Source organism: Meriones unguiculatus, chromosome 15, assembly GCF_030254825.1.
Source record: "Meriones unguiculatus strain TT.TT164.6M chromosome 15, Bangor_MerUng_6.1, whole genome shotgun sequence".
Lineage (NCBI taxonomy): Eukaryota > Metazoa > Chordata > Mammalia > Rodentia > Muridae > Meriones > Meriones unguiculatus.
The window spans coordinates 22750353-22894531 of record NC_083362.1 but is presented as its reverse complement, the minus strand read 5'-3'; the positions used below and the strand labels follow the sequence as shown (position 1 = coordinate 22894531).

At 39.4% G+C, this 144179-nt stretch overlaps 1 protein-coding gene across 1 annotated transcript; it reads right to left on the bottom strand.

Annotated features, from left to right (window-relative positions):
* Positions 1-22594: 22594 nt before the first annotated feature.
* LOC110565081 (uncharacterized) lies at positions 22595-143652 on the bottom strand. The gene is made up of 12 exons (XM_060368273.1): positions 143568-143652; positions 136195-138525; positions 131534-131725; positions 118556-118723; positions 114919-115020; positions 96703-96813; positions 84494-84672; positions 44530-44687; positions 39250-39292; positions 37388-37574; positions 27192-27327; positions 22595-23850 (listed from the first exon to the last, which is right to left on the bottom strand). The coding sequence occupies exons 1-12, from the start codon at positions 143623-143625 to the stop codon at positions 23751-23753; spliced, it is 3765 nt and encodes a 1254-aa protein (XP_060224256.1). The 5' UTR covers positions 143626-143652; the 3' UTR covers positions 22595-23750.
* Between the last annotated feature and the right edge of the window lie 527 nt (positions 143653-144179).

The window sequence follows — 144179 nt, the reverse complement described above, 5'->3', positions numbered from 1 at the left end:
ACTCCTACCCATTATTGTCTACCTGACCTTTTATTTCAGCAAGTAATCCATTTCTGTTGGTTACAGAACTGGGTGAGGTAGGGTAAGAAATGATAAACTCCAAAGAAAAGGAAAAGGCTAAAAACTCTAGTGAGACGTGTCCTCTTGGTGCTTTTTGCATCATTCAGAATCTACGTGGCTATTGCACTGGCACCCTCGAGTTTCTATGTCCTCTGTCCCATAGCTGAGAGCAGGAACAGAGCCCTTTGTGGGAAATAGTGAACAAGCCGAACAAGTCTTCAGCTTCAGATCTTGCCCTGGTTTTTGGTTTCAGCAGAATTTTGAGTTCTAACAGAAGGGTTTTGAAATACAAGTGTTTATATGATTTCTTGAAACCAATTAGAAGCTCTAAATATATGGACACATCTCATAATATGAATTTTCTGGCAAAACAAAATAAGGGGTTTTATCGATAAGCTGAGGGTCAGACAGGAACTCTGGGCCATTCTGGCTTTAATAAAACATTAAGTGGTTTAATTAAATCATTAATTCCACTCTCACTTCCATTTTTCAAAAGACAATATAAAAATAAAACAGGTTCTGTTTTTAGCTGGTTCTCTTTTCCTCTATAATTCATTAGGTTAAGTCTATAAATTGACTCGCTACTCTGCTGTAAGCACTTGCGGCCATTTCAGGAATACAGCACTTTAAGCAGGATGCAGGCAGGTATTGATCTGAAAGTGACCTCTTCCTTCATCTAGCATAAAAGAGGTAGGGTTTTCATTTTTGAAGAAATGTCTGTAAAAACGTATATGAACACAAAGTGTGTGTCTGACTTGTCACCATTAGCTTGACAGATCATTAAAATAATTTTAGCTTTTCATGTGGAAAATTTCTGAAATGCTTAGGCTATCTAGTATGCCTGTTTGGTAATTTTCATGTGTTAAATTTTAAGTTAATTTTTTATTTAATGAGACTTACCCATGGAAACTGGTTTAAAATTAGAAGACTTATGAAGAAAGTTAATGCATAGCTCTTCCTTCCTGGACCCTAGTCTCTCGGCTCCTTTGTGTTGAGTATAGATTTCTGTATAGAATGATCCTTCAAGATCACATTAATTGATGATTAATGTTTAGACCCTTCCTTAGTTCAGGAGAAGCCTATGGATGTGAGAATGAGGAATAACATGAGGCAACGAAATCAGTGAACCTCGGCATGTGATGGCCACTGTGCCGGTGTTTAGCAGCCCTGTCACCTTGATGGACATGGACGGTGAGTGCACCGGTCCTTAGCAGCTTGTGGGTAAAGGAATCTTTGTTTTTGTGTCCTGTTTTCTTGATGTTGCTATTCTCATAGGATTGATGCTTCTGTGCTTATAATCTTGTCGTCAAGGCCTCTGGTGGTCCCCTAGGAAGATTTATTCTATTCCATGTGGAAATGCATTTTCTTGAAGTCCGGGAGCAGAGGGGTAACCTGAATGAGCAAGTTGGATGTGTGGGCCATGTGGACTCTAGCTTTCTTCTTCATTTTAGCTATTTGGAGACCTTGACAGAAATGTGTGGGTTGGGGTGGTGATTCAGTCTGAGGTATAGATGGCACCACAAGGAAAGAAACAGTATGAGAAATGTGAGAAACTGTATGATACACAAGCTGTGTTTTTGTCTTCAAATTACCTGACACTGGCAAGTAAATACATCCATCTTTGACTATTTGTGGCAAACTGATTCATAGAGACTCTTTGCATACTAGAATCCACAGATGCTCAAGTTCCTTATATAAAATGGTGTAGTACTTGCATATAATCTACATTACCTTCTAGTAATCCATCTCTGTTACCTATAATATTTAATATAAAATAAATGTTATATAAATAATTATAATATTTTTATTATTTAAAAATGACAAAATGTCCATTCATGTTCAATGTATTTTTTTCTTAATGTTTTTAATCTGTACTTGGTTAAATTCTTGGGTGTGGGAAAAGAGAATGAAAAAGATTCTACCCAGCAGTGTATCAAAGGAGATGCTGAGGCTCATAAACAAACTATGGGCAGAGTGTAGGGAATCTTATGAAAGAAGGGGGAGATAGAAAGAACTGGATGTGACAGGAGCTCCAACCAAGGACCTTGCATGGATATAATCTAGAACTCCTGCACAGATGTAGCCCATGGCAGCTCAGTATCCAAGTAGGTTCCCTAGTAAGGAGAACAGGAACTGTCTCTGACATGAACTCAGTGGCTGGCTTTTTGAATGCTCCCCCCCTCCCCCAGAGGGAAGCATCCTTGCCAGGCCACAGAGGAAGACAAGCAGCCAGTCCTGATGAGACCTGATAGGCTAGGGTCAGATGGAAGGGGAGGAGGACCTCCCCTATCAGTGGACTTGGAAAGAGGCATGGGAGGAGATGAGGGAGAGAGGGTGGGATTGGGAGGGAATGAAGGAGGGGGATACAGCTGGGATACAAAGTGAATAAACTATAATTAATATAAAAAATAAAAATTTAAAAATAATTCTTAAAGCTTCCTCATTTTCATCTCTATGATATTATAGTTGTATATCAATTTTGGTTCCAAGTCAAGGTTTGCATTATTATGAATAGGAAAATTACATTTTGATGTGTTAAATGGCTCAGAAATAATACAAGATCTTCCTCATATAATTTTCATTTTTTTCTCAGTTACTACGTTTTCATTTATATAGCTTTCTAAGTACTTATTCTAATATTTTTCAATTGTAGCTTGCAACGGTCTTTTCCCTCCAAATTCCCACCTCATCAGAGGGTCTATCAATACAGTTATTTCCTCCTAGATAATTTTCCTAGAGCTCTGGGTGCACCTATATTAATCTGGACCACTAATTTTCCAACTCAGTGATGAAGAGTTCTTGTTTCCTAGATGTCATAATTTTGTTGCTCTTGATTAACACCATTGTTTTGCTTGATTAAGTCTTGAAAAGGAAAATGTGGTATGGATTTTTACTTCCTTTGTAGTTAGGGTTTCTTTTATTCCTGATAAATAGAAGATGGTATTTCATTGCCTTCTCACAGTTCTGCAGGTCACTGGTTAGTTTTAGCCAATAAACTGTGAGTAGGGGTCACATGTATGTACCACAGGTCAAAGCAATTTCTTTCTCCATGGAGAAAGCCATGTGTTGAGGAGATTTTTTTTTTTTTTAAATCTTGGATTGCCTTGTAGAGTATCCTGGGCTCTATGAAATAAGCTTTGCATTGTTAAACAACCTGCTTTCTCCCAACTCCTATACAGAGTATCTCTGGTTAGTAGTTTGATTGTATATTGAATAAATCTGATGTTATTCTGATATTTACTGGCTTGGATGTATCCTACACTTTTTGAGTGCTCATAATAAATATTCTATATCTGGTGTTTGGAAACTTTGCTACAATATGTCCTTGGATGGGTCGCTCATGTTTTGGTTATTTTTAGTCATTTCATTAGTCTGTTATTGTTCTAGCTTTCTGTCTGTCTGTCTGTCTGTCTGTCTGTCTATCTATCTATCTATCCTCTCTATATATACATATATGTGTGTGTGTGTGTGTGTGTGTGTGTGTGTGTGTGTGTGAAGAAGACCAGTTTAGAAAATTATGTCTTTAATTATCTTGGTAAAGTTTCTATTATGTTTTTGATAATGTTGCTCTTTCTGTTCCTATACTTTCTGTAATTCGGATGTCACATAACTTGGAATTTTGTTGTCTTTCCCTCATAGTTTTCACTTATTTTGTCTTTCTTTTATCTTTTATTCTACGTGTTGAGGAAATACTTAAATTTATCTTTCAAATCTTTTGCTGAATGAAGAGTCTATATATCCAGATATCTTGTCTTTTTAGGAAGCTAAGGTGAGTCTGGGAGACATTGCAATATCCGCAGCAATATCCCCCTAAAAGATCTATTTTGTCTCATAAAAGTACTTTTTCCTTCCCAGAGAACATTGTCTATAGATTTTTATTATTTTTAAAGATTATATATATATATATATATATATATATATATATATATATATATACTGCCTGCAGGCCGGAAGAGTGTACCAGATCTCAAAATATAGATGGTTGTGAGCCACCATGTGGGTGCTGGGAATTGAACTCAGAGTCTTTGGAAGAGCAGTCAGTGCTCTTAACCTCTGAACCATCTCTCCAGCCCCATCTATAGATTTTTAATTCATTGTACATTCTTGATTGTATCAAATTTTAGATTCTTTTGTTTTCCTACTTAAAAAAAAATCTTTCATTTGGAAATTTCTGTAAATAACTGAGTGATAACTTGCTGGATAATGATTCATTTTTCTGCACAGAGACCCTACTCAGAGTCTGTGGGTTTGGGGGTGTGCTTACCTTAGTCAGTGTGCTAAGGCCCTTTGAGTAAGATGCTGCTTCCAGTGTCCATAGATATCTGTCTTGAGACTTTTCCCATTCCTTAGAGGGTATTTCCTCATTTTCCCCTGTAGTTGAGAGCTTGCATAATTTGCCATCTTTTGGAGAAGAGCAGAAGGCATTGCCAACATAAGGCATGAGTGCGTTACCTCTGTCACCGCATATCCATTCCAGTCATTGGTCCAACATCTCAGATTTGTGGTAGGGAGAAAGAATAAAATTTCTTCATTGTAAACTTTGGAAAGATGTGCCTGTGGTAGAGCGGACTGGAGAAGAGGAGGAGATCCACACCAGGTGGGCATTCTGGTGCAAGGTGTGGGGAGTTGGAGCCTAGATGAGAGATCATCCATGTGGCGCATGGTAATCTATGAGGTCTCAGTGTAGCAGGCACAGGAGGTTCTATAGAAGTACTCTGTGGCACAAACCCACTGGATATTTGATCCCAGACATTGATGAGGGTATTCTCAGAGGGGCCAGCAAAGTAACTATTTCATGTGGAACATCAGATGCCAACTGGTTTAATGAAGTGATTGATACTGATTTAGACTGATAGAGCTTCTATAATAAATTACTACAAACTAGGAGGCTAAAGACAATAGAAATTAATTTTTCCACAGATATACAGCTCAGAAGTTCAAAATCAGTAAAAAAAAATTCCAGGTTCTGGCAGGGATAATTCCTTTGGGCAGCTCCTGGAAGAGTCTGTTCTCCCTAGTTTTCCATCTCCGAGAAGCTGCTGGCATGCTGTGCTCTAAGGCATTGCCTCACTCTGGCCCACAGTTTTCTTGAATATCCCTTCTTTGATTTTGTTGCCTCTCTTGTACCAGAACCCTTGTACCTGGGCGAACCTGGATGGTTCCTAGTAACCTTCCCAACACAAATTCCCTGGCTGCCTTCTCCTTTCTTTCTTTCTTTCTTTCTTTCTTTCTTTCTTTCTTTCTTTCTTTCTTTCTTTCTTTCTTTCTTTCTTTCTTTCTCTTTCTTTCTTTCTTCCTCCCTTCCTTCCTTCCTTCCTTCCTTTCTTTCTCTCTCTCTCTCTCTCTCTCTTTCTTTCTTTCCTTCTTTCTCTCTTTCTTTCTTAATTCTTCTTTCCTTAAGAAGTACCATTCACCTTTGCAGCCAGTACTGATGAGACCTGATAGGCTAGGGTCAGATGGAAGGGGAGGAGGACCTCCCCTATCAGTGGACTTAGAGAGGGGCAGGGAGGAGATGAGGGAGGGAGAATGGGATTGGGAGGGAATGAGGGAGGAGGCTACAGCTGGGATACAAAGTAAATAAACTATAATTAATATTAAAAAATAAAATTTAATAGAAAAGAAGTACCATACACAAGCTCATGAATTAAAAATTCAGATAACTTTTTTTTGGGGGGTGACATTACATAAATATGTAAATAAGAATACTTATAAGTATGCTTGTACACACATACTTTTTAAATAATTTTTTTATTTTTTTATATTAATTACAGTTTATTTACTTTGTGTCTGAGCTGTAGCCCCCTTCCTCATTCCCTCCCTATTCCACCCTCCCTCCCTCATCTCCTCCTTGCCCCTCTCTAAGTCCACTTATAGGAGAGGTCCTCCTCTTCCATCTGACCCTAGCTTATCAGGTCTCACCAAGGCTGGCTGCAATGTCCTCCTCTGTGGCCTAGCTAGGCTGCTCCTCCCACAGGGGGCTGGGAAGGTCAAAGAGCTAGCCATAGAGTTCGTGCCAGAGACAGTCCCTGTTCCCCTTACTAGGGTACCCACTTGGATACTGAGCTGCCATAGGTTATGTCTGAGCAGGGGTTCTAGTTTATATCCATGCATGGTCCCTGGTTGGAGAAATAGTCTCAGACAAGCCCCTGTGCCCAGATATATTTGGTCCTTGTGGAGCTCCTGTTCTCCTCGGGTCTTACTAACTCTTTCTTCTTTCATATGATTCCCTGCACTCTGCCTAAAGTTTAGTTATGAGTCTCAGCATCTGCTTTGATATGTGCCTATGTAGTCTTTCAGAGGCCCTCTATGGTAGGCTCTTATCCTTCTTCTCATTTTCTCCTGCTTTCAATGTCCATCCTATTTGTCTTTCTAAGTAAGGATTGATCTTCTTATCCTGGGTCCTTCTTCTTGTTTAGCATCTTTAGGTGTATAGATTTTAGTATGTTTATGCTATCTTATCTTATAGGTCTAGTATCCACTTATAAGTGAGTATATATCATGTTACACACATACTTGTTCGGTTGCTTTGTCTGTAGAGATTGTCTGAGACCAGAACTGCTTCAGTGCCAAAGAGGACCTGATTTCTAGATCTTGATTTCAATGTGTTTTTGTTCTTACAGTGTGTGTTCTTGAGATGGAATTATTTTGGCCTGATCAAGGAAGGTTTTGATTATGAGCAAGGTACCCAGCATGTAGCTGACAGAGCTCCTAGTTTCAACCAAAAGGAACAGGCTTCTTGAGAAGTTGGCTGATTCCAAGGCTGAGGAAGGGAAAGCACAAAGAATGTTATTTTGGCAAAAATAAAGGAGACTATCATAGTGCATAATATTCCACAAAATGAAATCAGAAACCATTAGTCCACACTTATACAAATAATAATAAAGGAATAAATTGAAATTTTGTTGAAAGAAGGAATGTAAGAATATGATGGTGTGAGAATGAGAATATGTTTTCTCTTATGTATAATCTAGATTTAAATGAGTGCAGTGTGTGTGTGAAAGAGAGAGAGCAAGAGAAAGAGAGAGATGGGGAAGAGACTAAAAAAGCATAGGGGTTGGCAAGGAAAATGAAGGAAGCATAGGGGAGAATGTTAATAGAGGGCAAATATGAGCAAAATCTAATGATATATATGTATATGTAAATGGTATAGTGAAGCCAACTATTTTGCATGTTAGCTTATAAACAGAGAAAGCACTTACATAAAAAGAGAAGGAAAAACTGTACAAAGAAGCCTGCAATTGAAACCAGTGATTGAAATTAAAGTTAGCTGTAATTGTACAAAGAGTTACGTTATCAGATGAGATGCAAAGAGGCTAATGCAGCTCCACTCTGTTGTGTTTCAATATATCATGAGTAAATTTTTACAATATTCAAAGTCTTCGTGATAACACAATGAGATAACTGACCACTACTTAACTTGTAAAAGGTCAAGGAAGTGTCCTAGAAGAGAGCGGGAAGAAGAACGATATCTAAAGACAAGGTGTGATTTTTGAAAGGATCCTACAAGTGACATTAGTGGGACAATTATGAAGAGGATCAGAAAACACGTTATTGGTGATCGATCGGCGTTAATGCCTTTGTTGGAAAGGTTACACTGTGCTGCACAAGAGAACACCCTTGTTCGTAAGAGATGCAGATTCAGTAATTTGAATGATAGGGCCTTACATAAATATTTAGTAAATATATATGGTGACGATTACAATCCTTCCATAAATTAGTGAAGATTCCCTAGAAAAACAGAACAATAAAACGAATATATATATATATATATATCCTTTCATAAATTAGTGAAGATTCTCTAGAAAAACAGAACAATAAAATGAATATATATTAAAAGTGTATTAGTTTGGCTTGCATTGTAGTTCTGGATAGTTCAACAATGACTGATTCACTGAGAGAGGCTAAGAATCCAGTAGTTGCTCAGTCTACAAGGCCGGTTAGCTCAGTAGTCATAATAGAAATTGTAGGTCTGGATGACTCTTGGAAAGCTCTTGGACTTCAATCTGTGTTGGAGGCTTGAAGAATCCAGTTCTAATACCAACACAGGAATGTACCAATGGCAGCCGTAAGACACATGAAATTGTCAGCAAAAGTGGAGGCAAGCAGGAACAAAGCAAAGTGCCTACTTCCAAGTCTTATCTGGAACCATCAGAAGTTTCCGGCACATTTATCTTATGGTGGATCTTCCCACTTCAAAAAGTCTGATTAAGAAAGCCCCTCACAGGACTGCCCATCCACTTTGTATTTTTGTTGATTTCAGATCCAGTCAGATCGTCAAGTAAGATAAGCTGTCGAAGTTTCCTAACATTTGCATGTCAGCTCATGATGCTGTTTTTGTGTTGCTTATTATACTGGCCTCTCTCAGTCAAAGGGTATGATGAGAGAAGGCTGATGTACAAAATGGAGCCAAATGATAAGGAGGACTGATATATAACACTGTCCTCTGGATACGTCATCACTAAGGCACTTACGTACTCACAGTAGCTATGTCTATCTGAATGAGAACAATTCAGTCCGATTTCTAGCATGGATAGGGAAGGGCTCCTGGGGCCTGACCACTAGTTGAGAATATATTTGTTGTTGATATCTGCTGGAAAAGAAAGAGTCATTTGTCTTCGGGGTATGGCTGCTGGTAGCTTGCCCGTGCTCCAGTGGATGGCTCCTCATAGCTATATACATACATATGGGTAGTGCCACACACACACACACACACACACACACAGGAGGGCATGAAGTTGAGCACAGGATATGTTAGTAGGGGTCCTGGTGGAACAGGTAGGTGGAATGGGGTGGATATTAAAATATCTGTGTACACATATAAAATTCCCAAACAATAAATAAATAAATATATCAAGAACAGAGGAGTAAAACATTATGGAAATAGTCCATTTACTCCTATTTACTCCAAGGCTGATTATTTTCTATTCAAAGTCCACTCTTCTCTCATCGTGACTCCTGTCAACCCTCACAGCTGAAACTTCAGGTCATGAAACATTTCGTTTTCAGTTCCTTGCCTAGAGTGTGGCATGTAGGAGGCTCAAAGGCCATTTAAAAATTTGACTAATGCTCTCTGTCCTCTAAGTTGAGAAAGAAAACTTTGAAAATGGCAGTTTAGCAGGATCTAGTCTGAGAACTAAGCAACAAAATGATTCTTTGCCACCAGATTGAAGGAGAGAAGGACCTCCCCTATCAGTGGACTCGGGGAGGGGCATGGGTAGAGAAGAGGGAGGGTGGGATTGGAAAGGGACAAGGGAGGGGGCTATAGTTGGGATAAAAAGTGAATAAACTGTAATTAATAAAAAATAAAATAAAAATGATTCTTTGCTTGTTTTACTTTCTGTGTTATTTTTAATGGGATGATTCTATTTATGGATTCTCCATCTGCACATATTTTCCTGAACAGTCCTAAGCAATTATCTTCCAGGGACATTAGTGTGCGACAAGTTTCTCTTTTCCGGATGTTCTTGCTCCCACCTACTTTAGTTACCATGTCTTAAGAATTTATCGAAGATGCCTTGCAGCTTCCCTTCAGTGTGAGTCTTGGTTAATGCAGTTTCCTTGGGTCTTCATGAGAAGGAAATTTATTCAATCTCACCTCTGACCAAATCTTTACTTACTATGCAAATTCTGTTTATTTTCCACTATGAATTAATATCATAGTAGCTTATGCTGAAATTCTAACATCTGTAAGTTGTTTCTCGTTATCAGTTATTGTTCTAACCTTTCACGCTTAATTTGCTTACAACAAATTCATAGGCTAAGTACTATTTCTACCCTGGGTTTGTGTGTTTGTGTGTGTGTTTATGTGTGTGAGGTGTATACATGTTCACTGTGTGTGTGTGTGTTTGTGAATATGGGTGCCTGAATTCAATGATACACATGAGGTCAGAGGACAACATGACCTCATATGTCTACCTTATATATCTGCCCTGACCTTCCACCTTGTTTGAGGGAGGCTTTCTTGTTTTGTTGTTGTTGCTTGCCATATACAGGAGTGTTCGGATTGTAATTCTCACTATTACGTCTGACTGTATGTGAGTTCTGGGGATATGAACTCAGGTTCTTATGCTAGCTCACATGATAAAGGCTTTACTCACTGAGACCTCTCTTCATCTCTAGATACAATTGAAGAGACAGATGTGAAACTGATTTCTGATGACTCCCAAATCTTTACAGCAAGCTGCCAGAGCTGCCATGCTGTTCCTCGGAGAGCTTCTGAGCCAAGAGCTCTTCTTGCAACCACAGAACTAATCTTGTAATAGGAATGCTGCTATCCTGTCTTTCTCTACTCCAGACTCAGTCTTGTACATGTGAATTTGGTCACATCTGGAACTAAGCTGTCACAGACTTTGGGAGGTGTCCACCACTGCTTCCCAGCTAAGTGATAGAGAGGAATAAAGGAGGGACACTAGAATACAAGTTACCCCTCAGCACATGACAGAGCTTCACTGATGGGGTTGTTCTAGGCTTGTTCTACCTAAGGATAATTTATCTGTAGCAATTTGCTGAGGTCGTCTGACTCAGTTTTGACATCTGAGTACTCACAATCTTTGCAATGCTTGTAAATACTACAGATGTCAGAAGAAGAACTATTTGCACAACTCTGTTGTCCTACTTTCTGTATGTATAGTTAAACTTATTGGGGTTGTGAAGAAGAAGGAGAGGAAAAGAGGAGAAAGAAGAAGGAGACAGTGATATGAAGTTAGGAGGAGGGAATACAGGAGGAAACAGGGAATGGGTATAACATGTATAACATTCTCAAATAGTTAATATTATAATTAAGCTTTTAGTAGATACAATAAAAAATCTAAAAATTTAGAAAAATTATTTCTAATGAACTCCACCTAACCTAAGGAATACAATATTTTAGCATTTTAAAATGTAGTTGACCTGAAAACTAACAAAATTCTTCATACTTTGTGAATCATATCTTCTAAACCCCACATATATTTTACAGTAGCAACGCCACTAACTGTGTCTTAAGATGGTAGACACAGGTAGATAACTGCTTACTTTGATTCAGAGCATGATACTCATGAGTGTTTAGGTCTTGGCTCTATTGTATCATGGCGATGCCTAGGTCCATGCAGAGAACTTCACCAGAACACTCAGAAGTCCCTGAATCATGGGGAAAGGTAACAGTAAGCTGATGGTTTTGGTATCGTTCTGCTTTTTGTTTCGAGGCTTTTGGATTATATATGGCTGATGTGTTTTAGCTATAGAGAACTTTATGACTGCTAGTGATTTGGTCTATAAATCGTGGTGGCAGCTGCCTGGGAAATGTATTTCCTTCACAGACACCCTTAGTTGGATTGGATGTCAAAACTGACATTACTGAAGGTAATTACTAAAAGTAATTCTTTTTATTTTTTGTGTTTTTTTTAATTTATTTTTCTTTTTTTTCTCCATAATTTTATTTTTCTCATTAGTTACATTTTGTTAATTCTGTATCCCAGCTGTATCCCTCATTCCCTCCCCAATCCCACCCTCCCTCCCTCATCTCCTCCCTGCCCCTTTCCAAGTCCACTAATAGGGGAGGACCTCCTCCCCTTTCATATGACTCGCTTTTGTCAGGTATTTTCCAGACTGGCTGCAAAGTCCTCCTCTGTGGCCTAACAGTACTGCTCCTCCCTTAGGAGGTGGGGAGGTCAAAGAGCCAGTCATTGAGTTCATGTTAGAAATAGTCCTTGTTCCCCTTACTATGGGAAACCAATTGATTACTGAGCTATCATGGGTCACATCCGAGCAGCGGTTCTAGGTTTTATCCTCTCATGGACTTTGGTTGAGTGTCCATCTCAGAAAAGACCCTGTTCCCAGACCCTGTTTGGTCCTTGTGGAGCTCCTATCCACATCAAACTCCCCTTCTTTCATATGATTCCCTGCACTCTGCCGAAGGTTTGGTTGTGAGTCTTAGTATCTATTTTGGAGCACTGCTAGGTAGAGTCTTTCAGATGCTTTCTGCAGTAGACTCCTGTCATACGTTCAATGCATATCCCATTTGTCTTTCTAAATGAGGATAGATCATCATACCCCATGTCTGCTTTCTTGATTATCTTCTTTACGTGTATAGATTTCATTATGCTTATCCTATCTTTTAGGTCTATATAAGCGAGTATATTCCATGTTTGTCTTTCTCCTCCTGGGATACTTCACTCAGAATGATCTTTTCTAGATCCCACCATTTGCCTGCAAATTTCATGATTTCCTCCTTTTTGATTGCTGAGTAGTATTCCATTGTGTAGAAATACCACAATTTCTGTATCCATTCCTCCGTTGATGGACATCTGGGTTGTTTCCAGGTTCTGGCTATTACCAATAAAGCTGCTACAAACATGGTTGAGCAAATGTCCTTATTGTGTACTTGAGCAAATTTTGGGTATATGCCTAGCAGTGGTATAGCTGGGTCTTGAGGAAGCGCTATTCCTAATTGTCTGAGAAAGCGCCAGACTGACTTCCAAAGTGGTTGTACCAGATTACATTCCCACCAGCAATGGAGGAGGGTTCCCCTTTCTCCACAACCTCTCCAACATGTGTTGTCATTTGTGTTTTTCATCTTGGCCATTCTGATGGGTGTAAGGTGAAATCTTAGGGTCGTTTTGATTTGCATTTCCCTAATGGCTAATGACGTTGAGCATTTCTTTAAGTGTTTCTCTACCATTCGGTATTCCTCTACAGAGAATTTTCTGTTTAGCTCTGTTCCCCATTTTTTAATTGGATTACTTGTTTTGCTGCTTTTCAGCTTCTTTAGTTCTTTATATATACTGGATATTAGCCCTCTGTCAGATAGAGGGTTGGTGAAGATTCTTTCCCAATCTGTAGGCAGTCGTTTTGTTTTGATGACGGTGTCCTTTGCTTTTCAGAAGCTTTTCAGTTTCATGAGGTCCCATTTATTGATTGTTGCTCTTAAAGCCTGTGCTGTTGGAGTTCTGTTCAGGAAGTTGTCTCCTGTGCCAATGAGTTCCCTACTTTTTCTTCTAACAGATTTAGCGTATCTGGTTTTATGTTGAGGTCTTTGATCCACTTGGACTTTAGTTTTGTGCAGGGTGATAAATGTGGATCTATTTTCATTTTTCTGCATGTAGACATCCAATTAGACCAGCACCATCTGTTGAAGATGCTATCTTTTTTCCATTGAATGGTTTTGGCTGCTTTGTCAAAAATTGAGTATTCATAGGTACGTGGGTTTATTTCTGGGTCTTCAATTCGGTTCCATTGATCCTCCTTTCTGTTTCGATGCCAATACCATGCAGTTTTTATTACTATTGCTCTGTAGTACAGCATGAGATCGGGAATGGAGATACCTCCAGATGATCTGTTGTTGTATAGGGTTGTTTTGGAGATTCTAGGTTTTTTGTTTCTCCATATGAAGCTGAGAATCTTTTTTTTCAAGGTCTGAAAAGAATTGAGTTGGTATTTTGATGGAGATTGCATTGAATCTGTAGATTGCTTTTGGCAGGATGGCCATTTTCACAATGTTAATCCTACCAATCCATGAGCACAGGAGATCTTTCCATCTTCTGAGATCTTCTTCAATTTCTTTCTTCAGAGACTTGAAGTCTGAAAGTAATTCTTAAGCATTATTTTTCTGGTTTTTAGAAAACTGGTTGATATTTAGAGAGGCAAGTTGAGGTCTTTTAAGAGGACAACGCTAATTCAACTATTAAGAGATTTGACCCTTTAAAGACCCATTGCTGTCAGCCAGTGGAGGCAAATAGGCATAAAGATAAAGTGATGAATCATAGAGGATTTTAGTAGCCTCAAACTGTTCAGTGACTACCTAACAGGAACGAAGTGAAAGGAGTCAGTTTCCATGTATGTCCATTAGTTCTGTTGGGCGAGGCCTCTGATTCATAATTTGATAACATAAAGAATTCTATATGTATTTGCTATATTTTATTTTTAACCTATCAAATTAGTTTTAAATTATGATTAGAAATGTATGTTAATTGCAGTTTTGAGCAGCAGTAGATGCTTTAATGACTAGTGATTTCATTTAGGAATCATTCCCTTAGCAAACTATTTAAGACCACAGCACTAAAGAAATGCTCAATGTGTGTGTGTGTGGGGGGGGTGCTGATACACATACATGTGTAGATGTGAGTGTATGTGATTTTGTGCATCACATGCCCATGACAGCCAGATGCCAACTTTGGATCTTGCTTCCCTTGTACAGATATCATCCAGTGATGTCCAGTACAGATAGCATCTCTCACTGGCCTGAGCTTCTGGGTCAGAGTTGGTTGGCTGGCCAGCAAGCCCTAGGAATCCACCTGCCCCTTACTCTCCAGTGCTTGGATCACAAGTACACAGCAGAGCCACCCCATTCTTTTAAAATCTGCATTAGTTACTTCTCTTGTAGCTGTAACAGAATCTCTGACAAAAGCTACTTCTGGGAGTTAGGTTTTATTTTGGTTTATAGTTCCTGAGGATGCAGTTCATTGTAACAGGGACTATTTGGCAGTAGGAGGCAGCTGCTAAAGTTACATCCACAGTCAGGAAGGAGAAAGCAATGATTGCTTGAGTTCAGCTCACTTCATTCTTCAATTGGTTCATATCTCAGCCCGTGGAGTGGTACCTCCCATATTTATGGTGGATCTTCCCATCACTCTTAGCTTAACCTAGATGATGGATCACAGACATACCCACACGCTTGTTTCCATGGTGATTCTAAATCCCATCAAGTTGATAGTCAAGGTCCTCCATCACACACAGGCTCTGGGGATCAGGCTCAGGTCCTCACGCTTATTTGGCAAGCATGGTAAGCTGTCTCCTAGCCTGACCACTTTTCCTGATAAGACTGTTATCAATACGACTTTGCCTGTGCCCCTCTTTCCAATTTGCATAAATGTTGGCATAAAGCCTCAGTCTCTGATGCCGTGTGGTTCCTGCCCTATTGTCAACAACCTCCTCTGTTTCTACAAACCCTGCTGTGATTGCTCACTCGAGATCCTCGCTCCAACAGAAATCTGGTTATCCCCAAATAGGCAACTGAATTAAGTATGATAGTGGGAATTTAAACCCATTTATTATTCTCTCCTATACTGAGTTGGTTATTTTCTTCTTTGCATTCATCACTTTTTGAGTTATTTATTTATTTATTTTTGTTTCATGTATGTTTGATTTGCTGTTAGTCTCACTTTTGTTTATATAAGGCTATTCTTCAACACCCAGTGTTTGCTCTTAGTGAACCATCACAAGCTGAAATGTTGAATGCATTTTAAGGTTAATTCTATACTTTGACTAAGTATGTTGATGCTATGATCCATTCTTTTTATTTATCTGTTAGAGTTTAGCTACAGGATTTTGGTTTGTTGCTGCTTTTGTACATCTTCCTGAAGGGAAAAATAATAAAGTACACATAGGTTTTCACGTGGCTGTACTTACCTGAATTGTAAGTTCTAAACTGGGGTTCTGAATTGCTGAGAATCTGGTACAGCACATGATGGTGCAACAACCTGATCCACTGTAACACATTTCTTGATTCTCCGTGAAACACTGAAATTTGACATTGGTGGTAATGCCATGATTAGCACCTGTGTTCTTTAGAAGAGCTAATATACACAGAAAAACCATGATGGCTATGGATGAAAAAAATGGATGCTGTAGGGAATCAGAGGACCCACAAGTCTTAGTGAATTGTCTATTCAGGACTATAGTTGAAGGGAAACTCCACATTGCTACTATGTTTCAAGGGACATTTTATTTAGTTAAAAATTTGAAAAATAAATTTCTGTCATACTTCAGGGCTTAGATATTCATGAATTAACTTTAGGAAAGAAAAAACCACACATATGCATCTATCAAAAGGTGGGAGATATTCTTTTGATAAAGAGAAAAATTGAAGATGAGCATAATGAACATATTTTAGATCAAAATTAATAAGAAACATAATTCTGAAAGAACTGGGGCTACTTATAAGTATATTTGTCTAATAAATATGAGGTTTCATGTGCAATTAGCAGTGAAGAAGAGGGTGAGAAGAACCAGGAGGAAATTCTTGTGAGAGTGGCACAAAACTGCTACAGTGAACTACTTACTATTGCTGCAATGAACAAATAAAAATTCCAAGAACCAAAGTTTAATTTACTTTATCGCATGGACTATTTAAAAATAGTCATAATCACAGTGACAGCGATTGAACAGATTCACTGGGCAAAATATCTTATTTATATCTACAGGTTGAGAATCCAATGAAGCGTGAAGGATGAGTGCATATAATCAATTGGGAAGGCTGAGGAGAGATGCTAGGAACAAAGAGGATTTGGTGCATCTCGAGAGCATTTACCTAAGCAAGCTCTTCTTTCAAACACACACAGTATAACTTTCCGTTGTTTTGCTGGCAAATGAACATGGTTTTATTGTTCTGCAAGAGGTCAAGTTTTCAACTCAGTCTTTTGTTTTTTTTAATAATATCCACCTTCTAATGTGTTATGTTGTGTGACACTGTTTCTGGGGAGATGTGGACACATGTCTGCTTTGCCCAGATAGACAGCCACTGAGAGACCAAAGGGCAACACCAAAGTCCAATTGATGAACTGTTGTTGATTATTAATATTAATCATTGATTTATCTTTTAGTTAAACAGTGGTTTTTCCTAAAGCAGCTGTAAACCCAAATCACCACACAGAGTCTAGGTTTTGTTTAATTAACCTAGAGCACAATGCTGGGCAATAGTTACTCCATCCTAAACCTCCAAGCCCACATAATTTTCTCCCATTCAGATTTCCCGCATTACACTTCCTTTTAGTCATATCTTAGGTCCAGTTCATCTCTCCTCATAGTTCCAAGTCCTCTCCACTCCTATCCTTCCCACCTGCTTCTTCTCCCCTCTGGACCAGGGTTTCCCACCCCGTTCTCTCCATTGCTCAGTGTTTGCTGGTTGTTTTAATGAAATTATAGAGAACAAATAGTGGCATATTTACACAAACCAGAGACAGGTGATGCTTAGAATAAGTATCACAATGCAATGTCTGGAATGAAACCAGATAGTGGGGTAGAGAAATCAGCATTTGAATGAACAAGGGTAAATTGTATACATTCCACAAGAACATTATACCAACAATGAACAAATGAATTTTATCAGGTTACTTAGAGGAGCAGAAATGACTCAAAAACAAACACATCACCAAATCCCACCCCAGCCTTGGAGAGCTCATGAAAGCTAGAAACATGGAGGTCACTGGACATCCTTCAGACAGCTCAGTGGGTTAGAGTGTCATCTCTAGGTAAAGCTCAGTTAGTCTGAGCTTCATCTAGGCAACTTGGCTTATCTGTCTCTTCCAGGAGGCTCAGTGAGTGAGAGTCTTCTAGGCAGCTTAGCTTGTTCAAGAGTGTCTTTATGAGCCATTACTGCTTAATTACATGCTTGGGGAGAGGGGCAAGTGTATCTTGTCATTTTCAGGGACATTCTGAAAATGTGAATTGTTAAAATCTTTCATTAGCTTACCTCCAAGATAGATGGTTTTATCTAGGAGAAAATTACTGTACAACATATATTTGTAATCTTATTTACATATAGTTGTCTCTTCCTAACACTTTAGGCTCCAGATTTTTGTAAAACATAATTAACCTCTAAAAAGTTCAGGGTAATTGATTTTATTATTTTCTTAAAAGCTCAGGACCAACAAGTTTCCTTAACCTCTTACTTAGAAACCTAGTTTTGAAATCTACTCTTGTCCATATTTCTTTGCTTGCAAATGTTCATTGCAATGAGTCATTGGTCTGGTTTGAGACCTCTGGTTTCTGCTACACTGTGAATACTAGATCCTCACTGGGACTCCTTGCAGATATCCCGTTGTTGTCCTGTGTCATGGAGATCCTTCAGCTTTGGATCTGTAGAACTGGCCATTTCACAAGCAGCACAGTTCATGGATGGGGTAGATGTTGGGATGGGCCAACTCAAAGCCCTGGATCTGGGCTTGGGTGGTAGCTGAGTTGGTCATCCTGCTAGCTCTCCCACACTCACATCACCAGAGTAAGCTCCTCACCACTGCCCCAGTTCGCTCATCCAATGCAGCAGTCAGGAAGGGGCAGAGCCATCTCTTCCACTCTCATGCCCTTAAGGCCAGCTCTCCTACTTACTGCAGGTGGCAAGGGATGAGGTGGAGGACAGAGGGCATATCTCCCTCTCCCATGCTACCTAATGGCAGATGAGTGGCAGGGCCAGCTCTCCCATGCTCACACTCTTGGGACCAGCTCATGTAACCCTAACCCTAACTCTCACAATCAGGCCCAGCTCCACTGTGCTTCCTGGGTGAGATGCACGGCTTGCTCTCCATAGTCCTGAAACTGGCAAGAGGTGGGACCACCTCTCTTGCTCTCATGGCTTATGGGCCATCTCTCTCAGGCTCAGGGTGGGACCATCTCTTTACAGTCCTCAGACATCAACATGGCCCCAGGTGGCACCCTGGACAAGAGATTTCTTCCTGGCTTTTGGTGGTAACAGACCCTTTGTTTCTATACAGGCATGGATCTAGACATGGCCTTTGGTGGCAGCATGGGCCAGGACTTCACCAAGGCTTTAGGTGGCATTGCTAGGTACTCACATCAGGCTGCTCCTCACTACCCTTGAGTCTCTAGTTTCACCTCTCTTCATTGTGCACACATCCTTCTGCTTCTCTTTCTCACTTAGTGTTACCTGGGGCCTCCGATTGTCTGGGGGCTCATCTCAGGAATAGTCTCAGCAGTGCTATGCCTGCCCATGCCAACTGTTATATTTATGGACTCGACTATTTGGAAAAGTGACTACTTTCTTTTCCTACTCCACTTCAAGCACAGAACCAGACTTATTTTTAAATACCCCCCCATTTGCCAAATGTGATTGGTTTCCTAATTTGTTGGAACTATGATTGAATGATGGAAATTATTTTCTCATAAGGAGTCAGACCTGAGAACAGACACTGCTTGATTATTTTTAATAAAAAACTATGTTCATACAAATATAAGGAAGAAGCTACAACATGTAGGTTATTCACAAGGCTACCTATGACTATCCTTTTCTGTGGAATGTCCCTTTGCTTTGGACATTTCCTATCTCAGTGTAAACACTAATAGTGTCTTTTCTCAAAGTGTCCGACTGAAGAAATAGTTTCTGTCATCACCTCACTTTGATGGCAAATAACAGTAGCTCAATTTGAACAGCAGCTGCCTCATTGTCATTATGGGTCATATCATGCAAGTCAAGAGGCTCAGAGTTCAAGCATCTGAAAGGGAATGGGAGACCTTTACAATATGAAGGAACAAGTACCTTAGAACTGTTAAAGCTCCTCTCTCTCAGCCTTGACAAGGAAAACCTGAGCCTCCCATATACGTTGCTGGATATGCATTTGCATTTTCTGATGATATAAAGAAGAGTTAACCCTGTCATACTCGTCATGATTGAGAATGGCCAAGATCAATAAAACAAATGGCAGCTCGTGCTGATGAGGTTGTGGATTAAGTGAAACACTTCATTGTTGGTGGGATCTTGTACAGCCACTATGAAGATGGAAACCCATCTACCTCATAATTCAGCTACCCTACTCTTGGGTATATACCCAAAAGACTACATTATCCCACAAAGACATTTGTTCAACCACATTCATTGCTGACCTGTCTGTAATATCAGAAATTGGAAACAGTCTAGATGTCCATCAACTGATTAATGGATAAGTAAAATGGAGAACATTTAATACAATGAACTGATTTTCACCTGTTAAAAATGAGATTATGGAATTCATAGGTAAGTGAATGAAGCTAGACGAAATTCACCCTCAGTTAGAACAACACCTCACACAGCCAAAAATTAATAAAAATAAGGTTTCTTCAATGGAGTCTCACTGAGTATTGACCATACATCAAGACAGGCCACATTCCCAGGAGTAGTTGGCTGACAGAAAAGGTTTTTCTTGGAGTAGGTGGGAACTAACACAGAGACACATGACAGGACAGTGTGCAGACAGTGAGAGACTTCAGAGAGCTTAATTCTAAGTGGGATGGCTTCGCTTCATCAACCCCCATCTCCAGAGAAGGTGGAAAGATTTTAAGAGCCAGAAGTGGTTGTGGACTCCATGCAAAGAGTGTCTTCCAGAAGCAACAGTAGCCATGTACATATGAAGTCTGAGACTGACAGAGCACACTGGGCCTGCCCAGGTTTTCAGAAACCAAAGGGGGAAAGAGAGGTCTCGTCCGCAGCCAAGAAGCTATCTAAAACTAATACTTGCTTACAAAGGAAAAATTGGGTTTCTCCAATGAGTCTCACTGCTTATTAACCATGAATCAAGGCAGGCCACATGTCACAAGGACATTTGCTCAATGATGTTCATAGTAGCTTTACTCGGAATAGCCAGAATCTGGAAACAACCCAGATGACACTGCATGTAATTCTAATGAGAACTCCAAGTATAGTGGTCTAGAGGTTTTCCTCAAGTGTATACATTGTCAACAGAAGGAGCGGAATGAAAATCGGAGCATCTTGCATGTGCCATAGGGAATTTGGTGAAACCATTATAGAGAGCAGTAGTTCTCAACCTGTGGGTTGTGACTCCTTGAGGGGATTGAATGACCCTTTCACAGAGGTTTCGCATTAGATATCCCGTGTATTAGATATTTACATTGCAATTCATAACAGGAACAAAATTATAGTTATGAAGTAGGAATGAAATTGTCATGTGGTTGGAGAGTCACCACAACAAGAGGAGCAGCATTAGGAAGGTTGAGAACTACTAGGATATAGATTGGAGCTTCCTTGAAATGCTAATGGAAAATTAAGTTTACCAAGGAGCTTTAGTAATTGTAAGCCAGTCATGGTGCTTCTACATGAGGCCATATTATGAGATAAGCATGTTTGCCCTTTTATTCTTTTATATACTGTCCAGATAGAATATTGATGGATCTCTTCTATATTCTTTCTACATTCAGACCCTCAGGAGACAACACAATTTTCTGTATTTTTCCTGAAGCCAATTTCAGAGATATAAGGAGCATGTCCTTCTTCACAATAGTATTGTGTTTGGGATGTTTATTTATTTGTGTTGCACTGCACGTAATTCTAATGGGAACTCCAAGTAGAGTGGTCTGGAGGCTTCTCTAAAGTATGCACACTGTAAGTAGAAGGAGTAGAATGAGAACTGGAGCATCTTGTTAATGACACTAAAAACCATTCTGGGAGACTGTAGGATTTCATACTTTTCCAGGACTTTTTATACGTGGTTGTGTTTATTGAATTTTCATAGACAGTTGAGACAGGAATTACTGGATGTAATGATGAGATAGCTAAAGCAAGGAAAGCTCAAGTGACTTCCCTGGGGTTGTAGCGAGGATAAAGGAGGGTTAGCAGTGAAACTCTGAATCGCTTTCTGTGCTGTGAATGATTTATGTGCCTTTTCTACCTTTTCTTCCTGGTGGTTGGCGGTGGCAGTCACGTGGTAGCTCACTATACATCTACTAACTGACTGAGCTCGTGGGATGTGCTCTCTGGTTTGATAAAAGGCAAAGCCCAAGGATGTACAGCCAGAGCCTGCTCATGTAGAAGGCTAGTCCAGCTCTTTCCCCTTCTATTGGTGATGCAAACCCGCTGGGTCTTGGAAAATAGTCCAGTCTTAGAACTGAAAGGTATATTTTGTTTTCCTTTCTGGGTCATGTTTCCTCCTTTAGAATCACATAAAAACTGCCAGCCTTCTCTGCACAAAAATGCTCACTCAGAATTTCTTTAACTTAATGTCTATAATTGCTAAGGTCAGCTGAACCTTCCACAGATAACAACAGTAAGTTCAGAGCTGTGTCTCTGGACTTTAGAGGTTGGTATCATTCACTTTCAAAGAATTTATGTGAATGCTTGAGTCACAGAAAACTATGTTCACATTTGGCTGAGGTATTTGCTTGTGTTTTTCCCTTGCAGGGCAGAGCTCCATGCCAGTGTTACAGTTGGCTGTGGTCACTAGCTGGCTGCCTGGTAACGGCACAGTTTGTGCATTCCATGGCCAGGCTCCAGAAAGGCAGAAACACCACAGGGAAGCGGAAGTGCAAGCCCCAGGTTCCTGACATGAACATTCCTGACAATTCTGCTGAAAGACCTCATTATTGTGCTGGCAGATACTGTGAGAACAAAGGCACCATTTTCAGGAGAAAGAGCTGTGTATCATTGTTAATTAAATATTTTTTTGATTATAGCATTAAGTTGGTCAGAGCACTGTAGCATGCTGTGTTTGGGCATGAGCTCATCCAGGCAGTTTCTCCTAGTCCACAGAGCAAGTAGCACATGCTCGCTTGCTCACAAGACTCCTTTATTTGAATTATGACAAATAACAGGCACAGGCAGTATTTGGGGGGATTCCATGTTCATTTTCACCAAGTAGTGTTAAAGGATATAGGACAACATGATTTTATTATCTTTTTCACACTTAAGGTTGTCTGGCAAATAATAATGTAATTTAAATCAACATGAGATACTTCCATTAGATGTAACAAATGATAGAGGACATTAATTTGGAAGTGAGCAAGGGGACATATATGGAAGGGCTTAGAGGGAGGAAAGGAACAGGGGAGGGGGAGAGGAGATAGGGAATAATGTAATTATATTACAATCTCAAAATGTAAAAGAAGTAATAAAATGATGTTAAGTAATATTTAAAAAATAGAGAATTGCTTCAAGTTTTTCCTACAGACTGGAAGTGTTTTAGAGGAAGCTTCAATGTCTTTTTGTGACCATACCACATTTTCCTGGGCATGGTAGGGCAGTGGGTGGGAAGACACTGGGTCAAGAGATGAAGCTGGACTCAGTTGCAGTTGTACCAGGATCCACTTGTCTAGTCATCAGCAGGAAATCACCTCCCCTTCCCTCATCTCTAAAGAAGAGTCAAGCTGCAAAGCTCTCGTGGCTCTGCAATGGCATTCTTAATGAAAGGACAGGCTTGCTTTTACCTTGTGAGTTGGTTTCAGGGTATTCGAATCTTATAGCTGAACATGAAATCTGTGGTCCATGCCCAGTCCGTGGGACTTCCAAAATGCATTACAACTTCTTCAGTTGAACATAGAGATCATTACACTGAGAAAAAGAGCCAAGGCCTCTTTTTTTTTACTTTTTTCAAATTTTGCTTTCTAGGTAGAAATTCATATGATGAATCAGATCCATGTCTTTGAGATGTCTCCCTTAGAGTCAGTTTATTTCCTTATTTTATTGTTTTTTTTTTTTTAACAATAACATCCAGAAATTATTGAGAAGAACTCCACCTAAGAAGTCCTGGGGCAGTGTTCCTCATAAGAGAGCCTAACAAGATGACCTCTGGCTGAAATACCTTTTTATCTGGTCAGAAATATCATTTCCATGATTTTAGTTTGTTCTGCATCACGGCCCCAAGATGTCCTCTGAAGCTTATGGCCAAAGTTTTGGATGAAGCTTTTAGCAAAAAATATAAAGGATGAAAATGAGACAAATACATGTTCGTTTATGGTTTTAAGAGTCAGAGGTAGAGACCCAGGGCACGCTGCTGCAAATGAAAGCAGCCTAGGCTGTGACATAAGTGCAGTATTTGAACACTGATACCAGAGGGTTGCTACAAGTTTTAATACATAAGGAGTAGATCCACTTGAAAAACTGTGCTTCAGAATATTGGGAAATGTTTCATTTCTTTCATCAAGCTGGAAACAACCTTGTGGAATCTATCTTTTTTTTTTTTTTTTTTTTGAATCTATCTTTTTAATTAGACTTTCTTTCACATTCTGGTCTCCTCTAGAGGTCGATTCATGAACTCTTGAATAGCTTGGTCCAAAGGAAGCCATTTTTTGATAGATGTTTTCAAAGCTGTAATCCAGCTGCAAGAAAAAGAAATCACGGAACAGATCATTAAGCCTGTCAGGCTCTAGGGAGGTAAAATGTGACAACATTCTTTAATTTATTTTCTAATTGTTTCTCTCAGTTATTTAGTTTGGAATTAATGGGAAAAACATGCTCTATGGATTTCAGGTTGAACGAGAAGGTGAAATGTAGAGATGGCTCAGCAATGAAAGTGAGGGGCATAGAAAGTGAGGGAGATGGTAATAAATAGTGATCAATGGAATATAAAGCTTTAAAATTGTGAATAGTGTTTTCGTTGATTTAATTTAACTTTAAGCTCTGGAGATGACAAATGTAATAAATATTGCCATATTGACAAAAAAATTTCTTTGTTAAAGAAATATTTCTTTGTTAAAGAAACCACAGACCCATGTTAATTCTCTTTTCTCTTGCTTTCGTTTTTTTGAGCAATGTTTTATGAAACATTGTTTCTAAGCGCAGATGCTGTATACTACACTACCAGAAATAATAACCAGAAATGGTTACCCAAGAATATTTCCAACAGGCTTTCTCAGAGACCCCAAAATGAATTTGTGGGTCTCTGGGTGTAGACTATAGTTATATCAGTTTCTAAACTTTAGGGGTTAGCGGAATAACCTGTAGCTCTAAGTTCTATCCAGTTTTTTTAACTTTCCACAGTTATGTTTTGAAATATTTCTCTGGTGGCTCAATATCGTTTTGTACAGTTCTATGAGTCTGACAGTCAGCCCCAACTGGTTAGCCTGCTGTAACAGAGAAAGCAGTAGGTTTTATCAGATGGGACTTAGATCAGTGTCAGTGACCCTTGCTCCAGTGTGCTAACTGGAGGCTTACTGTCATTATCTGTTTGCCAGATGTCCAGGAAGAGAGTCATGGCAACACACCCAGCAGTAGCACACCTGCCTTCTATTTTAGTACTTCCTTCAAAGGAGAGACAGGAGTAATGTTTACACAAGGCAGATGAGGATCCCTAACCTTTTGCCCAAGTGAGGGAGATCCCTAAAATTCCACTTTTTGAGATGTCTCCCTTAGAGTCGGTTTATTTCCTTATTTTATTGTTTTTTAACAATAACTTCCAGAAATTATTGAGAAGAACTCCACCTAAGAAGTCTTGGGGCAGTGTATTTGTGTTTAACACACAATTTCTTATAAATGCCCCTTCAACCTACAGATTGGGAAAGAATCTTCACCAACCCTTTGTCTGACAGAGGACTCATATCCAATATATATAAAGAACTAAAGAAGCTGAAAAGCAGCAAACCAAGTAATCCAATTAAAAAATGGGGAACAGAGCTAAACAGAGAACTCTCTGTAGAGGAATATCAAATGGCAGAGAAGCATTTAAAGAAATGCTCAACCTCATTAGCTATTAGGAAAATGCAAATCAAAACAACCCTGAGATTTTACCTTACACCCATCAGAATGGCCAAGATGAAAAACTCAAGTGACAACACATGCTGGAGAGGTTGTGGAGAAAGGGGAACCCTCCTCCACTGCTGGTGGGAATGTAAACTTGTACAACCACTCTGGAAATCAATCTGGTGCTTTCTCAGACAACTAGGAATAGCGCTTCCTCAAGATCCAGCCATAACACTCCTAGGCATATATCCAAAAGAGGCTCAAGTACACAAAAAGGACATTTGCTCAACCATGTTTGTAGCAGCTTTATTTGTAATAGCCAGAAGCTGGAAACAGCCCAGATGCCCCTCAACTGAAGAATGGATGCAGAAATTGTGGTAGATCTATACAATGGAGTATTACTCAGCAATGAAAAATAAGGAAATCATGAAATTTGCAGGTAAGTGGTGGGACCTGGAAAGGATCATCCTGAGTGAGTTGTCCCAGAAGCAAAAAGACACACATGGTATATACTCACTCATATAAACATACAACATAGGATAAACCCACTAAAATCGGTACATCTAAACAAACTAAGCAAAAGAGAGGACCCTAACTAAAATGCTCAATCCCCATCCTGAAAGGCAAAGAGGATGGACATCAGAAGAAAAAGAAAAGAGGAAACAACCTAGGAACCTGCCACAGAGGGCCTCTGAAAGCCTCTGCCCTGCAGACTATTAAAGCAGATGCTGAGCCTGATGGCCAACTGGCGGGCAGAATGAATGGAATTTTATGTAAGAAGTAGGAAATAGCAAGAGCTGGAGAGGACAGGAACTCCACAAGGCGAGCAACAGAACAAGAAAATTTGAACACAGGGAACTTCCCAGAGACTCATACTTCAACCAAGGACTATTCATGGAGATAACCTAGATCCCCTGCACAGATGTAGCCCATGGCAGTTTAGTGTCCAAGTGGCTTACATAGTGATGGGAAGAGGGACTGCTTCTGACATAAACTGATTGGCCTGCTCTTTGATCACCTCCCCCTGAGGGGGGAGCAGCCTTACCAGGCCACAGAAGAAGACAATGCAGCCATTTCTGATGTGATCTGATAAACTAAGATCAGAAGGAAGGAGAGGAGAACCTCCCCTATCAGTGGACGTGGGGAGGAGCATGCATGCAGAAAGGGAGGAAGGGTGGGACCGGGACGGGAGGAGGGAGAGGCTTATGGGGGGATACAAAATGAATAAAGTGTAATTAATAATAATAATAAAAAAATAAAAAAATGCCCCTTCAAAGTTCTACCAGGTCCATCAGTGGCTTAACTAAGAAATTTTCTTATGGGATCCTGTAGTTGTAATAAAAAGCCTGGGGCATTATTGTGATGCAGGTAAGAGTCAGGTGGGGTAGAAAGGACATTGGCATCTTGGGAACACTGATTGATACTGAGTCCCTCCTTCCTCACTGTACTGTGGCTAGAAATGTCACCACTCTTGTGTTTCAGAACCATTTGAATGAAATGGTTGTTTGTGAATGTCAGCCCATGATTGACTACACCACAGATTAAGTCAGTTTTATGTTCTTCAGTGGCTTATAATGAAGCAATCAACCAAATATAAATGGATAAATCAATGCAAGCTATGTGAAAACAGATCAAATGACAAATCTGTTTTACACAACTAAGATATGATAAAAAAAATTTAAAAATCTATGGATTGTTTACAAATTGTAAATGTGTGTGTGTGTGTGTGTGTGTTTTAATATTAAAGCCAGAATTACCCACTGTCTTGGCAGGAATTTAGCTTACTATGTCTTCATTTGAGGGGGAAAAGTATCTCTAGAGAAGCCACTGAAGAAGGGATAAAAGAAAAAAAATAACCCTGGAGAATAATAAGTATGAAGCTTACAAAGAAAGGATGAATTTCCCTTAAGGAGTGGAGTTGGAAGGAGATGGGTTTGTTTATCAAAGCTGACAGATGGAGGAAGGGGAGGTCTTGGCTTACCGCTGATTTTCCGTTTTATTTTCCGCACAGAAATAGAAGGTCTTGAACTCTTCTGATGAAGGTTTGAGTTCAATTACTGATTGCTCAAAGCCGTGGGTCTGTTCAGTCACCCTGTATCCCTGAAGATACAGGCCACCTGCACAGGGTGAAAGCAAAGAAGCGGGACAGGTGAGAGGAGGGAAAGGACGGAGGAAAAGGTGTCAGAAAAGGTGTTAAAATTCTATGTGGGAAAGTACTGCTTTTCCAGATGTATAGTCGCAGGTGGAGAAACGAACTTCAAAAGAGCACACACTGATTATGTCCAGCAGCAAGACTGGTAGCAGATTTCGAACTTCTTTGTTCCATTTGTAAATGATCAGTATTTCTTTTCAAGCTCTGCGCCTGGAGAAGCTTCTTTACCAGAAGCACATAGGTTTGAAATAAAATTTTCATTATCAAAGAGGAACAGCTGTAATACTATATAAGAAAGAAATTAAATAGTGTTTCTTGGGGCAGAGTCCCAGTTAAAATATGAACCCACAGGGTGATGCAAAAATGCCAATTCTACTTAACAATGAGAACAGATGACTAATTATAAAAAGTAATTCTCCTTTCATGGTCCTTTAAATCCAAGGACCTGGTTGGTCTGAATTTAGTTCCTCTTTTGAGGTTACTGAGGATCTTGGTCTTGGAGATCAAAACTCTTGTCTGTTTCTTCTGCTCCAATGTAGCCCAGTTGAATGCAGAGACATACCAGTAATACCAGTAATAGTACTGACGGGATGCTTAGGGATTCCCGTCTCTGTAGCCTTGTTCTCACCCCATAGCAGCTCTAGCAGTGAGCACAGTACACTTCACTCAAAGAGCAAACAAGGAAACACACTGCTCTTGAGGGCCTCTGCAATGACATGGAAATACGGAAGGGAGGATCTGGCAGGGTTGACTCACTTCCGGTAAGTCAGACTTAGTATAGGCCCTGTAAGGAAGATGGGTATTTTTATTTTAATCAGAGTGAAGGGTTTTAAAATTTAGAAATTAGGGAGGGGCTGCTTTTTCATTTTTTATTTTTATGGAGGATGTAAAAGGTGATATTAAATTTCCATTCTTACCTGATAAAACAGGGTCAGATGGAAGGGGAGGAGGACCTCCCCTAACAGAGGACTTAGAGAGGGGCAGGGAGGAGATGAGGGAGGGTGCTACAGCTGGGATACAAAGTAATTAATATAAAAAAATAAAAGTTTAATAAAAAAATTTCCATTCTTATTTTCATTTGAAAAGAGTCCATTTTGGAACTCATAAGAAAACATTCAGAAACGAACAGATTTGTTTTTCTACCTTATTGGCCTCAGTGATGTGGTGTTTACCAACAGAATGATACTATTCTTTTAGACAAGCTGATAGATGAGGGCTGGATGGGATAGAAAAAAGCTTAGTTCAGTATCACTGACTCATCATAAGCTTCCCACGTGGAGGGGGAAGACCAATGGTCTTATTTTACTTGTGAAAGCCTTACTTTCCTTGTGTCAGAAAGAAACACCGCCCTTCAACTGTCACTCCTTATCTGAGGTGCCAGCCCAGTTGTTGGTAATCCCTGCCTGCTCTCCGTCTATGTATTTGCTCTTTTTCGTACAGCACCTAATAGAAAAGCAAGTACACAGCACACACTCTTTCTTCTATGTTTACTCTCTTTCACTTAGCATAATGTTTTCAGGGCTCGTCTATATTACGTATCATATTACACACTACTGCTTTATTCCTTTTCATGGAAGCATGATGTTTCACTGTGTGGACCTAGCACATTTTATCTCCGTGTCCACCAACTGATGGCCGATAAGACTTGCTCTTCGAGGGGAAGCCCTTGCCTTCCATTACACATCCCAGTTGATGGCTCCACACCCCTGCCCTGGGGACACAGCTGGGTAACATCAGCAGGTCACCAAAGCAAAAACCACTTTTGTGTGACGGGGACTTGGAGGAAAGGCACGTGGGTTGGTGTGGAGGGGGGAAGAGAAGAAAGATCGAACTTTGTTTTACTTGTTTTTCTATTGCTATGATAAAATACCGTGACCATGTCTGTTGTGTAAACATGTTTTTGTTCTAATCCCAGGTGTGGGATGTGGGACTGATTCAGACGGTCCATAACATCAGATTATTTGTCTCTCGTGGGCTCTGAGAGGGGCTCTTTGCCAGCTGCAGATAGTTTAAATCTCAGGACTCTGGAGAAAGAATAAATGCCAAAGTCCAGTGAGTGTGGAGGAGCTCCGAGAAAGAATAAGGCTGCTGCTGCTTCCCCGCTTTGGCTCCTGTTGCTGTTGATGCAGTGAGCCAAGAATCTGGAGATCTCCTGAAACAAGGATTGGACTGGCTCTAAGGAACCTGATGACCCTAACCAGCAGGAAGTAGCTAAGAGAACTGCACCCCCTTCCCACTAACCCTTTCTCTCTCTCCTACCTGGAATTAGGGCATTGGAAGGGATTGAGATAGAGTAGGGAGAAAGAGATATAAAAAATGTAAATAAAAGTTTTTTAAAAAGTATGTCAGCACATGTCAACTCATAGGATAAAGAATTTATTTATTTATTTATTTGTTTGTTTATTTATTTATTTTTTGGTTCCAGAAGGTCCTGCTCCATAGCAGTGGGGAGAGCAGACTGATCCATGTGGCTGGAGCAGAAAGCTAAGAGCTTATACCTTGAACCACAAATAGGAAACAGAGAGATAATTGGGAATAGTAATAGTCTCTGAATCCCAAAGCCTCCCTCTAGTGATATATTTCCTCAGGCAAGGCCACACCTCCTAACCATGCCTAACACAGAAGCAACACAGACCAAGTATTCAAAGGCCTGAGACTTAGGGGACACATTTCATTCAGACCGCCACAAAATGTGTATGCAGAATGGATAATATACATGTATAGATAGAAAAACAAATAGATAAACACAAATAAAATAATGCAAAAAAAAAAAAAAAACCCAACATTTTGGTAGGTGCAAACAACCAAGCCTTGTAGCCATTTTCCTAGGCACTTGCAGGGCATGAGTGGCAGTGAACCCCCAGAACCTTATTTAAGGAGATTTCACTGGGTCCGTGCCCCTTTGTTATGTTAGTAACAGTAATTATCAGCCCAGCCCAACCTTAGCTGAGAAAACTGTGCAACCATTGTGTGCCCTATTTACTGTAATGCTGTAAAGTAATCTTTCTGAGAAATGCTCACAAACCTTGGAGTGATTTAGTAACAAACAACATTCGACAGTCATAATTTGTTATTTCTAGCTTTTGCTGGGGAGAAATAAAAGGGAATGTGGAAAGACAAGAGCTTTCAGCCTTATGTAAAGGCCTTTGACCAAGGGGCTTCTGAAATATTCTTAATATTAGCAGGCACCTGAGAGCCAGTAGTACATTTTGCTAAAGGACAAATACTTCTCTTGACACTTAGGCAAAGACAGCCTTCTGGGAACTGAGCGGCCATCTCTCCAATTACCCCATTGCACACTAAAGGCATATGTACCCAGCTGAACTGGACATGAGGTGTTAGGGCCTAATATGGTTCTTACTGGAAACCAGGGCTACGCTGTTCTCTACAGCTCGCTTTCCCTGCTCACTGTACTCTTTTCTCTGCTCTGACTTCTTGTTGTCTTCAGTGTTTTCAGTGCTGTGGCTAATGCCATGCCAATAAAAATACAGCTACATTCAGGAACAGGTAATATTATATCAGGGCTCTAAAAGGAAAACTAGTTAGACTATGTAAGACAGTACAGAAACTCAGATGCTAAGTCAGAGGACAGCATGTGATCACAGCAGCTTGGTGTCAAGCATGGAACAAGTGTTACCATGGTAATCCAAAAGTAGTGACTAGCTTTCTATGCCTTATTCTAAGACTATGACATAGAAATCACCACTGGAGCAGGCATGTGTGCAGAGATTAAAGGATTTGGCATGTCGGTATTGTTCCAATTATTTTGGTTGCGATCAAGAGGTCTAATAAAGGAATATATTGCATGTTTTCGTATAATTGAGTGAAAGTTTTGTGAAACATTGTGATATACCATGTTTTGAAATTTAAAAAATAAATTTATTTATTAATTAGTATGTGTTTTTGTGAGTGATATATATATTCTCATATATGTATAAGCATCAGTACCAGCAGCAACTCACCATCAAGTACTGATGCTTTTGCTGTCATTTTCATGGACATCAGAAACTAGCTTCTTCAGCCTTCCAGTATGGACTGAAGACCAGTGGCACTCAGGAGTCTTCCAGGCCTCCAGCAGCGGACTGGGACCGAGGAAGGGTCCAGTCTCACTGGCTGAGCAGCTGCTGGGCTCTCAGCCTCCCTAGGGTGAAGGAAACACAGCTGGACTCTCCAGACTGTTCTATGTAAGCCAGTCCAATAAAACCCTTTTGATTTATATTCATTATATTGGTATGGACCACTTTTCCAGGAAGAGAACCAAGGCCTGCTGAAGTGCTTGCTGACAGTGGAGGAAATGCAGAATGGGTAGTAGAGGAAGGTTGTTATAAATATCAGCTAAGGCCAGGGGATCAACTGCACAGACAAAGATACAATTAACACGAGTGTTTCTGTCCTACTTTGTTAAGAATGTGTCTGTGCAGACATTTGTGTCTTCTTTCCTATTTATCATGTATTGTAACATCAACTAAGAGAATATTAGTGATTATCATATTTAGGTTTTGGGATATTAATACAATGTCCCTCAAGGGACATTTCAACCTATTCTGAAAATTATAGTTCATTTGCAGTTGTACATGAGATAGTTATATCATGTTAGGCGTAATTATGACCTAGTTAAATATATATAATTCATTTGTATTTGGAGATATATGTGTGTGTGTGTGTGTGTGTTGTGTTTCTTTTGTAATATGGGGTAATTATATAATGTATGATATAATTATGACCTGGTTACTGTTTTCATTTGGAAATTAGGCATAACATAAAGAAATATGATTGTGTGTCAAATTGACAAATGTGATTAGAAATGTGATTCCTATTCTTGCTACATCTGAAATTAAATAAAACCCAAGAAGCTAGGTAGCCCTATGAGGGATGTTTTTTCTTAGTTAAATTCATTGAAGTGGGAGAACCCACCTTTAATCCTGATCTTTTTTACTGGGAAGATTCTTTTTAATGTGGACCACACCATTTGCTCGTAGCCTATATAAGGGGCATAGAAGAAGAAAGCTTTTGATTTTTGCCTGCTTGCCCCTAATCTCAGTGGCAAGTTTATGCCTTCTTAGCACCTACTTCTTCCGGTTTCTGGCATATACTGAAGGCCAGCTGAGACATCCAGCCTTGTGGGCTAAACAGCTACTGGATTCTTATACTTTCTATTGGTAGACATCCATTTCCGTACCACAGTCTGGGAGCTACTCTAATAAATGCCATATATAATTATGGAATTATATAAATGTAATTATATACATACATAATTATGAAAATTCTGTTCCTCTAGAGAATCCTGACTAACACAAAGGACAAATGTCTGTAGATTGCTGTTAGGGATTATGCTGGTTTAGTAAATTAGAGTTTGTAGAGGCTCCTCCTATAACCATGATTTCACTAGCACTGAGTAGTTACCTAGTTTTCCTGTACCAGAGATGGTATCTCTCTTGTTGAGCAGAGCTTAATTTGAATCAGAGAGTTCTTGGTTACTGCCTAGGCAAGTGTGCCACTACTGTATCTTTGGAATTTGAAATAAGCCAGAAGCCCCCAAGGGGTAAGGAAATATTTTCTTTCTTTCTTTCTTTTTTTATTAGTTACATTTTATTAACTCTGTATCCTAGCTGTATCCCGGTCCCTGATTCCCTCCCAAACCTTCCCTTCCTCCCTCATCTCCTCCCTGCCCCTTTCCACACTGAATGGGGAGGACCTCCTCCCCTTTCATCTGACCCTGTTTTATCAGGTATATTCAGGACTGGCTGCAAAGTCCTCCTCTGTGGCCTAGCAGGACTCCTCCTCCCTTGGGGGGTGGGGAGGTCAAGGAGCCTGCCATTGAGTTCCTGTCAGAAATAGTCCCTGTTCCCCTTACTATGGGAAACCAATAGGTCACTGAGCTACCACGGGCTTGGCTTCATCTGAGCACAGGTTCTAGGTTATATCCATAGATGGTGCTTGGTGGAGTGTCAGTCTCAGAAAAGACCCTGTGCCCAGATATATTTGATCCTTGTGGGGCTCCTATCCTTTCCACGTCATACAAACTCCCCCTTCTTTCATATGGTTCCCTGCACTCTGCCAAAGGTTTGGTTATGAGTCTTAGTATGGAAATATTTATTATATTTTTTTTCTGAGTTTGGAGAAACCTGTGAATTTAGACTTAAGCTCTCCCTTTATTTATATCTATAGAAGTAATCTCTTGAAAATTACTTTGAATGACTTGGTAAAAATATTAATATTTTAAAACAATATCCTATGTCTAGAGGTTCTAATGGTGAATCTATAGTTTGGATTGTTTTGTTTCCCTTGCTTCTTAATCTGTTATCAGCTGTTAATGTTGGAAGGTGCAGGCTGCACAGGAACAGCCTTCTCTATCAGTTCTGAAAGAGGCCGTTCATCTCTTCATAGCTCTATGTGCATGGAGTAAGGTGAGCTGCCTTTCTGCCTATTAAACATCCAAGACAGTTGGAGCTGTCACTAAATTCTTCCTTCCCCTTTGGCGTGTCTGCTGGTATTAGCTAAGCATGAGCATTAACGCTAAAAATAGAAACCAAATGACTCAGGTTCCACATTCACACTACGACTAATTGTTGAATGGTCATTCACATGACAGGCATTTTCAAGCAGAAATATGATAATACTAATTGGTTTTATTTAAAAAATTGTAAGAGAATGGGAAAATGGGGCAGATTTAACTGGTGGGTAGGAGGGAATAAATACAGAAAGATGGAAAGGAAGGATAAATACTACTGAAGATGTTTGAAAAGGCCTTAAGGAATCATATTACTGGATATTTATCTAAAATTACATCCAATACGTGTAAGTGTATGTGTATATGTATACATGCATTTGCTTAGTGAATATGATGGATACTTTTATGTCAACTTGACAGAAGCTAAAGTCATCTGAAAGGAGGGAACCTCAATTTAGAAAATGCCTCCAAAAATTGGGCTGTAGGTAAGTCTGAAGGGCATCCTCTTAATTAATGATTGCTACAGGAGGGCCCAGCCCATTGCGGTGGTGCCATTCCTGGGCTTGTATAAGAAAGTAGGCTGAACAAGCCTGTAAGCAGCATGCCTCCACAGCCTCTGCATTAGCTTCTGCCTCCAGGTTCCTGCTCTGTTTGAGTTCCTCTCCTGACTTCCTTCAATGATGAACAGTTATATGAAAGTAATACAAATGAAGCTTTTTCTCTTCAACTTGCTTTTCATCCTGGTGTTTCATCATAGCAATAAAAAACTCTAACTAAGGCAATGAAGTTATAACACTTTAGATGGTAATGCTCCTTCTGAGAACCATAGAGTGTCTAAAAAAAAGACCTCAGCACCAGGCATGATAAACCTCTTTCTTGAGTAGTTGGTTAGGGGCTTTCAAGAGACTCCCCAAACAATATAAGCTATTGCTCTTGCCCTTGGTTTCCTTTCAGAAATTGAAGGTAAGTTTTTATTGTTGAAAATACCATGTGATTTGGAGAAAGTATTTGAGCTCAATCTGACCTGAAAGCTCCCTCTCCAAAGACTAGCTTTTATGGAACCAAAAGATGCTTTGCAAGTTGCCAATGGAGGGAGTCGATCAACAGTCCTACCCAGTTGTGACACCTAAGAAACAAAACAATGACAAGTATGTCAAAAGATCCCTAAAGCTACAATAGAGTGGCTCATGCCACAGCACTCTAATTGGAGTTAAAGCCTGCACAACAGGAGGGAAATCCTGTCTCATACTGGAAACCTGGCCAACTCCTTAGGGTACTGTTATCATGGGTCTTAGAAGTGATCCTCTTACTGCCAGTTTATAAACAAGTATAATTACCAATTGCACTCTAAAACTTATACCCACAGATAAGTGAGGCTCTTGTCCTTCACAAAACAAAACAAAACAAAACAAAAAACAAGAAGAGTGTCTTGGCAGCAGAGTGAAAACCACAACTTGTCAAAATTCAGAGAATAATTGATCATGGGGTGCCCGGTTCCAATAGATACCTCTACAACATAACTCCTACACCTGAGGCTTAGGGAACATCATGGAGGAGAGAGCAGAAAGATTTGTTTAAATTAAATTTTTATTTTTTACATTAATTACATTTTCTTCGCTTTGCATTCCAGCTGTAACCTTCTCCCTTTTTTCCGTCCCAATCCCACCCACCCTCCCTCATATTCTCCCATGCCCCTCTCCAAGTCCACCAAGACCTCCCTTTCCATCCAACCTTAGCTTATCAGGTCTCATCAGGACTGGCTGTATTGTCCTCCTCTGTGTCCTGGCAAGGCTGCTCCTCCCTCGGGCAGGCAGGAGGGGGGGTGTTGGTCAAAGAGCCAGCCACTGAGCTCATGTCAGAGACAGGCCCTCTTCCCCTTACTAGGGAACCCACTTGGATATTGAGCTGACATGGGCTACATCTGAGAAAGATTTTAATAGCTAGAGGACCTGGGCTTCTTCTGTGAGACCGTGTCTTCTGTGAGACCCTGAAATGACAGGGAACTCTCATCTGTGATACCTCAACTACATGGCTGCCTAAATAGGATCTGGTGATAGTACTGAAAGACATACTATTGTGAAATGGGGAATCCTACAGCTAGACGAGGAACTAGAGATGTTGGCAAACTGAACTGAACTAAAGCAACTAAAGACTGATGAGAGAAAAGAATTAGTCTTCACCTCAAATGAAAGCATAATTGGTCATTCAATACTAAGTGGTCAGTCCTGAAATCTCTCTTTCTCTGTCTCTCTCTCTTTGTCTCTTTCTCTCTCTCTCTCTTGCTTGCACACTTACATACCCACATATATACACAAGAAACACTAAATAGGCTTAGCATACATATATAATTAAAGAAGAAAAAGCCATGAATTTGAGAGGGAGTGAGAGGGTCATGGAGGGGTTGGAAGGAGAAGAAGAAAGGGGGAAGTTATATAATTACATTTCAATTAAAATTTGAAATAAATAATTAAATAATATTTTTTAAAATGTAAGAAAGCTCTTCTGTAGATTTCAGATATAATTATTTTATTATTATATGATCTTATATATCTATCTTTTAAATAGTATATATATATAAAACATCATATGAATGCAAAATAAATTTATGATAAACAAATATAATGTATATGAGAGTAGCTTTTTATACTCAGACCACTAAACAAACATAGAACTTTTCTCAAAACATAGAGATTTTCTCAATTAAGGTTCCTTTCTAGAAGACTTGAGCTTGTATAAAGTTGACCAAAAAACTAACCAGCACAGACACCTTGGGGAGTGGGAGCCCAAGAAGCCCTGTTTCATGGGGTTAAGATAAAGCTGTTTCACCCATCACAAACCTTCCTGCAGAGGCCTGCAGGGCCCCCGGAACATCCAGGTTAGACAGCTCTACCCCAGCCTTCTGGCCTCCTGCCTGCTGGGTCCACCTGAGGCACAGACAGCAGAGGTGACTATGTTCTGTCCCATGAGCTCCATTGTTAGGCACAGAGCTCTGCCTCCCTTCCCAAGGAGGTGTGCAGGACCCCAGGATAACAATGTCTTAATAACAATGTCTCAGTCTTCCCAGCATTCTTGTATAACAGTCAGCTGCTCTTTCCATTTTTATGAGGAAGGAAAGAAAATTGTGGGAAGTTGAGTAAACTGACCATGAAAATCAGACTGTCAACATCCAAATTAGGCATACTCTGAGGAAAAGAGGACGTTTCAACCTAAGAAAATAATTGGCGTTCCTTTTGAAAGCCATTAGTGACCAAAGGAATGAGGTTGTTTCTGTTTTAACTTCTAGACAGCAAGTGTGAGACATTAAGGCTTCAGGCTTCAGGGCTAGCCTGGCCCTTCAGATCTCAGTAGACTGTTTATTTCTCCACTCACTAGCCATTGTTCTGAGTGGACTGTGCAACTGCATTTGTAATCGACAAGTAGAACAGTGGTGGAGCAACAGCACCTCTCCTGTGGAGTATCCGTGGGCTGACTCAGGTGAAACAATCACACAGGAGTTTGCAAAGGTTCAGTGGGGCTAGTGGTGTACTTCTTACTATTGTAATTACAATAATTCCAAGTGACATTGGTTCCTTACCTGATGCCTGAGTGGAGCGAATGCTAGCATAGAAATACAAGCAGCCATCCTTCAGGATGCAGTAGTGTTGGATCCACGAATCTGTGCTTGTCTGCAGCTGATGCAGGAGGCCCAGGCATTCGGGCTGTTTGATTGCAAGGGGTGGGAGGCTACTGTTGTGCAGTGTGACATCTTCCCAGACGTGGTTCTGCAGGCGTAGTACAAGGATACGTAAGTGGCCACCCTGCACCAAGACACCTGTGACCCACACAGCAATGGCATGCGAGGAAGTTGTGTGACTTTAGCAGCCACTAAATTTTTCTGTTGCTAATATAACCTCACTGCTTGAGTAATAGCCAAATTTAGCCTTTGCATGTAGAGAACTCCCTCTTCTCTTATATTCTGAAGAAATCAAAAGAGTATCAGCCAAAAACCAGGAGATTGGGCATAGAGAGCCAATGGGAATAGGTACCTCAGCAAAGAGTTATTAATGTCCTGATGTGCCGTTTCTCACATCGCAGGGATTGTGTTCCAAGGCCCAGTCTCTGGTATGCCACTATGAATAATAGCAGCCTCTGGCTCATGCCTTTCTTTATGTGAACCCCTACTTGTGCAAAGGAACGAGTTAAATGCTCCAGGCCAGCTCCAGCCTTGGGCTCTCGCGGTCACTGAAGTGGAAGGCTGATGATAAATGGAGGTCCTCTAACCTGGAGGGCAGCCCTCAGTCCGCAGGCCTGGGAAACAGGCTCTTTCTGAGAACTCTGACCCGCGGCCAGGAGCACTGCGCTTTATCTCTTCATCAGAACTAGCCTGCGCCTGCCAGGTTCTCTTTGTTCGGTTTTGGTTTTGCCCTTTCGTTTTAACAAGGCAGTGAAAAGATAGCAGAGCGCAGAGCTTGCTGTATTCAGTGCTGTGAAGTGGGAGCCTGCTGGGAGTTTGGCTGTTCACTTTTTTATTTTTTTCACTTGCTGCAGACACTCTGAGTGCATTAGCAGAATAGACACCTCCTAAAAGTACCCAGGCTCATTAGGGTGGTGCATTGGTGAGTGTGTGGACTGTTGTATTCCAGGTAAAATGAAACACAAGTCCTGCTGTGCATTATGTGACAGTGCTCATGATTGCTCTGAAAGGCCAGTTACAAGGCAAGGACATGCCAACTCCACCCTGAAGTTTTGCTAACGTATGAACTTGAATGTGCAAAGACGGTAATAAGTGTGTGCCATCTTATGAAGGGATGATCACAACAAATACAATCTATAACTTCGTGACAAATCACACCCACTCTGTAAAAACGAGACAGTTGTGAATTAAGATAGTGTTCCCCAAATGTTATGGCACAAACTCAGAAAGAGGGCTGCCTCATGCCTTAGGGTCTGAAGTGATTAATGGTTTGCCTGATGATATAATGAAGGCACCTGACATTTTATATGTAAAAATCTAATAAAATGATGTTGCTCCAAAGTTGTAGACCATGGATGTGGAAGAATAGTGTCAAGTGGTAACGTATCTATGGAACAGACATGAACGGATTACTATACACCCCGAGACAGAGGGGGCATCCTAACAGCAACATTAGTTTATCACCTTGGTGGACAATGCAGTGAGCATGGCTCTGTGTGAATCAGAAATTACACCTCACTTTGTGACTCCGTCTAGAGTCCTGTTGGAAGGAATCTCATACAAACTCATGAAAATAAAAAGAACAGCGGGATTGAAAGCTCCCCTCTCAGATTTGAGCAAAACCACAATTGATGCAATTCCTTTCCCAGCACTTAGAATAGATCTAAGATGTCCCAGACCGGGTGGCATGACATCTATCTTGTTCCTTCCTCTTCTGTAAGAAAACACAAACTGAAAGCAGACCAGGACAGAGAAAACCTTACCTGGCGGATAGGATGGGCTGCTTTGTGCATTGCCTCAAGCCACCTGAAAGACAGTAAAAGGAAAGGGCAATTCACTGGGAGCTGTGGAGTGTCACACAGAGAAGCTTGCTCTTGCTTAACATGCCCTTCAGACAGAGCAGTCCTGAGCCTCAGGTATATTTCACCACTCCTGAGTGAAGGTAACACGTTTGCAAATGTAAAGTGTGGCAAAATCTTATCCATAATGTATATCTAAAGTGAAATTTGTGTTATCTCTCACTACATCAATTGATCAGTGCCCAAGAGAAAGCTAATTCATTATTTGTAAGGTTTGGAAGTTGTTAACAATGGCATGCTTATATTAACTATAAAGCACTGACTTCTAAAATATGGAATTACTAGCAAGTGGTCATTGTCTTAAGTCCTTTCTGTGTATTCTTTGGACACTGACTTCATTGGTATGCCTTGTTGTTAGAATTATTTTTATAAAACTGTGTTTGTTTCTCAGTTTCTCTCTTAACCCAGCTATCACACAAATAATTAAAACTCTTTTATATTTGTTTAATAATAAAGTCCACAACACAATCATTGAGCAGTTATTACTCTACTCTTTTTTATTTTATTTTATTTTATTAATTACACTTTATTCACTTTGTATGCCCTCATAAGTCCCTCCCTCCTCCCCTCCCGGTCCCACCCTCCCTCTCCCTTCTTCATGCATGCCCCTCCCCAAGTCCACTGATAGGGGAGGTCCTCCTCTCCTTCCTTCTGATCTTAGTCTATCAGATCTCATCAGGAGTGGCTGCATTGTCATCTTCTGTGGCCTGGTAAGGCTGCTCCCCCCTCAGGGGGAGGTGATCAAAGAGCAGGCCAATCAGATTATGTCAGAGGCAGTCCCTTTTCCCATTACTATGTAACCCACTTGGACACTAAACTGCCATGGGCTACATCTGTGCAGGGGTTCTAGGTTATCTCCATGCCTGGTACTTGGTTGGAGTATGAGTCTCTGGGAAGTTCCCTGTGTTCAAATTTTCTTGTTCTGTTGCTCTCCTTGTGGAGTTCCTGTCCTCTCCAGCTCTTGCTATTTCCCACTTCTTACATAAGATTCCATGCACTCTGCCCAACAATTGGCCATAAGTCTCAGCGTCTGCTTTGATAGCCTGAAGCCAGAAGCAGAAAGACACACACAATATATACTCACTCATATAGACATATAACATAGAATAAACCTACTAAAATCTGTACATCTAAAGAAAGGAATCAAAACTAAAGAAACTGCACAAAACTAAAGTCCAAGTGGATCAAAGACCTCAACATAAAACCAGATGCTCTAAATTGGTTAGAAGAAAAAGTGGGGAACAGCCTGGAACTCATTGGCACAACTTTCTGAACAGAACACCAACAGCACAGGCTCTAAGAGCAACAATCAATAAATGGGACCTCATGAAACTGAAAAGCTTCTGTAGAGCAAAGGACACTGTCATCAAAACAAAACGACTGCCTACAGATTGGGAAAGAATCTTTACCAACCCTTTATCTGACAGAGGGCTAATATCCAGTATATATAAAGAACTAAAAAAGCTGAAAAGCAACAAACTCAGTAATCCAATTAAAAAATGGAACAGAGTTAAACATAGAATTGTTGATAGAGGAATATCGAATGGCAGAGAAACACCTAAAGAAATGCTCAACCTCATTAGCCATTAGGGAAATGCAAATCAAAACAACCCTGAGATTTCACCTTACACCCATCAGAATGGCCAAGATCAAAAACTCAAGTGACAACACATGCTGGAGAGGTTGTGGAGAAAGGGGAACCCTCCTCCACTGCTGGTGGGAATGTAAACTGGTACAACCACTTTGGAAGTCAATCTGACGCTTTCTCATACAATTAGGAATAGTGCTTCCTCAAGACTCAGCTGTACCACTGCTAGGCATATATCCAAAATTTGCTCAAGTACACAACAAGGACATTTGCTAAACCATGTTTGTAGCAGCTTTATTTGTAATAGCCAGAACCTGGAAACAACCCAGATGTCCATCAAGGGAGGAACGGATACAGAAATTGTGGTATTTTTACACAATGGAATACTACTCAGCAATCAAAAAAGAAGAACTCATGAAATTTGCAGGCAAATGGTGGGATCTAGAAAAGATCATTCTGAGTGAAGTATCCCAGGAGGAGAAAGACAAACATGGAATATACTCGCTTATATAGACCTACAAGATATGATATACATAATGAAATCTATACACCTAAAGAAGATAAACAAGAAAGTGGACACAGGGTAAGATGATCAATCCTCACTTAGAAAGACAAATGGGATGTGCATTGAACATATGACAGGAGTCTACTGCAGGAGGCATCTGAAAGACTCTACCTAGCAGTGTTTCAAAGCAGATACTAAGACTCATAACCAAACCTTCGGCAGAGTACAGGAAATCATATGAAGGAAGGTAGTTAGTATGACGTGGAAAGGATAGGAGCTCCACAAGGACCAAATATATCTGGACACAGAGGTCTTTTCTGAGATTGTTTCTCTAACCAAGGACCATGTATGGATATAACCTAGAACCTCTGCTCGGAAGAAGCTCGTGTAACCAATTGTTTTCCTAGAGTAGGGGGAACAAGGACTATTTCTGACAGGAACTCAATGGTAGGCTCTTTGACCTCCCCACCCCCCCAAGGGAGGAGCAGTCCTGCTAGGCCACAGAGGAGGGCTTTGCAGCCAGTCCTGAATATACCTGATAAAACAGGGTCAGATGAAAGGGGAGGAGGTCCTCCCTTATCAGTGGACTTCAAAAGGGGCAGGGTGGAGATGAGGGAGAGAGGGTGGGATTGGGAGGGAATGAGGGAGCAGGATACAGCTGGGATACAGAGTTAATAAGTTAATAAAATGTAACTAATAATAAAAATGAAAAAAAAGGATTCTTTCCTGAGGAATGGATTTATTATTTCAAAAAACTAACAAATAAAATTCTGTAAAACATAAAGAGAGAGAGAGAGAGAGAGAGAGAGAGAGAGAGAGAGAGAGGACCCTGACCAAAACACTCAATCCCCATCCTGAAAGGCAAAGAGGATAGACATCAGAAGAAGAAGAAAACAGGAAACAACCTAAGAACCTGCCACAGAGGGCCTCTGAAAGGCTCTGCCCTACAGACTATCAAAGCAGATTACTCTACTCTTAACTCTCTATGCTAATCTGGTTTCCTCCCAGTATATATTCTAGAGATACTTGCACTTTGTAGCTTTTTTGATCCAGCTCCTCTCCTGATGTCTCTCAGACCTTTGCCCATTGCTCAATCCCCTACTTTATTCTCTAGCTCCTCTTCCTCTGGCTGGCAGGAAGTCCAGCCCTATTCTCTTCCTTACTCAGCAATTGACTATAAGCTGCTTTATCACGGACAACTGGGGAGCAGTGTTTATACATTTAGACACAAAATTCTCAGACCAAGGATTGCAACCAGATAGGGGGGTACAGAAATCAGTATTTGAATCACACAATAACCTTATGCCTACACATTACGGTGTCCTACCTGAAGGACTGAGATCTTGTCTTGTGCCTTAGCCTGGCAGCAGCAGATTGACCCCATCCTCGCCTGCCAACCTTTTCCAGTTTTATTTCAAACTCCCCAACTTCCAATGAAACCACACTGTTCGTTGTTCTCCCCAGTGTCCAGTGTACTTTCCTCTGCTCTTTTCTTCTTCTGTACATATACTTCTTCCATAACTAACCCCTTCACTCCCACATTTCCAAGCCCTTGCTACCTGCTTTCAACTGATTTCTCATATGTCTTCTCCTATGATACCTTTCAACTTTTATTTTGTACTCAAAAGAACAAGTGCCCTACCATTTTAGTTGGTATCTTGTCTTATTTACATTTTTATTTTTGAGATTATCATTTAATAACATTTCTCCCTTCCCTTTTCTTCCTCCAAACTCTCCTTATATCATTCCCTGCTCTCTTTTAAATTCATAGCCTCTTTTTTTCAACACACACACACACACACACACACACTCCAAAATCTAACCTGTTCAGTAGTCTACATAATGTTACATGTATGTTTTCAGTGCTTACAGTTTGGCACTGGACAACCAATTCCTCCCCGAGGAAGACTAACTCTCCTACTTTCAGCATTCTTTAGCTGCCTATAGTTTTTGTGTAGGTTTGAGGACTTTCAGTCCTTCCCACATCCACATTGGCATGTCTATTGGTGTCATCCTTGTTCAGCTCACATTTGGACAGTCATGTTGGTGAGACTTTGTTGGTGCTGCTTCTGATGTCGCTAGGAAACACAGTCACACAGCGAACTTCCAGACTTCTGGCTCTTACAGTCTTTCCACCCCCTCTTCCATGACATTCCCCATTTATTTTGTTTTGGAGCCAAAGATGGGCTTTTCATTATACAAATAATCCACAGAAACTTTAAAATGGTGTCTAGGCATGTAAGATATAAATAAATACTCTGCATATCATAGTATCCTGGTAGTCCTTTACCCTACCTTTACTTAAATATCCAATATCCAACAAAAAGGGACAGAATACTTTTTCCCCTGAGATGTTTCTGAACTAGTACTCTCTTTAACATTGGAGCAAGGTGAAGGAGGTATTCTTTAAGCCTACATAGATTGATGTGCTACCTTTCCCATCAAATTTCTGTCCTGTGCTCTGTCTTACCCCTCACTTCAGCTTGTCAGCTCCTTCATTACAATTTTCACTTGGCTCACTGAAAATGGTCAGTGAGCTCTGTTCCCTCAGGGAGACATACACAGTGTGTTCCAATGGTCAGAACCTTTTGCTACCTTCTCAGAATGCCAAAGCACTCATCTTTGTAGATTATGTGCTTATCTAACATCATCAGAGTCTCCCTCACTCATCGCCCCATTACTTTACCCTCTTCATACAGTCAGCTCATCTCACTGTAGCATACTGTTCTATATCATGAGTTGTTATTTTTGTACCAATAACTATCCATCTTACAAGATATACACCTGGCTATTTGTTAGCAATGACAGCTATAAATGACTAAGGAGCTATGGTATTATTGAGCCTTTGTCTTTTAAAGAAAATAAGGAGAGTTAAGTAGTAGTATTAACAGAGTATGTGTGTGTTCTTTGGAAATTCTGATTGAAATAAAAAGAAATAATGACACCCTAAACTTCTTGTACTTAATCAAACAGGTCCTACCATAATTTTGGTTCTCTATCTCATTTCTGCTTCCAAAAATATGAAAGACTACTCCTTCTGAAACATTCCCCCTCTGAAAGTAAAAACAGAGGCAGGAGATTAATGAATTACCTTTTCATCTCTTGGTTTGATGTTGCACAGAGGCAATATAATCTACTTCCGGACTGAGGCATGCAGTTAAACACAAATGGTTTTCCCAAGCTGTTGTCAATGTCGATTTCTGCTCCTTCTAATTTTATTACATCTAGAGGTGGCCACTTCCCTTCATCCTATAATTGATAAAAAAAGATGCTCAGTTAGTGAAAAAGAAAGGAATACCATGGTGATTATTTTAAATTGGTTAGTTTTTCCTTTAAAATTAAAAATAAAGTAAAACACGCTTTGCAGATTGTTATCCCCTTAATATATAATGCAATTTTCAAAATTATTTGCTTCTAATTTTTAACAACCTTTTAAGTAGCTGTTCTTAATATGAGTTTATTTTTGCCTATTTGGGAAAGTATTATTAATGCCAACTTTCCCATCACAAAAACAGGACATCAAAACAAAATCTGTATCACACAATTTACATTGTAATGATGTGACATCTCTAGACCTTCACTATGAGTTCACGCTTACTGTTAAGCTGACTGACTTAACAAATGTTCACGAGAGAGGCATCTTTATCATCTCCACATAATACATCATAAGCACCCCAGAAAGACTAAAGAATTTTTTATAAGGGATAGCATTTTTAACATACTATAATATTAATGTAAAACTAAAATAATTTTGTAGGTAAATAGTTTTGATTTTGTTTATTTTATAGTTATTTCTTAAAATGTTCCCATCATTATTCAAATCTGTTTTTAACATCTTTACATTGAGATGTAACTTACATAGCATGATTGCACTCACTGTATAGTTACTTAGCATTGCTCTTTAGTAAATTTATGGAAATAGGAAACCACCATTGTAACCCAGTTTTAGAATATATCTATTAACCTCTAAATTTCCTTTGAGTCTATATGCAGTCAGTTGCTAACATTTCCCAAATCACAGATGAACAGTTATGCTTTGGTCCTTATGCATTTGGCATTCTTGGATGTTTGATATAAGTGGAACCATATAACGTGTTTTTTTTCTTTTAACACTTAGCATGATGTTTTTAAATTTCAGAGTTGGAGCAGAAATTATCATTTCATTCTTTTTAAAGACTAAATGATGATTTTCTATTGTAGAAGATGTCACATTTTATTTCTCCACGTATAAGCTGACAGGCATTATTTTTTTCTGGTGTGGGGATATTTTGAGTAGCATCTCTATGGATATTTCTGTTCATGTCTTTGGCATATAAGTGATTGCAAGCACATTCTTCAACTACAAGTAGTGTCTTGTACTTCTCTTGAACTTTCATGAATAATACTTAGTCTCCCCAGCACCATTTTGGAGGAGTGATGTGCTCCAGTATTGCAGGGATGGCACAGAAGCAGAACATGAGCCCTGTCTTCCAGCCGTGTCTCCTCCAACTGCATCTATCAAATGTCTGGCTTCTTGGATCACTGCGATACGAGGGACTGTTTGTTTTTGGCATCAATGGTGGATACTTGTGTTATTCAACATTTCGGTTACTTAGCTACATTTCCAGGAACATTTTAAAGTTGAATTAGAAATAGAAATAAAACATAAGGATCTTTTTCTATTGGTAAACAACTGATGTGTTCATTTACTGAAAGCAGATATCCGCTGACTCTGCCTTGTGCGGGCCTATTATACAGACAAGGTGATGCTGGCCTTAGTGTCAGTTTTGCTTGATTACTCGGGAAATGTCAGGGCCTTCCGCATCCTTTGATGTAGGAGAATTTGACAAAGTTTACTCATGGCACACTATACAACCAGGATTAGGCCTTTAGTCATTTACAAGGCTCTTCCCTACTTGCTCAAGTCATATACACATGAGAAAAAATACACGAAAACGTATGGACTGGATTTTAAAACAGGGGCTACTTTCTTACAAGCTATGCATCATGGCCAAGGTGGCAGTTTTGCTCATCTCAGCTGCTGTCTCACATCCCCTGCTGAGGAGCCTGCTGTGTCCCTGGTAGCAGCTGCGGTGCCACTGTGGTCATGTTGCACTGGAGCAGGTGTGGACGCTCCTGCAGCTGTGCACTCTCTGTTTATTCTTTTATCTCAATTTCACTGGAACAAGAACCTTTAAATCCCTCTCATGGTGAGATCCAGATGTTGGAAAAGGGACTCCACTCAGTCTAATCCTAATACTGCCCTCACTGTGGTGCCATGCTCATTAATCAAATGTTTTCTAGAGATAAAGAACAATTAAAATCCAGTTTCTGTTTTACTGTCATGCCTTAAAAAAACAAAACAAAACAAAACAAAAAAAACAAAACTATGTCCTTCAGCAAAATTCAATCTTCTAGCTTGGCACTGATTATTAAATTGGCTCTGTTTGATCCCTTCCCTAAAGCTCTCCCAAAAGTCCCTCCTAGCTGTGATGGGGCAACAAAAATGTTCAAGGCTGCACTCCCCTCAACTTTATATTCTTTTGTCCAAGGCACAGAAATCCTCTGGCACTGTTTTCTATCCTGAGCCAGTTCACAGGTTCAGCTGCTGCCTGTGTGCACGATTGATTAAAATAGCATGGATGCTGAGGGGATTTAAATAGCAATCGTTTAGTGATGTCCAGAAGCTATAGACTGAGAATAAAGGAACTCAGGCTGTTTGTGCCGGAGGACCTTGGGTAATGCTGGCGTTGTCTATCATGGAAATAATATTTTTTTTTGCAGGATGAGTTCCAAAGGTCAGACTGTTCAGAAAGGGGAAACATTGAGCAGTAATGATGACAAAACCCGACCTACAGTGAGTGCACTTCTATTTCTGTGGAGAATAAAGAGAGTGAAAACAGTGTGTGTTGTGAGACTCTCTGCTAAGATAAAACTACCTGCTGATGCCTTTGAATTTTTGTTTTGGTAAAAAATTTGGTTTGAACATGATAGAAATTTATTGTTGCCAGGTCTCTTACTCTTTGAAAAGGAAAAAAAAAAAGAAGCTGAGGACACTGTGTATGTTTTATTTTATCTGGATGTACAACCCTGAAAATCCACAGATTTGTAAGGCAGTAGGGAAAGGCTTCTTTAGCCATGAGAAAGAGATCATTCTGAGTGAAGACAACAGAGACAAGACATATCTAGACAGAAAGCCTATCCTGAAGCATCCCTTGAAAAGATGAATAAAATGCAGAGCTGAGAGCTACATAACTGGTGGGTTAGAGCAACGTTGACAAGTGTCCATCAGAACTTTGTAAATGACACTGAGCACCCTTAATCTCTAGGTGGCAATTTGGAATATCCTCTCCATGCCAGTAACTAAAACCATCACTCTTTGATAGTCATGAGAAATGCCTCTGACAAAGCCTGTCGTAGGATTAAGGGAACAGTAAAAGTCACGGGTGAGTCTCAGCATCTGCTTTGATACCCTGCAGGGTAGGCCCTCTGTGGTAGGTTCCTATCCTGTACCCTGTTTTTTCCCTCTTCTTTCTGATGTCCATCCCATTTGCCTTTCTGAATGAGGATTGAGTATCTTACCCAGGGTCCTCCTTCTTGCTTAGCTTCTTTACATGTACAGATTTTAGTATGTTTATCCTATATTATATGTCTAGTGTCCACTTATAAGTGAGTATATATAACATGCGTCTTTCTGCTTCAAGGATACCTCACTTAGGATGATCTTTTCTAGTGCAGGGAATCTTATGAAAGAAGGGAGAGATAGGACAGGAGCTCCACAAGGAGAGCAAAAACAAAAACAAAAAATATCTGGGCACAGGGGTCTTTTCTGAGACTGATACTCCAACCAAGGACCATACACGGAGATAACCTAAAACCCCTTAGCCTGTGGCAGCACAGTGTCCAAGTGGGTTCCCTAGTAAGGGGAAGAGGGACTGTCTCTGATACAAACTCAGTGGCTGGCTCTTTGATCACCTCCTCCTGAGTGGGGTGGGGCAGCCTTACCAGGCCACAGAGGAAGACAATGCAGCCAGTCTTGATGAGACCTGATAGGGAGGGTCAAATGGAAGGGGAGGAGGACCTCCCCTATCTGTGGACTGGGGAAGGGGCATGGTAAGAGAAGAGGGAGGGAAGGTGGGATTCAGAGAGGGGGCTACAGCTGGGATACAAAGTTAGTAAACTGTAATTAATAAAATAATTAAATTTCAAAAAGGCAGGGGTGAGAAGAAAGAAGGGAAGAGGGAGGCTTCCATTGCTCTGCCTTTTGCCATCTTTGTATTATGGTCAGATAGAAGTAATGATTCCTAAGGAACTACAAACTCCTCCTAGATTATTTATGTATGTATGCATTTACTTATGTATTTATTTATATATCTGTCTCTCTGTCTGCCTGCCTGTCTGTCTGTTTTTAGTTTCTTTTCCCTCCAGACAGGCAAGGCAAGACAGAAGTAACAGAAAATAGAAAATCAAATGGGTATGAAAAACCACACCATTGTTTATGAGTAATAACAGTTTTCCAGCTAAAGCTCAATGAATTTTGATAGTTTGCTTTTATTTTGCTTAAATGAAAAACAAAAACAAACAAACAAACAAACAAACAAAAAAGAGTGGCCAGGCACAATGGTACACAGCTGTGGTCCCAGAACTCAGGCAGACAGAGACACGTGGATCTCTGTGAGCTTGAGGCCAGCCTGATCCAAAGTGAGTTCAGAACAGCCAAGACTGCACAGAAAAACCCTGTCTTGAAAACACCAAAAAAAAAAAAAAAGAAAGAAAGAAGGAAAGAAAGAAAGAGTAAAGACAATTTCACTGCCTCTAAATTTGTAGCTACTCACCTTTGCAAGCAGAAGTACCCAAGGTATTTCATCACTCCCTAGAGCTATGGCTCTTTCCTTGCTTTTATCAAAATCCCTGGCTGCAGATGTGACATCAACAAAGGCAACTGGCTGCAAACTGGGAATTTTGTGCATTCTTTTTCAGTTTGCCTCAAGTGGGGAATCAAGTGTTCAGTGTGATAAATACAGGCTGACTGTACCATGCTGTTTCCTGGCAGTAGCAAGATTTCAGAATCCAGGAGGCCCTGGAGCCTCTGCTGCTAAAGGAGCTTGTCACTGGACAAATCCTCATGCTATGCCCAGACACAAACAGGTTTCTTCTGGAAAGTTAGCCAAGGGGATGGTTGCCATCAGTATTTGAGTTGGGGCTACCCAAGCTCTACAGCTCTGAAGAGAAATTTATGTTCTCAATTGCATTGCTCATTTGTTACCATTTTTCTCGGCTCCTCAATACCACTTAAAGCATAACCACTACCATGCAATACTGAAAGACTAAAGGACTGAATGTGGTGGCATATGCCTTGACTTCCAGTATTCAGGGCATGAGGGCAAGTTACCATGAGTTTGAGGTCAATCTAGACTACCTATGGAATAGCAAGGCCCTGTCTCAACACCCACACCATTAAAAAAAAACAAAACAAAACTCTATGAAGTAGTGAACTGGAATTAGCACCCTGAAACCTATGAGTACAAGAAGAGCACACTGCACCGTAAACTCTTAGATGTAATGCTTGTCTCAAAGGGTCCTATCTTAATACAATGTACAAGAGAACTCAGTTATCCTCAGAGGATACAGTCCAAGGACTCCAGTGGATGCATGAAGCAGGGATTGTGAAAACCTGACATGAGCATTTCTCCACATGCCTCATATGTAGAATGTTGTCTCAGATAATGCTAGACTAAGTTAATACTTCTGCATGTCGCATCACTCATTTACATCAGTCCTTCTATACCTTACAAGCATAATTAACTAAAGTAGGGAGCACAGAACCCATGACACTGTGACAGGTGGTGTGACAACTGAAATGGCTACCATACCAGATGTGCAGTATATAGAGCCTACCATATACTACAAAAAAGGCGTGAGTTATGTCTAGAATGAGATGCAGTTGGATGATAAGATAGATCACATCAGAAAGGCATGCAGTACAACATGAATTACTTATTTCTGGAATTTTCCATTTAGGGCTTTTGAAGTACAATTGACTGTAGGTAATGAAGTAGTTAAAGGGGAACTATCATGCTATTTCTTTGTAGAGGGATTCTACAGACAAAGAAGCAGAGTTTTATCCTCATTATACTCCTCAGTTTATCACTTGCTATTGACATCACAATTATCCTATGCCTCAATTTCTTTTCAGAAAAAATGGGATTATTCTAAGAGTTGATCATAAGTGAAGTGTTTAAGACAATGCCTGTCATTTCATAAACGATGTATAAATGTTTGGGCTAAGAAATTTCTGCCATGCCCAGACAGATGCCAACTCCACTACAGAGAACCAGGCCCTTACTGCTCTCTTGACAAGAAGGAAGAACTTCTGGAACCTGATGAGTCCTTATCTCTCCCATGCCTGGGTTCACAACCTGGGCACTGATAAGTTTCTTTCCCCTTTCAGGGAAGCACCACTCTGGTTCTTGTATTATCTGCTAGATGCTACATTGGACACTCAAGTCCTACCTGTATGTTAGAATTAGACTGATTTTCTGATTAGGTATCTCACTCTTTAGTTTTTTCTTTCTCACAGGTCAGGGGCTTGAAGGCAGGGCCTTGCAAATGCTCGACAAGTGCTCTGCCACTGAGCTGCAAGTCCTCTCTTATTCCTGCTAACTCTTCTGCTCTCTTTTCTGGTCTTGTTCTCTAACTGTTGGGTGTTTCAAGTCTAATGCTTCCACCATCTCTGGCTGAACATGGTGCCATTGCTGTGGAAGAAATGCATTAGTTCTGTTCAGAGCCAGAGTTCTACTTCACTGTGGGTTCAGATGTTTATCTGCAGACTCAATGGTTTACTTTGCCTCTTTGAGCATACGAAATATGATGCCATGGCCTCTCTTCCCAGATGCCTTTTTGAGAAATGAGTTGGTGACATGAAAGAAAAATTCTGCTTTTCTCTTGAAGTCTTCATCCCAGTTGCATTATTTCCTCCTGGTACAAAATTTGCTCAAGTCCTTGACATTTGGTTTATTCTGAGGTTAGCACTGAGTCCTCTGTCTTTCAAAGTGTAGGCTAATATTCAGGACTCAATAGGCTCAGCCACTACATTCCAGGCTTCTAGACCCAGAAACCAGAGAGTTACATATGAGGATTGAACTTCTCTGTGTCAGCTCTTTGATAATTTGATGTGGCAATCCTTTTGTGTCTCGTAGGTGTTTAAAAGAGCCTAAGCAATGTGGTGTTCCTACTCTGGGGTATCACAACACTCTCTGGTGCCAGGTGCAGCTTGTTCAGGGCTTTCCTGGCTTTCATGTTAGAAAAAATGGCATGGTAGGGACTCCCAAACAACCTGGGTGCTAGTCCAGATTGTAGCTCTGCTAGTCCAGACTGTAGCTCTGCTAGTCCAGATTGTAGCTCTGCTAGTCCAGACTGTAGCTCTGCTAGTCCAGACTGTAGCTCTGCTAGTCCAGACTGTAGCTCTGCTAGTCCAGACTGTAGCTCTGCTAGTCCAGACTGTAGCTCTGCTAGTGCAGACTGTAGCTCTGCTAGTCCAGACTGTAGCTCTGCTAGTCCAGACTGTAGCTCTGCTAGTCCAGACTGTAGCTCTGCTAGTCCAGACTATAGCTCTGCTAGTCCAGACTGTAGCTCTTCTCATATAAGTTGTAACATTTGGACATTTGAGAGTCTGGTTCGCCTCCCCTAAGAGTTACTCAAAAGTTCCCTGGAGCCCTGAAGAAGGTTTCACCAGCTGCACAGGACTTCCTCTCGTGCTTAAGCGTCAGCCATGACTTATGTCAGCTCTAAGAGTTCTGATGGCCGCCTTGCTGCAGACACCGTATTCTCCCGACTTCAAACCTGCAGCCCCCATATTCTTGGACTTCACACCTGCATCAGCAACCTGATGTCATTCACTCTTCACAACTACATCAGCAACCTGATACCCTTCCCACGCTACTTGACCCGCTGCGTACCGGCTTAGCCGCCTTGGCTCACCTGAGCACTGTTATTTTGCTTTTGGTTTGTATCTGTTTCCACAGAGACTGGATTGATTCTGGCTGGGCAGCCCGGTATCCAGTGAGCCCAAGCAAACCTTTCCAGTGATTTCTGAACTCTCATTTCCAAATGTGTCCTTTTTGAGCACTTTCCTCCACCTTGAGACACCTTTTAGGGATCCCTGTTTACATTTATAGTTGTTTATTTTCATGTCCTTAGACAACAGTTCTTTGTATTAAATTTCCTGTTTGAGTTATTTAGTGTGATCATTCATTTTTTTTTGTTAATTTTTAAAAAAATAATAAGCTTTCTGATTTTTTAATTAGCATGTATTAATTGTACAAAAATGATGGATTTCACTATGACATTTTCATAATTGTTTATATTAGGCACTTTAATCATATTCAGCTCTATTATCCTTTCTTGTATCTATCTTCATTTTAATTGTAATTTTTCTATGGCTCTTAAAATAATGGTATGTCATCCGATTCGTGGGCTCTGAATGAAATAACACAAATAACATTTGTGTTAGGGTTGTACTGACTTTAAAGGTAGACATTATATTCATTCTTAAAGCAGGAAGCATTAATAGATTTGAATGACAAGAATGAACCACATAACTCAAGTTCTTGGGCAAAGGCAACCCAGGTAGAAAGAATGGCAAATGTGCCCATGGGAAGATCGAAGAGAGAATGGCAGGGGATGAAGAAGGGATATAAGCTATCATGTGTCATAAAAATATAGCACATGCTAGGAGGTGAGAGTTTAGCCAGTAGAAAATATATGAAAGAGTCTCAATACGAAATGTTACAGAATGATGCACACTTTTATATATTGTTAAGTTTTGTAGTAATTGTTTGGTCAAACAATTATACGTGTTGTGGGAAGGTATTCTTCAGACATGATTAATATTTGAACCAAGTGTGTCTGAGTTAAGCAGCTTAGCCTCAATAATTTGGAAGGGTTTCATCTAGTTAAAGACCTCAAGAAGAAACGCTGACATCCTACAAAGAAGAAATCAAGCTTTTCTCTTCCTTCCTTCCTCCCTTCCTTCCTTTCTCCCTTTCTTTCCTTTCTTCCTTCCTTCTTTTTTTCCTTTCTTCCTTCCTTTTTCTCTCTTTTTCTGTGCTTAGGATTAGTTCTAGAGAATTATGTTTCCTACCCAACTGCTAAGGCACATCCTAAAGTTCACTATATTCTGTCTATCTATTGTATGAACTCAGGCTTATATACTAAGCAAACATCAGAAAGATACACTTGAGACTTTCCTGTGGTTCCCCCCCATCCTTTTTATGAATGTCATTAATAGAACAATGGGGATTGTCACAGAATCACACCATTCTTCTCTCTTCCTCTGCTCAGGTTCCCCATTTCACATTTTATTTTCCCTCCCTTCATTTTCATTTCAGCCATCCTTCGAGGTCCTGCTTAAATTTCTTTCTTCTTGAAATCTTTCCCTTGTAGCCTCCATCAATCTCTGTCTTCCCACAAAGCATGCCTATGTCATGCAACTCAGTGCTGAATTATGTAGGCTGTATGTGAATCTTCAAGAAAAACCAAAACCAAAACCAAAAACACATGACATGGAGCTCTTATTGTGTCCAGGAATTCTGCTACACACTTTTATTTCATGGGGGCTTTTAACTGTGAAGCATGTACTGGTGGTACTAATTTTCTTTGTGGACGATTTGTCAGCATTTTTTTACATGATCTTATTTAATTTTATGACTTGGTAAAAAACTCTCCATATTTTATATTTGAGGGAAATGAAGCATAATGTCTTGTCTGTGGGCAACAAGTTGAAAGAATCCTCAGTAGAAGGAAAATTCAACTCAGGCAGGTCATCCTAATATTCCCTTTTCCCAGGTCTGAACGTAATCGACAGAAATGTGGTGATAAGTTTGTTGGAATGGACCAGTTGAGGGAGTGGATTTAAACCTTTTGTTTTAACTATTAAGAACAAAGGTAAAAATAGATATTACATAGAATTTACCACTTTAAACATTTTGAGTGAAGCCATCACCATCCTTCTTCTTAAGGATGCGTCAGCCTCTTCAAACTCACAGGCTGAAACTCTGGCTCACCAATAATAAAGTCTTCATTTCCCACCCCAGTTCCTGGCTGCCACCTCTGTATTTTCTCTCTCTATGACTTTGACCTCTTGAGCATCTAATGAAAGGGCGACACCCAGTATTTACATTTTTGTGACTAGCTTCTTTTACTTAACAAAACGTCTTTAAGGTTCATTTGTGTTACAGAATGTATTAGAATTTTCTTTCTTTTAAGAAAATGTAATAGAAATTAGAGAAATGATGTGGCAGGAAAGAGCATATACTGCTCTTGCATAGAACCCACAGTTGGTTCTCAGCATCCTTGAGTGGTTCCCAACTGATTGAAACTCTAGCTCCAAGGGAATCCAATGTTCTCTTCTGGCTTCTTGCATTCATGTGTATACATGCACGCACATAGAAACATACACTTACAAATAATTAAAAATAAGATAAATGTTTTAACATGTTATAATATTCTTTTAAACATATGTCACAATTGTCACAATTATCAACCTAACTACTATCTATCTATCTATCTATCTATCTATCTATCTATCTATCTAACTATCTATCTATCTATCATCTATCTCTTTCAATTTTAGCAATCTGTCAATATATGCTTAAGTTTTTTTTACCTCTTGGGATTAAAACTAATGCTGCCCTATACATATATGTACAAACAACTGAAAAAGCACCTACTTTCATTTCTTAGGGTATATTCCCAGAAGTGAGATGCTGGGTCAATGGTAATTCTACTTTTTATTATTGAAGAACTACCACACTTTTTTCACTATATCATTTTCCGTTGCTACCATCAGGGTACAAAGGTCCCCACTTCTCCTGATCCTTTACAATACTTGTTATGTCCTAGTTTGTAAACAATTGCTATTTTAATGACTACGAATTTATGTATTGATGTGGTTTTTTCCAGTGGACAAAGGGCTGAATTCCATACAGAAAACATCTGCACTATTTTTTTTTATCACTGGGTTAGTAACATTTCCTAATTGATACTGATTATTCTCTGATTATTAAAGGTGAGACACTGAGAATTTTTTCCATGCTTGTGGACAATTTGTACACCTTTGGAAAACTTGCAACTAAATTATTTTGATTTTTATTTACTTATTTGTTTTTGAAACAGGGTTTCTCTGTGTATCATTGGCTGTCCTGGAACTTGCTCTGTAGGTAAAGCTGGCCTGGAACTCAGAGATCTGCCTGTTTCTGCCTCCTGAGTGCTGTGATTAAAGCCACTAACACCTGGCTTAAATATTTTTACATCAAATTTTTATCAATTAATTTTAATAGGCATTTGACACATATAAGATATTGCTATGAAAATATGTATATATTGTAAAGTGGCTATATATTTATATATTATGTATATATATTACTTTCTGTGGAAAAATACTTAAACTCTATTATCAGTGATTTTTATTATTTTATCATCTCTTCTGGAACATTCTCCATCTGTGTACTTTCCAGACAATCACCATATAATTAAAGATTCCTTTTCCCCCCCTCTGAGGCATCATATGACATAAGCAAATTGGAAGTCTGGTTTACTGTTCTCAAGTAAGAAACCATATTTTAGTGTATCCCGCTGTCAAACAACAGACATAAATATAAACAAGGCGGGATAAATGATACACGCTCAATTCCTGTGGGAAATCTTTGTGCATCTGAAAACTATAGTGGTCTGCTGATTCAGTGTCTTCAGTAGATGACAGAGAATCTTTTCACAGATTTCTCAGAAGAACAAACCCTGTCTGTGATTCATAGTGAAGCCCCATGGAGACTAGAAAAAGGGTCAGAGTGCCTGTCTAACTTTACAGTAGTTGTTTTGTCATGGCCAGAGTCCTGGCTAAGAATTTTATCAAATTCTTTTGTCTAGTCTCAAGAAATCATCTAAATGGCTCAGACATTACCAATTAGGGAATTTTATTAGCCCAGTGCAGATGGTTTCTACATGGTGTTTAGCTTTTTCTCCAGTAAAAATTAACTCTTTGGCCCAGAGTCTTCTCCCTGGAATATTTGTCTTATTCTTCTTCATGATTTTGACAACATTATAAAGCAGTATATGATGAGCATCTCATTAATTATATTCTACAAACAAAGGGGCAGGCAAGTGATGTTAAGTAATTTGACCAAGGAAATGCAGCTAAGAGATGGAAAAATCAGGATGTGAACCAGAATTTACTCAACCACTGTCTCCATGAAATGATATTTAGTTTATAAATGCCTGACACAGTAAATGTCACATTCACATTAACCCTGAAGGCCAGACATGTCATTATCCCCATCTCTGAGCTCAGAGCAAAGGTTGTGTAAGATCCTTAGAGAGCCAAGGCAGAGCTGGGGCATGTGTCTCGGTCTTGACAACCTCGAACTGGCCTTCTCAATCTCTTGTTAGACAATCTGCATCAACTGGGGCTTGCAGATTCACATGGCCATAGCTCGATTGTGTTGCTCTCCCTGTATGGGAGTCCAGACACTGCTGGGTCTTCAGGAAATGCCTGGTTAACAGCTGATGAACTGTGAAGGAGACTACACTCAAGGGACAGAGCATGAAGGTTTCTTAAGTACCTGGCTTCTTGCTGTGTTACTTGGAAATTGTATTTGTCACCCATTATAGAAGTGAGTAGGCTTAATTCTGTTTCTGATCATTTCACCTCTCCCTGAAGTTGTGTGAAGGGTATGGCTAATACCATTGCCTCATTACAATACTTTGGTCCCCACTGAGATTTAAGCCTAGCCTTACAGTGCATACTGCTCAGGACAGGTGCTAACATTAGAAAGCAGGCATAGGACATTCCTTCTACATAGAGGGTAATAAGTAAGTGATCATTTGTTGGATTTGGCCTCAGTAAAAGGAAGCATGGCCAGAAAGAAGCTGACCGTCATTTACTTTTGGAAGGTGAGCTCATTTCTATAGCTCAGGACAAGGTCTGCACATCCAGCTGAGGTCACATGATGCTTTGTGATGTGCAAGTGGATATAGCTGAGAGCTGCTAATTGACTCATATGTTCTGCTTCTGATGAAGTGCATCTCCAGCTTTCCCAGCTCCAGCCTTCAGCCTCTGTCATTTCTATTCATTCATTGAGGTTGAACTATCATGAGACCCCAGACTGTCTGTCACCTGAAGTAGAAATTTTGGATTCTTTGAAGACTCAGTTGGATCTCGTGATGTTTTGCTAGAAGCTGTCTTGTGAGAGGTCATGCAATGTTTTGCTGGAGGCTGGTTTATGAGAGGGCTTAAAACAAAAAAGGGGAATATGAAGTGGAAGTTTCTGGTCCTTTGAAGACCCAGTTAATTCATGTGATGTTTTGCTGGAGGCTGGCTTGTGAGAGGGCATGCGATATTTTGCTATGAGCTCTCTCATAGAGAGGAGTATCTGTGGCCAGATCCAAAACTCCACTGCATTAGATCATTAATACTTAGTTTTAATTTTCCTGCCCACTTGGTACCTCCTGCCTGACCAGTGGAAGATGGCTTGCACTGTTTGTTGTGGGGCCTTGACCTGGTAGGCCCCTCCCCGATGGCAAAAGCTTACCTAGTATATATCTTTTGGACTTATGACGCCTAGACCAATGTTTTCTCTTGCCACAGAGGCAATCTTCTTTAAAATGTCCCACGAGAGAGCTCACAGCAAAACATCACATGCCCTCTCACAAGACAGCTTCTAGCAAAACATCACTTGACTTAACTGAGTCTTTAAAGGAACTGGAAATTTGTACTTCGGTCACCCTGTGGCCTTCACAGTTTCTTCTTCAATCCAGCTTGTTTTTTTTTTTTTTCTCTCTCTCTAGGACTTGACTAGATACAGCTGTCCTATCATGTAGAGAAAAGTTTCCTCCTCAGAGAGGTGTACATGGATGGCTGTTCTTAGCCAATCCCCATCAACCTCAATCCTATTCTACTAATTATGGCTATCACTCTTAAAGTTAACACCCTATCTAACTTTTTACCGATCTAAGAATCATGAGAATGGGGAACTTTCTTTTACTCATTATCTTTGCACCCTTGAACTATACCTAACATAGTTTGTTAAATTAAAGAAGATTCTTTATTTCTTTGAAATAAACCCTGGGAACACTGGATGTCATATTTTGATCATATGCTTTCCTGTTTATCCACACTGCTAATGTCTTGAGTGACAGATGATTCCCTTTTATCTCCCACATTATCTAGTAAGAACAGGCCTCTCGAATACTTGAGTGAATATGTAAAAGCAAATGGTACTGAGGCACAACATTTCCTTTCTTTTATAGAACAACTGGACACAGCATTAGCCAAAAAGATCAAAAGTAATTGGCTTGAACAGATGGCTGCAGACTCCAACAGATCACAGATGCCAGCTCAGACTACCCAACAAAACCTTCAATTGTTCTGGATGGAGAAAATAAGACATTCCATGATAAAGCCAAATTTAAGCAATATATATATTTAAATCCTGGCCTACAGAAGGTGCTAGAAGGAAAACTCCATCATAAGGAGAGAAACTACAACTGCGAAAACACAGAGAATAAATCTCTGACCATCAAAATCAGAAAAAACGGAAGTGCATGTACACACATATACCATCACCACCAAAATAGGATGCACCAACAATCTTTGGTCTCTGATATCTCTTAATGTCAGTGTTTTAATTCCCCAATAAAAAAAAAAGACACCGTCTAATAGAATAGATGTGAAAACAGAATTTATCCTTCTGCTGCATCCACGAAACACTTCAACATAAGGCTGAACTTCAAGGTAAAGAGTTGGAAAAAGATATTTCAAGCCAATGGACCAAAGAAGCAAGCTAATGTAGTCATCTTAATGACTCCTAAGGACATATTTTCAAAACTTGTAGTCTACCAAAATGAAAACTCTAAAAGAAATGAATAATTTTCTTAATAAGTACCACATACCTAAGTTAAATCAAGATCTGATAAGCAATTTAAACTTGTAACCCCTAGTGAAATAGCAGCAGTCATTAAAAGTATCCCAACAAAATTTCTACCAGACTTTCAAAGAAGAATTAATGCCAACACTCCTCAAATTATTCCACGAAATAGAAACAGAAGGAACATTGCCCGATTCATTTTATGAGGCCACATTACCCTGATATCTAATCCATATAAAGACCCCATAAAGAAAGAGAATTACAGACCAATTCCTCTTATGAACATAGATGTAAAAAATCCCAATAAAATACCTGGAACCAGAATCCAAGAGGCCCATGTAACTTGCTAGTGCTGATAGAATTAGGTGATACTACAAGGAAGGGAACATGGGGACACCAGGAAATCCTGTAGCCAGGTCCTGAAAAGGCTTAAGTGTAGTCTCTTTGGGAAGGAGATGCTTATGATATGGCTTGGCCACACTGCTGGCCTCTGAAGGGATTTCTGGCTTCCTATAGGTTTGTTTCTCTTCCACCTTTTGTTGGGATTTTAAAAACTGTGAGGGGCCTGGCCACAGAGGACACAGCCTGAAATCTTGAATACAGAAATGTCTCATAACATTCAGCTGGTTAGGTCCCTCATCAGCACAAAGCAATGAGTGGAGAGCCCAGAGAGCTCCAAGAAATGGTATGCACAAGAAAATCATTATTTTCCTCTCTTCTGCTATGACTATCATGCTTGCTTCATACAGGAAAGTTCTACACACCTGGAATTATTTCTTTTAACCCCAAAAAGCATCTACACATGTTCTAATTACGAGCCTTGGTCTGGCTTTTCCACTTGTTAGGGATGTGCAGAGCAACATTTCCCTTAGACTCGCTGATTCTGAGCTACATTCTTCCAGTGGCTAGATGTTTCTGGCTGGTAAGGAAGTTACTTTCTTGTCAAATCAGTCACCGAGGAAAGCAGCACTTACTGCCAGAGACTGATGGCTGCAGTGTGCCAAACAGTACTTGGGATTTTCTGGTTGCACCAAGGCAAAGAGTAGTTTAGGAGCTATGGGAATCTGGCAAATCTAATCAGTCTTCCTTCCAAACACACCTCCAAGCAGCTTCTCTTTCTTCAGGACCCTCATTGTCATTTCTCATAGGTCAACACTGTTCAGATTGCTAGAATCACACGCCTACAGGCCTTTCAGTTTCTTTGATTCTTCCTTTTAAGCCATCCTCACATTAGAATATATAGGCACTTTATTAGTTTCCTGTTGCTGCTGTAATAAATATGCTACAATACAGTGACTTAAAACTACAAAAATGGGTTCTCTTATAGTTCTGAAGGCCATCTCTGAAATTAATTTCATTGGGCTAAAATCAACATACTGATAGGGAATTATAGCTTCTAGAGGTTTTGGGGAGAAACCACTTCACTGCCTTTTCCAGCTCTAGTGGCTGCTTGATTTCCTAAGCTCCTTGGCTCATCAGTCAACCTCTGTGTTCCTTGTCACGTTCTTCAGGTCTCCTCTAATAAGGACTCTTAGGATGATATTGCATCTGTCTGGAACATCCAGGATAGAATCTCCATCTGAATTGATGGATCTTAACTAAACTGATCATATCCGCAAACTCATTTGGCCATAGTAGGTAACACACAGGCTCTTCAGACTAAGTTACAGACAGCTCTGCTGGGCAAGAAAGCTGTTCTCCCATGGAGATGCCATATTTCTTATTTGATTAAGATCTACTGTTGACTTCCCACTGTAAAGCAAATTCCGTAGTCTATCCTACAGCATGTGTGATCAAGCCTACCTTTCCAGCAATTTCTTAAGCAAGTCTTCTGCCTTTCTACGCACCTGTTCTATTGCTAAGGGCCTGCTTCTCATGAAACCTCAGAGCCTTTCCTGTTTATACTGTTAGAGAGCACTGCCCCTCTGTTGAGTCACTCTGCATGTGGCTGCCTGTTCACTTACTTTGGGTTGTTGGCCAAATGCTCTCTATCTTCTCAAAGAACCTTCTTGAGAAATGCCTGAAGCAACCACTGTGTCAGTCATTTCAACTTTTCTGTCAGCCGTGTTTGCTATCTACCTCACTAAAATGTAGACTCAGAGCAACGCCTACACTTTTTGGTGACTACTTGGCATCTATCAAACATCTGATAACTGAAACAGATATGGTGTCAGACTTAGGGAGAAGCTCAGCATCATGCATACTTCTCGCCTTTCTACATCAATGACTTCTGACATTCCAGCTGGCTTGCAGATGTCATAAGTACTAGATCAATTGGTGAGAAATAGTGATGAATTTATTCCATTGTTTACTAACTGAGTAAAGGGTCCTTTACTAACTGAGGAAGGAAACTTAGGTCAGCTGAGTAGCTCCTTCAATAACTCCGGCAGTCAAAGAAGAAACCAAGGCTTATGTTATCCAGCTTGCTTAGATTTATAAAAGACCAGTGGAGTGAGATTCAAATATAGATTTTTCTGAGACCCAATTCAGTACTGTCACTTTTGTAAGAGATGTAAGAGGTAACACAGCCAAGAGAAACTGTCTAAGACTGCCTTAGACTTAAGTCCTGTCCACGACACTCAGCGTCTGTGTGACCCTGAGCTTATCTGTACTTCTATAGCATGCATCATTATTTTGAAGAACAGTTAGATAAGCCAAGTGTGCAATACAATGCCTGGTGGTAAAGCAAATACTTCCCATATCGTGGATCCAAGTAACCATAGAGCTATGATCCAACAAGGGGGGCATTTTTTCTTCTTTGCTATCCTCTAATTTAAAAAGAAAATTGAGTGAGGAACTCGATAAGTACACTTGGCCAACAGTCTGTGATATTTTCATCATTACTTCTTGTTACATTTGCGCTCACACTCAAACTTACTGAAACAGGTTTCCTTACCAGTAATGAACATTTTGCAACCCACTCAAAACTTACAGGAAAGAGGCAAAGTTTACCAGCATTGAAATTCTCTTTGAGGAAATAGCTCAGGTGGATCAAAAGAATGCTGGAAAGGTGAATGAAAGAAAATTACATTTCATTTTTTCCTAAAACTAACATCCCAGTGAGACACTTTGAGAATGCTATACATTTCCTGCCCCTGCTCAGAACAGTGAGTGAAGCATATACCCTAGGTCCCTGTGCTAATAATTTCTTTCATGGCCTATAGCTCATGCTGCCTTGTTTAAGAGACCAGTCTTTAAAAATGAGATGGCTCAACAAGTCTTCATGACTTGCAGAACAAAGCTAAAACATATCATTGTCTTGGGAATCTCCTGGTTCCTTTCAACAGACCTTCAGCAATCCATTTCTTGCCTCTAGTCCCCAATTTCTATTGCTCAGCACACTCTGTTCTTTAGAGAAAAGGTTTTGTAGCTATTTCCTTACACTGGGAATTAAATGCACCTTGCACAGAAACCTCTATGTTCCCAACAACTTCATGAATGAGAGTTGTCCATTTCAGTAGAATAGAGTTCTTAAGGCCTAGATTCTATCATCAGATAATGTGGATTGATGATCTATGAGTAAAAAAAAAAAAAATGCCTTTACAAGATATTTGGATAGTCTAGAGAATGCCAGATAAAGTAGAAAGACATTGACAAGTTATATTTAATGTGTTTACTTAAAGGAAGTCTGTTCTTGTGGAAACTTTAATCATTTAAAATTGGTTTTGTTTACTTTTTCAGAACTCTATATAATATATTTTGATCACATTTCCTTTCTTCTAACTCCTCCCAGGTAGTCACCCAATCTTATCCAACCAACTTCGTGATCTTTCTCTCTCTTTCTAAAAAAAACAAACAAAGGCAAACACTAGGGCAAATCAAAGCACAAAAATTAAATAAGTTCAATCATTTTTGAGCAAGAGTTAAAAATAACTCAATTTCCTGTGTAGAAATCATCCTAAGAGAGAGGCCTTTGGGTTCCTTTATCTGACGCTTGCCAGACAACCTACCATGAATAGGCATTTCCTTAAGGACAGAGGCACATAGGATAATGGAGTAGGAATAAATATGTCCTGAATATCCTAAAGTCTTTCATGCAAGAGCCTGTATTTTAGCAACTGTAGAAATCGAAGGTGGAGAGGTACAAAGCAGAAGGAATGGACCAGAATTTTTGTACTGGAGTAGATGAAAAAAATGAGGATAGAGGCACACGTGGGGAAGGTTTGAAGATTAGGTTCAAATTGCTGAAATCACAAATGCCAGACTGAATGGTTTAATTTTGTTCTATGAATGAAAAGAGGTTACAGAAACATTTTAGACAAAGATGTGATACAATTTTCCTATATTTGTTAAAAAGAAAGAAAGAAAGAACGAATGAACACAGGGAGGAGCCAGCCATACACTTATGGTACAGCACATATTTATCATTATGTCCCTTAAAGAGCACCTTTTTAATTTCTTTCTGAGAATGCATCATAAATTCAAGTGCATGGTTCCTGAGGAGATATAATGAAAAGGAGCATTATCAACAAGAAAACATCTTGCTGTTTTGTATCTCACCGTCTAGAACAATGTCAACAGAATGACTGTTCGTGTCAGGTTTATAAGGATCTGAAAAGGGGACTAGTTATCTTAAGGTCATAGTTGAGTTCTACTTGCACAATGGGATTATGATAAGATTATCAACTGATTTAGAAACAGAGCCTCAGATTACCTCCAGGAATTCCACATTGCATAGAGTAGCAGGACAGTTTGATTTGCATCTAGACAAGCATCTGGGCTCTGTTAAGAAGCAACTACATGAGCTAGAGGAGAAAACTCCCTTTCTAAGACTTGCTGTTCCCATTTGTAAATGAGATAACAATGTTAACTATGTTTGTGGTTGCTAAAATATTTCTCTTTTTTGACATTTTAAAATTATTTTTTAATATTAGTTACAGTTCGTTAACTTTGTGTCCCAGCTGTATCCTGCTCCCTCTTTCCCTCCCAACCCCACACTCCCTCCCTCATCTCCTCCCTGTCCCTTTCCAAGTCCAGTAATAGGGAAGGACCCCCTCCCCTTTCATCTGACCCTTTGTTTATCAGGTATCTTCAGGACTGGCTGCAATGTCCTCCTCTGTGGCAGAGAAGGGCTGCTCCTCCCTTGGGGCAGGGCGGGGGGAGGTCGAAGAGCCCGCCATTGAGTTCATGTCAGAAACAGTTCCTGTTCCCCTTATTAGGGAACCCACTTGGATACTGAGCTACCCTGGGCTACATCTGAGCAGAGGTTCTAGGTTATATCCATATATGGTCCTTGGTTAGAGAAACAGTCTCATAAAAGACCCCTGTGCCCAGATATATTTGGTCCTTGTGGAGGTCCTGTCCTTTCCAGGTCATATTAACTCCCCCTTCTTTCTTATGATTCCCTGCACTCTGCAGAAGGTTTGGTTATGAGTCTTAATATCTGCTTTGGTACACTGCTAGGTAGAGTTTTTCAGAGGCCCTCTATGGTTGGCTCTTGTCCTGTTACTTTTTTTCTCCTTCATCCAATGTCCAATGTCTTTCTAAGTGAGGACTGATCATCTTACCCTGGGTCCTCTTTCTTGTTTATCTTCTTTAGGTGTATAGATTTCAGTATGTTTATCCTATCTTATAGGTCTAGATATATACCATGTGTTTCTTTCTCCTTCTGGGATACCTCACTCAGGATGATCATTTCTAGGTCCCACCATTTGCCTGCAAATTTCATGATTTCCTCATTTTTAGTTGCTGAGTAGTATTCCGTTGTGTAAAAGTACCACAATTTCTGTATCCATTCCTCTGTTGAGGGACATCTGGGCTGTTTCCAGGTTATGAATAAAGTTGCTACAAACATGGTTGAGCAAATGTTCTTTTTGTATATTTGAGATATTTGAGCATCTTTTGGATATATGCCTAGGAGTGGTATAGCTGGATCTTGAGGAAGCACTATTCCTAATTGTCTGAGAAATCTCCAGATTGATTTCCAAAGTGGTTGTACAAGTTTGCATTCCCACCAGCAATGAAGGAGTGTTCCCCTTTCTCCACAACCTCTCCAGCATGTGTTGTGACTTGCGTTTTTTATCTTAGCCATTCTGATGGGTGTCAGAAATCTCCGGGTTGTTTTGATTTGCATTTCCCTGCTTACTAAGGACACTGAGCATTTCTTCAAGTGATTCTCTGCCATTCTGTATTCCTCTGCTGAGAATTCTCTGTTTAGTTCTGTATCCCATTTTTTAAATCAGATTGCTTGATTTATTGCTTTTTAACTTCCTTAGTTTCTAATTGTTTCTCGCGTTCCTATTTTGTGTATAGTAAGCTCTTAATATGTTGTTTTTATGGTTTTATACCTCTGTTTTAATAAAATATGATGATGAAAGAAAAACCTTTTATTTTTTTAGCTTATTAATTTAGAATATAATGCTTTATTAAGAACTGTAGATATTTGTTATCTGGGTTTTCCATTTTTATGAATCTCCCTAATTTCTAAAACTTATTTGTAACTCTCACCCCACTCTCATGGTCCTTCACAGAAAAGGCCAACAAAAACCTAACATCTACATCACCTATGCTCTCACCAAGGCAATGCCTGCTTTTGTGTTTCAATATTCCTATTATAGCTGTTGTCTTATGTTTAGTATCCAAGCCTTCTTTCTTATTTATTTTGTTTTCATTTTTCCTTTCTTTCTATTTTGTTTGTCTGAGTGGTGGTTCACTCATTTAAAATGGTGCCCAACTACAGTGCCCAAGTACTGTCTAGTGTTCCCAAGTACAAAGAGTGGTGCTGTTTCTTATTATATAACGTCCAATAATAGGTATGTTTGTCTCAAACATTAGTTATAGCATTGAAAGCAGTTGCATTCAATATAATAAACCAACCACATATTTAAATGAGGCATTTTGGAAAAGAAATGCCTATAAAACAAGTCTAGGTATTGATTAGTCGCTGTGCCCTGCAGGAACCCCATACTGTGTTTTCTTGAGAAGCAGTGATTCTGTTTCCACAAACTCAGGATTTCTGATATTAAGCAACCTAGCTTATGGAAATAGTGAGAATACTGCATTTAAGAAATTTGTCCTGGCTACAATGATTATATGGTGTAACACGTTAGCTTTGTAAATAAAAGAGTGCTGTTAAGAATATATGTTTTCACAAATGTAAGAATATCTCTTGACATTTGTGTTAACTTCTTTTCATTTTATAGAGTCCAATTTTGTTTATCTTATTTGCTTTAGTTAGTACAGATATTTATTAAAGGTTCCTAATTTTATGCTATCAATTTCATAATAAAAATCAAAACAAAGTTGATTTGTGTTTTCAGTATCTTTTTCCTCATATGCTGCTTCAGGATGCTCACAAGTGTCAGTAGCAGTTGGCTAAGTCTGTGATTGTATCTAAACTAAACTGACTGAGTAACAATCATATGCATGAAATAAAGAAGCCAAGTGGTGGTTGTGGTTTCAAGAGCAGTCGAATCCTTGCCTTTTCTCAGGTGAGGAGAAAGCCTTGTAAGAATTTGTTCTCCAAGGGAGGAGCAGTCCTGCTAGGCCACAGAGGGAACTTCATGTACACAAAATCTGTTGAAATTATCATAATTTCTAGCACAGAGTAAAAAAAAAATGTTGTGTTTTAATTTTCAATTTCTTTTTCCTAAGCTATGACCTTTGGTAAGTTACATAGCAGAGGCTCTCAGTTTGGATATGTGTGCCAATGTCCTCAACACTCAATAGGACAGTCAAGGGTCAATCTGAGAGCATATGGAGACCATTTTTCTGTTAACAGTTTCTTTCATGCCCCTTTCTTCAGACCACTGCATCCTTGGCTGTCTTGTGTGCCTTATAAAGTCTATTGTCAGCAGGAAATTGCCCCTTTACCTCTTGCTCCCACCTATGAAGAGGTGAATCAATGGAGACTGCTTTCACCTTTGAGAGAGGTTGGCTTCTGGTGCAGCAATAGCAAATGGACTTTGATCCAGGAAAAACATAGCATAGTATTTATTACAAAAACAACTGTGCGGAAGAGAATTAGAATGACACAGAGGTTAAGATTTGGCTAAGTTACAAAGGCAATGATATTCTAAAGGCATTTCAAAGACTTACTCATAAAACTGAAAAACTCAAGGAAAGACAAAGAAGTAATGAAATCAGTGAAGTGGTGGGTAGCAAGAGATAATTCTGTGGGCGATGGACAAAGACTAAGCTGCCTTCAGAGAGTGTGAGCGGTGTCATAGTGTTCTCCCACAAGTATAAATCTAGACATTGGAAATCTGAAAACCATGAGTCCAGACATGACTCAAACCATGACCTAGACTCTTGAAGAATCTACAGAGTCCTGATCTTTTTCTAGCTTGTGGATTTCAGACACAAGGACTTAAATGTGAGAATCAAATGATGTAAGATTTCAAAGCAAACCAACCGTATTAAAATGCCATTATACAGACATTAGAGGGAACGTGGAAATTGATAGTATTTACTTCATTAATAATGTACTATTTGAACTGATTTCTTGTAGTAGTCAAGGAACAGAGGGTATCTAAGTACCAGAGATGATTTATGACAGAAAAAAAAAAAAGAAGCTAGGAAAAAAAGAGGAAGAAGTTACATGAATAGATTCCAAATAGCATAAGCTTGAGATCACCCTTCTTTCCTGGGTTCTTCAGGCCACCTAAATCCAACTTCTTCTCTTTTGGATTATCTCTTGAATTATCTTATCTCTCTCACTTAATTAAAAGGTCCCTAATTTACCCTACATCCAAGCACCCAGTGTTGGCCCATAGCACTAACAAATTGGTTCATTTATTCTTCAGGAATCCCAGCCAGCACTCAGACACAGAGAAGCCCTTTAGTCTGAATTAAGCTTTGTCAGCACCTGGCCTTGGTCTGTTCTCAGCCATGATGCTACCAAGCAGACCCATGGATACGTCTGATTGGTTCCAGCACAAGCCTGTCTATCTTTTTTTCACCCTGTTCTATTCAGAGTCCTTTTTGCCCCATTTCCTACTACTCTTGCAAATTCTACTCACATTTAAGACCAATTACCACCGATTCTGAGAGTATAAACTTCTTATTCAACCTTGTTTCTAAAATAATGATTAGCTGCATCCTTCACAAACAAAAGATGATCAATAAGAACACTTAAAAGTTAATAAACAAAAGATTAAATATGGTCCTTTGGAGAATATCTATTATCATAAATTAGTAAATTGGGGAGACAGGGTTAAAGATACTGTGTTTCAGGAGACTAAAACTTATTTTATAGGTTCATATGCATTTACTTATTAGCCCTTATTTATACCATAATTTTCCATTACTATTATCTCCTCATTTACAATGAAGATATTCTGAGAAAAAGACTCAATATATTAGTGACAGTCAATTTCAAGCGGTGAAATGAACATCATCACTATTTATTTATTTATTTATTTATTTACTTACTTACTTATCTATTTATTACAGTGGGGGCTTTTTAAAGTTATTTCTACATAGTTTTAACTTGGGATTTTTTTTTTTCTAAAATATTGCCTGCCTGTACACAACATGTGATTCTGGATGGAAATTCTCACGATAACTAACTCTAGCTTCCCTGTTCCCATAGCACCCATTAGAGAACAATGCAATCTCAGGGCTGCTGATAGTATCAGATCTGATGAGTTCACTGTTCCCTATAAATTATTCAAGAGCAATCTCAACTTAGCAGAAATGAATTTCCCTTTCCACGAAAAGGCAAGTTTAGGTCATTTTCACTTTAAAATAACCTAATGATACTGAAGGCTAAATAGACAAGATACAGAATATTTATCATGAAATTTTTGCTTTGAAGGCCAAACTGACCTAAATTCATAAGTCTTTGCCAGATTCAAATGCAACTTGATATCTAGATGAAAGAGCTGGAGAATTAATATTAAATTGACCTTGAGCTCTCTCAATTTCTGATGAAAAGCTTCCCATTGCAATTCTCTCTGACTTCAGAACACATTTTTTATAGCTACACAAGGCGCTCCATTTGCAAGCTTTTTATTTTAAGATTTCTTGAGTAGCATTTTGTATAACTCATTCAATACTAGAATTCCTCACAATGTAATATATTCATCTGACCACTGCACAAAATGGCAGAGTGTACAAAGATATTTGGGAACTTTAGCCTGGTTTGCCTTGTCATTGTCTTTGGCCAAAGCAAACGGGAGAGGGCAGATTGTGCAATTATGCAATATTTAGGACAAGGATGACTCAGTTTAAATGGAAACATTATCTTCCTTCTGAAGTAAAAGGGCAGATCTGCAAGCAGATACCCTTCATGTAAACAATGAGGACAAACCTACCCCAAAGGGAAAAATGAAAAGGACACTTATACCTCATGGATAATTTATCTTAATAGTCCACTCTTGAGTATTTTGCCCAAGATTTTCTTGTGACAAATAAAAGCATTTTAATTGGCTGACTTTCTTTCTGTCGAAGTAGCAAATATTTTACTAAAGTGAGAGGAGGCTATCCCCACAAGAAGGACAGCCATAAAATGAGTTCTGTCCTGATGATGACTTTTTAGTTTGAAGCCTTTGAAGCATTGTGGTTTAATAGTATTTAAAAAGGGGTTTTCAAGCATCTGGATCAAGATTTACAAAGGCACTGTTGTGCCTGCTGTCAGTTACAACTTACTGGAAAGCTTAGTACAGGAAAGAAGTCAGCTCCCTTCTCTTCATATTTTTGAGGCCACAGAAATAAGAAGAAAAAAAAATCATTCAGTTTGCCTGCATATCAAGCAGTCAGATAACCCTGATCTTTTCTTTGATTATTGGAGTTGGGTCAATGGAAGGGTTAGTAAACATCCAATACTTAATTAAGAGTAGAAGGTAGGTAAACAATCCAAGTTTACTTTAGCTTATTTTGTTCAGAGCCCGCCTCCCAAGTCATATGTGAAGACAGCAGTGCACACAAAAGAGTGTGGCAATTTTCTTTATTAAATCTCCAAAGCAACTGCTACGTCATCAGTGTTGTCTGCAGCAGGAGGGTGAAGCTCTCTTAGCCTCTGCCTCACTATCAGATGCACTATCAGCGCGTCTTCCTCACTGTGCCCCAAGTACAGGCTGAGGTACAGACTTAGTGCTCTTGACACTTAGGGGCAGTACATTACTGACCTCAAAAACTACACCATCTGTAGGAAAAATAATGTTGTGGCCCCAAACAGTGCCTAATGCCCCTACTTTCTTCAAGGGCAGAAAGAAATCTACCTCTTTGCAGATTGGCAAGGCAAAAATCACCATGAAAACCCCTCCTTTTTTAATGGAAAAAAATCAAGGCTCTCTCTCTCTCTTTTTTTTTTAAATTGGGTTACTTGATTTGTTGCTGTTTAACTTCTTAAGTTCTTTATAAATTCTGGATATTAGTCCTCTGTCCAGATATCGGGTTGGTGAAGATTCTTTCCCAATCTGTAGGCAGTCATTTTGTTCTGATGAGAGTATCCTTTGCTTTACAGGAGCTTTTCAGTTTCATGAGGTCCCATTTATTGACTGTTGATCTTAGAGCCTGTGCTGCTGGTGTTCTGTTCAGGAAGTTGTCTCCTGTGCTAATGAGTCAAAGTTCTTCTCCACTTTTTCTTCTTACAGGTTTAGTATGTCTATTTTTATATTGAGGTCTTTGACCAACTTGGATTTTAGTTTTGTGCAGGGTGATAAATATGGATCTATTTACATTTTTCTACATGTAGACATCCAGTTAACCCAATTAAAAATGGGGTAGAGCTAACCAGACAGTTCTCAATAGAGGAACAGCAAATGGCAGAGAAACACTTCAAGAAATGCTCAACATGCTTAGTAAACAGGGGAATGCAAATCAAACTGACCCTGAGATTTTACCTTATAACCATTATAATCCCTAAGATAAAAAACTCAAGTGACAACACATGCTAGAAAGGATGTGGAGAAAGGGGAACCCTCCTCCATTGCTGGTGGGAATGTAAACTTGTACAGCCACTTTGGATATCAATCTGGCTCTTTCTCAGACAAATAGGAATAGTGCTACCTCAAGACCCAGCTATACCACTCCTAGGCATATATGCAAAAGATGCTCAAGTATACAACAAGAACATTTACTCAACCATGTTTGTAGCAGCTTTATTTGTAATAGTCAGGAGCTGGAAACAATCCAGATGTCCCTCAACGGAGGAACAGATACAGAAATTGTGGTACATTTATACAATGGAATACTACTCAGCAATTAAAAACAAGGAAATCATTTGCAGGCAAATGGTGCGATCTCAAAAAGATCATCCTGAGAGCCATATCCCAGAAGCAGAAAGACACACATGGTATATACTCACTTATAAGTGGATATTAGACATATAACATAGGAAAATCCTACTAAAATCTGTAAACCTAAGGAAGCTAATCAAGAAAAAAAGAGGATCCTGGGTAAGATGCTCAATCTTCATTCAGAAAGGCCAATGAGACGGACATTGGAAGTTGGAGAAGACAGGGAACAGGATAGGAGCCTATCACAGAGATCCTCTAGAAGACTCCACCCAGCAGGGTATCAAAACATATGCTGAGATTCATAGCCAAACTTTGGGGAGAGTTCAGGGAATCTTATGAAAGAAAGGGGAGATAGACCTGGAGGGAACAGGAATTCCACAAGAGGAGCAACAGAACCAAAAGTTCTGGGCACAGGGGTCTTTTCTGAGACTAATACTACAAACAATGACCATGCATGGAGATAACTTAGAACCCCTGCACAGAAGTAGCCCAAGGCAGTTCAGTATCCAAGAGGGTTCCCAAATAATAGGACCAGGAACCATTTATGGCATGAACTCATGGGCTGGCACTTTGATCACCTCCACCTGAGGGAGAAGCAGCCTTACCAGTCCACAGAGTAAGTCAGTCCTGATGAGACCTGATAGACTAGGGTCAGATGGAAGGGGAGGAGGACCTCCCCTATCTTTAGACTGGGGGAGAGCCATAGGAGAAGAAGAGGGAGGGTGGGATTTGGAGGGGATGGGGGAACGGGCTACAACTGGGATACAAAGTGAATAAACTGCAATTAATAAAAATAAAATAAAAATGAAAAAAACCAAAGCTCTCTTAAACAAAACTATTATTTTTTGTAGTTTTCTACAAAATTATCTTTTCTCTCTTTCTCATTCACTCTCTCCTGAAGAATTGTACTATGAGGAAGAAGGTTTTGTTTGTTTGTTTGCTTGTTTGTTTTGAGAGAGGCAAAGGACTGGTAAAAGTTCGAGGATTCAGAGTAGCTTCAGTTGTCTTTCGTAGACCTGAAGGGATGCCTGGGATGTATGACAAGCTCCTGGGTGAGCCTAACTGTATAGTTCAACCAATATTTTGAAAATTACCGCAGTACAGAGGAGGCGGAACAGGTTGTTTTGGAGGCTATGTCAAGCATCTGACTCCCACAGTTTGTGCCTTGGTGAGATTTTCTGTTTGTTGTTTGTTTGTGACATCCCCCTCCTCTCAGGATGCTGTCATGCTCCGGCACCACCAGGGTCATCTCAGTTACTTGTGTCTATCATAGTAGGAGAAGAGACACAGCAACTGGATGTCAGAATGACGCCTCCTTCACATCTCCTTGTTTATCTTGGTGCCAGGGAACAGCACTTAAGTACTCTCAATATTAAGAAAATAAAGACTAAAATGGGTCCAGGTTTCACTTCAGGTGCTCAGTTCTGCCTGCTTCTTCTGACAACATCCTCCTCTAACAACTTTATTATACTCTACACGTATTTGCTGAGCAGACAAGCTTTTTTGACACAGGAGTGGATAGACTTTCAACCTCATGGCCCGCCCCTCCAGTGTACTGTGCCAGGATCTAAAGTCACCATGTTTCTTTTCTGTCTCTTCCTATAGAGATGGTTCCAGAGAACAGTGGGCCCTTCCTACCATTTTTACAGTTCTACCCCAGTCGTAAAGTAAGCTCTCAATACGTATTTGGTGAATGACTAAATAAACGTAAATTTCTCCAAAGTATAAATCTTTTAAAGGTGAACAGAGAGTCACGTTTTGACCCTGGGAATTCCAGGCACTGGTCGGTCTGGGAAGAACGTCATTGGAGAAAACAGTCTTGTTATGATTTGTGCCCTCAGCATACGTTTTGTATAAGGAACGTTGGAGAGGAAAAAGCAGAAGGCGGTGGAAGGACGTACAGTAGTCCAAGGGGAAGGCTTATTTCTTCCCGTGTGGGGAGGAGTCCTCTCAGTACTGCATAAGTGGCTCTAAGAGAGCGTGTGCCCAGGCAGGAGCTCATCGGTCACCTGTTACCTGACACCTCACACCAGAACTGCCTGAGTCACTGCCAACAGGGCATCATACTGGAAGGTACCCGAGGCTGTGAGCTAGTATCAGCAGGGGTTCTCAAACGAGCAACCGCCTAACTTACAATTGACTTTTGTGTTCTATCATCTTTAGTCCTCATTTTCTTCCTTCGTTGATTATTTCTGCAGCTTTTACAAGACATTCGTTTATAACCACTGTGTAGCTTTGAAAACTAACTGTGAGCGAGCTACTCCACCTACTGGGCATCTTCTAAAATGACACCGAAGGGTCTAAGGAAGGAAGATGGAGACTTGGAAATAACCTTTAATGTTCTGGAGCGCATAAACATCTCCAAACCCACTTGCTCCCTTCTTTCTGAATGCTGCGCCTATTTCTCCACTATGTGCGTTTTTTTTTTTCTTTATTACTGTGAGCTCAGAAGATGACGAGCTCAACTTTTATTTAACGGTTTTCTAACTTCCCTTCTGGTAGACTTAGATCTTTCTTGCAAGCCCAACTTCTTAAACAAACCGAACGGAACGTAGGGATTGAAGACCAAGTCAGAGGTTTCCAACTGCACAAAAACAAACTTTGATAGGGAAATCAAACATGGAGTGGATCTGGGGGTTCCTAGCAGCATCCGCCTACATTGCATCTGCAACTTCATTGTGGTTTCGGTTCTGAACAGAGATGAGCACTTTGTGTTGTGTGCGTGCCATCACACCACCCAGGGCCAGAGAACATTGCCTGAGCCCCTCCGCCTCAGATCTGAGACTACTGCCTGTTATGAGTTGCAGTGCATTTACTATAAGCACAGAGTTTTCCGTTCTTACATAACGAGAATGATTTAATTAAAGAATGCTGATATATTTGTTTTAACCATCATTCCTCGAGTAAAAAGTATCAAGTTTTACCTTTAGTATTGTTAGAATGTCTGATTTTAAGATTTATTTCAGCTGGCGACTTCAATTTTATTAGAAAATGTTAGCTGAGTTTTATCTTGTGATTAAGACAGAATTTCCAATAATTCTGAAATGGTCCTAAACATGCTTGTGCCATTTTGAACTTTGGATTCATATGAATTAACAATCTCACCATTCATAATTACAAACTCAAAAGTGTCAACTCTAAAAAAATTAAGGTGCTGTATATATATATTGGGATGGCAAATAGTCCATAGTCCATTCTTTTTTCTTTTTTATTCCTTCCTTCCTTCCTTCCTTCCTTCCTTCCTTCCTTCCTTCCTTTCTTTCTTTCTTTCTTTCTTTCTTTCTTTCTTTCTTTCTTTCTTTCTTTCTTTCATGCAGAATCTCACTGTGTAAACCTGGGTGGCCTAGATCTCACTATTTAGATCAAGCTGCTCAAACTCACAATGATCTAGTTGCCTCTGCTTCCCAAGTGCTGAGATTAAATGAGTATACCAGTCTCACTAAGATTTTTTTTTAATGTAAGATTAAGGATCACATCCATCTTGTTGGTATAAAAATGTCTTCATATTTAACAAACAGTAAAATCATATATATACTAAGAAATTGTTTTTAGAATGAATTTCTTTGTGATTTGTTACCAGGATGTATTTGGCTTGAGAATCACTTTTATATATTTTCCAATCCAGGGTCACATAAAAAAAAATATGGGAGTGAAAGTGAGTCCTTACTGGAAAAGGTTTCAGAAGCCCTGTACAGAGGATATATGAGCAAGTAGGACAGGCATACAGGGAAATCTGAAATACAGAGTAGAGGCACAAAAGCAGTTGAGGGTAAAGCCTTGAGATATAATCACCTTGGAGGGTTTTAGGTCAGGGTTTGTGGTCTCCAACTATGAGTAGGCACAAAATTGGAACAAAATCTCCAGGGTGGAAGCTTGGCATTGTGGCAAGAAATTCCTAGGATCTCTTGGAAAAGCAACTCCAAATTTATTTCACTTTGATGTTTACCATGAACATGGGCACTTTATTGCAAAACGGGTAAAATTGAAAAAGAAGAGGAATTCTAGTATGGTATTTGAAATTAGGTACCATACCCTGTAATAATTGGTTATCTGTTAACTTAATCTACATAGAAAACTTGCCAGGTAAATATAATTTCCTATTACATGTTCGTAGCACATTGCTTTTCTCAGTCTCTACTGTTTTTGGATAACTTGGGCCTTCTTGCAACTTCCACGTATGTCAAGCATTTGATTGCAGGAAGTGTGAAATGACAGCAGGGAAAAAAGTGTTAGATGGCTCTTTCAAAAATTTGGAATGAGAAAGAAAGATAAATAAAAAGCTAATTATGAGGAACTGTTTATTCAAGGAAATTTATACCTTACCTCAGGGATAGGAGAGATGGCCGTGTTTCAGACCAGAAGGAAACACACACACACACACACACACACACACACACACACACACACACAAGTCAAGCCAAGAAAGGACAATCAGAAGGACAGATCCACCCACAGAGGTTGTGTCTTGTGGACAGCTGCATCACAGTGACAGTTCACTCTCCTGACCCGTGAAGTCTAGACTGCTCTTGTTTCAGTCAGAATCTGCTGATGCAGCCCTGCTGTTTGCCAGAGATTTCCACCAGGGTCTGGTCCTCGGGTCTTTGCTCTTGTAACCTACAGACTTATTTAAGTTCTGGGTGACCTCCTGGCATACAACACCATCTACCTGTTCATGACTAACCCAACTGAATCTCACTCTAGATCTCTCTCTGAGCTCTAGTGCCATCTTCATGACCTTGTCACCTGGGTGTATAATAGTCATATTTAAGGTGAAATATGTAGAAATCTTAGTTATCAATAGAAATCAACTATATTGCTTCCTTCCACAGTCCAGTCAAGCCCATTCTTTGGCACTGGTTTTCCTCTGATGAGTTTCAGGATCAGTTATCTATTTTTCTGGTAACTGTTAGTTAAACCAGAATTGTGGCATAAATTCTTTACTTAAGACTGTGGGCTGTGAAGCCAGACTGACCTTTAGAGCCCACACTATTCCACTTTTTTACTCTCCCACGTGTAGTCTTCTAACTCCATGGACATGGAGATGTGGTTTCATTGCAGAGTGCTTGCCTAGCAGGCACAACGCCCTGGAGAAGATCCCCACAACTGGCAGATAAAGATGACATCACTCTACGATTCACTTTGCTTTGCTAAAGGAAAATACAAATGAATAAGCCTCAATTACAAGAGATATTTAAGACAGATGAATGAAAGGATCCTATTTCATGCTCTAAGTTTCACCTTCTGTTCAAAATAAACTCTCTTCTCAGCATGTACCACAACACAATCAAACCAACCCCCAGCATCATAGTGAACAGCCTGGCTTTTGAAACAGAGTATTATTTTAAGCAAAACAGTGCCCTTTCTCTCTAAGGATCTACAAATCTTCATGTTTTCCATGCTTCCCAGTCCTACACACACACCCACATCTGGTTTTGTGCATAGGGAGTCATAAGACATAACAAACAGTGTTGTGTTTTGTATAATGCTTCATTTTGTTTTGAACCGGTTTGAAAATTCAGTCATATCTGTTATGTAGTCTAATCTTCTGCTGTCACTGACGAGCTCGATATAATCTACGTTTTAAATACACACTTAAATACATCTGTCTATCTATTCTCTTCTTTTGTACCTCTATTTTTCCCTCTGCTAGATTCTCATACCCCATGACAGCATTCACATTTAAACTTGTATCTTACAGCTTAAAACTGATGACAAAAACAACCCTGCCCTCACACCACCTTCCATCTTTCAGCTGTCACTGATGTTCTCTTTCTAATCGTGTCAAACTAGATTAGGATCAGTTCTACTGCTAGAAAAGAAACATGGGAAAGCTTGAGTATATAAATGCTTTTGTAAGTATCTCCCATAGTTAGGAAGACAATAAAGACAAATGAAGCCAAAGTCTAGCAGAAATTAGCTTTACACGGGGATTGCTTCCATCTAAAGCAGCTGAGAAATGAGCATCACATTCAACAGACTCAACGAATTGAGAGCCTATCAAACAGGTCCCAACTCCAGGCCCTGCTCCCAAGAGCAGTTGGGCAACGTAAAGAAGACTCTGGATGGGGAGTTGAAGGTGTCTGGGTAGGAAGACGGGGTCTATGGGAAGGCTGGAGGGAAGCGGCTCCAAGAAACAGGGAAAATATTTTTAAGATAACTTAAAAAAGAGGTGGTCCTGGTAGATAAGGCTCTAAGGGAGAACTCTGATCAATGAATAAGCCTGGAGAGTACTGGAGCAAAGATCAGTACTTACAGGGCTGAACAGGACTCTCCCTCACTCTTATCTTTTATAACTGAAACTAGTTAGCAGAGAATACAGAAGATAGAAAGACTCATGGCGAATCTAGATAATAAAATGATAAGAAATGGACTTTAATAGTACTATGATTAGTATGTTCAAAGAAATAAAAGGCCAAATTGATAACTGCAGCATAAACAAGAAGCTGTAGAAGAGAATCAAGTGGGGAACAAAATAAAAAATAAGGTGTAAATTAGGAACTTTGAGGAGCAAATTGCTATTAACTACAGACACACAGCTCACAGGGGAGGGTGCTCTTCTGGATTTCCTTCTTTATGTCGTAATGTTAGCTTCTTCGTATACAGAAAAGAGAGCCACTCAAGATACTCCTGAAAGAAATAACTACCAAATCAACGTTTCTGTCACCCATTTCAAAATCTGAAATTACTAAGAAAGTAACTTATCGTCACCCACCAAATAGTGTTATAGCATAAGAATGATCAAAGATCAAATGTTTGAAGATCCAGGTAAGAAAGAATTATAGTAGAATGTGGTAAAAATATACTTAAAATGAAGTGCATACAGTGTTAAGTTTATGAAAAATGAAAACAAACTCTCATAGGTTTACAGTCCATATAAAACTAAAATACATGACATTATGAACATATTGCATAAGATATGGTTAAATTAAAGGCCATAATGTCCACAAAATAGTATACATACTATTATAAAATACACATAGTGCTTTGTATTAGACTTTTATAGTTTAAGCACTGTATGACAATCTTTTAGGTAGGCAACAAAATAATACAATAAGACAAATTTGCCAACAGGGAGAAAAAGAAATAAAAAAACAGAAGAGAAATATGAAAAGCAAAATAACAACAGCACTTTAAAATTCATTTTAATCTTAATTACACTAATTATAAATGGACTAAACATTATCCAAACTAAACTATTATTCTATAAACTAAACTATTATTCTCATCTCTTTAACTGTAAAACTTTTTCAAGAGCCTGGTCTTTGAATGCTTTTAACTCATGTTAATGAATTTGGTTTTTGCAAACTTACTCTACATTAACTAGACTGCTTTTGGTAAGGTGATCAATGTCTTCTATGTGGGGTAGATGCTTTGTAACTTTCACCTAGTTTGTTTGTTTATAAAGTATACTATATATATATATATATATATATATATATATATATACACTGACATGCCCATATATATATGTATATGGGCATGCTAATCAATCCAAACTTCAAATTATATACTACTTAATCTGCTCCTTGACCCAGATAAAACAGATTTTATTTTATTTACATTTTTTCATTTGTCCTTATTTCAGTGAATTATTAGAATTTTACCTCACCAATCATTCTTTCCAGCAAACTCAGAGTCATTCATACTACTTCTCCTATGCAGTGAACTAAATATTCATGTTTTCTGCTCTCATATGCGGAAATCTAATCCTTACTGAGAAGGAATTCAGAGGTGTGATTCTTGAAAGATTAGGTCACAAGGGTGATCCCTCGAGAATGAGATTAGGATTTATTAAGCTGCCACTCTCTTTTCCCTTTGTCCATGTGTGAGAAGATGGCTCCTAAAAAGCAGGAGGTAAGTCCTCACCAGGTGTTGAATCTGGTGATGTACCTCAGGATTTAGCAGCCCCATCTCTGTGAGAAATTCATGCCTGCTGCTTGAAAGGCACCGGCTTTTGGTATTAGATAAGTTGATTTACCGTATTCTGTCCAACCCCCAACCCTGTTGCTTCTTGTCCTGAAATATCTTTGTAGGGTACTCTACCAAATCAGGGCTGCTATTGCCTTTTGTTGTCTTTGGCTATACCCGTCCAACTCTTGTCACCCTCTAATTCATCTTCAGCAAAACAGATTAAACATGAGAAAATCCCCACTGTCTGGTGTATTTTCTGGCCTTCTGTCTTAGTCAAACCAAAGCTGCTGTTTTTACTTTGGGCCCCTGCATGGGGGCCTCCTGCTTGTTTTCTAGACTAATGTCTTTACTTCTCTGCTTTCCCCCTTAGGACAGGGAGGAAACTGTTGCTTTAGCCACAGTAGAAACTTTCAAGTTTCTTAAACATAACACACTTTTCTTTTTTTTTAAATCCTTCCTCTCTTCTTCCCTGTCTCCCTCCTCTCCTCCTTTTCCTTTTGTTCTCTCTTTTTAAAATTAAAATAATTTAAATTAGATATCTCCTATATCTTTAAATGCTAATGTCAACTTTCTGTCTGGCTAACTTCTACTCAACCCTGGGTGTCAGCTGAAATGTTATACCCACCCTTCCACACACACACTCACACACCACAGACACATACAACACACCCACCCCACTCACATCTTCACTTCTCGTCCTAATTCATTCAAGCTTTTCACTCTTTTCCCAGTTCTCAACCTAGTGCTCTCAGTGTCTCCCAGATTATAATCACTCCTTACCAGCTATTCTTTTTTCTTCCAACATAATATTTTTCTTGGTTAAATGGGCGTTTCACATAATGCACCCTAGTCACATTCACTTCCGTGTCTTTTTCCCAGGTCTCTGAACCCTCTTGTGAGTTTCCCCTAACGAAGAAGAAAAAAAAAAAAAAAAAAAAACAAGTCCAATTTGCGTTGCCCATATACTCACTGGAGCATGGTCAAATTCCCAGTGGCCCACGGCTTACAGAAAACTTGCCTTTTCCTTTTGTAATGAACTTGTTTCATTATGGAGTTCTGTACTAAGCACGGTGCTGCTACAGTTTCCCAGCAGAGGGCGCGGGAGGAACACTGCAAAGGAGGGAGGCTCTTGCTCTGTCCTGTCTGCAGGGTAGTCCATCAGTGAGCATGTGGCCGTCAGAAGGTGCTTTGTCCAGCCATGCGCCCCAGCATATGCGGTCCCTCTGGGACATGCAGCTTCAGCATGGTCTAGTGGTCTCCTTCCTGTGATCCTTGCCATGTGCACGCACTGCACAGGTCTCCTGCGTACTCCGATGCCCAGATTTTTCCTGCTTGCTTCCCTCTTCCCAGAGGCTTATCTCCCTACAGCACTCTGACAGATTCTTTGTGGCAAGGACTTCTTATGTTCCAGGCTTTTCAGCCACACAAACATTCTCACTCCTACAGTTTAACTACACACCAACCACCAACGGAAGTCTTCCTGCCTTGTGGGGTCCCAAAGGGTTGCTTCCTGTTTGTACTGGGTTTGTAGACTGCTGTGGCCTGACAAACTAGTGAGCCGCAGCCCATCCAGTTGATTAATTTCATATTTTTGCTGGAAACCCAGCTTTGGAGAGGGGGCGGGCCGCTTCTGACTTTGTACTTCATGGGCTATGCCTTTGTTGAAAAATATTCAGTTTTCTTACATGCTACAGTAATTCCTTTATCTCAGTTCAGCAACTCTACTACTGGGAGCAGTGTGATTGTACTTCTTGATCCAATCAGATTGCTATAACTTTCCTCTCTCTATAGCATTATTTGTAACACTAATCACAATTACACATTTACTTGTGGATGTATTTTCTTACACCGGCTTCTTACATGGACTATAAGCACAAACAGGGCAGACACCATGTCTGTTCTGCCTTCTTCCTGGTGCTTACATAATGCGTGGTGTGTGAAAAATATCCAGTAGATACGTGTTGCATGAACGACTTCTGAATGGGTGAGATCATTTTCTGTTAATTTATTCTGTTGTGTTCTTTGTATGCCTCATTACCTCCTCTCAAGCATTGCTATCTATTTTACAGATCAGACATAATGTGTCCCGGACTGTGTAGCACTTACAGGGCATCCGATTTGGACTCTTTATCAACGAAATAAAGCTATTTATACTTTAGCTGCATCAAAGGCTGATATAGCAACGATGGCCACAACCACATTCTTCACAATGGCTTTTTCTTACCTGTGTGCTAAGCACAAGATCCACTTCTTTCCCTTACAAAGAAGACGAGAAACTGATAAAAAGTATTTTAAATTTAACTAAAATTACTACTATAGTTTCAAGTTTTCACATACCTTCCACTCTAGGCTTCATACTTTCAAACGCTAGATGGTAGATTGCAAATAAGTAGACAAGAAAATAGTGGGGACTGAGGTAAACTGTGCAGCACATTCTTCCTCTGAATGCATATGATTCAGAGATGAACAGAAACAACACATGAGCCAAACACAGCCTCTGCGCCCTGAGTGTCACCCAGCAAACCCAGACAGAAATATGGGGACCCTTCTGAATCTCAGAGGTCAGAGGTCTTAAAACAAGAGGGTTGTGTGCCTCAGAGATGTTTCTTATATTATTTTGTTGCGGAAGAGCATTAAACTAACATCTCCTACGATCCCTAATTTTATAAGAGGAGACAGAAATTAGTTACCAACTCAGGACAAGACAGACACCTTCAGGGGTACAGTCTCCAGAGCACAACGCACAAGTTCAATTAGTTGCCTTCCTTCCTTCCTTCCTTCCTTCCTTCCTTCCTTCCTTCCTTCCTTCCTTCCTTTCTCTTTCTTTCTTTTTTTTTTTTTCTTTTTCTTTGTCTGTTGACTTTGGGTTAGAAGACATTTAACTGTGCTATTCGCCCAATTTCCAAATTAGAATTCCCTTAAAACCTTTTCAAAAAATCAAATTTGCAGAGCTACACTCCTGCCTATTCAGAAGCTAATGGGAAGGAGAGTGGAGCCTTTAGGCACAGTTCGGTGACTCCTCCAGGCTTCTGAAACATGAATGTACATGTTTCCACAGATTGGAAACTCATGTCCAATGTTTCCACAAATGTTTTCTAGATTGAAAATTTCTTGTCTGTTCCACTGTAATACTCAAGAAAATAGAAACCAACTACTGATAATAATTTTTCCTCCTGTTTAGAGAAAATCCTTTTTTCCTGCACTGGAGGGAGACAAAGTTGCTCAAAGGAGCTGTATGGTTCACTTTCTTATGAAAGGCAGAGCACTTTGCAGTAAGCAGCTCACACGGCAGGACTAGAAAGTCCCCGCAGTAATTTAATAGGACATCATCTTTCATGCTTGCCGTGCACTGATTTCTTTACTGTCTTTTTTTCTTTTCCATGAAGAAAGTAAGTTTTTTTTATACACGCACATAAATGCCTATGTACACACACACACACACACACACACACACACACACACACACACATGAAATGTAAAATAAAGACAGAAGAAAAAAAATAAGATTGTGTCATGAATGAGGTAAGTAGCCAAAATTCTTGCTTTGAACCCTGATTAGAGGTGGGTTGTGAATGTCCCTGGAGCAAAGCCAGCAGTTCACAAGGCTTCAGAGTACAGTGCATCCTTGGTTGAGTGGGACAGTGGGACTGCTCCTTATGACAAGGAGTCTATTTGGCTCCTGACAACTGTTGAGAATAGTTCATGAGAAGCTGGAAAGTAGAAGTTCCATGTGAAATCTCTGCTGTGGTTTTCAAGTGTGTTTGTGTTTGCTTAACAGAATTAGACATTAGATTGAATCTGGCTGAGAAAATACACATTATAACAAAATGCAAACTGTGTTTTAGATGTAACCTAAAGAAGGGCTGTCCGGGTCATATTAATCCCCCCTTCTTTCATATGATTCCCTGCACTCTGCTGAAGGTTTGGTTATGGGTCTCAGTATCTGCTTTGATACACTGCTAGGTAGAGTCTTTCAGAGGACAGGTGCTCCACAAGGACCAAATATATCTGGGCACAGAGGTCTTATATAAGACTGTTTCTCCAACCAAAGACCATGTATGGATATAACCTAGAACTTCTGTTTGGACGCAGCCCATGGTAGCTCAGTATCCAAGTGGGTACCCTAGTAAGGGGAACAGGGACTATTTCTGACATGAACTCAGTGGCTGGCTCTTTGATCTCCCCTCCTCCCAAAGGAGGAGCAGCCCTGCTAGGCCACAGAGGAGGACTTTGCAGCCAGTCATGAAGATACCTGATAAAACAGGGTCAGATAAAAGGGGAGGAGGTCCTCCCCTATCAGTGGACTTGGAAAGTGGCAGGGATGAGATGAGGGAGGGAGGGTGGGATTGGGAGGGAATGAGGGAGCAGGATACGGCTCGGATAAAAGTTAATAAAATGTAACCAATAATAAAAAAATAAAAAAGATAATAGCTGCAATTAAAAAAATAATAATAAGAAGGGCTCTACAAGAACATGGGCCCATCCATTCACACTCAGACTCACTCAGTCACTAACGTCTGGGAAGAGGGCTGTTTTAGCAAGACCTTGAGACTAATCCGTCTGTGATCGCAGCCTTCCCCTAAGGTTAGACAGTCCATTCTCATGAAATCTGGGAGGCTAAATATTCCGCACGACTTGTCCAGTTCTCCGCCTCAGAAGACTCAACAGCACAGAGTTCTACCAACCACAGTATATGCTCCCTACCCTGTGGCCTGAGGAGCTATGCTTTTCCTGATCCATTTAGATTAACCAATGGTACTAGAGTTTGGTTCTTATCTTCTTTACAGTGATAAAGAACTCTGTGAAGAGGATCAAAACAAAAGTAAAGGAGAAGAAAGACACGACTTGATTTATGTAGCAGAAGAGAGCATACATTACAATTCTCAAACTTTTGAAGGAAGGACGACTCCTGGGTGGTCAGAGGAGAGTGTGCAATTTCCAGATTCCTGCACTACACCTCCTTGAAGGGTAATTCTTGGACATGAGATAGTCCACGGAGGTTTTGCTTCCTGAAGCCTCTTATTCTTACCTGGATCAGCTGCCATCCCTCCTCATACTTTACCTTTCTGTGTTTGTAATAGAGGAGAAAGCCGTCATGCTTCAACACAAACCACCTCTTCCTCCAGCCCTTCACAAAGCCCGAGTGAGTCCTCTTATGCAGGTAGCCACGGCAGGTGGGCCATGGGGTATTTGGACAGCGGCTGATGTCGGATCCCACCACCATGGTCAAGATGTCAGGACCTACAGGCATGAATTTGGGATAGTTCAGTGGCTTAACACTTTATCATCTTCTGGAGGGAGGGGCCGTGACTATGCAGAAGTAATGGTTGGAGAAACAGAGTTTTTCAAACAGAGAAGCAGTAGACTAAACCAAGTCTGTTAGACATCCAAACCTATGTGTTTATGAAGAAAAGAAGAACTGGACATTTATGTCTGTTGACTCACATCTACATGGTAGCAAGATATATGACACAGGTTTCCCGAACTGTGTAAAACTCCTTCATCATAACCAGGATGGTTCTGATGAGAGAGTCAGGTCTGTGCAGTGCCACTGGTTACAGTATCAATTCCTTCAACATTTGGTTTACTTCCTAAGAAGAAGGGTATGGAGGTATACCTAGCTCTGCTACCCCGCTTTTATTTATAACGATTACCCTCCTTGATCTAAGTCACTACTCAGATCTCTCATCAAAATCCTTCAGTTTGGAAACAGGAGTTCTGGGAGGTCCAAGGTACTGACCCTTTTCTGTTTCCAGGTGAAGTCGGGACTTCACCCTGAGCTGCCAGTTCCTGTCTTTCTTAGAATGTTTTCTTTGCTGGACTTCAGTGACACAGGGCTGCTATAGAGTACAGTGTGCGGAAATTGCCTCTGTCCCGTTAATATGAGGTCGCTGCCTACCCACCGGGCTTTGTTGCTGCCAGCATGGACACCACACACCTACCTTTTGATGCCTTAAGACAGCTCTCTGAATGCCATGCAGACAGACAGCAACCCTGACACGCTTTGAAGACTGCAAATGGGGTATGACTTCATTTACAATTCCTCTGAGAGGAAGGCCACATCCCTAAAGAAGGACATTTGGCCTTGGCAGCGCTGACTTCATCATGATGTCTGACATTGAGATTACCGATCTGTTTAGAGCTGTCTATGGAAATGGGGGTCAGCAAGGAGACTCATCTTCTATAACTGACAAGCTCCAACCCAGGGGATCATTCCTGGCTGAGCCACATGGCCCTGAAAATAAAGATTTGTCCCAGAAAGGCTGACACAGTCTTAACTTTAGCAGCACGCAGAGTACCTTGGTAATTAAATAACTCTCAGTATGTCAAGATAATTCTTCATTGCCATGTAAATACATTTTAATTTATTGAACTGCCCTTAAGCTCCTGTCAAAAGCACACCCAGAAAAATGAGAAGAAGTGCTCCAGATTGACCGGCAACCCACAGATGTCTCTGTCTTCGGACGACAGTCCCTGAAGAACTGCACTCCTGGACTAACGTGAGCCGTTGACACATCTGCCAATTTATTTATGGACTGCTGCAGTGGGCTGCCCCGAGGTCGTTTCCTCCTGCTTGCTCAGACTGCATTCGAGCTTCTCTGATACTGATCAGACTAAGCTCTTGCTGCAGCCCGGTCATGGTCATAAACATGACTTGTTGCACCACTGAAAAAATTCTCTCTGGGCCAGGATGCATCTGGCCCTGCTGCAGCATGGCTTCACCATGTTAAAGGAAAGTCTCTGCTACTCAGACTGAGGACAGGAGCCTGGCACGGGGGGAGTTGCTGAGCTCCAAACAGCTGTCAGGAGCCAGTGGTTTTATCCTCTCTTACATGCTACCAGGCGCTCAGAGGACTCAGGCTTGACATTCACAGAAGAACTTGAATGAGAGTATCAACTTTTGATGTTATGTTTGGAAAAAAGCAATTTCCAAGGCGATTGTAGTTTATACATTAATGGAACTAAAATTTTAAGCATCAACATTCCAAACTTCCTGTAGTTAATAACCTATGGAGCCTAAAATTAGGAAATGCCTTAATTTGGTACATGGCACACTTAACAAACATCAGGAAGAGGTTCATTAAACATCATGCCTTCAGTCAGAGGTTTCAGCATGAGCCTTGGCATCCTATATTTGTAGCAAGTTCTCAGATGATATCCAAATACAATTTCAGTTGCAAGCCCCCAGCACTCCTGTTTCCTTAAGGCCCTGCTTATTTGTTCCTTGTCCACTGTTTATAATTTTTTTTCATTTTTTCAACTAGGACTTACTTTCCTTTGGCCAAATTTATTTTAACCCAACCATATCTCACTAAAGAAAACTGTTAGTTCCCTCAGTGCATATTCCTTCTATGTATCAATTTCCTGATCCTGGGATGGAAGTACATAACTACTGCCTTTCTCTATTGAGTATCTTGCTTGCTTGGAGTCCTGGGTGGGATGAAGGATGTAGCTAGATGGCTGTCTACAGCCTGAGGTGAAAAAGTCAAGAAAATCGTCAGTTCCATGAGATAAAGGAGTTTTTAAACCACATGTCTACCCACCCCAGTTCTTTAGTGACAAAGTCCTTCAGAACAAAAGTGCCCCAGAAAACTCTTCTTCCTGCACATGATGGCCCACGTTTGGAAGTGTAGAATTTGGTGAGGTTATTTACAGCTACAGGGAACAGAAAAAAATAATTTCTTTTTCTAATTCACACTTTCTCCTTGGCTCACTGTCTTATTATGCCACCAATCTTAAACTGTGTCAGAGTCGCACCTTTGCTGTCAGACAAACTCTCCCACCCTCACAAGTGACGGAAAGAAATGTGCAAGACTTGTTCTGTCCCCAAGGGCTTGCACCGTGTTCAGCAGCTGAGAACCTGGCCTCCAGCGTGCTTGATTTTACTAAAGCACTTAGTGAAACAAAGTACCGATGGAGCAAAGACTTGCCTGCTCTCTGAGCTTCAATGCGTTCCTTTACTATCTACATTGATGAGTGAATCTCTTTGAGTCTGCCAATAACCAGCCCCATAAAAATGCCAAAACCACTGCATAAGGGCAACCTAATTACATAAACAGCACACTCAGCACAGTGATGTTCATACCTGTAATGCCAGCACAGGTGGCTGAGGGCAAAGCAAGTGGTTCCCAAGGTGAAGGCTGCCCTGGGCTGCACAATGAGGATTTGTCTCAAAAACACAAGCAAATACACAAAGTCCCAAACATTCACATATAAATGCTGCCATTTTTTTTGTATGACTCTAAGTGTCTTCCAAAAATCAGTTTTGGCTTCCTCATAAACAGAATAAAGTTAATTTGTACAGATGTGTGAGTAGTACTACGACTAATAATGCCAATCGCAAAATTAGAGGTTGCAATTTCAGAACCCCCTTTCCTCATGCTACTTTGTTGAGATAAGGTAACAACGTAAGGCTTTCAGACATAGAGCTGTAACTGTTTTGCCAAGTCTTTAAGGTTCTGGGCTGAAGAGGAGGGTTCAATAGAAGGAAGGGGATGAAAAGAACAAGTCATTATATACTTGTGTGGGAGTGTCAAGAAACAAAAAAACCGGAAAGATTCTGGATATTTCCTGATGCCAGGCTGGTTGTGGAAGATTCAACACAGAGAGCTGATTAAAACTACAAGTGTGGGGCAGCACCAGCGTCTCCCGTTTAAAAGAGTCATGGGCTGAGTCTGCCTCACAGCTAGATCTAGGACTCACTGTTCTCTGGAAAGTAATTTTTTTAAAGATTCATTTATTTTATGTATATGAGTGTTCTATCTGCATTTACATCTGCCAGAAGAAGGAATCAGTTCACATTATAGATGGTTGTGAGCCACCATGTGGTCGCCAGGAACTGAACGCATGACCTTTAGGAAGAGCAGACAGTGCTCTTAACCCCTGAGCCATTTCTCCAGCCCCTGAAAAGTAATTTGATTTGCACAAATCTGAATCAGTATCGGGGTGATATGCTCCTACAAAACCACTGCTCTCTCAGTGACTCCATTTGCTTTGCCAACTTTCTTTCACCATTATTGCCTATATAGTTCAGACCAAGGATCTCACTGCAGTTATGTATCATGCAATCCATTCCAGAAGCATTTGTTGTTGTCGTTGCTGTTAAATCAAAGACAGAGTGCCATAACACTTAGATTGTGTCATAGGATTATCTTTGGAGTTGTGAGTTTCTTGCTTTGTTTATATTCCTTCTTCAAGTACAGTAATTGATTTAGTTTTTGTTTCTCAATAGGCTTCACAAAATGGACGTGATGCGGGAATGTCACCATATCACCTTGTGTCTGTCTGTCTTCTTCTCTCACATAAGTGATGTTATGGTGTTTTTCTGTATGCCTGTATGTCTCTCTTGCTTTCCAACCTCCTTTTGTTTATTCTTGTCTCTTCTCTCTTTTCCAACTTGAAACCATCTTTTAAAAAATATCTACACATGATGCTTCAATGTGAATAGAATTTCAGAGTGTGTGTGCATTACAATGTAAGTTTACACATTCCCCTAGTGATGGTCATCCAGGCTGACTCTAATTCCTTTCTACCACATAAAATACTGCACAGATGTCCTTGTATTTGTGTCCCTTAAGTAGTTTCTGGGGTTATTGGTCCAGAAGTTCATCTGCTAGGACATAAGATTTATTAGGTACTTCACTAGGAAGTGCATTGCTCTCTAGACTTCCTGTATCTCAGTAAGTGCACAAAGATTCTCATTTTCTTACAATTATGCTCCTGTCAAAGCTGGCTATTATATGACACTTTTAAAAAAAGATTATTAAATCTAAACCATCATCTTGTTGACAGTTTACATTTTTTTTTGATTAGTGGCAAAGCTGGTCCATAATTTCTTTTACTGACACTGATTTTAACTTTAAACTTATTTGAGGTCTGATACAACTGAGGTACATCTCTGTGTATAGAATAATATACAAAGCATAATGTATGACACCTTTGTCAAGTTTTCATGAACAGTTGAGTAATTTTTTTGAGCTTTCTAGACCTTTGCAGATCATTAATCTACTCTGTTCCTACAAAAGAACACAATTCTTGTCTGTTATTAAGGGAAGGGTATGGAATATACCTTCATTTCTGGAACAAAATGTTCTTTTCCATCTGTTCCTATTTATGAATAATGTAGTCACTTAAAGACATTTACTTTTTTTTGCAAGTTTTTAAGTTTTTTAAACTACCCATACATTTAAATTAAATTTTATTTTGTTATAACTGAAAATTCTACAGAGATTTTGGAAGAATTAGATCTTTACTTTTTTTTGCCTATAAATGCATGAAATAGTGTTTATTTCCAAACATTTAGTTCCCTCCATCATACTGGATTGAACAGAAGGCTTTGAGCACAGAACACAGTACTCTTCACTGATCTATGTACCTGTCCAAATTCTTTTACAGACTTTGAGAGAATCATTTTTTTCTTAAAGTTATTTATTCTTTGATAGATTAATTCTAAATATTTTGAATTTCTGTTGCTATTGTGAATTTAATGTAATTTTACCTAATTTCTTTTTCTTGTTGTTAGTAGAGTATATACTGCTGATTTTAAAAAAAAATTGTCATTTTTGAGATTATAATTTCATATTTTCCCCCTTCTCTTTCATCTCTCTAAAACCTCCAATATACCCTTCTTTGCTCTTTTTCAAGTTCATTACATAATTTTTCATTAATTGTTGCTGAATAAATATTCATATATGTGTATACATACATATATACATATATATTTAATATAACTTGATCAGTCTGTATAGTGTTACTTGTGTGTATGTTTTTCAGGGATTTCCATACAGTTCTGGATAACCTATTTGAATAGGAGATCTTAGTTTGATAAATCTTTCTCTTTTAGTTGTAGGTTTTGGTCAGATGCAATTATATAATCTTTTTTTTCTTTAATATTAGTTACAGTTTATTAACTTTGTATCCCAGCTATATCCTGCTCCCTCATTCCCTCCCAATTCCACCCTACCTCCCTCATCTCCTCCCTGCTCCTTTCCAAGTCCACTGATAGGGGAGGACCTCCTCCCCTTTTATCTGACCCTGTTTTATCAGGTATCTTCAGGACTGGCTGCAAAGTCCTCCTCTGTGGCCTAGCAGGCCTGTTCCTCCCTTGGGGCAGGGCGGGGGAAGGTTAAAGAGCCTGCCAGTGAGTTCATGTCAGAAATAGTCCTGTTCCTCTTACTAGGGTACCCACTTGGATACTGAGCTACCATGGGCTACATCTGAGCAGGGTTCTAGGTTATATCCATTCATGGTCTTTGGTTGGAGAAATAGTTTCATATAAGACCCCTGTGCTCAGATATATTTGGTCCTTGTGGAGCTCCTGTCCTCTCCAGGTCATCCTAACTCCCCCTTCTTTCATATGATTCCCTTTACTCTGCCGAAGGTTTCGTTATGCGTCTCAGTATCTGCTTTGGTACACTGCTAGGTAGCGTCTTTCAGAGACCCTGTGTGATAGGCTCCTGTCCTGTTACTTGTTTTTTCCTACATATAATCTTTAGTAAGAACAGTTTTGTTTCTTCTCAGAAAGTATACCACCGTTTCTCTTGCTTGTATTCTATTGGCTTGGTCAGGACTTTTGCTATTATGATAAGCAGGTTTGTTTTAACTAGCGTTGCTCTTGTCAATTGTAAAAGAAATATTTTTATGGTTTCTCTGTTAACTATTTTTCTTCATAAGCATGTGCTTTTCTGTTTTGTTTGTGATTTTGGTTATATTATGATTTAGAACTTAAGTGTTCTGTTGGTATAATGTTCTCTTGGAATGTATACAATTTACCCTTGTTCATTCAAATGCTGATTTCTCTTCCCCAATATCTGGTTTCAATCCAGACATTGCATTGTGATGCTTATTCTAAGTATCACCTGTCTTAAGTTTGTGTACATATGCCACCATTTGTTCTCTATATTGTCAATGAAAACAACCAGCCACAAAGTTGAGCAATGGAGAGGATAAAGGGGGACATCCTGGTCCAGAGCAGGAGGAAGCAGAAGGAAGCAAGAGAGGAGAGGAGGAGAATCTGCAAGAGAGGTCTTGGAACCACGTGCAGAGATGAACCGGACCTAAGATAGGACTAAAAACAAGTATAATGGGTGAAATCTGAATGGTAGGAAACTATGCAGGCTTGGAGGTTTGGGATGGAGTAACTATTGCCCAGCTTTGTGCTCTAGGTTAATTAAATAAATCCCAATCTCTGTGTGGTGATTTGTTTTCAGCTGTTTAGGAATAACTGCTGCTTAAGTAAAAGATATATCAATAGTAAATATTAATATACCACAATAGTGTTCTTCAAAATCCTATATGTTCAAAGATTGGTTGTCACCTTGTAGCACTGTTGGGAAATGGGCAATCTTAGAAAGTGGAGCCCTGTGCAAGGAAGCTAGTTCATTGATGGTGGATTTTTGAAGCATTATTAGGACAACAGGCTTTTTTCTTTTTCTTTTTCTCTCAGTCTGTTGCCTTCTGGCTATGACAGGGTGAACATCTTTCTTTACTACGTATGTGTAACCCACACAACAGATACCTCCACAATTCAAAGCATCGACATCAAATAACCATGAACTGAAACCATGGGTCATAATAAAGTTTCTTCCTTGTAGGCTTGATATCTAAAATATTTTGTCATAGCATTAAAAAGACACATAGTTAAGTAGCCTTTGTCAGGGATGAAGGGAAACTTACTTTTTTCTATGTTTGAAACATTAAAATTATACAAATGCATTGAACTCCATTATGTTTTCTTTTTTTCTCAATATACGGATGATAGAGTTAATAGGGAACTTTAAACTATTTCTTTGCACCTATTTTCCATGCTTAACATAAAGCTATTCTGGTTTATATTTCTTCTTGGCAAAGTGTTTCATCTGAGATTACTTGAGATAGTCTCTCTGAAGTCATGAATACCAATAACCCGTTACCATGCACTTACATTAAACAATCTTTTACCTGGATATTGCATTTGAGTTTCTTTAATATTTTGAGAATATTACTCCATACTATTCTGGAATTTGTTGTTGTTAAAAAAAAAGTCTGAGTGTATTTCAATTCCTTTAGAGGTAATATATTGTTTTCCTCTTGATGCTTAAATAATTTTCTTTTTATTTTTAACATTTTGAAGTTTCACTACAGTTTACCTGCCTAAGAGTTTTTACACCCACCTATTTGGTAATATGTAAGCATTTTCTGCTTTCCTTTTTCTTTCATTAATCCTGGAAACGTTTTGTGGGCTAGAGAGATAGCTTGGTTAGTAAAGTCTGTGCAAGCATAGGACCCAAGTTGATCACTAGAAACTGTATTTTAAAAGCTGTGCATGGTGGCATGTGCTTATGATTTCAGTACTGGAGAAATAGGGACCTGCAGATATTGGGCTCCCTGGCCAGCCAACCTCATGGGTCAGTGAGTTTCATGCCACTGAGAACAAGGTGGAGAGCACCCTTGGAATGACACCTGAAGCTGATCTCTGGCTTCCACATGAACACGCACATAGCCTCCCACATACCTGTGCATCCTCACCACAAACAAATACATGTATGTATATGTACAAATTCATGTATGTATACACACATATACACACAGAAATACACACATTTACAAATACGCATACAAATAAATACACAAATACACACACAGAAATACACACCAACACACACACACCAATGTTTCCATTCCATGCATTTAATTATTTTTTTCTCAGGCATTCTTGATTAAGATAGTTGTATGTTGTTCTTCTGGTTTTGTCCTTTGTGTTTAACTGTTTTTATGTCTGCCTGACTCTTTTTCTTCCCTCCTTCCCTCCCCCTCTCCTCTTCCTCCCTTCCTCTCTTTCTCATTGACACTTTCTGCGAGGGTTTATATACTAGTTTGAAACATGTAAGATCTTTCTGTTGCATTTATTTTATCATTCATATCCTACTTTTTCAGCATTTGTCTTCTTTATATTTAGCACTGTCAATGGGCCCTTCTTCACAATCCCTCTTCAGTTTCACATCCTCTAAATGTCCTCCTTGACCAATTCAATGATGTATATGTATATTGATTTTATTTTAAATTTTCAGTGTCTCTTAGATGTATTCATTCTACCTTGCCTATTACAGATTGTTCATACATTGACATCCTTTCCCAGCATTGTTTCTCAGATTCTTTATTATTATTTTTTACTAGATAACACCTATTATTTGTGAATTATTAAAATATTTTGGAAAATATGCATAAGAGCAAGTTTAAAGCTGCACCCCTCTCTGGTGACACCCCCTGTCTCCTCCCCTGGTGAGTGTGATGATGCTCTTCAAGATAGCATATCTCTTGGGCTGCTACCTAGGTCCAGCTGCTATGTTTTTCTTGTTTGCTTTCATGTCAGGTGACCAAGAATGTCAGAGAATATCCTGATTATTCAATCACAGAATTCACCGTTTCTGCATTAAGGGCTGTGCTATGGTCAGCTACTCCTAAGTGTGTGCAGGAGGTCAAACGTGATTATGGAATGATCTACGCTTCCACCCAGGTGGGCACATCTATTTGACTGTTTCTAATAGGTGCTGTCAACTTCTTAGTATTCAGTGGTATTAAGGTAGAACAAGGCTTGCCAGGAGCACATGAATGACAAAATCAATAATAATCACCTTCCCTAGCCTATTTCTCAGAGGAGATACTGAGACCTCTCCTGCTATTTAATGTAATTCTCACCCCTGCAACAAATACAAGCATGACATCATTGTTGTCTTTCTCTTTTTGGATTGTTTTTTTACTATCTCGGATCCACAATTTACATTTTGCTTCGAAGGTGTCTCTAACTGGAGGGATGGCAAAGACAAGGGGTCATAGTCTCCTCCTCCTCCTTCTTTTTGATTTTTGAGACAGAGTTTCTCTATATAGCCTTGGCTATCTTGGACTTTGTAGACCAAGCTGGCCTTGAACTCACAGAGATCTGCTTGCATCTGCCTCCCTGAGTGCTGGGATTACAGGTTTTCAGGCACTCACCACTGTGCCCTGCTTAAGGCATCACAGTCTTTTCCTTTTTTTTTTTTCTAAATTTTTCTTTACAATTTATTCATGATCTATCCCTATTGAAGTCCCCTCTCTCAACTCCCCCAGTCCCACCCTCCCTCCTTCTTCCCCTAGTCCTCTTCCCCTACTCCACTGAAAGGGGGAGTTCTCCACTATTGCCATCTGCCCAGAGCTTGTTAAGTCTCATCAGGACTGTGTGGATCCTCTCCCTCCTTGACCTGACAAGAGTGCATCATCAAGGGCAAGTGATCAGAGAACAGTCAACTGAGTTCATGTTAGAGGCAGTCCCGGCTCTCCTCACTCAGAGATCCACATGGAGACTGAGCTGCCAATAGGCCACATCTGATCAGGGGGCTAGGTCTTCTCTGTGCATGGTCCCCTGTTGGTGCATCAGTTTCTGCAGGACCCCCTGGCTCAGATCTTTTAGTTTTGTTGGTCTCCTTGTGGGGCTCCTGTCCCGTCCATATTTCTCTAGTCCCACCCCTCTCTTCCTCCATAAGATTCCTTGTTCTCTGCCCAAAGATTGGCCCTGAGTCTCAGCATCTGCTTCGATCCCCTGTTGGGTGGTGAATCGTTTCAGAGGACCCTCTATCCATAGGCTCCCATCTGGTTTCCTTTATTCAAAAGCTTCTGGTGTCTATTTAGCTTGCCATTCTGAATAAGATTTAAGCATCTTCCCCAGGGTCCTCATTGTTATTTAACTTCTTTATGTATGTAGATGGCTATCTTATATTATACCGTTAATACCCACTTATAAGTGAGTATATACCAAGCCTGTCTTTTTGTTTCTGGGCTATCTGACTCATAGTCTTTTTAAGAAAAAGAAATGAAGGCTGACCCCAGATTATAACAGAGTATATAACCCATTCTTCCAAGTAACTCCCAGGAACAAGCAGTTCAAGTTAGAAGGTTGAAGTCACTTTTCTCCTACTGTCAACATTATTTCAGTGTTTTATCGCAAGCCAGAAACTCGTCCATTCAAATTTTAGAGATAGTCTCTGTTTTTCTTTAACTTTCAGAATGGCTATGCATTATAAACAACATTATGCTTCTTGGAGCAAAACAAACAAAAACACTAGAAAGAGAATTTTACTAAAATATTATTTAACACAAAAATGAAATTACAAGGAATTATCTTTGAGAACAGCTAAGTACAAAAGTAATGAATAGCATTGCCTTATTGTCTTATATTACCAACTTACTGTAATCATAAATCCTGCATTCCTAAACTGTGCTTCACAAGGGATAAATATTGGGGTAAAACCTATGAGAATTGCTGCACATGCTAACAGATAATGACCTTATGTTCTTGGCCTACCCAGTACACATCTTACAGAGCAATAAAATACCAAGCCAAATTCTATCTGGAAACAATTCAGAATAGATAAGTAGAATGCATCTGTAGATGGTTTTCAAACATTAGCCTGCACCAGAGAACCCTTGGTACTTGCTAACCCCAAAGCATGAAAGAAGACACGGACACTTATCAGGGCACTTGTGGCTTATTCCAAATGCACATTTTAAATAATATCTCATTGTCTAATAATGCTGCAGGAACATCATCCATTAAACTTCAGGAACTCAGAAACAAGATACAATATCAAACAATCCCGTGATGGAACAGGACATTTGCTAGTTGAATGTGTTTATCTGTGAGGCTTTAAGGATGTATAAAATAGTGCCAAAGAAAGTTATTTTTCAGAGAGATCAATGGCATTAACCTGTCCAAAAGTTTACTGTGAATGGATGCAAGGGTGCAGGGGACACATTATGCTATGGTGGTTCCACCTGTGTTGGAATTGATAAACACACAGCCTCACATGGTCCTAAGAGAATCTCTAAAAGCTTCAGACCTGTGATATCTCTCTCTCTGTGTGTCTCTCTCTGATACACACACACACACACCATATTAAAACCCTGAGGTTTTGTTTTATTTTGTTTTACTTTGCAAAAAAATGGAAAAACAAGTGGAAGAGTGTATGCAAAAAGAGATGAAATGAAATAGTAAGTGAAGTCTTTAATGAAGACAACTTTTTAAATTAAAGAAATGTTTTGGTAGTAGAGTGTATCTTGCTTACTAACATGTTCAGGTTTCACTTCTGTGCGAAGATCAATACAAAGGGTAAATATTTTAGGAGTAAGATTTAATTACCAGGATAAAATACCATGTTGATAAGGGTATCCCTCTCTATCTGCCACCTTCTCACATTTGGTAACTCCCTGTGTATGGAGTTCTCCGCACTTTCAGTGAACTTCTGTAACTGGCCCACTTACCTTTCTTGGCCAGGTGCACAGCTTCTGCATGCTCAACACTGGTGACCTCAGTACCATTGACAGACAGCACCACGTCTCCAATCTGGAGGCCAGCTTCCTCAGCAGCGCTGTCTGTAAGTAGACAGATGACAAGTCTCCTTGACAGAGGGTCCCAAATTGAGTGTCCTGCTGTTTGTACTTAAAAAGACAAGACTCCTTTTCTACAGGGCCTTTCTTTACAACTTTAGACAATTGCCTATGTCATTAATAAGAAAGAAAATGCTCTCCTTGCAGCCTCCCTTTCATTTCTAGGACTTAAACATTCAGCCAGGCATTTGAGTGGCTCCTTTGCAATACAATAGCAGAGCTGCTCTGAAACTCAATCTATTCATCCACTAGAAGGTTGAACTACTGGTTCTCATTCCCCCATTGCTGCGAGGTCTCTTTGTAACCCTGAGAAAATCACTTAACCTCAATATCTTCATCGGGAAGAAGGGGGCTGGGGACAGTCTCTCTGCAGGACTGTTCAGGGAACAAGTAATTGAAATACTTATGAAGTTGTGGCAAAACAGATCTTGGAGTAGTTGGGGGTGGGGTTGAGAAAAGAGTGTGTGGGCTGCTTTTACTTGCATTGTTTAGGCTCTTCTCTGAGTCTTTTAGACAGGAAACTGAAAATAGCCTCAGCTTTAGGGCATTGAACTGTGGAAGACTGAAGGCCCTTTCCAGTGGGTATTTTGTCCCTTCGATTTCTATCGCTTTCACTTATGCAGCACACAAGTTAAAAATCAATATGCTATTTTAAGGTTAATTCATTTTTTTAAAAAATATGGTCTCCTATAGATTTGACCAAAACTCTTCCTACAGTAAGTAGTTTAATTTTACTTATTGTTTCTTCATTCAATTAAACCCCGTTTCTGCTCTCTTTGATATGCATGCTGAGTGCATATGTGCTGTTCATGGGTTCACAGAGAAGTGTGAGCCATAGCAAGATTTTAATATGTAGAACGTCACCGACCTTACCTTTCCAATTTTTTATTTTATTTTATTTTATTATTTTATTTTATGCATATGGATGTTTTGTCTGCATGTATGCCTGTTTGCCAAGTGGATTTAATGTCTGGTGGTCTGCAGAGGCCAGAAGAGGTTGTCAAATCCCCTAGATTTGGATGATTGTGGATGATTGTGGGCTGCCATGTGAGTGCTGGTACGAAAACCAGTATTGTCTGGTAGAGCAGTCCATGCTCTCAGGCATTGAGCCATCTCTCTAGCCCCAAAGTGTTAATTTATGTTTTATTTCTTCTTTTTTTTTTTGGTTCTTTGAAATGGGGTTTCTCTGTGTAACCCTACCTGTCCTTGAACCTCCTCTGTAGACTAAGCTGACCTCAAATTCACAGAGGTCTGCTTGCCTCTGCTTTCTGAGTGCTGAGATTTAAGGCATGAGTCACAACACCTGGCCAAGAATTTTTCTTTTTAAATGTGTTTCAGTTGCTGAGGGTAACATGATTATAAGCCATGGCTCGTTCAGCTCAGCAAGGGTTAGAAATAATCTTTGATAGTCCCATTCATTCATGTACTATTCTGCTTGCAGTGGGCTACTCATGGCATAGACGATCTTTTGAATCAATTTCAATGAATGCATTGCTCCGTTGTCTTAAGGGGCTCAGAGAATGTGTTTATGGCTTTACGAAATAACAACACAGATCCAGTGAAACATCTTATTACTTTCTGCATTCTCCATAATGCCAGCTATTGTCTTACAGGTTAGCAGTCGTTCAACAAATACATATCGAATGAATACACGAACCACTCCAAATTATATGCTATAGTTCTTTTTGTCAAGGACCTTCAGTTATACTAGGAAAAGAAAAGAGAAGCACAACAGAAAAGAAAATTACATTTGTAGTAGAGCAAATGACAGATAGAAAACAAATTACACAGACAATATGTATTGTGATTTTTGGAAAAAGGAATTCTCATTCCAATTTGGAATGATTATAAGGTGACTTTCAAGAAAATGGTAATCTGCTTTGATATTAATGAATACGTGAATTCTCTTTCATGTTGACTGTTAGGGAGGACAAAGTGGTGGAGACTGCTAGTTTTATATAAACCTAATTTCTCTGATGGCTGGGCTCACAGTGGGTCAGTCTTTCTCAGATTCCTTTGCAGCTGGGCATGCAAGGTGAGAAAGGCCTAACCATGAGAATAGGAGCAGATGTGGTGTTCCATTTCCAGGCCCAGGCATTACACACAGGAAAACGACCCTTTCCTACTCCCTTTTTCATATGTCTGGAAGATCCAGGTGACTTTGGGGTATTTAGGGGATGATAGATTCATAAGGAAAAATGGAACCCAGATCATGCAACATTATGTGAGGTAAAACTATTTCCAACCAAGAACATCCACATTAGACTACTGCCGTGACTAATGTTGTTTGCCTTGAGTCATGCATATCTTTTTGATGCCAAAGTTAGCATAATTTTAAAACTCCAGCATATTCAAACCGGTAAGCATTCTGAGCAAAGGTACAAAGTTAGTGACTCAGGTGAGTTGGCACAGAGGCTGTGGGTCAATGGACATTGGCCTGGGTGATAACATGTGGAGACAGCCAAAGGAGAAAGCATGTTAAAGGTGAAGATGCAGAATTTGTACTGGAACCCAGACATTAGAGAGATAGTAAATATTGCAAACACTGTACATGTTTTATACTTTAGGCTTTAGGAAGATTAATTTAGAATAGAGATAGATTAAGTTAAACAAATCTGCATGAATATTATTACTAGAATTTAGACAAGCTTGTAACGTAACTCTAGAGAAGAACGAAAGTTTAAGAATCTGGCGCATGATCTGAGGTGCTTTGCTGTGCTTGTTTGGCTACCTGTCTGTCTATCCTTAATGAACTGTAAGCATCCCACCAGCAAGTAAAATTTTTCATTTGTTTATCATGGTATTTTCAGAATAAGCTCTGATATATGGAAAGAAAATCTAAAATATTGGTTGAATGTATGTTTTCTTCTAGATACACCGAAATAACCATGGAGTATATAATTTAAAATGTTCTTTGGCATGAGTGAAAAATATGTTTAGGGGTGGATGGGAAGCTCAGGGGTAGACTGTTTGTCCAGCATGAGTGAGGCCTAGGGTTCAGTCCAGACAGAATGAGAGAGGATTTGAAGCATATATAGATAAGTTAGAACCAACAAAGAGATTCATAACTCAGACAACATAAGGAGAAAAACATAGAGCACTGAAGATAAAATTAAAAAAAAAATCACTATTAATAAGAGAGAGAACGGGGGGCTGGACTCTAGAAAATATAGAGTCAGTAAGAGACCACAGTGAAGACAGACCACAAAGAAGACAGGGCTTAGCTACCAAAGCACAGCATGCAGAGCTGAGCTTGGATGTCTAGCATCTGTGTAAAAAGCTAGGCATGGCAGTAGACATCTGTAACCTCAGTATCTGGAACAGAAACACAAGAAGGATCCCAGGGGCTTCCAGTCAGTCTATCCAAAATGCTGAACTCAAGGTTTAGTGAGAGACTTGTCTCAAAAAGGAAAGTAGAGAGCAAGGAAGGAAGGCATGTGATGTAGACTCTGGTTTCTACATTCATGAGCACTATGTACTTGCACAATTACACACACACATGCACACACATGATCACATGTGAATACACAGAGAAGGGAGAGGAAGAGTCAGAGATACAGAGAAACATAAAGACACCAAGACACAGAAGAAAAAACTCAAGATGAGAATATCAACAGTTCTCTATTGAGGACATAAAAGCAACTCAAATAATATCATAATTAATCTTAGTCTGTTTAAGACATTAAGAAAAATGAGGACTCCTTTCAGGAGAATAAGGGGAGTAGAAAGAATTGGAGAATTTGTACTAATCAATGTTAAATGATTCACTAGGTAGCACAATAAATACTACAAAATCTAAAACCAAGTGCATGTTTATTAATAGATTTTCTAAGTAAAATTTGCTTTAAAATATTCTTTTGGGGGGAGTTATTTATTTAATTTTTAATTTATTTTTTTATATTAATTACAGTTTATTCACTTTGTATCCCAGCTGTAGCCCCCTTCCTCATTCCCTCCCAACTCCACCCACCCTCCATCCCTCATCTCCTCCTACCCAAGTCCACTGATAGGGAGGTCCTCTTCCCCTTCTATCTGACCCTAGCCTATCAGGTCTCATCAGACCTGGCTGCATTGTCTTCCTCTGTGGCCTAGCAAGGTTGCTCCCCACTTAGGCGGCAGTGATCAAAGAGCCAGCCACTGAGTTCATGTCAGAGACAGTCCCTGTTCCCTTTACTAGGGTTCCCACTTGGATGCTGAGCTGCCATGAGCTATCTAAATCAGCAAAATCAGAAATGCAAAGGGGGACATCGAATATTCTTTTATTTAAAGGCTCTATCACTGTGAAGACAGTTCTGTTTTGATTCTATACTTGATGTTCTTCCTGCATTTTTGCATTGGTGTTCTATATTCCTTTCTATTCTTGGTAGTAGATTAAAAGTAATGCCTTTGACTATAAGGCATTATTGTGAGCAAAATTAGTGAGTTTGTGTTTTTTCTTTCTTAGCTGAGTGTCGATGTTGAACACTGTTAGTTTGTTTATTGATATTTTTTCTATCTTCATGGCAAAATATCTATACACATCCTCTTAAACTGTGTTATCTGTTTATTTTTGGTTATGATGCTGAGTAAGGGATTATTGCTGGTAGGGGATTATTATGGCTTGCCATTCTTCTGGCTTTTAACTTTTAATAGTGGGCCCTGGCTGTGGTACTCCAGACTGTCACGTATCTTATGAGATCCACCTCTACCTACTAACAATGCTGGAGTTGCAGTATAGGGGCTCCAGTGAAGAGGAAGATAGTTCAAGGCGACTTGATAATACAGCACACAAATGTTTGCCCTATTTGTGGCTCGCCTTGGCACAGAAGTATTCAGCATAAATTGCTCAGGAAGGTATGAGGTAGTAGGAGAAAAAGGACTACGATTTTCTGAATTTGCAGTTCCCTCCAAATAGATACACTTCTAAGTTTATTTTGAGAAGCTAAGTACGACGTTCCTTCATGCTTTCAATTTACATATAATGCGGATTCTGAAAATCATCTACTTAGAAAAGAGCACGCACTTTTCCCTTTGAAATTTGTGCTCTAACAGTTGCATTTTTAAATTCTGGAGCTTCAGAAAGACAGGCTTTGTTCATCACTTCCTCCCTTGCTTATCCTGCCTTAAAATGTATAGTTTTCTTTCCACGTTTGCCTGCTATCAAAGTTGAAACATCTGTTTCTTTTGTTTATGCCAACAGATCTCACATGCACTCAGGCTTTCACAGAAACCGTTCATGCAGATGCCAGCTGGGTGTGGGCAATTAGTTGTGTAAGTGCCAAGCAAGCTCACACTCTGTATACTTATGGATAATCATTTCCACCCCACCTACAGGTCTCTTCTCTTTGTCTTTTTCATCTTTAGTGTATAATTAAGCCTCTCTACTGCATCCAGAACAATGTTTTATAGTATGAATAAGACTCTCAGAAGGGCTGAAAATGTGTGTAATTTTAAAGTCCCCCAACCCCTCATTTAGTAGATTTGAGTAGACAATGGATTTCAGAGGGATTCTCAGCACTGAGAAATACATTTAAGAAAAAAAAATGAGAGAACTACACTCAGCAGCTACGCGAATCCCTGCCAGGGCAGCACTTTCTTACGTTGAATAAAATTCTGGGTTAACTATGTATTGTAGCATCTCTGCGACAGAAAAGACACTTCAGCTTTCTTATTGCAAAACACCCCCGGGCCCACTAAATTAAAAGTTCCCTGCAGAGCACACAGTGTTATTTGTTTTGTGTTAGAATGACAAAGATATAGTTAACCATCACAACTGAATAGTTAAAAAGATATCAGAAATTAACTCTGTGATGGTAGAGACACACAGAGACACACCTCTGGTGTTTAGGTATGTGTGTAGTACTATTCTGTCCACTGGTTTGGATCTCAAGTTGAATAAAAATAAAAAGGTCGGGGGAGAGATAGAGAGAGAGAGAGAAAGAGAGAGACAGAGAGACAAAGAGACAGAGGGAGAGAGACAAAACAGTGAGGCAACAACTCATTGCTTCCTGGTCTGCCCAGATATAGGGAGCCCTGGTCTCATACTCCTGTCACCATGGCTTTCCTGCCACCATGGCCTGCATGACACTTTCCCTGACACCATGGCCAGTATCATGTCTTCCTTGCTACCATGGCCTGTATATTAGTCAGCATTCTCTATAAGAGCAGAACATACAGAATGAATACTGGGATTTGATGAACATGTGTAGTCTCTATTCCATCCATGGTTTGGGTCTCAAATTTAATAAAATGAAGAAGGGAGAGAGGTAAGGAGGTAAGGAAAGAGAGAAAAACAATACTGTACTGAATACATAATAATGAATATATATTAATTTATTATATTTTAATTCATATATGTTCATTTTTATATATGCTAGAGAGAGCAACAAGCAAAAAGAGCAAGCTCCCTTCTCTGTTTTCTACATAGGCTACAAGCAGAAGGTATGACCCAAACCACAGGTGGATCTTCCCACCTCAAAAGATTCAGACTAAGATGAGTCTCCCAACTTCTAATGATTTAATTAAGAAAAAAATCCCTCACAGGTGTACCCAGCTGTTTGGGCTTTAATTAATTCCAGATGTAGTAAAGTTGACAAGCAAGAATAGCCATGGCAATTCCACCCCTTGTCAGCTTCACACATATTCATGTCTTCTTATGTCATGCTTAATTTCCAAATGAAAACAATGAGCCTAACATGATGTAACTATGCCATATACAATCACAGATGCATCATATATTTATCCATGTCATAATTATGCCTGACATGATATAATGTATAAAACATAGAATAGGTAGCAATTTCCTTTGAGGGACATTCATTTAGTATCTCAAACTTAAATATGCTAACTATTGATGCTCTCTTAATTGATGCTACATTACATGATAAAGATTTGAGGATAGAAAACATAAACATCTGTGAAAAAACTCAACAAAATATGACATAGAAACACTAATGTCAATTATAATCTTCATTTTCACCCCATCACGTGCCCAGCTGGTAATTATAATTACCTCCTTCTACTACCCATTCTGTATTTCCTCCACCTTCAGCAAGCACTTCAGCAGGCCTTGGTTCTTTAGCTGAAGGGTCCTGAAGGATCTGTGCACATTGCCATCTTTCCTGGATTAGGCCATTGTAGTTTCTCATTATCTTTAATCATAGGACATGGTAACACAGAGAGATGCCATAAAGGGTCTCCTGTTCCCCAGTCATAATCTTTCTTACCTCTATTATGGAGAAAAAAGTCCAGTTTCCTCTCAGTAATCAGGAGATCAAATACAGCTCTCCCCCAAAGCTGTTATTCTTTTCTTAGCCTATTGGCTTTTGAGAATCAGAAGCCCGAAGTGGCCAGGGGGAAGTCTGAGCTTCCAGCTCAATGGAATGTTGTATTTCCTGCCAGGAGTGTTCCCCCATCTGGGCCCAAAGCTAGCCTTTTTTTTTTCTGCTAACAGGCTAGCAGAGCTTAAAGTCACAGGAATAGGAAGTAAAAACCTTCCTAGTGAGACACTGGTAGTAATAGTGAGTGGAACTATTTCCTCTTTCACCCCTTGATTCCTGGCCGGCTGGATACTGGCTATAGGAGTATCCAGTATATAGTGGATGCTTATTCAAAGCATATACTGTCTTCTGGAGTACCCTGCCCATGCTCCTGCCACCTAATTGGTGCTGTAACTATGTCTGCAAAAAGCCATTTCATCTTTATCTCAGGGAAGCTGCTTCAGGATAGTGGGGAACATAATAAGGCCAATGGACTCCATGATCATGGGCACACTGTCCCACTTCTCTGACTATGAAGTGAGTTTCTTGGTCAGAAGCAGTACTGCGTAGAATACCACAATAGTGGATAAGACATTCCATAAGTCCACAGATGGTGGTTTTGGCATAAGCATTACATTCAGGAAAGACAAATCCATAACCAGAATAAATATCTACTCCAATAAGGACAAACTGTTGCCATTCCCATGGAGGAAGTGGTCCAATATAGTCATTCTACTACAAGGTCACTTGGGCAAATGGTGCGATATCTGAGGCTCAGTGTTGGTCTCTGATGTCAGCAGATCTGGCACTCAGCAGCAGCTGTAGCCATGTCAACTTTGGTGGTGGCAGTATATTTTGTTGAGCCCATTATAATGTCAATCTGTGCCACCATTCCACTGTGCTCATAGACCCCTTGGGGTGGGCAATGACAGGGAAGGCTGTGGAAAGAGCCCGACTTTCCACAGAACAGTCATCCTATCTACTTGATTACTGAACTCCTCTTCCACTGGCTGAAGTTACCTTTTAATGAGCAGTTACATGGGACATAAGTTATCTCCACAACCTCTGCCCATTTGTAGAAGTGAGATCACTCAAAAACTTCTTCCCAGATATATTTCTCACCAATTTCCTAATCATGCTCTTTCCAAGCCCCTGACTATCTAGCCAAACTACTGGCTACAGACCATGAATCAGTGAACAATCCTACATCTGGCCATTTTTTTTCCTTCCAAAAAAAAAAAATGTAGGATCATACAAACTGACTGAAGGTCTGCCCAGTGTAAAGATTCCCATTTGCTGGTGTCTTTCGGGGTTTTCCAAGAAAGGGGTTAAATTTTTGCAGCTTTCCACTTCTGGGTGAAGCCTGTTTAATGTGCAGAACCATAAGTAACCCTGACCCTCGTCTTTTTTCCCCCAGTCACAGATCATAGGGCACACCCAATGAAAGTATACATATGTGTTCAGCAGCAGATGGCATTATAATAGGAATGGAAACCATAGGCATTTGGGCAACTTCTTCATGTAACTTGTTTATGCCTTCAGGACATGCTTGGGTCCAATCACATATAAAACAATTCCATTTGGTAATGGATTGTTTCTGTGCTCATATTACTTTATGACTTTGTGACTCAGATAATACCCAGCTCATGATGAACAGGTCATGTTGGTTACTAACTTGGTGGCTCATTGTCAAATGTTTAGTTTCCACTAAGACCCAGTAGCCAGCAGTCCAATAGCTTTCTCTCAAAGGGAAAAGAGTTGTCTGCAGGTAATGATGGAGCTTTTCTCCCAAATCCGAAATGTCTCATTTGTGAGTCATCCATAGGCCTTCCTAATGGTTCCAAACGGCATCCCTAACGGCCATTGACAGCTCAAGTGCCATTGGGTCTGTGGTCCAAGTGGTAGAATATAGCAGACTGGACCTATGGAAGAGCCTTTTGTTGTTCTGGGTCCCACCCAAATTTAGCATATTTTCAAGTAACTTGGTATATGGGCCAGAGTAACACATCCAAGTGAGAAAAAATATATACTATCTCCAGGCCCCAAATAGGCCCACAAAAATGTTGTGCTTCTTTCTTGGTGATGGGAAGGGCCACGTGTAATAAGTTATTCTCCATCTTAGAAGGAATATCTCTGCATGTCCACACCACTGGATTTTGAAAAAAATTCCTCGAAGTAGAAGGTCATTGAACCTTGGCTGGATTTATTCTCCATTCTCTGATACACATGTATTATTGACAAGTTATCAAAGTGTGTGAAAGTATCTTTTATTAGCCTGATGCAATAAACAGAAGCAGTTGAAGCCATGGGGCAGTAGAGAAAGAGAAAGGGAGGAGACAGTTTTACCAGGAGAGTTTTACAGAGACAGATTGTAGAAAGAATAGACACAGGGCAGGGGTGTTGGAGGTTGGTCTGATGCTGGCCCTCAAGATCTGGTTACACCTATCCTTGTTTTGTAAACTTGCCTAAGACATTACACCTGATTGGTTAATTAAAGGCCTATACCTGGGCAGGGCAGAATGGGGTAGGTGTGGCTAAAGGTCCTGGGCTTTTGAGGACAAGGAATCATGAGAAACAGATCGACTGACTGGAAGAGAGGAGGAAGGAGGATGCCATGATGGATTAGCATGGAGACAAAATCACATGGGCCTGAAGGAAGGACTCTAATAACGGCATGAAAAGGCCCAGATGAATAATACAAGCAAGTGCCAATGGGTTATGGATAGCAGGTGGTCCAGATAGAAAGGAATAAGGTGGATGGCATTGGATGGTAGCTAGGAAATGGATGGTGAGGATATTGATACAGTATAAGTGAAATATCTGCCCAGCCCAAGGCAAATAAGGCAATTATAAATTTAACAGGTGTCTGTGTATTATTATTTGTGATAGTGGGTTAGATAATCCAGGCGTGCTAATCATATGGCTAATAATAAACATTATATAGCCCAGCACTCATTTTACACTTTTCAACATAGGGGAGTTAATATATCTTTGAAGTAAAACTGTAAAGGTATGCTGCTGGCCTTGCCAACTGAAAAGCAAATTGCTTCTAGTGGTCCTTATGGACAGGTTTTAAGAAAGGGGTGTTTTCTAGATCAATAGCTGCATTCCATGAACCAAGAGATGAGTAAATCTGCTCAAGCAAGGACATCGCATCTGGTATAGCAGCTGCAATTGGAGTCTCTAACTGACTGAGTTTGCAATAGTCACCTGCCATTCTCTATGATCCATCGGTATTCTGCTGTGGCCAGATAGGAGAATTAAAGGGAAATGGTGGTAAAGATTTGCATCTTTCAAATCCTTAATTGTGGCATTATTTTCTGCAATTCCTCTAGGTATGGGATACTGGTTTTCATTCACTATTTTCTTTGGCAGCAGCAATACTAAAGTCTTCCATTTAGCCTTTCCAAACATAATAGTCCTCACTGTACAGATCAAAAAACCAATCTAAGAGTTCTACAAACTTCTAAGTATATGTATAACTATATTTACATCTGGAACTGGGGTAATAACTACAGATAAGTTTGGGGACCTCCTGTTGATCAGATTTCAGTCTAAACTCCATTAATCAATCGCCAGACCTCCATAAGCCCCTTCTTTTTTTAAATATTTTTATTTTAATTTTTATTAATTACACTTTATTCACTTTTTATCCCCCCATAAACCCCTCCTTCCTCCCCTCCCAATCCTACCTTCCTTCCCCCTTCTCCACACATGCCCCTTCCCAAGTCCACTGATAATGGAGGTCTTCCTCTCCGTTCCTTCTGATCTTAGTCGTCAGATCTCATCAGGAGTGGCTGCATTGTATTCCTCTGTGGCCTTGTAAGGCTGCTCCCCCATCAGAGTGAGGTGATCAAAGAGCAGGCCAATCAGTTCATGTCAGAGACAGTCCCTCTTCCCATTACTATGGAACCCACTTGGATACTGAACTGCAATGCATAACCCCGTCTTTAACTGGAGAGCCACAATATTTCTTGGGGTCTCCGAGAATCAGCATCAATTTAGAACCAGTATCCAATAGACCCTGGAAAGTCCGATTGTTTCCTTTCCCCCAGTATACATTTACCCTTGTAAAAGGCCAGAGGTCCATCTGGGAAGCACTAGAGAGAGGCTAACAGTAAAATTCATGGTTATCTTGTCAAGTTCTAGCAGTCTCTGTAGTCAAAAGTTTCTGGGCTGCCAATTGGCTTAAGTCTGGAAATTAGCCCACATGCCAAGATTCCCTTTTGCTTCAATCCAATGTAGCCTCCCTCCATGCCCTCAAATTGTTTGAGAAAGTTTCCTCTTATACAGACCAAACAAAATTACATTAAACTTCTTATCTATTTCATGCCTGGAAGCACCATGTTTGATTAGCTAGTATCAAAGGATTATATGATTCCTACCACCATAAAATTCACTTTGCATGTGCTGACCATTACAGGTTAGGCCATTATGGACATTGTTTTGTTCACGATACCCATTTATGATAGCTACAGTTGCCTTGCCTTGGGTGATTCAGTGGTGCCACTATTGGCCCTTGCAATTTATGGACCCAGTTAAACCATTGCATTTAATTCATCCAAATGAGCAGCAGGTGTCTCCAACGCTAAGATCTGGCACAGAGAAATGGGAGAAAACAAAGCTTTTCAAATGTGCTGGTGCCCTCTCATTATTTTGTGTTTTATAGAATTAGTGAAGGCCATGTCTTCTGGGTTTTCCCATTGTAGAGAATTAGGAATCACACAGTGTGCCCGCACTTACATTGCAAATTCCCTGATTCCCGAAATTCCTTCATCAACATTAAGCCAACATGTAGAAGGCATCTCCAAGTCCTTTTTTATAGGCCGTCTTTTGACAAATCCTTCAAGCAACCATTCAAACAAACTTTGACACATTTTTTTTTAAAACTGTGTGAGCTTCTATAGTAAACCTAGATTCTCTACTCTATGGGCCAGAGGATTAATAAACCCAGCCTGATCCAGTTTTATGTTCCATCCATCATTATCTCACACCCTTAAAATCCATTTCTCTCTGTATGTTATCTAGACTTCTGCTTGAATGGGTTAGCAAACTCATTAAGCTCTTATGTAGTGTAGCACATCTCCTCATGGACTACACTTTCTAACTCCCTTCTGGGAGCCTGCTTTGCTTCTCTGTTTATAGGTCTAGAAGCAACTATTGGTGGTCCTGAAGGACATCTATATTGCCTTGCCTGGCATCTCCTTCAGAGAAAGTCACTGCTGCTTTAACAAACAATGAGAAACAATTGTCTCAGTCAAAGGCAGAAATCACAATGTATCAGGGAATAGGGAAGGGATCACATCTTCTGCTGAGTCTATCTTCTTCTGGAGAGACAACTTAGGGGAAATCAACTTTTGAGAATGTGAGGATCCAAAGTTCTCAGTTTCAGTAGGGTCCTCAAACACATCCAAGTTACATGATCCTGCTTTTTACCAGTTAGTCACCTTACTTTAATTACCAACATACTCCAGAGCTCAGACTGAAATGTCACTGTAATTCAGCCAAACTGACAACGAGGGCTTCAGTTTGATTTCTCAAACTTTGCGGTCGCTGGAGAAAATATTCTCTTCCAGGGCATGCTTGGAAGAGTTTAGAGTGTTGATGTGCATCTGGAGCCTGTCAGTTTTATCACTGAATTCATTGTTGTTCTGCATTGTATTCTGAGATACTAGAACTTGGTTAATTTTCCCATGAAGCACATTCTTTTCCTTTGTCAATTTATCCAGAGATGCTAGGAACAACCAACCAGCATCATTTTTTTTTTAAAAAGTATTTTCACAAATTGTCAAAAGTTTTGTGTGCAAAATCACCAAATCTGTTGCTTCTCACAATTGGTGAATCAGGATAATCAAATGTATTCTACCGCTTTTGTAAAATAGTTCGCACCATGGACTTTTAGTGCTCTCTCATCTGCTAGGAGAGTCTTCAGAAACTGGAGAGGGTGTGGAATTGTAGGTGTTGGCAAATCAAAAAGCCCATTGCAGACACTTATAATCATCCTTATACTTCTATTGCTCTAGAACCATTCCTGATACCCAAATCTTTATTAATCAGAATTCTCAAGGTAAACAAAACTTATAGAATAATTCTATCTATGTGTCTATCTATCCATCTGTCTATCTATCTTTCTATCTACCTATCTACCTACCTATCTATCTATCTTTCTTTCTATCTATTGATCGATCTATCAAAGGGACTTAAAAGAATGACTTGCTCTAGCTAGTCCAACAATGACTGACTACTAATGAAAGGTCTAAAAATTTAGTAGTTGTTTAGTCCATGAGGCTGATGTCTCAGCCTGTCATTAATGTACACCAGAATACCAAAAAAGTAGCCTCCAATGCCAATGATAAAATGGGCTTTCTAAGAGAGCAAGCAGACAAAGACAGCAAACTTCTTTTTTCCACATCCTTTATATAGGTGCCATAAGTAATGGTGGTCCAGGTTAAAGATGGATCTTCCCAACTGAAAAAGATATGTATTGGATTAAAAATGGGTCTTCCCACTTCAAATGATTTCATTAAGGAAAATCCTTCCCTGGTATTCCCAGCCTCTTTAGTTTTAGTTAGTTCCAGAAGTAGTGAAGTTGACAACCAAGAACAATCCTCATAGCCTGTGTCAGCATGCCTTCCCTGACACCATGGCCTGTACTGTTCCTCCCTGACGCCATGGTCTGTATCATTGTTTCCTGTTACCCCGGCCTGTACCATGCCTTTCATGCCACAAAAAGCTATATGCTTGCAGTCCAAGAGCTAGAATAAATTTCTTTTTTGTTTTTTATTGTTTTGGTTTTTTTGTCTGGTATTCTGACACAGAAAAAAAAAAGTAGCTAATGCAGAAAGTGATGCTAAGAAGTGAGTTCATTGCTGTAAGCAACCTGTATCTGCCCTGTCTGCAACATTAAAGTCAGTTATGCTCCTTTTTCAGCAAACCTCCTGACCTGTGTATCTTGGGGCTCTACTTGTTGCTCTCTCTCACTGTAAAGCCTAGAAAAGAAAACTGTGCAGAGACCATGCCCCGGCCTGCCAAACAATTCCATTACTTTTGAATTTGGTCTAATTCAGGGTTATTTTTATTTGTTTGTTTATATTTACTTATTTGTTATTTATTATTTATTACAATTAATTCACTTTGTATCCTGGCTGTGGCCCCCTCCTTCATGTCTTCCTAGGCCCACCCTCCTTTTTTCTCCCTATGTCCTTCCCTTAGACCACTGATAGGGGAGGTCCTCCTCCCCTTCTATCTGACCCTAGCCTATCAGGTCTTATCAGGACTGGCTGCACAGGAACCTACCACAGAGGGCCTCTGAAAGACTCTACTAATCGGGGCATTGAAGCAGATGCTGAAACTCATAGCCAAAGTTTGAGCATAGTGCAGTGAATCTTATGAAAGAAGGAAAATATAGAAAGACCTAAAGGGGAGGGGACAGGAGCTCCACAAGGAGACCAACAGAGCCAAAAGAACTGAGCCCACGAACCAAAGACCAAGAACCACGGACCAAAACCCCGGCTCAGATATAGCCCAAAGACCCAGTCTCCAAGTGGATTCCCCAGTTAGGGGGGCAGGGGCTCTTTGATCACCTCCCCCTGAGGGGGAAGCAGCTTACCAGGCCACAGAGGAAGACAATGCAGCCTGTCCTCATTCAAATTCTTAAGACCCTTCACATTTCTCCATCAGGCCAAGTTCTGTATGGCTGCTTTAGACAGTAAATGAACTTGAAAGGATTGACAGAATCAGGCTATGGAAAACCAATGCAGAATTCCTCAATGAATGTTCAGCTCTGGCAAATATTTGATTACTTTTGCCTGTTTCAGAATGTGTCAGCATTACCCTAAGTTTAAGAGGCTTCTCCAATCCATTCCTACCTCCTTTTCTTGCTCAGCTTTGGGCTTGCATCGTGGTCTGAATCTTCTCTGCTAACTCACCCTCTTCCTTTGTTCAGACACAGCAATTGCCTCTAAGCTATTGGATGTTTGATTTCAATCTAGTCTCAGATGGTAAGAACTCCATTTGTTACTTTAAAATTTTTCTCTGTTTCTACTTATCAGGATTTTGTAAATTATGAGAAGGGGAGAGGAGCCACAGGTAAAAATATTGTCCTAAAATTGAAGGAGACAAGAGGAAAAGGCACCAATTGGAGGTGTCAATAAATAGAAAGTAGAAATAGAGCATAGTCAAGACAACATATACTTGATGCCTGAGACAGTCTCAAGCTGAGAGAGGAGAAAAGCAAACTAGAAAGGTATTCTGAAATTTAGATGACTGTATTAGATTGTTTTGTAGTTCTGTGGTTATGAGTTTGCTCTGGATCTTTAATTGAAAAACAGAAGAGCAAAGTCCTTTATTGTCTAAGAAAGAAGACAAAAATTAGTATTCATTTCGATCTCACAGAGAGGAAAAATATGTTGGTAAAATAAGTCGGGTAAAAAATATGAAAGAAAGTCATTTGATTATAAACTGATGTTACTATACTAACTCCATAAGCATTTAATTTAACTAATTAATTAATTAATTAATTAATTTGTGTTTTTTCAAGACAGGGTTTCTTTGTCTACACCAGCTCTCCTGGAACTCTCTATAGACCAGGCTGACTGCAATGTCAGAGATCCGCCTGTCTCTGCCTCTTAAGTGCTGTGATTAAAGAAATGAGTCATCACCACCCAAGGATAAGCATACTTATATGCATATATATATATATATATATATATACATATCCAGAAGACAGCATTAATCCACCTGTGTGTCTAGGAATAGGTGATGTGATGTTCAGTGTGCTTAAGGTTCCCAACAGTTAAAAATATATTAGGTCAATATCTGGTTAAGAAAGATCCAAAGATAATTATGTGATAATAAGATTTTTGTTTGTTTGAAACATGGGTCAGAATATAGCCTAAGTCAGCCTTGAACTTGAACTTTTCCTGCCTTACTGTCCAGAGTGCAGGGGTTACAGGGATATACCATGATTCATGGGATATGATAAATTTTTCAAAAAGAAAATGATTATATTCCAAGTACTAGTAGATATACTAGCTCTTGATAAGAAAACGCAAGGCCTCATTTTTGAATAAAGTGTGTGATATTGTTTGTGTGGTTGTTACTGACAACTCACATTCAAGTGTCACCGTGTCAGTATGTCGTGAACTGGGACTACATTTCACAAGATCATCTCTTTTTGTTTTCTAGTCTGTGAAAACTTGTTCAAGGTGAAGGGCTCAGTCTTCTGGTCCATGAAAGACTTAGCTTTTTGATAATTCAATCCAACAACCTCATTTGACCTAACTGAACCAGTTCCCTGCAGTCCCCAAGAGGCTATTTGAGGTTGCATTTTTGTCCTCTTTTTCTGACTCTGTAGTTTGTCTTAGAAAAGCCAGAGCTGCTGAGATTATTTAGGTCCAAGTGGAAGCTTGTAACAGCAGTGAAAAGAATGAAACAAGTCATGCTACTGATGAAATGATGACATCACTGAAACAGACATCTGTACTTGCTCAGAACCTTCTTCAGCTTTGTGAGTCAGCTCATCTGCTCCATTGTTTAATCCACTTAGGGTCAGGTGTTTGATTGCATCCTAATGGAGTGTCTCATAGTGGGTATGTCATAGGGAAGTATTTCCATAGCTTGAAATTCTAAGATTTGAGTCCTGGTGTTTATAACACGTAAAAAACTTAGGTAAGCTTTCCACTGACTTTGATCCTAATATAGCCATTTTTAAAATGAACAGGATAATACTAAGGTTTTATGTATATAAAATATATATAGAGAGAGCAAATATGAACTACTTTTGCCAGAACAGCTCTCTATAATTAATGTGAAATAAATAAAGCATGTTTTATATATAAATTCAATTTATATATTTATATATATTCATATTTATATATATTCAATTTATATATATGTAATTTTTAGATATAAATTCGAATTAATCAATTCTTACTCTGAAATTATAAGAAATTTAAATAATTCTTCTAAAACATTGATGTACACTAATGAAATACATATCTAACTTCTTTGCACCCATCTTAGGTTTAAAACAAGAATGCTCATGGTTTGCCCAGGTTGACCTGATACATCTACGACATAAGTGCTACACACAAGGCTCAGGAAGTATTGGAGAAGAACGGGTGGAAAGCAAGGAAGTCTGCCATTAGAATGTATCTTCTAGATATGACAAGTAAGCTCAACAATATGGCTGCCTCAACAAGATCTGAATAATTTCAATTGCAGTAAATATCACAAAAAGGATGAGAGAAATCTCACAAGGCCCCCACCCATAGATGAAGAGAGACAGACAATTAATGACTGTTGAGAAATAGTCCAGAAATGAGACCCTTAATTTGTTATCTAATACCAAGTGGTCGGTTCTAAAAACACGCAGAAAAGCAACACAAAATGTAATCAGCAGCATGTTATGCTTATATATTTAAAAACATATCTGTAGCAATAACATTTAAAGGAGAAGAGAACATGAATTCGAGAGAGTGTTGAGTAGGTATGGGAGGAGTTGAAGGGAGGAATGGATGATGTAATATTTTAATTTCGAATAGAATTATAAAAGGATACCTGAGGAGGTAGAATGGAAATAATTCAAGGCAAATAGAGCTCCCAGAGACCTGACAAACAGAGACGCCGTGTTTATCAGAGGAGTTCATCCAGACAGAATGCCTGGGCTTTAAAATAATATGTGGTCATGGTCTGAGCACCTCACAGTATTGTTTGGTAAACAGGCTCAGAAGCCGTTTCTACTGCCTGTGTGCACTTTATCAGATGGTGAGAATGTAGGTTGTTTGGTACATTTTGATAGGGTCGAGAGGACTGTTCTGGTACAAATTAAACTTTTTAGGAGAGCACTTACTGGCATCCACTTCAGTTACCACGATGGGCTTGGAGAACTGAATCCGGAATCCCCAGGGATAATCTCCTGTTCCTTTGAATAGTCTCACAGTTCGCTCACGGACTGCAAGGAAAGCAAAGAATGCATTGCTTGAGTTGACACGTAGCACTGAACACTGTTAAGTACTGTAAACATAGCAGGTTTGCCTCTTGATTCCATGTCAGGCATAATAGATATGTTCCAAGCAATACTAAGTAATAGAATGTATTAATTATACAAAATTCTGGGTTTTTCATTGTAATATTTTTGTACAGTGTGGTCTAATTTACTCTTCACAACAGATCATGATTGCTTAAATTGTTATATTTTTAGAGAAGATAATATTGAGGTGTAGAGGTGTTAAATATTAGCATCAAGAAATTAAGGCTTACTACTGCTAGGCATTACCAAACCTTAGGATTCATCCTTAACCAGTCTGTCACAGCTAGCCGGAAAGTCATGCAAGTCTTGCAAACCCTAGTTCCTTAGTTCTGTAAATGAGAAAATTTATTACAACATTGTTCAAAGAAAAGTGAATATTGAAACATCACCCATAAATTGGGGTTTTACAAGAAGCCAAGAAAAGAAAAGACCTGGCTTTTTAAGAAAAATACAGAAAAATTGGTTTTGAAGAGGTTGGTCATCTAGCTAACTTTAATTACTGTAGCCCAGTTATCAACCCACTTTTCTCCCTGTAATTGTTTTCTTCCTGCTACACCTTCTTTTCTGTATCATTCTCTCTGTAGTGTGTGTGTTTTCCTCACAACTTCTGCTTGTTAAACAGTTTAGCTATTCATTATGTTAACCCATTTTGCCCTCTATGCCCACTGTGAAGAACACTTTCCCAGTTTGAATTCCAGATCAAGTCTCACAGATCACAATCTTCTCTCTTCAGAACTGTTTAAGGTTGTTATTCCTCAGAGATGAGAAAAAGATGTGATTCCAGGTTGTCAACATCATTTGCACTTTGCCTCGAAGACTTGTAAAGAGTAAATAATGATCAAGTATAAATGGAAACTTTCTCAAGCTTCAGAAGCCGGCTTTTAATACTAGATCGACTCTGTGGTACTTGTGACCATGGTAGGCGATTACAAGAGAAGAATGCCAAGCTATTTAAAAGAATTGGGTAACCTAATACCTTAAAATGAAAATTTAATAGCATTCCCTTTCATAAAAGGTAAGAATGCGTTAGAATTTCTAGGAAATATGTGTTGCTGCTTCTTTTCAACCTGTTGCTTCTGTTACTTCTGTGGATGTTATTTTTTTTTACTTCTTAGATTTAGACTTTTCTCCATTTCAAAGTGCAAGGATGTTTCTCTCTCTCTTTCTTTCTTTCTTTCTTTCTTTCTTTCTTTCTTTCTTTCTTTCTTTCTTTCTTTCTTTCTTTCTTTCTTTCTTTCTTTCTTTGGAGTTGCCTTATCTTAAAGTTCACATTTAAAGGCACTTTCAGAATACCTATGTGTAGATCAAATATGGGCAGAATTACAAGCAGGTAGGAACTCTTGAGACATCAAAGTGATGGATTACGAGGCTCCCGAAAGTGGTAAAAACTGTGGAGTTTCCATCTTGCCACCATTGATAGATGGTCTTAGATGAAGCGCCCACAAAATTTGTAAAAATATTATTATTATTAGTTTATATTACTTTGCAGTATTTGTAAGATGATTTACTTAATTTTCTGTCATACTTTAGGATGAATAATTATATTTCATATTAAGCTTCTTATGAGATGTAACCAGTATAGCAGAAGACAAAGCATTCTGCACGGCACATTCAGTTGTGACCTCCTGTTTGGTCAGATAAAACAGATAAGCAGCTGATACAAACAAGAAGATATCCATCCTTTTTCACAGGTTCATTGCACTCCAAGGCAGGAGTCATTAATTTACAAACATTTGTTCTGCACTGCTTTACTCTCAGGCACGTTCTTGTGTAATAGGATGGTAGCAGAAAAGACAGAAGAATCATTTCCCCTTAAAGCTTAGGTGCTGGACACTTGCTGCCCAAACTGGCACTCTTCACGGAGGGGATGGAAGGATACAGTGTCTGCATGTGGACTCCTGAGGGATGCTTGTTTTCATAAAATGTCTGAAGAAAACATGATGTTCTGCTCTTGTTGTCAGGAAAAGCACAGTAATATTACTGAGAAGGTATTCCGTGTATTCCAGCTCCTAAAATCTGTGCTCTGTAGTGCTCTGTGCCTCTGGGAAAGTTTGTTATTCATTAAGAGAATTCTCTGTTGGCATGGCTGATTGGACAATGTCTTATTGGATCTCATAATTTAAGAGGCAGAACTGGGAAATTCAAGGTCTTAGGAATTAATATTTCAACACTCTGAGATTGGCTGGTAGCTAATCAGGAAAAAAAGAAAAGCAGAAATCCATTTCTGACTGCTGTAACAATAATTTTCTAACATCTCTACTTTTCAAGGTTTCTTGTTCCCTCTAGGTTACTTTCTTGATGGTATCTTCTGCTTTTGGCAGATTGATTTACCCAACAAATATTTGATTAATGGAAGATTTTTATGTGTTGATTCAAATCAAATCATATTTGCTGTTTTGTTTTTATATTCCAATATCTATTGCCTTCAAGGTCATGTTTCTGTGGTTTTAGTTTTTCAATCAAGCAAATTGAATGTCAAAAACATGTATGGAAGAATAAACATTTCAATAAAGTCTTGAAATGGCGAGCTCAACTGTAGAAGTCTCCTGTGGGAGGACACAATCAACCTGTTTGTAACGTGTTCCTTTCCCATTCTAAAGACAATTTTCTCATATTTTAAGATTTATGGTCCTGCTTTCCCATGGCACTGTCTAGTGAGTAATCTATAAGTGCTACACAGCTGCTGACAAGCCACAAATGAATGTCATTGTTGTTTCACAAACTGTGGGTACATCATCAAGTAATTTATCCCTCTAGACAACACTTCCTTACTTGGTTGTAAAAATCCAAGTGCAGGACAAATAATTTCATAAATGTAACAAACTCACCCACCAAAATAACACTCTCTGTGTGCAGGAGTGTTCAGGTATGTGCTCTTATCCCTGGCTTATATTAGTTTTTTTTTTTTTTTTTAAATTTCAAATCTGGAATCACTAGTTTGAAGGAACGGCTCTTTTTTATTTTGTGTGAGAATTTTATATGAGTATATATTTACATAATTTCCCCTCTCCCTCTCCTCCATCCAACTTACCCCACTTTCCCTGACTCCCTCTCAAATTCATGGCCTCATACAGATACAAACTTATCAACACCATCTGGTGGGTTCATTCACTTAGTGCTATTCCTACATATATGTGTTTAGGTCTGTTTGTAATTGTATAACTGATTGGAGGTTCGTTCAGCAGAAGACTGATTCTCCCTCTCTCAACAGTCATTAACTGCATGTAGGGGTCTTCATCTAGGGGTCGAGGCTTTTGAGACTTCCCCCATCCATTTTGGCATATTAATCCTTTGTATCATTTCTTTTTAAGTTATAGTTCTTAAAATAGTAAGAAATTAGTTTTAGTAATTTCATATTCTTTAACACATGTCAACTATTCATATTCTCCAGTGTTCAGGGCACTAGCTATGGGTTTTCTAAGGCATTTGCATCTTGCTGTGATTCTTAAGTCCTTACCAGCGACTGGTCTTGGCTTTTTACTAAGACACCTGGGGCTGTCTTCAGGATCGCCATCATCTCCTCGGAAAACCCATGCTGTGGAATGAAAATTCTCCGTGTAGAAGCCTTTTTCTTCAATATCAACCCGAAAGCCAAAATCCACAGAATGAGCATCATCTGAGGTGACTGAGGAGCACAAAAGGTGAGAAATTAAGTTACGCTCTGGCAGGGAAGAAGACCCAGTGCTCTGGTGGTCGAGGTGAGAAGCACTGAATAAAGCAGAGGGGAGGCCCATGAATAAAGAGCGCTATCGGTTGACAGGAAGAAGTTCCTAAGTTTGCTGTGCATTTTTCTTGAAAATAATTTACAAATTCTTAAAATATCGTAATCAAAACAAATATTCCCAGGGCTGTAGAGAAGGCTCAGCAGTTAAGAGTGCTTACTGCTCATCCACAGGACCCAAGTTCAGTTCCCAGAACCTATATTTAGTGGCTCAAAACTGCTTGTCACTTTAGCTGCCAGAGATCTTAGGCACTGCACTGACACACACACACACACACACACACACACAAAGACACAAATAAAAATAAAATGAATCTTAAAAAAACAAAAAGCACACCAAAATACTGCTTTAGGGTCTGTACCATGGGAGTCTGCACACTGCACAAATATCCTTTAGTTAAAGAAAAAATTCGCTTTTGGAAAACAATATGTTACTGCTTAGAGGTCAAGTTGAAACCAGGTAAGACTAGGAATTAGCTTTCAGAGTCTATTTTTCTTTAAACACCAAGTTCAAGGAAAAGGATTATCAGATTCAAAATCGTGTCATTCCCTCTGTGCTTGAAGGAGGCACTAGAAAGTATATTTCCGGAAATCTCACTGTGGGCTTATACGAAGAGAAGAGCCTACAAGGAGATGTATCAGTTCTTCCCTGTGATGCTGCGGAAGGCTGTGTCCTTAAAAGAAATGAGCTTGTCCTTCCACATTACACTCCACGTTTCTTTGTGCCCTGGCCAGAAAGTTCAAACTTGAGTAAAATCCTGCTACATCCCTTTCAGTCTTTCATGCAGGTATAGCTGAAACATTGCACTTCAGACTCAAAAGTTATTTTTGAGAAAACGATATCATTCATTTGCACTTTTTAAATTTTAATTTTTAATATTAATTACAGTTTATTTGCTTTGTATACCAGCTGTAGCCCCCTCCCTCATTCCCTTCCAATCTCATCCTCTCTTCTTCATCCCCTCCCATGCCCCTCTCCAAGTCCACTGATAGGGGAGGACCTCCTCCCCTTTATCTGACCCTAGCCTATCGGGTTTTATCAAGGCTGGTTGCATTGTCTTCCTCTGTGGCCTGGAAAGGCTGCTCCTTCCCCAGGGGGAGCTGATCAAAGGGCCAGCCACTGAGCTCATGTCAGAGACAGCCCCTGCTCCCCTTACTAGGAAACCCACTTGGAGACGGAGCAGCCTATAGTCTGCAGCACTTCTTAAACACAACAGAAATCTCACTTCCCTCTCTGATTCTCCTCACAATAGTCGTTCCTATTCCATTCTCAGGAAGTCTCTGGGTAAAATCTCTTATTCCCATCCTCACCTGACCCAGCAAGGCAGAGTTCTGTGGTTGGTCAGTTATAGAAAGGAGTCTATTGCCACCATTCAACCTCAGCTAAGCATCTGTTCTCATGGTTTTCCCTGGAATATCATTCTTAATGGTTCTTGCTCATTTCCATTTTTGCTTTTTTAATACTCAACTGAAAAGAATAACTATTAGTCATTGTCCTGACACATGGATAAATGGACAATAGATTTCCAGCTTTCAAGTTTGCTTAACTTATGTGAGATTGCACTAGACATTTGATGGCTTGGGTGGTTTGAGGCACGTTCATTCACTCACTGAACTGATTTGAAATATATGCTCTTCTCCCATGAGCCAGGTGCAATTTTATGTACACTGGGGATAGAGTGATGAGTAAGACGGGCTCATGGTGCAGTGTGAGAGTTCAGAGGAAGTGGGGTCAGATAGCGGCTTCAAAGAGAGGCATGTGTAAAAAAGTATATCACTGTAATCCATCCAGAGGATCAGGCGGGGGAGAGGAAGGGATGCATGGGTGGATAAAGCACCCCTACTATAAACATCTAAATCTAAAGTGACAAACTTGACACCTTTTGAGTGTCAATATAACATCAAAAGTAGGAAAATAGCACATCTGCTGTTGAAGTCACAGTCAGGATATAGGTACTACAAATAGTGTATAAAATCATCTGCAGGTTATATAGATATCTAGCCTAAAAAAATTTTGTTTTTATGTTTGGACCCTATTCCCAGAGACTGTATAATATATATACAAATACTCTAAAGTCCGCCCAAATCTACAATCTACAATCTAAAATATCCTACTTATATTTCCATAGGTAATGCCAACTGAGTAGATCTAATATGTTTGGTTATAAAAAAGAAATGACATATGGCAATATTATACAGTTATAAAATTAGAATGCAAATAATGTGAGATATGGGACATGGTGCTTATTGGATTAAAATTAGGAAAATTTAGGACAGAATAATATAAATAGCTTAAATCAGAACATAATTCCTTCTTCCCACATAGCATATCTCAAAACACTTTAAGATTTTCTTTTTAAAGAATTTCACTTTTTAAGTAAGTCAGAATGTGACATTTAATGGGACAGAAAAAGTAAACCATAATTTTTATAATATTTTATTGACTCACCTTTCCAAACTTTAAGGCTAAATTAAAGTTGTTTTTAGGTATAACAGGACTTTCTAAAGTTTTAGATTAATTTCCTACATTCTGTATCTTAAAAAAAACAAGAATTCGGTTATTTTTAAATGTTTATTGATGTAGTTCACAGGCTTCTGGAACAATTGTTTTATCTTATGATAGTTTCCCTTCAGCAATAAATGCCTACATTGGATATGCAATCATCCCTTGTCATGTGCGGGTCTCAGGGCAGGTCTTTATATGGATCATTGTTTTTATCAATATGTATGAGGCTGTTCAAACAGCTCACTTACTTACAAACAGATGTGATTCTGTGGATGAGTAGCTCTATATTTATTCAGTTAGCAAGACAGAGCTAATGAACATACTCTTACATCAGCTGAGACATAAAATTTGTGTTAAAATCCAATGAAGCCGCAAGCCACACACCTGTCGAAAATTTAAAGCTGCTAGAGGTCTCAACACCTGCTCCGTGATGAACCTTGATCTAAGCGGGTAAGAGCATATAACTCTTTGTCAGAAAAAGTTTGTTACCAAATTAGGTTTGCTAGATTAAACACTTAATAAATGAGCAGTTCAAGCATAAGCTATTAAATGCCTTTGTATTTCTGAGATTGCAGTTTAACTCTTCTGTTCTTAAAGAATACAGGTGTGTTCTTTTACTGTTCATGTTTTGGCTTTAGCTTAAATAATAATAATAATAGTAGTAGTAATTGTGACAATATGGTTAAAAAAACATACATACATATGGTTAAAAACATACATATGGTTAAAAATACACAATTAGCTCTGAACACTCAAGGTTGCCTTATGCTTCTTTCATTCCAGTGTGTCATCTGAAGAAAATGAAGAGGTGGTATGTGGAAAATCAAGTCCCTGTTTAACTGCCCCAGGGAGAGCAAGGTTTTATTTCAGTTGAGCAAGATCCAGTAATTTGTTGTTTTGTGTAAGAGCATGAATGCCAGTTAGACTGACTGAATTTGAAGCCAAACTCTAAGACTAATTACATGTAGCTGAATGACTTTGGACATGTCACTTATCCTTTGTATGAGGCCCAGATTAGCAAAATTAAGTTGAAATAAGTAACATAATTCACAATTCCACTGGGAATTATGTCAAAAAGGAAACAAATTATGAGTAGCTTAGAATGGCACCTGGCATCAAGTAGGCTGATCATAATCCTTAGGTTGTATTATTTAAATGTTTTTAGACAGACATTATTTTATTTTAGATAGATATGTTTTTTATTTTATGTGCATGAATGTTTTTTTATGCATGTAAGTCTGTGCATCTTGTGCATGCCTGGTGCCCACAGAGGTAAGAAGAGGGTTGCTGATACAAGGGGAATTTCAGATGGTTGTGAAACACTATGTGGGTGCTGGGAATTCGATCTGGGTTTCTTGCATTATCTCTTAGCTTCTCAGCTACTCTCCAGTCCTCTTAGCTCTTATTATTAGGAATTAGAATTATTTTCCTTACTTCTTCCCTCCTTTGCTCCCTCCCTCTCCCTCCCCCCTCTTCTCCTTCCTTCCTTCTTTCCTTCCTTCCTTCCTTCCTTCCTTCCTTCCTTCCTTCCTTTCTTCCTTTCCTCTTTCTTTCTTTCTTTCTTTCTTTCTTTCTTTCTTTCTTTCTTTCTTTCCTTCCTTCCTTTTTTCTTTCTTTCTTTCTTTGTTTCTTTGTTTGTTTGTTTGTTTCTTTCTTTCTTTCTTTCCTTCTTTTCTCAGTGACAACTAATATTTGGAAACTAGAGTTCCGTAAAAATTTTATTAACTGAATGAAGTTTGGGAAATACTAAGAGCTATACTCACACGATTAACCCCAAATTCCTGCTACATCTGTTTGTGGGCCATTTAAGATTGCAAAAATCAGAGGCCCATTTTGCAGCTCCTTCCCACTCCCATTACTAGCCTTCAAATTATTTACCTAGTATACCTTAGTCAGCATTCCCCACAGTCAGATGGATTGATCAACTGTGTCAACACACATAAACATGTCATTCTTAATGTCTTTTCCAGTTATTATGTAGGAAGTCAGAGATGAGTGAGATTAACAGAGTGAAAATGCCAGTGGTAATGATGCTCAATAAAGCCTTCAGGTTTTAAGTCATATATTAGTAACATGTCCTTACTCTATAAATGAGAAAAAAAGTTCAAACCACGCATTAAACAATACTAGTGCAAGCAGCTCTGAGTGAGTTGCAGGCTGTACTGAAAAGTTTCTCAAGAAATGTAGTATGCCTTCAGTGTGCCTGAGGCTTGCATAAGCTGAAAGAGAAGAAGCAGACAGTTGTTCTTGTGTCTAACAGGAACCAAATTGTTAGGGTATGTTTTCATTCAAAACAAAATTTTCCTCAAAGAGAACTCTATCATTGTTTAATTAAAATTATGTTTGGGCATTAAATTTGAATTTACATTAGCATTACAGCTGATTTTGTGTTATTTCAAGTGGAGTATTGGTAAATGTTTTAAATAACTTTCCAAATTGAAAAAAAAAAAACAAAACAAAACAACCAATAATCCCTGATTTGCTGTGCTTGTCAGTTTCCATTATATAAATATTCCTACCATGGCCAGTGTCAAGCCATCAAAATGAATGAAGTAGACCCTTACAAGGAGTCCAAGTCACTGAAAATGTCAACAAACTAGAAAGAACCTGACCCATCTCTATGAGATTTGAAGGCCATTTTCAGTTAATCAAACCAGCAAAGTTCCCTAGGTTTGTTTGATGGATGCCTTTGCATAGACAGTTGATTATAGAGAAATGTTACATGTCTTATAAAAGGAGAAGAAAGAATATTTTCATGGTAAAGAATTCATATATTTTTCAAGAGTCAGATAAATTTAACTTGGAGAGAGTACAGGGAGAGACAGCTGGAGGAGGTGGGCATTTAGGGAGCAAAATGGAAACCTGATTCAGTGGAAACTTCCTGGAACCCATGAGGGTGACCCTAGTGGGAAATTCTAGTAACTGAGTGATGGAGCCTGGATTGGCCATCTTCTGTACCCAGGTAAGGCTACCAGTGCTGCGACTCAGACACCAAACCAGCCATAAAATCTACACTCCACAATCTGTCCTGGGGCGATGTTGCCTCGGAGCATGTAAGAGGAATCAATCAGTGACTAACTTGAGGTCTAAACCATGAGAAGGAGATCATGCCTGAAACTGCCCGGATGACCAGGGTATGGAATCTGAATAGCCCTGAGACCTAGGGTAGAATCAAACATGACTGACCAAAAAAAAAGGGGGGGGGGCATTGAAATGATTCCTAATGGCATTCTACTATACACATAGGATCAGTGCATACCGTAATTGTCATCAAAAAGGCTTTCTTCAGCAGCTGATGGAAGCAGATACAGAGACCCACAGCCATACATTAGGCAAAGCTTGGGAACCTCACAGAAGACAGGTAAGAAGGACTGTAGGAGACAGTAATAGAGGACACCAGAAGAACAAAGCTCACAGAATCAACTAAGCAGGGCTCATGGGAGTTCACAGAGACCAAAGAGGCAACCATGGTGCCCGGCTGGCTCTGTGCTAGTCGCTCTGCTTACAAGCTGTGGCTGTTTAGCTTGGAGTTTTTGTTGGACTCCGAACAATGGGAGTGGGGGTGTCTCTGGCTCATCAGCCTGCTCTTCGAACCCCTTTCCTCTTCCTGGGTTGCCTCATCCAGCCTTGATATAAGGATTTACGCCTGAACTTACTCTTGTTATGTTGTGCTCATGGATATCCCTGGGAAGACTGCTCTTTTCTGAAGAAAAATGGAGAAACAGTGCATCTGAGAGGCAAGGTGGTGGGGGGCTGGACAGAGGGGAAGAAGGGGAAGCTGCTGTTGGAATATATTGTATAAGAAAATAAATTAAAAATTGACATCACTGTATATGAAACATCACACAGAATTTATAAAGATGTATACTTTTTGTGTCTACTTTAGAATAAATTTAATTGAAAAATTTCCTGTGTGCAGTAGATGCTTTATTATATGTAAGTTACTAGATGTGAATTTTGCTTCTTCCTTTTACAATTATAATAAAATTGTTCATCCCTCAGCTTCCTTGTTTTTAGTTCATAAGAGTGGATAAATGCTGGTTACTGTTTTGAACTGATATCTTGATGATATTTTATATAGACTGAAGAAACAAATTGCAGATGAATGTTTTCACACACACACACACACAAATGTACACACAATTTATTTCAGTGTTCAAGAGAAAACTAAGAAAGAAGAAAATAGCAGCAAATGAATATGGGTTTCACAAGGGAAGCATTGCTGTATAGGGATTCTGCTGATAGCTGCAAGCAACACAAATGCCTCTGAAAGTCACAGGTAAATGATGGATAAAAATTATTCTGATTGAGGCATCCCAGACCCAGAAAGACAAATACAGTATGTATTCACTTATATGTGGAGATTAGCTGTTAAGTCAATGATAACCAAAATACAATCTGTAGAATCACAGAGGTTAGGTACAGAGTAAGGGCATATGAGATCTACATAGATCTTGTTAAAAAAGATAAATAGAATAGATAGTTATGGACAGAGAGTATGTGTGGAACAAGAGGATCAAGCAGGAAAGAAGAAGGGATAAGGGTTTGAGAGAGGAAATATGGAGAGAGATAAGTAAAAATGTATACATAATATGAAGGCAAACTAAATAAAGTTGCAAAATTATGGGGTGACAGAATCCCAGCTGGGCATCTCTTGTCACCAAATGGAGCTTCCAGTTCTGGAACTGGGTTCCATCTAATTGAGCTGTTGGCAATAGAAGTCCTATGGGAATCCCCAAACCACCTAGACTGTTGCCAAGACTATAGTCCACAAACTAACAGCAAGGTCTCAATGGCTGAAGACAACCCCTGCACCACTCGTGGAACATGGAGAGGTTGAGCTGGTGCTTGCCTAGAACCTTTACCCCTATGTTCTAGCATCTTTGGTACAGGGATGTACCATCCATACTACCGAAAAAAGAAACACAAACACCAATCCATCCACAAAACATTTGATCTACAATGGTGGCCTGCCTGTGAGATATGCTAGTGCAATGGTGGCACAAATCTTGTGGGAGTAACTAACCAAAATCTGATTTGAGGTAAGGTCTACTCCCCAAGATGGAACCTATAGCTGACACTGCTTGGCAAACCAAGACTCTGAAATCATTTATCTCATGGATCTAAAGTAAAACCTAACACACACACACACACACACACACAAAAAAAAAAAAAAAAAAAAAAAAAAACAACAGCCACATCAAAACTATAGCAATAAAATGACTCCGGATGACATTCTGCTTTACTCACAGATCAGTGCTTTGCCATCATCAGAGAAGCTTCCTCCTGCAGAAGATGGAACCAAGCATAGAGAGCCACAGTCCAGACATTACACAGAGAGTAAAGGACCTTGGAACAATCAGCCCTAAATGGGATGCCTCTATCAATTCCCTCCCCTCAGTGCTTGGGTAATCCTGTGGAAGAGAAGGCAGAAGGAGAGAAAGAGCCAGAGGGGATGGAAGACACCAAGAAAAAGAGGCCCTCTGAATCAACATGGCCAAAGCTCATATGAACTCGCAGAGACTGAGGCAGGTTGCACAAGGTTTGCAGGGTCTGCACCAGTTCTCTTGGTATGTTATAGCTTCCAGTTTAGTGTTTTTATGGGATTCCTTGGTGTGAAAATGAGTAAGTTTCTGATTTTTGCCTTCTCTTGGGCTCTTTTGCTTCTGTTTGTTTGTCCTGTCCAATTTTGTTGTGTTCATTTTGCTTCATCTTGTTCTTTTTTTATTATCTCTTAGAAGCCTGTTTTTTTTTTTTTTTTTTTTTTAACTGGGAGGAGTATCGGGAGGGGAAACTATAATCAGCACACATTATGTGAGGAAAAAAATCTATTTTCAGTAAAAGGAAAAAAAAGAGGAGGAAGAAGAGGAATAATAACAACAATAACAACAGAGAGAGAGAGAGAGAGAGAGAGAGAGAGAGAGAGAGAGAGAGAGAAAAGAGAAGAAATTCTTTTCATCTGCTCTGAAAATTCTTCTTACAGAATTAAAAAACTGCCTGTCCAAACCCCTGACCCCAAGCATGTGAAGCCCTCTTCTGAGTTGTTGGATAAGTTTGTCTAAGAGATTCCCAAAACATTACAGGCTCTTGCTATTGCTCCTGGTTGGCTTCTAGATGTGGAAGGTAAGTCCCTACTGCTGAAGAGACCACATGCTTCAGATACAGGGCCCAGAACTAGAACTGACCTGGATGATTCCTCTCTGACAAAAGCTTTTATGGTACCAGAAAGTATCAAAGGAGGGAAGCAACCCAACAGTCTTACTCAGATATGATGCCTATGAAACACAATGGCCTGTATGACACTGTAATTTAAGGGCACCGTAGTGGTTCATATACTTTGGTGGTAACCAGCAGGTGTCTCTCTCTCTCTCTCTCTCTCTCTCTCTCTCTCTCTCTCTCTCTTTCTCTCTCTTTGTGTGTCTGTCTCCCTCTCTGTCTGTCTGGAAACTGTGCCTGGTACTGAAAACCTACCTGGCCACTCAGAGGTAGTGAAGTCATAGATCTTGGAAGACAACACAACCATGACTTTACTCAACCAGAATAATCCCAACTGCATTATAAGTACTTGTCTTATATTCACAGACAAATGTAGTCTTTGTCCTTCATCAAGAGAACTTCTCTTGGCAATAGATAGAGACCATTACAGAAAACCACAACCAGTCAAAATGTAGAGTTGTAGAGCTAAGTCCCAGGGATCTACAAAACACCCCTGCACCTAAAAAAGCTCAAGGAACATTGCAGAAGAGGATAGGAATATTTTAAGAATCAGAAAACCAGAAGGTATGCTATGCTCATAAACTCTCATTAGCATGACTGACTAAGCATGAGCTAAACAAGAACAATAGGCCTGCTATAAGTGGATGGAGGAGAGCCCAGGAAGCAAGGAAGGAATGCTGAGTAACAATGTTTTTTTCCCCCCCAGGGAAGAACATACCAGCTGGTTATTCCATTACAAATGGCCAGTCCTGAAAACATATGTACAAATAACACTGCACAGACTGAGCAAATTGTATTTCAAAATATACATGTATAGACATATACATATATACATGTAACAACAATCAATGAAAAAATAAGCTATGGATTTGAAAGACAGCAGGAAGGAGTATATCACTGGGTGTGAAGGGAGGAAAGGTAAAAATGGAAACGAAATGATTATATTATGTTCTCAAAAAAATAAGAGAAGTTCTCAAAAAAGGGAAAACGTTAATCAACCAACCAAATAAACAAACAACAAACAAACAAATAAGCAATGAAAATTACCAAATAAAACAAAACAGCCTATCAATTCTTCAAGAGAAGCCAACAGGAGATAACATATCCCTTTAGACTTTTTTTTTTTTTAATTTTAAAATCCTATGCTGGGATTCTTGTTGCTTTTAAATTGTTAAAGCATGATTCTTACCCATTTTACCCATCTTACCCAAGATCTCATGTTGAAAATCTTCAACCGAAATTTAAATTCCAATACTTTTCAACTTTGTTCCTCTACTTTTGGGTTACTAAAAAAGCTATGTTGAAGAGGACATTCCTCATTCTTGTAGGCATTAACAACCGAGGGCTGGCTTATTTATAAGTGCGTTACAAGAGCATCAGACGGAAAAGTGCTGGTACACTACAAGATTATGGCATGAAAAAGATGGCGCCCTCTAATGGGAACCCTATAATGAGTATCTTAAAGATAATTTATAGGAACACTATAAAATTTGGACAGTCCTTAAGGAAACAAAGTATTTGAATTGACAATAGGTTATTACAAGAGGGAGCGGTACTATCAGCTCCAAGAACTTGCCATTATAGAATGCAGTAAGCTGTGGGTCACTGTATAGGACTGTGCCCTTGGAGACACAGCCATCCCTCGTCCTCTCACACAGAAAGACCAGGAGCAATATTGTTTGGAACTCATTGCCATCAGCAAGCCTCCTGATATTACTACCAGCCAAACCTAATAAAAAAGCCAGACAGCTCCTTGACATAGGCCAAAGAGGAGACACTTGTGCTAGACAAAAAAGTGAACAGTAGGGAAGGAATGCAGAGGGACAAATGAAAGGTATTGTCAGAGATGATTTCAAGACAGTGAAAAAAGCAGAGACTACAGTCTTCTATTTCAATAAAAACGTTAAAAAAAGCCACAAATGTACTTATATCCTAATTTCTGCTGGTTTTATATTAGAAGCACTGGTGTGCTCAATTACATATATTTAGAAGCAGGATTTGCATCTGAACTTTATACACAATAAAAGAATGAGGTGTGTGCATGTTTGTGTGTGTGTGTTTGTGTGTATGGCGTTGTAAGATGTGTAGATGAATTTATGAACAAGAAAAGAATTCACATGCAATGATCTAGGTAACACCTGAAACCTAGATGCCATCTGTAAACCATGATATGAAACCATAGCTTGAATATGTTTGAGAGTGTATAGTACAGAATTATAGAATATTATCAATGCAGAAAGAGTGGAAAGGCAAGAACTAGAGACGTACGGTGTAAATAATACAGTGATAAGTTGGGGTACCACCAAAACTGCAAAGTAATTTCATGCTGACATTGCCCACACTTTGGGGCCCGCCATGATACAAGCAGCAGCACCATCTACCCTATGTGGAAATGCAAATACTAGAAATTGAGGACAGGAGATATTGAATGAAATATGAAATCTCCTGGGCCAGAGATAAATCTGCCACTGCAATGAGAGAATCATTGTACTGAATAAATCCTACCCCCCCCAAACAAACAATGATGAGGAAGAACTCTGCAGCATACTAAGTATTAAGTAACATTTAAAAATTACGTATCAGATTACATAATATATAAATGAAACAGTTGATAACGTAAAGGTGGAACAGAAGGTGGTAGAAAATGAGCGCTAGAACAAATTAGTGAAGCAGTAGAATCAGAGCTTTGGGAGCCTGATGAAAGATGTGCTTTCTCAGGTAGGTATTTCAAGTGTATATGAGCAACAAGGGAGAAGCATCAAATACGGTAGTACATATGGAAATAAATGATAAATTTCCAGTCATTCCTTGCTGCCCCACTCAAAGAAAGACCTGGAAGAATTAGGCACAGACCAAAGGACAAGAATACAACCTCTCAGAACAAAATAAAATATTTAAATTTTATTCTTCATGATCACATGAATATAAAGTTTTGTGCTGCTAACAACACAGTATTTGATTTTTTACATTACTACTAATTTGTCAATATATATATATATATATATATATATATATATATATATATATATAAGACTAGGGCTTGAAAAAGAAGATATATATATATCTTTGTCAGCCTGCTGTTTTATTATGGGAAAGAAATGACACCTATACCTATGATGGCACTTGTGTGATTACATCAGCTGTGTACAGGACACTACCCAGTATTCTCACTAGTGTCTTTTCACAAAGACATTTTCTGTAGCACAGCAATGTACTTTTCTTTGTTTTCTTCCTTTTAAAAAGATCAATCAGAGTTCACTGAGGTTTTGGTGTGGGTGTTTCCTCAAATGCACTTTGCTTTTGTAAATAATTTTCAAGTAGCACATGCCTACTAGTTGGGCCAATCTCCTTTGACATCAACTGCTGCAATCTGGGATCCATACTAGTTTTAGTATCTACAAAACTTCCCACCTACCCCGCCAAGTATTAATCCATGTTTTACTTTACTCAATTTCATCAGTGATCACTTATCATCCATTCTCAGAGGCCATTGTTTGTGAGGCTGAGCTCCAGTGCTGGTTAAATAATATACTCTCTATAACCTAAAAAAAACATTTCACAAAAATACTAATATATTTTAAGACTCTATTTCATAAATGCTAAAATGAGAAGATAATTTTTCACTTATTGAAAATTATATTGACCTTATCCTTTTACATTACGCATATTTATATACAAATGTAGATTTAAAAAGAGCACAAATTTAACTCAATGAACAATCCTATAGCTAGCTATTTTACTGTCTAAAGAGAAAAGAAGACAGTCCTATGCTGCAGCTGTGTTTTCTGAAGGTCTTTTACCAAGCAGCAATTCCTTAACGGATAACAAAGTGCTGATTGTTTTAAAAAGCATTTTTCATAAAAACCATATAACCAGCACATCGTAACGTTCAAAGAACAGCACCTACATCTCAGAGATGAAGCAGAAGGAATTTAGTTAAGACAATGAGCAGCTGTCTTCATTGTTGCTTAAGAACACAGGTTTCTACTCACTGGAGCCTTCTGTGAAGTTGCTGATGACAGAGCTGCCCCCTGTTGAGCTGCATCTCTTGCCCTCCTTGAACTGCTGTCTCCTCCTGGCCCACTGGTCTATCGCTTCTTCCTGGGAACCATCACTGGCTCTTCCTCCTCTTAGAACCAATTCCTGTGATAGCTTTCGGGGCTTATTGATCTCCAAATTCTGATCTAGATTAAACCATATTAAATGTCAAAGTGAGATATCAGTTCAAGATAAGAGGTGAAATAGTCTTTAAAACACAGAGCTGTAAAAAATATATATATAGATTTGTTCATTTTCTTCATGTTCCATTTGCTAAGTTGGAGAGAGAAACTGAGATGTAAATTAATATATAGGTTTACATAGTCTCAAACTCCTGCCTTCTGTCGTTACAAACAATGAAATTGAATTATTAGGAAAACAATTCTATCAATAAAATATCACAGCCTAATTAAACTGAATTTTTAAAAGAAATCTTGAAGTACATAAACATAAAACCTAGAAAGCATTTTCACAATTTAGAATTATTTGAAATTTTACCATTGATACTATACAAAAGGCAAACAGCATAGATTTTAAAACTTGACTTTGTGTTTATTCTGCTCCTAGAAACAATAAGTTTTTACAATTTTATTTCTATTTCTCTTTAGAATTTTCTTATATATTCAAATTGGGAGAAAGCACATAGCCTGTGCTATTTATAGTTTGATATAAATAAGGAAGTACTGAATTCCACCAATTATAAAGGTACACACCTATTCTGATGCTCAGTGTTGATACTCTTCGATTTGCAAAAGTATGGAGGAAAACTGGCCTAAGCTCACTGTATGGACTTGTGCTATTTAGTTTTCGCCAAGTGTATACCAACTACAGGCACCTGGAAAGAGGGGACATAAACTGAGGACTGGAGTGCAGTGGTGGTAGGGACGTTTTCTTGATTAATGGTTGATGTGGGAGAGCTCAGTCCCCTACTAGCCCTAGGTCCTGGCCTGTTTGAGGAAGCAAGCTGAGCAAGCCATGAGAAGAAGCTGGCAAGCAGGGCTCCACTATGAGCTCCACCTAAGCTGATGATTCCAGCTTCATCTTGAGTTTCTGCCTTGCCTTTCACAGTAATGGACTGTAACATATAAGCTCAACACAACTTTTAATACCCCAAGTTGTTTTTAGTCAGTTTTTATTTCAGCAAATATATAGGGTATGCACTGAGTTTTTCTATGAATCAGATGATGTGCTGGGGCTGGAATGCAGACATCAAAGCTCCTGGTGGAACTTAGGCAAAAAAGATACTCTCAGTTTTAACAAATGTTATGGTTTGAACATATGCATCACTTGAAAATTCATATTTTGGGAATCAAGGGACCTAATGTAATCATACTGAGAAGCTGAGACTTTATTCAGTGATGAAATCTTGCCCACTTTACTCTTGTGAAGAGGATAATTTCCCTTACAGTTTCTGAAGACCAGGTAGGCCACGTTGTTCTTCCATGCTACACAGCACACACAGCAGAAGGGGACTCTCCGTAGCAGGAAAAAGGCACACCACCCTGCTAAGTACTGATTCCTTGACCCTGACTTTACAATCTCCATATATTTGTTCTTTAAAAATTATCTCATTACTGATATTTTGTCATATAGTCGTGTGGTTGGAGAAGGACCTTAAGAATGGGTGTGAAAGTGGTCCCCTTGAGAGTATGGGGGATCTGGGTAGTGAGGGAGAAGACAAAGGATTAAAGGAGCACTGCTGGAAGAAAGCAGAGTTTCCACTGAAACTGGGACAGGGTGGGCTTTTGCACATCAGCAGAAGGGAAATTCCCAGGTTCACCTGAAGTCACCCTGCTGGAAGTTAGCTAATAGATGTCATTTTGTACAAGAAAATGGATTGATTTTCATTCACGTTTCTGTACTGAGCTTGAGATCTCAAAGTTCCTCAAGTCTTTGTCAGGTCTCTGGGAATCATGCCTTTCTTTTTTAGAGCGACAGGGAAATAAACTATTGTATAAACTGAATGCAAATTTCATGTCATAACATATAAATCACTGTTTAATCATGAATATGTCTATAACATATAAAATATCACTGAATTCTTATTGTCTGTAATTTTTTCAGGCTGACCTGGCTTTAGCTCTATTACTTTTTTTTATAATGTAGACTTTCTGGTTCATTAATATAGATATTATACATTTCAGCTAATTTTTAGTGGAAGAAATTTACTCCAAGAGTACTCACGTTAATCTGTTAAAGAACTTAGTATTCTATTCTTAAGGGCTAAGACTCATATCTTTCTTTTCTACTGCACTGACTCTCTTACCTCCTCATACACCCAGCCTCATGTCAGGGTTTCTTGATTTGATGTACATTACACAGACTGATTTGATGTCCATCCCCACAGAGTGAAGAAGGATCTCTTGCAAAATTCAAATATCAGTTTGTGCCCACAAAGATTTTTTTTTAATATTTGGTGAAGCAACTCAAGTTCTTCAAAGCACTTCATATTCTGAAAAGTTTGTGCAATGCTGGTATGTGATGCCAGAACAATAGTATTGATAAAGTATAAAAGTACTCATCACTCTAAGAAAATAAAAATGGTAAAAACATTTAAAATTTTAAATAGAATTTTTGTAACTATTTTAATTTCTGAACTGTTTTCTCTATAAAAATACATTTGTATGTGAGCAAGAGACCTCACAGAGCAAACTGATATGATTTCCTTGCATTTGATCAACAAATACTCATTAGTCTTAAGGACAGGTACTGTATAATGCTATAGATACATAAATTAACAGAAAAGAAAAATAAAACAACCCTTCATGAAACCTACATTTTAGTTAATAAGAGAAAATAAACAAACAAGTAAAATATGCAGCATATTAAAAGCAAAAAGTTATATATGAGAGTAAAACATGAAAAAAGAGTGAACTCGGGCTAGAACAAGGATAGCTCAAACTCCAGTTTTAAATTTGGTTTCTAATAAGTTTTTTACTGTGATTACTACGTGAGGAGAATAACATAAAAAGACACAATAAGAACGACCCCGTGGGTACACGGAGAAATACTTGTGCACAAGAAAGCATAGTGGATAGAAGTTTCTAGGAGTTCAAATAGATAAAATATGCTTAGAACAGATTTATCGGGGGGAAGGAGGTAAAAGAGTATAAGAACAGACTTTTGGTGAAATGCAGGGAATAGTGGCTGCAGTCATTCACCAAGTGGGGACAATTTCAGTTTATGGAGAGTAATTTCATTTGTGGCTGGGTTCTTATCCGGATTTTTAACTGTGTTGGGAGAGGTAGTATACGGAGCAACACAGTCCTGGGAACAGGAAAGACAGCTTGAGAGGGATATTCGTGCAGGTGAGGACTTATCCCCTCTGGGAAACGTAAATGCTCATGCTGTAGGTTCCCTTGCAGCTCTAAATAACTATGCACCGACACAAATCTTGGAATTTATGTGACTGGCCTGGAGTCTGGAGCTACACAGGTCCTGGCAAGCAGTCGCTGAGATCAGCAGGTTTTGCATTAAGGTTTTCATATAAGGTAGTACAGCTTTTATATTGTTTTTTAGATGATTCATTTTGCATAAAACAAATCTTACATTTTATGGTAACATATAATAGATTATGCTTCTTGTATTTTATTTCTACTCCCAACGTTTTTGAAAAGTTTTGAGTAAAGAATTTTGCTCTTAAATTTGCTCTTAAGTGTTTTTAAATTGTTTCATTTAAAACATAAAAAGACTATGAGAACAGGAAAGATGGTGCCTTTCATAAGTTTCTTCCTTCTCAATCTAATTTCTGAGCATATTAGGTATGCTCTCTGCAATTTGGAAAACAGCTTCAGTTTATGCTGTGGAATAGTCCTAACATTAAGACACTTTTAATTTATGGTATGGAATAATCCTAACATTAAATGACAAATAATTTAACTCATTGAGAAGCACAAGGATCTTTTATAAACTAACCAGAACGATGTTTTGCTGTTCCAAGATTGAAACCAGACAGACAGCATTATGTACTTAGGAAGAAGCTTCCGTCTTAGCCATTCCTGAGGTCTCAAGAGTGCCTGGGTTGTATCAATTGTGTGAGCAAGACCAGGCAACACAATACAGAGGTCAGAGGGCTGCTGGAGTTAAAGGTCCTGTAGATGGTTCTGTCAGGATTAGTTAAGGGTGTCTCTGGTTTTCGTCCTTTGTTCTGATTACTATTCCACATGGGCTCTAGAGACATGAATAACCCTGCCTGTGCAACACTACAGTAAGGCTTGAAAACACACTTTATCACAAGCATATTCTTCCTATCTTTTTAAAAATGCTTACTTTGTAAGATCAGGAGAAATAGTAGATTATTTAAGAGTGACACAGGCTAACATTTTCAACAAAATTAATTTGCCAATATAATTGATCTTTTAAAGAGAAAACTTTTATCTTATATTAAGCTTCAGCTATGGTGATTTTATACACACTACTTACGGGTAGAGTTAATTTCAATGTAAAAGAACAGGCCAATATAGTATCCTTAATATTTCTCTAATTCTAAAATGCCCAACACATCTTACCAATAAAGGATCCTAATCAGTAAAAATGACTTCACCCAAGTCTGTTGAAACCTCATAATATAACAACAACAACAAAAACCCTACAAATGCTCTATAGCCCATTGTACCTTTCAGTGCCTTCTGCTTCTGTGGTGACCACAATATGTCTATAGGGTGGTAGAAAGTTTCTGTGGGGTCACAGTTTTTCTCACTTTCTTCAAGGTGTGCTCTTGATGCTGTCCTTTGGAACTCTGCTGGCTCCTGTTGGAAGTTATTCAGTTCAAAACTTTTGCTGCCTTGATTACTATTTGGATCTTCATTAACAAGTAGTGTCTTATGAATAAGAGACAGCTTCTCTGTAGCATGTTCTGTACAGGTAGACTCAACAGAGTTTAGTGGAAAATCCATGGGAGCACAGATTTCATTTTGATACTCACTCGTTGCATCTTCAAAATCTCTGTGGCACATATTCTTCACGACTGGTAGTGCCTGGCATTTTTCATCTTCAACATTTTCCAAATAGCTGGTAGACTCTCTAGGGTTTCTTACTGCCATGGGACAATTAGAATCAACTGTGCCTTCTTTGTGATTTTGAGCAGTGACTCTCTGCTCTAACTCATCAGTTATGGAGGCCGAGACTGGCCCTTCTGTTCTGCTGAGGGCTGTCATCTCTACATGATTTGCATGGCTCTCTGTTTGATCCCATTCCACAGAGCTGTATATATTGCCATGAAGTGGGCTCTTCGAAACTGGGCTGCTGCAGGATGTAATCCTCACTGTTGGACTCTGTGTGTTCTTCCTTTCCAATAGATGTGTGTTCACAGAAGAGTCACTGTTTAAAACAGTCTCATTAACATCTCTGTAAATCACAGCACCATGTACTTTGTCCTGCTCTCTCCCAACACCAATGTATTGGCTAAAAGAAAGTGTGTTCCCAGAAGTCTCTACAGGTTCTCTACAGGTGACCCAGTGGGATGGACTGAGTAACAGAGAAGACTTCAGAGCATGTTCACTAACAAGGAAAGACACAGAATTTGGGCTCTCATAGCCCTCTCCTGGCAGGGTTTTATTGCCTCTGCAGCTGAGGTTGTCTGCTTTTTCTCCCAAGAGCTGCATGGTTGGAAAAGACAAAGGACAACACTCAGAGTCTGAGGCATCTTGAATGGGAATCATGCTGCTCACAGTACTTAGGAGACCATTGGTTCCTGCTGTGCATGGCTGTACTTGGGAATGTGAAATGATATTTTCCCTGATATCAGAGCTGTTTTTTCTCTTTTTATCCACATCCCTTGAATCCTCAAAAGGCATTTTACTTAAATCCATATTATTCAAACTTGTGGTCCTTAAGGTTTGAGAAGAGGTAAGAGGACAAGTGGCAGCTGTGAAGAAATGTTGCTTTGGGGGGTTGTCCTGAGTAATTTGGAAGACCTTCTGTTGAGATGTAGCAGGATCTCCCTCTTCTGAATCATCTGGGGCTGAAGGCGGTGTGTTGGGTTTCTTTTTCTCTCCCCTGGGAAGTGGGCTTAGAGAAACCACAACAGTGTCTGAATTCTCTTCCTGGACAGTATTCACACTACAGGGAATGCCATGCAAACCATTTGAACACTGTTTCTGGCTTTCAAGCCTCCTGTTTTCAGGATGATTTATGCCAGGCTGTGAAGGAAATTCACAGGGTTCTTTTGTGGTGTGGTTTAAGGAACTTTTTCTATGTTTTATTGATTTCCCTATGCTTTTAGAATGAGAGATATTGATTAATATGTTCTGTTTTTTACTTACATATTCAACCATAATTTCTTTCCCTACAATGCTTATGCTTATTGAAGGGACATTTCTTTTAGAAGCCTCTCCTATGCATGTAGATGGAACCTTATGTTTGAATCTTTCTGCCAATACAGTGTTGTAATTAGAGAACTGGCCCCGAGATGTGGAATCTCGTTGTCTTTGCTGGACAGAATAATGCTGGTGACATGTTGGGCATCGCCGCTTTGTTGGGAAATGTACTCCTGTTTTACAGAAAATGCTTTTTGTGGTTTCCACTTGCACATTGAAAGCTCCACATTTGACTTCTCTAATAAATTTGCCTTTTGCTGGCTTTAAGGCTTCTACTGTGTTTGGGAAATCCTGTGTTGTAATTTTTCCTGATAATGACTTTTTACAGTCATTAAACATAGCCACTGGTAAGACTTCCTCTAGCTGATGAGAGATAGCCGGAGGATAGTCATCATTCTCCATCCTCTTGTGTATTTTGCGGTCAGATGGAGGTTGTTTATCATCTTTGGGGAGCAAAGAGGATTTCTGTTTTCCATTTATAGAAGCAGATAGACACTCATCTCCATTTTCCTTCAATTTCCCTAATGCCTCAGTCTGATGAAACATGGCCTCTGAAGTGTGTTCCTTGATGTCCTTTTCAAAATCTTTTACAACTTTTTGGCATGCTTGACCAGATGGCTGAGAAGTACCTAAAATGGAAGGAGAAAGGAACGAAAAATGTTTTATGTCCACTTACAGACCAGATGTTCCAAATCAATGGGACTATCATTTGTACGTATTTTGGGTAACAGTTTCCATTAGATTCATGAAGGTTTATTCCAAATAAATGTTTAATTTTAAATTAATTACCCTAGGGTGAAGAATATCACGTGGTAGTTAAGAAAGTAAACTTAAGTTCTACTCAAAGAAGAATTCTGAAACTGAGTTAAATGCATGTTTCAAAAGAAATGTAGACAACTAAAATTTAAGTGCAATGTCTTGATAAGAGGACCTCCCCTATCAGTGGACTTGGGGAGGGACATGTGTGAAGAAGGGGGTGGGAAGGTGGGATAGGGAGGGGAGGAGGGAGGGGCTTATGGGGGATACAAAGAGAATAAAGTATAATTAATAAAAAAATAAAAAATAAATCTCTAAGGTGAAAGAAAGAAAAAAAGAAAGAAAAGAAACAAACTGACATGTCCTGACACTTTTTGTTTTGTTTCTCTAGACAGGTTTCTCCTGGTTGCCTTGGCTTTCCTGGACTTGCTTTGTAGGCCATGCTAGCCTTAAACTCACAGAGATCCTCCTGCCTCTGCTACTGGAGTGTTGGAATTAAAGGTGAATACCACCAGCTATGTGCCCTGAAATTTAAATGTAGCATTATTCTACAGGTTATGTCTAACGCCATATAATTTCATGGAGCTAAAGATTCTGAAAAATAGGATGGAAGAGAACTCAGTATGGCCCATAGACTGCCATTCAAACATATCACATAGATTCTGTTGCTTTATATTTTAAATAGGGTATATTCACAAATGTGAATTCCTGTGGTATCCAGGCAATATTAACAATGTAGTGCCATGGCATCAATGAAACAGATGTTTAAAAGCCCTTTCTGAAACAGATGTTTAAAAGCCCTTTCTTTCTTTCTTTCTTTCTTTCTTTCTTTCTTTCTTTCTTTCTTTCTTTCTTTCTTTCTTTCTCTTTCTCTCTCTCTCTCTCTTTCTTTCTTTCTTCCTTGTGTGTTTATGTGTGACATACATGTGGATGTCAGAGGACAACTTGAGGGAGTCAGTTTGCTCCAAAAATTGAACTCGTGTCACAAAATTTGGTGGCAAACAAACTGAATCATCTCAATAGTTCGTGAAAAGGGATATTTTTAAGCACCTGATTAAGTTAAAACTTGGTAATAATTTTTATAAATTTATTTTATTATGGATTTAAACATTATATACATATACTTATGCAGTATATACATAAATCCCTTGACAGGAAAAGGAGAAAAAGAATATGACATTACTTAAAGATTCCGACCACACCCATTTGTGCCCTGAAGGAAGAGGTTCACACTTGGCAGGTACTATAACAATTTCCATGAGCTTGCTCACAATTGAAAACTAATGTGGATAACATGGAAGAAGAGACAGGGAGAAAAAAGAAATCCCTCTAAACCCCATCTACAATCAAGCTTGAACACATAATTTTATAGACTGACAAACTTCCTGCCACTACTAGATTATGATTTATTTTTAAAATAATGCATATCAAGGGTAGGCCTTAGTATTTGATATTTTTACATTTATACTAACTTTTATTCGATCACATTTCTATAGAAGATGAATTGAGAAAGTTATATTCAATGCATTAGGAACGGATTTTTAATAATGAGGTGGGAGCTTAATGTGGAAATTAGTAAACATTCTATTTTAAAATATTTAGCCCATAGCACATATAAATGATAACTAATGTAGAAATGCATTTATAGTAGTCAAAACTTGTAGTGGTTTGAATAGGAACAGCCCTCATAGACTCAAATGTTTGCATGCTTAGTCATAGGGAGTGACACTATTAGGAGGTGTGCCCTTATTGGAGCATGTGTGGTCTTGTCAGAGGAAATGTGTCATTGAAGGTAGGCTTTGAGGTCTCAAATGCTCAAGCCAGTGAGTCATTGTCTCTTCCTGCTGCCTGTAGATACAAATGTAGAACCCTCAGCTACTTCTACAGCACCATGTCTCCCTGCTTGCATGCCGCCATACTTTTTTCCCACCATGACAATAATGGACTAACCCTCTGAACTGTAAGGCAACCTTAATGAAATGTTTTTCTTTATACAGTTGCCAATGTCATGGTTTCACTTCACAGCAATAAAACCCTAACTAAGATAGAAGTTGGTGCTCAGAGTGATAGGCCAGACCATGTTTTGTTGGGAGGACTGTAGACTTTGGGCCTTTGGGTTAGAAAAGCAGTTGAATGCTTTAAGTGGGACTTCATGAGCCATCCTAGAAACATGGAAGACAGTAGTTCTTAGGGTGATTTGAAAGTGAGTGTCTGAGTCAAGAAATTTTAGAGAAGATATTAGTATGTGGCCCAGAGACAGTTCTTTTGATATTTTGGTGAATAACATAGCTGCTTTCTGTCCTTGTTCAAAAAATTCTGCTTGAGGTTTAATTGAAGAGCTATGATTAACAGCTTCAGCAAAGGACATTTCAAAATGGCCCAACATTGTATGTGTCCTGTGATCTTTAGTGGCCATATTTATATTGACCTCTAATGAAAAGGAACAAGCTGAGCAAGGATTCACAAAATATACAATTAGAGAAGAAACAGGACACCAGGAAGTGGAATGGAGCTAAGTCCTGTGTTCTAGGAGATAAGCAGATTAAGGAAAATCCTGATGTTAAATGGAATAAAAAGTGTAGTGACCTCAGATCAAGATCCTACCCAGCTAAGCTTCCAACTTGTGAAAAGGAATTAAAGTTTAGAACTAGCCAGGTGTGGTGGTGCATGCCTTTAGTCTCAGCACTCCAAAGGCAAAGACAGAGGCAGATGGATCTCTGAGTTTGAGGCCAGCCTGGTCTATAGATCAAGTTTCAGGGTAGTCAAACTTAGGTAGTGAAGGAAACCATCAAAACAAGAAAGCTGGTAAAGATGTAATTGAATGAGGAAGCCATGATCTAGCCCTAGCAAGTCACATAACTTGACATCTTTGGCCACATAGTTTGACTTTAGAGTCAAAGACAGAAGAAAGACATTATTTAATCTTCCTCCTTGACTGCAGAAAGCCACTGAGGCCAGACAAGTGTCCCTACATGTATGTCCCTGTATAGAGGTCATGAGGAGCCATTGTCAGAGATTATAAAAGGGAAGCCTGGATTGCCTTGGTGATCCCAAATGCTGAGGATACCAGAGTCATGAAATACCTGCTGAGAAGAGCTGCTAACAATCCAAGAGAAAGAAGTGTGTTGCAGTTACCAAAGGTGGAGGAGATGGAGATCTGAAGAGCATTTTGACAGCAGACTTGGAAATACAGAGTTTGGAGGTTTTAAGTCTTGCTTTGGTCTATAGTACTTTTTAAGTATGGAATGGTAATGCATATTCTGTGCCATTATATATTAGGATTATATTATTTACTTTTTATTTTGATTTTTAAGGGGATTACAGTTAATAGATTGCATGAGTCTCAGAAGAGACTTTGAACTTTAGACTTTTAAATAAGTTTGAGACTATTATAGACTGTGGGGATTTTTAAAGTTGGACTGAATGCATTTCTGCATTATGGTATGGCTACAAATCTCTGCTGGCCAGTGAGTGCAATGTTGTGATATTTTTTTTTTACTGTACAGAAGCTTTTTAAATATTTTTAATTCTTTATTAATTACACTTTATTCACTTTGTATCCCCCCCTGTGGTTCCCTCCCTCCTCCCATCCCAATCCCTCCCTTCCTCCACCCTCTGCATGCATGCCCCTCCCCAAGTCCACTGATAAAGGAGGTCTTCTTTTCCTTCCTTCTGATCCTAGTCTCATCAAGAGTGGCTGCATTGTCTTCTTCTGTGGCCTGGTAGTGCTGTTCCTCCCTCAGGGAGAGGTAATTAAAGAGCAGGCCAATCAGTTCATGTCAGAGACAGTCCATGTTCCTATTACAATGGAACCCACTTGGACACTAAACTGCCATGGGCTACATCTGTGCAGGGGTCTTAGATTATCTCTATGCATAGTCCTTGGTTGGAGTATCAGTCTCAGGAAAGACCCCTGTGCTCAGATTTTTTGGTTCTGTTGCTCTCCTTATGGAGTTCCTGTCCTTTCCAGATCTTACTGTTTCCCACTTTTTTCATAAGATTCCCTGCACTCTGCCCAAAGGTTGCCCATAAATCTCAGCATCTGTAATTGATAGTCTGCAGGGCAGAGCCTTTCAGAGGTCCTTTGTGTCAGGCTCCTGACTTGCTCCCTGTTTTCTCCTTCTTCTGATGTCCATCCTCTTTGCCTTTCTGGATAGGGACTGATGCCCCTCAGTGGAGGAATGGATAAAGAAATTGTGGTACATCTACACAATGGAATATTACGCAGCAGTAAAAAACAAGAAATCATGAAATTTGCAGGTAAATGGTGGGATCTGGAAAAAATCATCCTGAGTAAGCTATCCCAGAAGCAGAAATACGCACACAGTATTTACTCACTCATATAGACATATAATATAAGATAAACCTACTAAAATCTGTATACGTAAAGAAACTAATCAAGAGGGAGGATTCTTGCTAAAATGCAATGTTGTGATTTTAATCAGAATGTCCCTCATAGACTCATATGTTTTAATGCTTGGTCATAGGGTGTGGCACTATTAGGAGGTATGGCCTTTTGGAATTGCTGTGGCTTTTGGAGGAAATGTGTTGCTAGGGCTTTGAGGTCTCAAATGCTTAAGCCAGGCCTAATGGGTCACCATCTCTTCCTTCTGCCTGTAGATTCAGGTGTAGAACTTCTTTCAGCTACTTCTCCAGCAGCATGTCTGCCTGCATGCGACCATGATTCCCACCATGACAATAATGTATGCCAGCCCCCAATTAAATATTTTCCTTTCTAAAAGTTGCTGTGGTCATGGTGTCTCATCACAGTAGTGACACTCGAGGAAAAAAACGTTAAACTATTCTGGAGCATTTATTAATGCAGATTTGACAGATAGCTCTGTGATAATGAACAAAGTATACAGATGAAGTTAATTTGTACATACCCTCCATCAAAGCATCAAATTGGACTTACATACTGTAGCATTCAAGAGTTTCCATTTTCTATAGGCTTTTTTTCTTTTTCTTTTCATTTTTGAGAGGTGTAGATCTTCAGTTAGCTTTAACTTTTGAAAGTACCAAACCTGAAATTATTTTCAGTCAGCGTTTAGATTTCATCAAATTATGAATTAACTCATTTATCAACTTATCATATCTTTCTCTGGCTTCTGTATAGTATTCTACTCTACCTACACATTATTGTACTAAGAATATTTTCTCTTTCTGTTTACTTGAGTCTCAAAAATTCATCGTAATGAGTCACACCATATGAAAATTCAAACATACATAACATGTACACATGCAAGCATGTTCACAAGGTTTTTAATGTTTAGGATGCAAATTATAAAATTATGTTGTTTAATAGATTTTTCCAAGATTTATTTATTTTTACTTTATGTGTGTGATATTTTCATGTACGTATATTCATCTTACTAATGCCTATGGATGCTGAGGTCAACAGAGGTCAGATCTCCTGGAATTAGAGTAAGGACTGTTATTAGTCCCCATGTGGATTCTGGGAACCAAATATGTATCCTCTGCAAGAGGATGATCCACTTTTTCAGCCACTGATTAATTGATTTTTTTT

Excerpts from the sequence above, each read along its gene's own strand:
- LOC110565081 (XM_060368273.1), bottom strand. The coding sequence starts at position 143,625 with ATGAAAAGAAAAAGAAAAAAAGCCTATAGAAAATGGAAACTCTTGAAT. Across the intron at positions 27,328-37,387 it reads TCGCTCCACTCAGGCATCAG|GTGGCCTGTATCTTCAGGGA; the intron begins GTAAGGAACCAA and ends CACCCTGTGCAG. Across the intron at positions 23,851-27,191 it reads AATAAAACGGAAAATCAGCG|CTGGATTACAGCTTTGAAAA; the intron begins GTAAGCCAAGAC and ends TTTTTCTTGCAG.